The sequence below is a fragment of the Bacillus rossius genome, chromosome 1, assembly GCF_032445375.1.
Source record: "Bacillus rossius redtenbacheri isolate Brsri chromosome 1, Brsri_v3, whole genome shotgun sequence".
Classification (NCBI taxonomy): domain Eukaryota; kingdom Metazoa; phylum Arthropoda; class Insecta; order Phasmatodea; family Bacillidae; genus Bacillus; species Bacillus rossius.
The window spans coordinates 261,317,377-261,422,975 of NC_086330.1; the positions used below are offsets into that span (position 1 = coordinate 261,317,377).

The 105,599-nt window shown below is 38.6% G+C and overlaps 1 protein-coding gene across 1 annotated transcript; it reads left to right on the plus strand.

Annotated features, from left to right (window-relative positions):
* The first annotated feature begins 17,215 nt into the window (after nucleotides 1-17,215).
* Nucleotides 17,216-86,931, plus strand: LOC134527293 (CLIP domain-containing serine protease B4-like). The gene is made up of 8 exons (XM_063359848.1): nucleotides 17,216-17,325; nucleotides 53,237-53,395; nucleotides 62,386-62,508; nucleotides 70,116-70,414; nucleotides 74,350-74,458; nucleotides 79,214-79,395; nucleotides 81,719-81,817; nucleotides 83,724-86,931. The coding sequence occupies exons 1-8, from the start codon at nucleotides 17,216-17,218 to the stop codon at nucleotides 84,044-84,046; spliced, it is 1,404 nt and encodes a 467-aa protein (XP_063215918.1). The 3' UTR covers nucleotides 84,047-86,931.
* Nucleotides 86,932-105,599: the final 18,668 nt, after the last annotated feature.

The following is a 105,599-nucleotide window of genomic DNA, read 5'->3' on the forward strand; positions in this document are numbered from 1 at the left end:
TGTATCGTTTTGTTGACAATATGGCGCCGCGAGCGTGTGTTATACGTGATGGCTATGCAGTTAATCGGTAACTTTTTAATGCTTGCAGTAAAAGAATATACGATGTAATGTATTGGTTAATTGAAGTTTTCTGCGTGAAAGATTACCGATAAAAAGTATCAAGGGTTTTTGTAAGATTTAGAAGTATTTTCGGGACCTGTGTCTACAAAAACTGTGTTTTCAACGGTTTTATATTGTTTTTTATTAGCATTGGGTGTTTGTATGTGAAGTTTTAATAGTTCAAAAAGCTGTGTTAGACGTATTCAGCACACCTATAGCACGCACGCCTTAGCAAGACGGAAGGAAGACCTAATTGATAATTGATAATATTTATTGTCATTAGACACAGGGTGCAATAGACATTGTCATTGAAAATTCATAATAATAATAGGCCTATATAAATACACATTTTTAAGTTTAAAGAAAAACATCTTAACAATAATATAACTTTACACAAACTTAAGGTCATTAAAATATAATTGTTTCATTCGTCTAGTGAGTATAAAGGATTGGATAATTATGAGCCATTGTTCTAAGATTTGTTTATAGGTACTTATCAAAAGATACTGTCCTTGCACATAAAGGTAATCTATTAAAAAAAAACTTACACTTACATTTTCAAAACTCATATTTGATTTGCATAGTAGTTTATAACTGACATCAATTAAATATATATTTCTGGTAAGAAGGAAACAACGATCAGGATGAGGTGTTAAATGCAAGAAAAAGAGCTGCACATGAAATCAAATTTCTCGAAATGAAAAAGGAAAAAATTGCTTGAAGAGAAAAAAGGAGATTTATTAGAAATACAGAATGAATTGAAAAAACTCAAGAAAAGTGTATAAACTGATTTTAGTGTCAGCAAATAGTCTAATATTGAATATTTAGGTTAGATGATAGTGCATAACAAAATACTTTGGAAGCGCTGTGATTCGAACCATTGAAGCTCTGATCTCTAAGTTGGAAAACATACGCCTTTAACCACACGGCCATCGGACATTTACCAAACTGAGAATAAAATAAGGTATATATAAAAATAACATGCAATTTCGAACTTGCAATTTTTTTGATTTGAAGTAATAATAGCACCACCTGTTCGAGACAGAACCACCATCATGTATTAAGACGTAACTGTAACAATTATTGTTACGGTCACAATCTATAATATCCGTAATTGTTTTGTTAGAAAATCGGGAAAAAATTTAAAAATCATTAAAAAATTAATCAATCGAATTTAATAATAAATTTCTTAAAAAACACCGTTGTACTTTTCGATACGGTCGCCATCTTGAAAATACATAAGTTTAATGCTAGAGATTCGAGAAAAATTCCAAAATTCATCAAAAAAATTACTTATTAGAATACTGAATAATTAGTTCGATTCATGTCCTTGCTTCGAAACTATTAGAGCAAAAAAAAACAGATCCTTCCTCCACAAAAGCCACCTACAGACTGATCTACCGCCACCAATAGCAAGGTATATATATATCGTCAGCTGGTATGACGATATGTCCGCCATCTTGTCTTCATCCACTGGAGAACACCATCTTGTTTTCGTCTGCTAAAGTTTGCTGATACCATGTTAGTATAATATTCTGTTCACCTTAACTTTGTACTCAACTGTTGGCATTGAACTTTGACCTTGACCTTGCAATTTGACCTTGACCTTTAAATTTGACTTTTACCTTGACGACCATCATGGATCTGCCATTTTGTGTTCAGTACATGCTACCAGGAGCTACCACCTGCTGGAGGTCATTGCCACCATCTTGTTTTCGTCTGCGGGAGAACACCATCTTGTGCGTGTACTCGTCTTATAGAGTACATTTCCATCATACTTGTCTAAGTTTTACTTGCTAGAGTGCAGTAATCATTTATTATTACTGGAGTGCCTGCCGTCGTGATATTTGGGTGCCATCTTGGAATCGTGTAATTATTTAGCTAGAAAATCTGGAAAAAATTCCAAAATTCATCAAAAAATTCACTCATTAAAGTAATGATTGATTATATCAATTCCTGTTCTTGGTTCGATCCTTGGATGATGCAAAAAAATAATTTTATGGAAAAATAATTATTATAATAAATTATTATCAAAGTCCTAAAAGACACATAAAATCATCTATTACCATCATCCTTTAAACCATTACGACCGCCATTTTAGATATTTGTATTTATTGACTTATTAGTTCGGGAAAAAATCCAAAATTCACCGAAAAAATCACATTATTATACATATTGAATCGAAACTTTCTTCGATCTATGAACGAAGCTGAAAATAAATTTAATTTAAATACCAAAAAATGTCAGGTTCGAGAAATAAAACACCGCAAGTTCTTTTACAAACATAATATTTATTACATAATTTCTATCCTACTAAAGGATCACTTGCGAAAGCCAGCAATCTTATAAACATTTAGCCCTGCATAGACGTGAAACGACTAATTCTTAGATCCAACAGCTCCAACAGCTCCAACAGCTCCAACAGCTCCAGAGGCTCCAAATGCTCCAACAGCTCCAAATGCACCAAATGCTCCAAATGCTCCAAATGCTCAAACAGCTCCAAATGCTCCAACAGCTCCAAATGCTCCAAATTCTCCAAATGCTCCAAATTCTCCAACAGCTCCAAATGCTCCCAATGTTCCAACAGCTTCAAATGCTACAAATGCTCTAAATACTCCAACAGCTCCAAATGCTCCAAATGCTAAAATAGTTCAAAATGCTCCAAATGCTCCAAGTGCTCCAACTGATTTCAATTACTTTTTTTTATCGAACTTTACATTATTACATGCATAACTTTATTAGTAAGTATACATTTTGGATGTCAGTGGTGACTTTTTACACCTTTAAGTTATAAATTTATTTAGAAATGAGCTTTCGAAAAATGATAATCTACATTTTTAAAAAATCTTAATTTTTCTTAAAGTTTATACACATGCAATTAATGGAAACCATTATTTTATGTAGCCAGCTTCCCTCAGTTCTTTAAGTATGAAATATTTTTCTTTGATGCTCGAATAGTTTCCTGCACAAAGTGAACCATGTAGAAGTCTTAGCCTGTCAACCAATATGTTACGATCTTCCCATGAGGTATAATCAATCTCTCTGCTACGTTCATCTTCCTTGTATGTTTATAATAAATATCATTATCCCTGGTGTCTTCTGTTTCAACACCAACCACAAGGTCACTTTCGACATCGAACCAGTGATTATCACAAGCTTGATAGGATAATTTATTTTGTGCCGGAAATTAGGCATTTCGTCAGATTTTTTTAATTTTTCTATAATTTAATTTTTTTGTTGAAAATCTTATTTTTTTAATTATATGGTTGTTAAGGGGATGATTTACTCTTTGTTAGGCCGGTGTACGCCACGTGTTTAAACTTTGTGCCAGTGGACCGAAGACCCCTTTCCCAGGGGGCCTATCTGATATTTTGCTGTCAAATGTGGACGTGGGTAGCCCGGTTGAAATTTCTCTCGCCTGCAGTCACGTCCCGAGTTTGTAATTTTATTTCTCTTCATGACCAAAATTGCATAGAGCAGCTTCTGAGCTGCAAGCTGCTACTTCTTAGAGGCCTGCTGAGAATAGCAAGTCTCGTCACGAATGGGTCTCCAGTGTACCTGTGTTCCCACCTTAGTGGCTATTTCTGTCCCCCACATCCTCATACTCCTTCTCACCTTAGTTCTGAGAAATAAAGTCGGGAGCAGTGACCTGACGTGAACTTAGCCAAGACGATGGGCTAGTTCAAGGACTTTCTCCCTGGTCTCACAGAGACGTCCACGACATCTAGCGGCAGAAAAAGTAACCTCGGGCCTGGTCGCCAGCGTGTAGAGCACACCCTCGTGACACCTGGTGGCAAGTCAGATCACCGCCTCAGTTAGTTCCCCTTTACGCCGCTAGAAAGCAGCGCCGCGGCGCCATAAGGCACTATGTTTCTTCTCGCGGCCTGTAGAAGTCGATTGTTTGTTGCCTTCTGTACTTGCCGGTAGAGAGCGCACATGTCGTGTTTTTGTCACGACCGCCTCGGACTCCTTCGCATGTTTTCGGCCATGAGCCGAACCTTCCCCCTCTTTTTTCCTAGGGCCGACCACCCGATTTAATTAGTAGCTTTGACCGTCATCGCCGGGACTCAGTACTCTGACCTCGGCTGTTGACCACGTCTTCTCGGCGTCCTCTGCGCTAAGAGGCTTTTCGCGGGAATGGCGATTTTCGTTTGCAAAAAATATGTAGTCAGGTGCTTAAGGGATGTGATCCCATTTGTACAGTAGCCAGGCAGATGTAGTTGTTAGAAAAAGTAATGTGTAGTTAAATTTTTTTTTGTTATTCTTTAAAAATTTGTTTTCCTAACGCGCATCTACGATTTCTCGGTGCGCGTCATCCTGATGACGGCGCGAGACACCTGGGAGGCCTGTTTCCACACCCTGTTTGGTGAGTAATCCGTTTTTTTTTTCCTCCCCATATTCCCGTTTGTTGGCCTTTCGCGCCGACTGTGTATGACTGTCTGGAAGCAGGTCTAATTCGTTTTGAATTTGACTTGTGTTTCAGACAGGGTCCAAGTTTCTGGGGAGAGAAATTGCTCTCCGCATGATCTTCAGGACCTCTAGCTGATTTCCCCCTTTAGAAGAGTTTTCCTACGGTCCGACGTCATCCTGGGAAGACCCGGGTGATAAGAGCTATATATATTTTCCGCTTGCATAGAAGGAACTAAATTCATTAAATAGATACCAGCGAGCAGTGCTTTAAGAACGAAATCCTCAAGAACATGTAAAATCAAGAAAACTAATATGTATGTAATCGTTGGGAGAATTATATTTTGGTGCTATACTTGAAATTTTGTTAATGTAATCATTTCTTTGTTAAGGTGTAAATTGTATTGTTTAAAATAATGTAGGGGCTTCCCCTTAAATTTGTTAATTACTAAGATCTTTATTATCATGTCGAAATAATGCTAAAACAAAACCTTTTAATAATAAACCAGGAAAACCTAGAGACCAAATTATTTATATAGTGTATTTATTTATCATATACCCTCTTCTACATAACAATCCACGAACTCCCAAGGTACTATAGTGCAGGAAGTGTAAATTTTGTCTTGTTCACCACCTCGTGTCCCCTCTGGTAATTAACTTTAATTTTCTTAATATTTTGCCCAGCAGTTTCCAAGGTGTTTTTAATTAATTAAAAATAATATAGTTTTTTGGCACGAGGGGCGTTACAATTTTATTATGTCATTTCCATCGTTTTGATCTCAAGCCACCATCACTGTCTTCGCTCTTGACCGCTTTAGGTGCTTCAGCACAGTACCCAATTATGTCAGCATCACAAGCTTGATCAGGAAATTAATTTTATTATATCGTTTCCATCGTTTTGGTCTCAAGCCACCATCACAGTCTTCGCTCTTGCATGATTTAGGTGCTTCAGCATAGTACTCATTCATGTCAGCATCACAAGCTTGATCAGGATAATTTATTTTATTACGACGTTTCCATCGTTTTGGTCTCAGGCCGCCATCACAGTCTTCGATCTTGACCGCTTTAGGTGCTTGAGAACAGTACTCAATCATGTCAGCCTTAGATTTGTCAGCACAGTCATCGATCATGTCAGCCTCAGATGTGTCACCACAATCTTCAATCATGTCAGCTTCAGATGTTTCATCACAGTCTTCGGTCTTGTCAGCTTCAAGTGGTTCTCCATCTTTCATATTTTCATGGAGACGACTATATATTGATGTAAATATCGTTTCATTTCTAATGAGGTTGCTACTTTCATCGTTTTTTTTTTTTTTTTTTTTTTTTTTTTGAAATTTCTTGTCTTGATCTATATCAGTATTTTTAGCATTAGCTTCTTCATTCTTCATAATCATTTTTGTCGTCTGATATTCTGCCTTCGTTCCTCTTCCACGATGTTGGAGCACAGTCTTCGTTATCTTTATTCATCTTAGTTGTACAGTTCTTGCGATGTCTATCCAAGTAATATCTTCAACCAAAGGATTTATGACACTGACTGCAATTATATGGTTTTTGACAAGGACCCAAATTATACTCCTTCTCTCATGTCGTTTAGCATTCTTTCTCAAGGTAAACACCTTGCTGCAGTATCTACAGTGATGTCGTTTTGATACAGCTACAGACAACTAACCAGGGTACATGTTAGATTCTGCGACTAATGGCAAATGCAAACTAAGAGTTTTAAATTAAAACCATTACTTAAATATAATTTTTTAAATATTTCGTCAGCGAGAGTTAAATTATCTCATGCAAAAGTACCTACTGGTTGTAAGTAGTCATGCTTTTCAACAACAGATGATGCCACGTGTTGCTGCAGGTAAATAATATTTATTTCTTTTATGCGGGATGCGGATGTTCACTAACGATCGCAAAAGAAGGATGGCTTTGCTAGACTCCAAGGAGAAGGAAGTTTGTTCATCCAGTTAGTGTTTCTCAGATTTCTCAGGGCATATTATTATTTGACTGAATAATGCTTTTTTTAAATTCCACCTGATAAAAATATTGCAAGTGGTGATTTAGTAGCAGAAATTCACTAATTAAATTTAACCTTGAATAAAATGACATGTCTCATTAAGAGCAAAACTCCTTCATGGAGAGATCGGTTTTTCAGAAATAACCAGAAGCACTTGGAGAAACCACAGGAATGATCGCAAGCACACGAAAAAAACCCATCAAAATATTGACAAGAATAATTAGGAGCACATGGAGAAAACCATCATAATATTGACATGGATAATCGGGAGCACACGGAGAAAACCACCACACATTTTCTTTGATAAATTACAAAAATAAATTAAACAAAAATTACAAAATAAAAAAAAATGATTCTGCTACCTTATGAACGTCTCATTATTGAGCAAAAATAGAGTTCTAGTCCAAGCCAGAATCAGTTTTTGTATGTTTTGTAATTTTTGTTTAATTTAATTAACTTTTTTTTGTAATTTGTGAAAGAAAATATGTGGTGGTTTTCTCTGTGTGCTCCCGATTATCGATGTAAATATTTTGATGGTTTTCTCCGTGTGCTCCTAATTATTCTTGTAAATGTTGTGATGGTATTTTCCGTGTGCTTGCGATCATTATTGTGGTTTCTCCAAGTGTTTCTGGTTATTTCTGAGAAACCGATCTCTCCATGAAGGAGTTTTACTCTTAATGAGACATGTCATTTTAATCAAGGTTAAATTTAATTAGTGAATTTCTGCTACTAAATCACCACTTGCAATATTTTTATCAGGTGGAATTTAAAAAAAATTTATTCAGTCAAATAATAATATGCCCTGAGAAATCTGAGAAACACTAACTGGATGAACAAACTTCCTTCTCCTTGGAGTCTAGCAAAGCCATCCTTCTTTTGCGATCGTTAGTGAACATCCGCATCCCGCATAAAAGAAATAAATATTATTTACCTGCAGCAACACGTGGCATCATCTGTTGTTCAAAAACATAACTACTTACAACCAGTACTTTTGCATGATATATTTTTACTCTCGCTGACGAAATATTTAAAAAATTCTATTTAAGTAATGGTTTTAATTTAAAACTCTTATTTTGCATTTGCCATTAGTCGCAGAATCTAACATGTACCCTGGTTCGTTGCCTGTAGTTGTATCAAAACGACATCACTGTAGATACTGCAGCAAGGTGTTTACCTTGAGAAAGAATATAATTTGGGTCCTTGTCAAAAACCATATAATTGCAGTCAGTGTCATAAATCCTTTGGTTGAAGATATTACTTGGATAGACATCGCAAGAACTGTACAACTAAGATGAATAAAGATAACGAAGACTGTGCTCCAACATTGTGGAAGAGGAACGAAGGCAGAATATCAGACGACAAAAATGATTATGAAGAATGAAGAAGCTAATGCTAAAAATACTGATATAGATCAAGACAAGAAATTTAAAAAAAAAATAAATAAACGATGAAAGTAGCAACCTCATTAGAAATGAAAAGATATTTACATCAATATCTAGTCGTCTCCATGAAAATGTGAAAGATGGAGAACCACTTGAAGCTGACAAGACCGAAGACTGTGATGAAACATCTGAAGCTGACATGATTGAAGATTGTGGTGACACATCTGAGGCTGACATGATCAATGACTGTGCTGACAAATCTAAGGCTGACATGATTGAGTACTGTGCTCAAGCACCTAAAGCGGTCAAGATCGAAGACTGTTATGGCGGCCTGAGACCAAAACGATGGAAACGTCGTAATAAAATAAATTATCCTGATCAAGCTTGTGATGCTGACATGAATGAGTACTGTGTTGCAGCACCTAAATCATGCAAGAGCGAAGACTGTGATGGTGGCTTGAGACCAAAACGATGGAAACGATGTAATAAAATTAATTTCCTGATCAAGCTTGTGATTCTGACATAATTGAGTACTGTGCTGAAGCACCTAAAGCGGTCAAGAGCGAAGACAGTGATGGTGGCTTGAGATCAAAACGATGGAAATGACATAATAAAATTGTAACGCCCCTCGTGCCAAAAAACTATATTATTTTAAATTAATTAAAAACACCTTGTGTAATGTAATGTAATGTAATGTAATGTATTGTATTATAACATAACAATTACTATAGTACTTATAAGTATATAAGTAGAAGTGTGCTACAATCATATTAGTTTCCCAATGGTAGTAATATAGCTAAATACATATAACTTTGGTGAATTGGGCGCCGTTGCTATACCCTCCAAACGGGTCTATTATGTTGATTATGAGTATTGAACACATACATGAAAAAAAGAATATATGATTTAACGAATAATAATTAATTTTAATGATTCAGATGTATGCGGCTTGTGATTGGAACATAACACATATTAATTAAATACAAAACGACAACAACGATAACACATGCCCTTAACTATAAACAAATACATACACAAAACATAACACTTCAACTGCGAATAATCTGTAATTAAAAGGTGTTATTAAGGGGAAGTAAATATGGTATAGATTGATAATAATAAAATTCTGGGTTGATATGGATTATTGTGGCTTTCCTGGTTATTTTTATGTTGTTTAATTTTCAGGATATACGTAGGCACAGATTTATATTCACCCAAAAGTTCGTCAATTTAAACTTATCATCACTCAAAAGTTCATGTATGATAAACAGTTCAGTGTTCAAACTCTTCAACTTATTTAAAATTATCGTAGCTCAGTGTTAAAAAAAATCTAAGTGCAATAAATAAATATCTTAGAATTTATTTATTATATAATGTTTTCACCTCGGCTGTAGCTCAGGGTTTGCAGGAGTTCTGCTCTAAGACCACTGAGTAGAATGAACTGTAAAGGACACTGAAATAAAAATATTAATTTATAATACTGTTCCATCAGATGTTAAAAATGTACTTAATATGGGTAATTAACTTTGCAATAATCATCAGTCTCAACATTAACATCGCATAAAAGTCCGTACCAAGGACGCTACCAAGATCACGATGGCTACCTTTGGCTTATAGCATAAGCCTCAACTTAATTTGTTGGTAACTTATCTTTTTACCGCTTGATATTGCTGCAAACACTCACGTTCGTAGCTATCACCATACCAATTAATATTAAGTCACTGAATTTACTTGATCTTTTAAGATTATGCCAAAAATGCTAATTTAGATAAGGTCGGCGTCGGGATAGACCCTAACGAAGAGACGCCTATTCGTACTTTTTCCTTCTCATGACATAATTCACGGACGCATTTCCGCCCACGGCGGTATGCTATTACACAAGATAGCCTGCGGCTGTAAACACTGCAGCCAAGAACAGACAAAATAATGTGGGTGATTAACAATCACCTCAAAATACAATGTAAACACTATTAAATATAAAATACTTGTGGTGAGACAAAAATTACAATAAATAACAGAAGTGAAATTACAACAATGAGTTAAATATGGAATCAGGTTAGGTTTGATGGTAGTATAGTCAGTTCAATGTTTATGAATGCTAAGCTGTAGCATGACAGTTTCGTAGTTTGAAGGTTCGACATATTACATTAGAAGGTTAAACAACAACATAGTATCATAACTAATAAAGAAATACATATATGATAATAAAACAATTAATAAATAGTCTTATGTTGCTGTACGCGGTACCATGTACCCGTACAGAATGCTGTCCCAGATGAAGTTTTGTGAAAGATCCTTCTAATAAGTCTAGGGGTTTTCAAAAGTTCATCTTAACTCTTTCTTTCAGTCAATTCTGGTCACGCGATAAATTGGCGGTTGGCGAGCAAACGTCTTTTTTATATTTTATTTTTCCCTCAGCAGGTGCGAGCTAAAAAAAAAAAACACAGCGCACGGCGGTTGAACTAGGAGCAGGAGTGGAGGGAGGGAAAATTTCGCGCCAACGCGACACCCAATCAGCGACGACACTGTGTCGCGCGATCACTTCTCGCTGAACGGTTGTACAGTCAAGACCTGCGTCACGCAGCTCCGCGAAACTCCAACGTTTTTCTCCGTTGCTCCGTCGTTGATGGCAGTCTGGAAGGGCTTACGAGGCACGGACACATTTCAGACACTGGTAAGTGTACTTACGATTGTGAAGATAGCGAAAATATGCAATGTAAAGAACAATTGCAAGCCCTGCATTGTTGTGTACAGGTCCAGCACGGCGTCAGGCGCTACTGCACAGCACCCTGGAACGAGTCGGGGCGACCTTGACAGCGCCACGGGAGGGGACATGGTGGCGGGGACGGCGAACCGTCTCACGGCCACCTGCCGCGAAATCCCAGCTGTAGACTGCACAGCTACAAGGGCGGCGTAATCCACACCACTCTCAGCTGGTGGGAGGCGGCGTCTCGGCGAGACAGTGCCTGCTGACGGCGACGGCGGTGTTCCTGGTCCGACATCGGGACGTTCCACGACTAGCGTGGGACGTCGGAGTTGGGTCCTTACACAGTCGTTGCGTATGCGGTTAGTTCAAACACAATTTCAAGGCGCACTTACACGGGCGTCCTTAACTATAGCTCGGGCGTAACTCGCAAATTTCACTTCTTCAAAACAACAATGTCCTATCTGTGCTTTCCAGTCGTAGCCTCGGGTCACCTCGATCATAACCATTCAACCACAAATAACCATTTAAAATACTAGGAAAAGTACTTAATTCCAACAATTAAAAAAATATATATTATTAGGAGGGTTTAATGTGTTTTGTTTATAACTTAAACCTATTGATATTTAATTTACCATGAACCACAGGGTATTCTTGTACCATTGTTATTGTATCGATACTAACATACAGTAGATTCATGCTATAAATATTAGATAATATTTCTTTTGTTTACATATTTGCTCATAGACATAGCAATTATTTTCAGTTATTTTCTGGTAACATAATTAATTTGATTACAACTAATTAGGCTTATTTACATTTTGCTCTTGGGCTTAGAAATTATATACAAGAATATTCTAACACATCATATACTATTATCATTTACACCTTTCATGTCACTAGGACCACATGAATAGTTGCAATGCAATTAAATGACTTATTATTACAATAATAATAGTTCATTTCATAAAATTCATTTCATGTTATTTCATCTTATAACATAATTGCTTAAATTCAAATACTGCAGACTTGCAGACAATAATAGTGTATTAATATGTTTTTTTTTTTTTTTTTTTTTTTCCATCAGTACATACTGTGTGTTCCCATAACACATATCTTGCAGTGTTCAATAATTTTTTTTTTTCATTTCACTGTTGATGTGAAATTATAATTTCAGGATATTAGTCTGACTGATTTCATCACACTTTGTTGACACTTGTTACACACTTTGGCCACAGGCAACTACTGGGTAGCACAGAAAATTATTTACTCTTGCTCGCGACACCAGTGTTCCATGTTCTGTATCACAGCCAGAAGAATAGACCCCAACAAGTAGGTCGTTTGAAACTTCAAGAAATGATAACTTTCGTGTGACAACAACAAAATTAGTGTGTGAAGTATATACAACCATGTTGTATTCTTTTCAGTGGCAAATTAAGCTACTGCTTAATATTCAAATTTAAATTCAAGTGTTTTTATTCATTCAAAGCAAAGTGTTTTTAAATGGCTCTCTATAAATATATAATATACAATGCCAAACATAATACACATTATAACCAAAATTTGTGCAATTTTTACACATGATATTACACAGTCAAATTCATGGCAATTTTCATTTTATTTTATTTTTCTGAAGTGAGCTTAAAAATCAGTAAGTGCTACAATAATTTCATCATATGGATAACGCAAACAAGGTAACTAGTTCATAGAGGGTTTGCATGGCTTTGTAGTTGCAAGAGTGATATGTGGCTTATTTGATATGCTGTGTGCATGCTTGCTTATGTGGACAATCAGCTGGTCAGCGAATTCTAACACATTCTGTTACACTTGGTCATGATAGCTATTCTCACACATGTCAGTGGGTATTCATACAGGATACACAGTTGTTTTTAATTCCACAGCTGACACCTGGTCATGCTCGTGTGTACATGTTGTAATGTTGACACCAACTCTGTGGTGCTAGCGCCATGCAATGCTGTATACATAGCTCTCTGGCTATACACTGTTACACACAATAAAATCCTAGTGTGGGTGGACTATTTCACCATGCCTCATCACTGGACAAACTGGCCTTACACTCGTAGGCTGCCAGTGTAGTGTATCAATAGACACTACAAAACACAATAACAGCAAAAATAACATCTCATGGCTGGCACTACCATTGCTGGCATAACATGTGAAACATCACACATTTGCACTATAGGATGTCCTGTCCTCTATTTACATAGGACCATCCAATGTATTCTATACAACAACTGTACATTCAGGCTATCTTCCACAGTAGTATACATGATGAGTTCTAATGAGCTCTGACCAAACACATCTTTACAGATTACTGGGCTGGTTGTAGGCCCTTAAATGTGTTAAATTATACCTTCCCACAACTTGGTTGGTAACAGGGTCTTGCAGCTCGTAGCAATTTCCACGTATGATCTTGCTTACCACATATGGGCCTTCGAAGAGCAGAAACAGCTTCTTCGTCACTCGTTCCCATTTCTTGCTCACCGGAGCTGTTCTTAGAAGCACTCGGTCTCCAACTTGGAACTGCTTTACTCTAGATGAACTCTTGCGTTTTCTCCTGGCTAAAGCTTCTGCTTGTAGTCACTTACTGATGAGGTGCTCAACCTCTTGACCGGTTGGCCATTCCGTCACATCCGTATCTATGTCTTTTTCAGGTAAATAGAGTGGGTTAATCGCCACCGACCGATCCAGACTTAGGGCTTCATGAGGGGTAAAACCGGTGGAACTATGCACTGTATGGTTTAATATGCACTCAATCGCAGGTATGCGATCACGCCATGACTGTTGTGCACCATGGCACATAACACGTAGAGTATTCCCCAAAGACTTCATAACTCTCTCAACAGGGTTACTTTGAGGGTGCCTTATAGATGACATAGTAGGTATCACATTCATCTTCTTTAGGCCTGTCTGCCACAGTTCACTCTGGAACTGGGTACCATGGTCTGACAGTACCATCCTAGGTGTTTGCACTTCCTTACAAAATTTTTGCAGGTACCTCAAAACTGTTTTTGCAGTTGCGTGCTTAATTGGAAACAACCTGGTATACTTAGTATACACATCCATTATCACAAAAATATACTGGACACCTGCTTTAGATGGTGGCAGTGGACCAAACAAATCTACTGACACTAGCTGCATAGGTTGGCTGGGTAGAATTGCCTCTAGAGTTCCATGCAGGTTCTCAGGGGGTGCCTTTGATTTCTGACACAGGTCACAGGATTTAGTATAAGAGGTAATTGTACGTGGCATGTTCGGCCAGTACAACTGTCTGCTGACAGCTTCAAATACTTTCTTACCTCCCATGTGACCTAGGGTTTCATGTATTTCCTTCACTATAGGAAAAATCATGCAACTGGGCACTACTGGTTTCCAGTTTTCAGAAAATATATGTTTCTGTTTAGGATGAGCAAACAAAACACCTTCAGCTGACATGCTGAAATGTTGATGTATTCGATGATCAGCAGGCTTATCAGTTAATCCTTGCTTTATCTTGCAGCAGAAATCATCTGTGTTTTGCTTCTCCTTTAAATCTTGTAATATTAATTTCAAATTAGAATTATTTTGAAATGGGCTAGGCTGATTGATTGCCACAAGAAATTCCTTTGGTCTGCTTGCAACTGGATGGGTGTCTGAGTTTAATTCTGCCAGTCTACTTAAGCAATCAGCTGTGACATTAGCTGTGCCTTTAATGTGTTGAATATGTATGTCGTATTCTTGCAGTAATAGACACCATCTTGTCAAACGGCTGCCAAATAATTTTCCTGCTTTCAGACAAGTAAGAGCTTGATGGTCTGTCAGTAGGTTGACTTTCTCACCTATCAACAAGTCTCTGAATTTCTGCAGGGACCATACTATTGCCAAGGCTTCCCTCTCTGTAACTGTGTAGTTACGCTCAGCCTTGTTGAGTGTGCGGCTGGCCATAGCAACAGTTCTCTCTTGTCCTGCATTATCACACTGGGCTAGCTTGCACCCTAATGCAATGTCTGAAGCATCGGTATACAGGAAAAATTCCTTGTTTTGTACCGGATGATAAATCACGTGTTCAGCCAAAAATAATTGTTTCAAATTTTGAAAAGCTTTTGTATGCTTGCTTGTCCATTCCCAGATCTTGTTCTTTTTCAATAATTCAAACAGAGGTGATGCCAGTTGTGCTACTTGGTCTGAGTAGTTTCTGTAGAAACCAATTATCCCAAGAAATGCTCTGAGTTGTTTGACATTTCTGGGTGCAGAGAACTCCTGAATTGCCTGAAGCTTGTCAGGGGCTGTTTTGATGCCTTCTGGTGTTAGTATATGTCCCAGAAATGGCAGTTCATCCCTACAAAACACTGACTTTTTTAGTTTCACTGTCATCCCAGCAGATTGCAACTTCTGTAGTACCGTTCCTATGTGCTGGACATGCTCCTCAAATGTAGTTGACGTAATCAGTATGTCATCAACATACGCTCGTGCAAAACCACTGCACTCAGGGCCTAAGGTGGCTGCTAGGCACCTGGTGAATTCTGCTACTGCATTACACAGTCCAAAGGGCATGACCTGGAACATGTACTGCTGATTCCTAAATAGGAATGCAGTATACTGTTGAGACTGGGGTTCTAGGGGAATTTGCCAATATCCAGATGACAAATCTAGGGTGGTGAGATATTTTACACCCTGATACAACCTTAGTATCTCACTGGTTTGTACTGGGCTCTCTCTATCCTTGATGGTAATACGATTCAATTCTCTGGCGTCAAGGCAAAGCCTTACTGTACCATCTTTCTTGCCAACACATACTATTGGATTAGCATATGGGCTAGCCTCTCTCTTGATGACCTTCCATTCTATCATAAGCTTAAGATACTCCGTAGCCTCCAGTAGGTACTTTGCTGGTATTGGACAGGACTTACGGTGAAACGGTTCATCCTCTTTAATACAGATCTTGGCTTTGTACATGTTATTGAGACCTGGTTTATCAGAGAAAATCTCTTGATAACTGGCTAGCAAGTGATATAACACATTCATCTGCTCATGTGGTACTGTGTTTACACCACAGATGGCAGTAGAAATGTCTTCCAATGAGGCTGTTAGGCTAGAGTTGACATTGCAACTGTTAATCTGCCTAAGCATAGGCATGTTAGCTAACAGTCCTACCAAATTTTCTTTCACACTCCATTGATCTGACAATGGGATGGAGTGTTGACTGTCACTGGCAGTTATAGTCCATAATTGAAAATTAATAATTATTCCAAATTGTGTTAGGAAATCTGTCCCTAAAATCAGTTGTTTAGCGAGGCCTTTCACCACTAAAGCTGAAACTTGTTTTGGCTGTCCCAGACCTTCAATGTGCAGCAACAGTTGTCGATTGACAACTGGGCTGGCTCTTGAAGTTACTCCCAGTATTTTCAATGCTGGCACAGGCATGACAGGTACCCTTACACCTGTTTGCTCGAGCTGTCTCACAAGCTCCTCACTCACACAGGTGACCTCAGCACCACTATCAATTAGTGCTGGTACACCGATGCCGTTTACCTCTAGCGGTATCTCTGGGCAGACAGTTTTGATCTGAGGTAGATCATCCTCATGTATCTCTCTGAAGAGAAACTCCCTCTCATTCTCCTTCATTAATACAGTGCAAATAAATTTGTGATAGTTAATGTAACCATGTCGTGTGTCAATGGTTACTGGCGTGTGTGCATGTTCCCCCTCGTCTGGATAATGGGTCGTGGTTCGGGGCGATTTAATCTGGTCCCACTCTAGTTTAACGGGCTGTCCCGTTGGTTGTTGCTACTTGATGATGTAGCAGGGTGGTTTCCACTTGGTGCGGTCCAGCTGCTTGATGGACCATGGGCTGCATGGGCCACAGCAGTCCGGAACTCAGTAGCAATGGGGTTGATAGGTGTGTTGCGCTGGAAATATCCCATGCTCTGCTGGCTGGGTGAATGATGTGATGGCGGTGGATAGGGAAATGAATATTGATGACTGGCAGGTGGGCCGGTACTTCTTATGTTTCCGCAGCCTTCCTCCTGTTCAGTCGGGACTCTGGTGTGTGGCATTCGGTAATCATGCTGATAGTAAGCTGTTGATGGATAGCTGCGCTTCTGGTTTACAGGGCGGTAATCAGCTTCTCCATCTGATTCAGCAGCTCTATGCCTATAGCTTGACTTCCTGGGAGGCCGTTCCATTGCCTTCCTGTTCTGTTGCCGCTGATCCTCATCCTCACCTTCACTGTTGCTCCTGGGCCGCTGGTTCCACCACTTCTTCTTCGGATAGGGCTTGTTCTGGTATGATTTCCTACCCTTCTTGTATCCATACTTGAAACTGTTGTTGTTATTAGGCTCTGACTCAGAGTACCTGGTACTCTTCTCACAGTTTATGAGATGTACATTTGCTTGTCTGTCGTCTTTGTTTCTTCCTTGCCAGTAAGTGTTAACTGGTCCTTGCTTTTGGTAGGCCGGCTGAGATGGCTTCTCAGACTCCTCCTTGCTGGCTTGACCCTTCTGAAGGCGTTGTAATTTGTCTACTGCCAACACGTGATCACGAAACTCTGTGACATCTTTGTAGGCATGGCCAGACATTTGTATTTGGTAGGCGACAGGTAACTGTGTTAGCATGGTGGCGATGAACTCTTCGTCTGACATGACGATGTCCAAGTACCTGGTGCGTTCGTACATGGTGACTATGTGCGCCTCCAGCGAACCACCTCTCTTGCTGTCAAAACGGTCAGCATGTAGCTGAGCACGCAGATTGCCTTGTACTTTCAAGCTCCAGTACTGGCTCTTGAATTGGTCCTTGAATTGGTCGAAGGAAGTAGTCTGAGTGCTTTGAAGCTCCCACCAATAGAATGCCGTGCTCTTGAGGGCAAAATTCAGACACTTTAATTTCTCTGTGTCTGTCAAGGCAAACGTTCTGGCATAATCCTCAAACTTCTTCAAGAAGCGAATAGGATTTTCTTGTAACTTGCCAGAGAATGTGGGAATAGACTCCGACCAGTGTTTGGCGGGGTGGTGCATAAGTGTGACCTGGTCCAAGTGTGCAGGTGAGCATGAACGTGGTTGAGGAGAGTGGTTGACGGCAGGTGTAGTTGCTGTAGTAGGTGCAGGCATGGTAGGGGTGAGTGATGTGACAGAAGTCACATTGCTAGGCAGCCCACCTTTCTGCTGGGTGGCCTGTAGCTGCATGGCTGCATCCCCACTCTGTGAATTCTTTTCTGCCACAACTCTGAACTCTGCTTCCACACTATTCCATCTTGATTTTAGTAGGGCTGTTGTGTTCTCCACCTCCTCTAACATCTCACTCAATACCTGGGCATGTCCTTGCTGCTCCAGTCTGGCCCTATCTACTACCCTCACCAATGTGGTGGTATGAGTTTCCAAATTGTCAACTCTGGATGCCTGAGTCTGGACCTGCTCTGACAGTTGAGTCATTGATTGAGACTGGTCCTGCAATCTAGTCTCTATCCTCTCTTCCAATTCAGTCAGTCCCTCTTGCAACCTGGAGTTGAGTAGATCCATCTTGCTGTCAATGTGTTGACGCATCTCTGCATTCTGGCTGTTTATTTGGCTGGTTAGGTTAGCCTGCATGTCCTGCTGTTGACTTGCTAAGTTGCTCTGCATTTCTTGCTGATGACTGACTAAGTTGCTCTGCATTTCTTGCTGATGACTGACTAAGTTGTTCAGCTGGCTGGCTGTTTGCTGTCCTTCGATTTGTATTATCAATCTCAGCTGTTGCAGCAACTGTGACATATCTGTTATCCTAGGGGGCTGAGTAGTCATGGAGTTCACTGCAGGACCTGTGGTTGCTGCTGTCCCAGCGGTTGGCATGCTGGTTTCAGCTGTCCCGACTCCCTGGAATTCCTCCTCCTCAGATTGTTCCTCATCTGAGTCGCTTGGTGACTTGGCAGGAATGGGGGTAACAGCAGGTTCTACCTGTTCCCTTGGTACATTAATACTGCTACTGTAGGTGGCAGCATATCTGTGATCATCCTGCTCCTGAACAGGGGCAGGGTAATTGTCTAATGGAGAGGCTTCTGACTCCTCCAGCTCCCTAACTTCCTCCATGGCAGCAGACTGGCTAGCAGCTCGATTACGAAGTTCGTACCCTTTTCCCGAAGACATTTTTGTAATAATATTTCAGTGTTTACAGTGAAATTCCTCTTCGAGCCACCATGTTGTGGGCCACTTTTTTGTAATGTAATGTGTTCAATACTCATAATCAACATAATAGACCCGTTTAAAGGGTATAGCAACAGCGCCCAATTCACCAAAGTTATATGTATTTAGCTATATTACTACCATTGGGAAACTAATATGATTGTAGCACACTTCTACTTATATACTTATAAGTACTATAGTAATTGTTATAATACAATACATTACATTACATTACATTACATTACAAAATGTATTGTATTATAACAATTACTATAGTACTTATAAGTATATATGTAGAAGTGTGCTACAATAGTATTAGTTTCCCAATGGTAGTAATATAGCTAAATACATATAACTTTGGTGAATTGGGCGCCGTTGCTATACCATCCAAACGGGTCTATTATGTTGATTATGAGTATTGAACACATACATGAAAAAGAATATATGAATTAACGAATAATAATTAATTTTAATGATTCAGATGTATGCGGCTTGTGATTGGAACATAACACATATTAATTAAATACAAAACGACAACAACGATAACACATGCCCTTAACTATAAACAAATACATACACAAAACATAACACTTCAACTGCGAATAATCTGTAATTAAAAAGGTGTTATTAAGGGGAAGTAAATATGGTGTAGATTGATACACTTGGAAACTGCTGGGCAAAATATTAAGAAAATTAAAGTTAATTTCCAGAGGGGACACGAGGTGGTGAACAAGACAAAATTTACACTCCCTGCACACTAGTAACTTGGGAGTTCGTGGATCGTTATGTAGAAGAAGTTATATGATAAATAAATACACTATATAAATAATTTGGTCTCTATGTTTTCCTGGTTTATTATTAAGAGGTTTTGCTTTAGCATTATTTCGACATGATAATAAAGATCTTAGTAATTAACAAAGTTAAGGTGAAGCCCCTATATTATTTAAAACAATACATATTACACCTTAACAAAGAAATGATTACATTAACAAAATTTCAAGTATAGCACCAAAAATTTGATTCTCCCAATGATTACATATATATTAGTTTCCTTGATTTTACATGTTCTTGAGGATTACGTTCTTAAAGCACTGCTCGCTGGTATCTTTTTAATGAATTTAGTTCCTTCTATGCAAGCAAATATATATAGCTCTTATCACCCGGGTCTTCCCAGGATGACGTCGGACAGAGAGGAAAACTCTTCTAAAGGGGGAAATCAGCTGGAGGTCCCGAAGATTATGCGGGGAGCAGTTTCTCTCCCCAGAAAATTGGACCCTGTCTGAAACACAAGTCAAATTCAAAACGAATTAGACCTGCTTCCAGACAGTCATACACAGTCGGCGCGAAAGGCCAACAAACGGGAATATGGGGAGGAAAAAAAAAAACGGATTACTCACCAAACAGGGTGTGGAAACAGGCCTCCCAGGTGTCTCGCGCCGTCATCAGGATGACGCGCACCGAGAAATCGTAGATGCGCGTTAGGAAAACAAATTTTTAAAGAATAACAAAAAAAAATTTAACTACACATTACTTTTTCTAACAACTACATCTGCCTGGCTACTGTACAAATGGGATCACATCCCTTAAGCACCTGACTACATATTTTTTGCAACCGAAAATCGCCATTCCCGCGAAAAGCCTCTTAGCGCAGAGGACGCCGAGAAGACGTGGTCAACAGCCGAGGTCAGAGTACTGAGTCCCGGCGATGATGGTCAAAGCTACTAATTAAATCGGGTGGTCGGCCCTAGGAAAAAAGAGGGGGAAGGTTCGGCTCATGGCCGAAAACATGCGAAGGAGTCCGAGGCGGTCGTGACAAAAACACGACATGTGCGCTCTCTACCGGCAAGTACAGAAGGCAACAAACAATCGACTTCTACAGGCCGCGAGAAGAAACATAGTGCCTTATGGCGCCGCGGCGCTGCTTTCTAGCGGCGTAAAGGGGAACTAACTGAGGCGGTGATCTGACTTGCCACCAGGTGTCACGAGGGTGTGCTCTACACGCTGGCGACCAGGCCCGCGGTTACTTTTTCTGCCGCTAGATGTCGTGGACGTCTTTGTAAGACCAGGGAGAAAGTCCTTGAACTAGCCCATCGTCTTGGCTAATTTCACGTCAGGTCACTGCTCCCGACTTTATTTCTCAGAACTAAGGTGAGGTGGAGAGAGAGGAAGGGGGGACAGATATAGCCACTAAGGTGGGAACACAGGTCCACTGGAGACCCATTTGTGACGAGACTTGCTATTCTCAGCAGGCCTCTAAGAAGTAGCAGCTTGCAGCCCAGAAGCTGCTCTATGCAATTTTGGTCATGAAGAGAAATAAAATTACAAACTCGGGACGTGACTGCAGGCGAGAGAAATTACAACCGGGCTGCCCACGTCCACATTTGACAGCAAAATATCAGATAGTCCCCCTGGGAAAGGGGTCTTCGGTCCACTGGCACAAAGTTTAAACACGTGGCGTACACCGGCCTAACAAAGAGTAAATCACCCCCTTAACAACCAGATAAATTAAAAAAATAAGATTTCCAAAAAAAAATATATTTAAATTATAGAAAAATTTAAAAAAATGTGACGAAATACCTAATTTCCGGCACAAAATAAATTTTCCTAATCAAGCTTGTGACAATCACTGGTTTGATGACGAAAGTGACCTTGTGGTTGGTGTTGAAACAGAAGACACCAGGGATAATGATATTTATTATAAACATACAAGGAAGATGAACGTAGCAGAGAGATTGATTATACCTCATGGGAAGATCGTAACATATTGGTTGACAGGCTAAGACTTCTACATGGTTCGCTTTGTGCAGGAAACTATTCGAGCATCAAAGAAATATCCTTCATACTTAAATAACTGAGGGAAGCTGGCTACATAAAATAATGGTTTCCATTAATTGCATGTGTATAAACTTGAAGAAAAATTAAGATTTTTAAAAAATGTATTTTATCATTTCTCGAAAGCTCATTTCTAAATAAATGTATAACTTAAAGGTGTAAAAAAGTCACCACTGACATCCAAAATGTATACTAATAAAGTCATGCATGTAATCATGTCAAGATCGATAAAAAATGTAATTGAAATCAGTTGGAGCATTTGGAGCTGTAGGTGTAATTGGAGCTGTTGGAGCATTTGAAGAATTTGGAGCTGTTGGAGCATTTTGAGCCTTGGAGCATTATGAGATAATGGAGCTGTTGGAGCATTTTAAGGATTTGGAGTATTTAGAGCATTTGGAGTATTTGGAGCTGTTGGAGCATTTGGAGCTGTTGGAGCATTTGGAGCATTTGGTGCATTTGGAGCTGTTGGAGCATTTTGAGCATTTGGAGCTGTTGGAGCATTTGGAGCATTTGGTGCATTTGGAGCCTTTGTAGCATTTGAAGCTGTTGGAGCATTTGGAGCATTTGGAGCTGTTGGAGCATTTGGAGCTTTTGGAGCTTTTGGAGCATTTGTAGCTTTTCGAGCATTTGGAGAATTTGGAGCATTTGGAGCTGTTGGAGCATTTGGAGCATTTGGAGCTGTTGGAGCATTTGGAGCATTTGGTGCATTTGGAGCCTTTGTAGCATTTGGAGCTGTTGGAGCATTTGAAGCTGTTGGAGCATTTGGAGCATTTGGAGTTGTTGGAGCATTTGGAGCTGTTTGAGCATTTGGAGCTGTTTGAGCATTTGGAGCATTTGGTGCATTTGGAGCTGTTGGAGCATTTGGAGCATTTTGAGCCTCTGGAGCTGTTGGAGCTGTTGGAGCTGTTGGAGCTAAGAATAAGTCGTTTCACGTCTATGCAGGGCTAAATGTTTATAAGATTGCTGGCTTTCGCAAGTGATCCCTTAGTAGGATAGAAATTATGTAATAAATATTATGTTTGTAAAATAACTTGCGGTGTTTTATTTCTCGAACCTGACATTTTTCTGGTTTTTAAATTAAATTTATTTTCAGCTTCGTTCATAGATCGAAGAAAGTTTCGATTCAATATGTAAAATAATGTGTGATTTTTTCGGTGAATTTTGGAATTTTTCCCGAACTAATAAGTCAATAAATACAAATATCTAAAATGGCGGTCGTATTGGTTTAAAGGATGATGGTAATAGGTGATTTCATGTGTCTTTTAGGACTTTGATAATAATTTATTATAATAATTTTTTTTCCATAAAATTATTTTTTTGCTTCATCCAAGGATAGAACCAAGAACAGGAATTGATACAATCAATCATTACTTTATTGAGTGAATTTTTTGATGAATTTTGGAATTTTTTCCAGATTTTCTAGCTAAATAATTACACGATTCCAAGATGGCACCGAAATTTCTAGATGGCAGGCACTCCAGTAATAATAAATGATTACTGCACTCTAGCGGGTAAAACTTAAACAAGTATGATGGTAATGTACTCTATAAGACGAGTACACGCACAAGATGGTGTCCTCCAGCAGACGAAAACAAGATGGTGGCAATGACCTCCAGCAGGTGGTAGCTCCTGGTAGCATGTACTGAACGCAAATGACGGATCCCTGATGGTCGTCAAGGTAAAAGTCAAATTTAAAGGTCAAGGTCAAATTGCAAGGTCAAGGTCAAAGTTCAAGGTCAAGGTCAAAGTTCAAGGTTAAGTTAAAAATTTAAGTTCAAATTTCAAGGTCAAGGTCAAAGTTCAATGCCAACAATTGAGGACAAAGTTATGGTGAACAGAATATTATACTAACATGGTATCAGCAAACTCTAGCAGACGAAAACAAGATGTGGTCTCCAGCGGATGAAGACAAGATGGCGGACATGTCGTCATATCAGCTGACGATATATATATATACTTTGCTATTGGTGGTGGTAGATCAAGTGTAGGTGGCTTCTGTGGAGGGAGGATCTGTTTTTTTTTGCTCTAATAGTTTCGAAGCAAGGACAGGAATCAAACTAATTAATCAGTATTCTAATAAGTAATTTTTTTGATGAATTTTGGAATTTTTCTCGAATCTCTAGCATTAAACTTATGTATTTTCAAGATGGCGACCGTATCGAAAAGTACAACGGTGTTTTTTAAGAAATTTATTATTAAATTCGATTGATTAATTTTTAATGATTTTTAAATTTTTTCCCGTCTTCCTAACAAAACAAATACGGATATTATAGATTGTGACCGTAACGATAATTGTTACAGTTACGTCTTAATACATGATGGTGGTTCTGTCTCGAACAGGTGATGCTATTATTACTTCAAATCAAAAAAATTGCAAGTTCGAAATTGCATGTTATTTTTATATATACCTTATTTTATTCTCAGTTTGGTAAATGTCCGATGGCCGTGCGGTTAAAGGCGTATGTTTTCCAACTTAGAGATCAGAGCTTCAATGGTTCGAATCACAGCGCTTCCAAAGTATTTTGTTAAAAAATTTAAATTTAATATTTCGATAAGGACCATAATAGCTATGGTAGGTAATTGAACATCGACCTTATGTGATGAATCAGAGCGACGCTGGCGCTCTCTATGAACAAACAGCAGAAATAAAGTCAATGGTATCCAAGATGGTGGCCGCCAGAAGAACAAAAAAAAAAATAAAATAAAGAGCTAAGCTGGCGCTTTCTAGAAACAAACAGCGGAAACAAAGTCAAAGGTATGCAAGATGGCGGCACCCAGAAGAACAAAAAATAATCAAGCATTGCTGGCGCTATCTAGGAACAAAGAACAGAAACAAAGTTGACGGCATCCAAGATGGCGGCCTCCAGCGGAACAGAAAAATTTAATATGGCGGTCATGACGAAAATTTCATCATAATGAGTGGGGCACTCTATTTAAATATGGCGGATCCAAGATGGCAAAAAAAAAAAAAAAAACAGACTTAGGTCGTTGAAACCGTAGTCGTCCATTCCTAGATGTCTAAAAATTGTAACGAACGTAAATGCTGAATTATTTTTACATAGAATGTAAAGTATTTCCTCAGTATATAACATTATTTTTTTAAACTTTTTCTTTTACTGTAAGTTCTCACATGCTCTGTGGTTTTTAAATAAAATAGTTTGACTCAAAGTTTTTTGTCCTAAAGTCATTTGTCCTAACTTGGTTTTTCATAATGTCATTTGTCCTAACTTGGTTTTTCATAATGTCATTTGTCCTAAAATCATTTGTCCTAAAAGTCGTTTGTCCTAAAGTCGTTTGTCCTAAAGTCGTTTGTCCTAAAGTCGTTTGTCCTAATGTCGTTTGTCCTAAAGTCGTTTGTCCTTATTTCGTTTGTCCTAATGTCGTTTGTCCTAAAGTCGTTTGTCCTAAAGTCGTTTCTCCTAAAGTCGTTTGTCCTAAACCTCAGAGTAAGGATTTATCGATATTGGAACCGTCGTTTGTCCTAAAAGTCGTTTGTCCTAAAGTCGTTTGTCCTAAAGTCGTTTGTCCTAAAACTCAGAGTAAAAATATTTTGAAGCTATTCCGTCGTTTGTCCTAAAATTAATTTGTCCTAAAGTCGTTTGTCCTAAAGTCGTTTGTCCTAATTTTTAGGACAAACGAAATTAGGATAAACGCTTTAGGACAAACGATTTTAGGACAAACGACGTGTACCCGTTGTGATTAGGTGAAGATTTGGTTTGACCTTATTACATTTTAACGCAGTTAATTGTGTGTGCGTGTGTGTGGTGATTTATAAGTAATCATGTCAAATAGAGTAGTTTTGTCTGGGAATATTTCACCATTTATTGTGATCCATTAAAAGCAACGTGTAATCAGAGGTACTTGAAAAGCTCTAATTGGCTCAGAAGTTCGGCAAGATCGGCAGCAGATGATCGGCATCGGCATGATCGGCAAAATAGGTGATTGGCCCAGCTCTACATGTGTCACACTTGTACCGTACTGTAGTCAAATTTTTAGTGCATGGCGGTTCATGATGCCTGCAAGTGATACAATTTTAAAAGGTTGTATTGCAGTAGATGTAGTACCCGAGTGTACGTGATAATAGCACATCAGCATTGGTAGTTGATGAGGTCGGAGCCTTTGTCATTTCTGTAGTCATCAAAGTCCCCTCAGCTAGCATAACTGCAATCTTAAAGTCTCCTGGCATTGTCACTGATAATGGTACACCTTCCACCGGGATCAGCGGTCGTCGACATCAATGCTGTTGATGCCACATCTACCAGCCACGTTGTGGATGCTAGGTCAGACTGGACTGTCTAAATTGTTTATTACCTTTGATACACTGATAGTCTTATTTGGACATTATTCTGACATCTAATTCTTTCATGTCTGAAAGCATAAGATACATTGGTAAAATATCTGAAGACAGTACCTATGATGCTGTGTTGAACTTTATTATGAACTTCCGTTGCTCATTGTTGTCACCGAGACTGCTGTTTTCAATACTGTTTTCGAAACACTGCACAATCCTCAACCATTGGAACTGCACCTGTCAAAGTCTCCTCTGCTGTTGAAATCACACCCATTGAAGTTTCCTAAGTAGATGTATATAGTATGTATGAGGGCACCGGTGGGTGGTGGGGGATCCGGGGATCCGATCCAGACACCTTAAGGCTTCGCTTCATCACCCATGTTGGATTACGTCACTTCCGCCGGCCATACACGCACGAAAAAGTGTCCCGTTACGTTCATCAGCCATGTACGCACGAAAAAATGTCCCGTTACGACGGACAGACCAGCTCGCCAGGACGTCTCGCTATGAAAAGTATTAGGCGGTAATAAACAGCCAGGAGGTAACGAATATAAGCCTACTTCTACACGTGTTATGAACGCCGGATACATACGGCCAGGCAACCGTGTGTTTTGGCGCGCTCTACTTCCACGACGCGCAACGGCACCGGCAAGTTTTTATTACTACCTCCTCTCAAGTTCTGATCTCCTAATACTTCACAGCAGAGAAGCGCTGTTGGTCGGAGCCCGTAGGTACTTCCTTCGCACGCCTAACCTAACCTAACCTAACCTAAACTAACCTCACATAACCTAATCCATATGCTAATCTATGCTAACCTAACCTAACCTAAAATAAACTAAACTAAACTAAACTAACTACACCTAACCTAATCCATATGCTAATCTATGCTAACCTAACCTAACCTAACCTAACCTAACATAACCTAACCTAAACTAACCTAACCTAACCTAATCCATATGCTAATATATGCTAACCTAACCTAACCTAACCTAACCTAAACTAAACTAAACTAAACTAAACTAAACTAAACCTAACCTAACCTAACCTAACCTAATCCATATGCTAATCTATGCTAACCTAACCTAACCTAACCTAACCTAATCCATATGCTAATCTATGCAAACCTAACCTAACCTAACCTAAACTAAACTAAACTAAACTAACCTAACCTAATCCATATGCTAATCTATGCTAACCTAACCTAACCTAACCTAAACTAAACTAAACTAAACTAAACTAAACTAAACCTAACCTAACCTAACCTAACCTAACCTAACCTAACCTAACCTAACCTAACCTAAACTAAACTAAACTAAACTAAACTAACCTAACCTAATCCATATGCTAATCTATGCTAACCTAACCTAACCTAACCTAATCCATATGCTAAGCTATGCTAACCTAACCTAATCCATGCCAATCTATGCTAATCCATATGATAATCTATGCTAACCTAACCTAACCTAACCTAATCCATATGCTAATCTATGCTAACCTAACCTAACCTAACCTAATCAATATGCTAATCTATGCTAACCTAACCTAATCCATGCCAATCTATGCTAATCCATATGCTAATCTATGCTAACCTAACCTAACCTAACCTAATCCATATGCTAATCTATGCTAACCTAACCTAATCCATGCCAATCTATGCTAATCCATGTCAATCTATGCCAATCCGTATGCCAATCTATGCTAATTCGTATACCAATCTATGCTAACCTGTATGCCAATCTATGCTAATCCGTATGCCAATCTATGCTAATCCATATGTTAATCCATGCTATCCATTTGCCATTTTGTATTTCTAGTAATTTCCACCAACTTCGAATCGTGACGTCACCGTTGCAATTTTCGTTACGGTCGCCATCTTGAAAATCCGCAATTTTTTATGTTAGAAAATCGGGAAAATTTTTAAAAATCATTTAAAAAATTAAATAATCGAATTAAATAAAAATCTTAAAAACCACTGTTGCAGTTATTGTTACGGTCGACATCTTGGATTATATAAATGTTGCATATTTCGTTACACCCGCCATCTTGGTTGAGTACCATATCATTCTTACACTTTTCGTTAAGACCGCCATATTGGGTCCTATTAATGTTACAATTATCGTTATGGTCGCCATCTTTAAATTTAGACGCCATCTTGAAAATCTTTATTTATTATCCGATTTTAATGAAAAAAAAGTTCAAAATTCATCAAAAAATTAACTTAATAGAATTCTGTTTATATCGATTCCCGTCCTTGATTCGAAACCGGCGAGGGCAAAAAATATAAAATCAACAGATCCTTCCTCCACAGAAGCCACCTTCAGACTGACCTACCTCCACCAATAACAAGGTATTTACCATCAGCTGGTATGACATCACCACACCTTTGACCTTGACCTTTGACCTTAACCTTGAAATTTGACCTTGACCTTGAAATTTGACCTTGACCTTGAAATTTAACCTTAACCTTGAAATTTGACCTCGACATTGATCTTTGACTTTGACCTTGATGTCCATCACGGATCCGTCATTTTATGTTCAGTACATGCTAGTGGTCATTGCCACCATCATGTTTTCGTCTGCTGGAGGTCACCATATTGTGTGTACTTGTCTTACCATCATGCAAATTCTATTCTAACATGCTACAGTGCAGTAATAATTTATTATTGCTGAGGTGCCCACCATCTTGAAATTTGACCGCCATGTTGAAATCATGTAATTATTTAGTTAGAAATGCGGGAAAAATTCCAATAGTCTCCGAAAAAATCAATTATTAATTTACAAATTGAATCGATGGATCCATGTCCACGGTTCGATTCTTGACCAGTGACAGTTGTAACAAATTTTAAATAAATTTTAAATTCTTTTTTCCGTTACCTTTCGCGGAGTTTATTAATCATAAGTCAATATACCTAACCAAAGAATTAATACAGTGACGATAAGCCTATCATGAAAGTCTAATTTTTGAATAATCTGAATAACCTATAAGCCGTTCATGTACAAAACCGCACATAAAGAACAATTGTCTTCAGTCCATGAGACCGAGTCATGTCATTATCAGACGTATAGGCTAGTCATTTCAGGACCACATGACCTTCGTCGTTAGCTAATTATATTCAATTAATCCATCGTGACATTTTTATACATTCTAAAGGAGCAAGTAACCTTGAAAAATATTTTAGTAACACCAAGAGGTGATAAACTAGTAAATATTCAATCACTACATTTTGTACTACGCGCAATCAACAAAAAGGAAGCACCATCAACGAAAAGACAGCACCACCAACGAAAAGGCAGCTCCGCCAACGAAAAGGCAGCACATTTGGAAGCAACGACAACGAAAAGGCAGCAAAGACAGCAGCGACAACGAAAAGACAGAACATTTGGAAGCACCGACAACGAAAAGGCACCACATTTTGGAAGCACCGACCACGAAAAGTCAGCACCGCCAACGAAAAGGCAGCTCATTTGGAAGCACCGCTTTCGAAAAGACAGCACATTTGGAAGCACCGTCAACGAAAAGGCACGGACCGCAAGACCGGGCCATGAACAATGTCAGTCATATAGTCCATGAACACAGTACACACAGAAAAACGAAATGTACACCCAGTACACACAGGAAAACGTAATTTACACACAGGAAAACGGAATATACACACAGTACACACAGGAAAACGGAATGAACACACAGTACACACAGGAAAACGGAATGTACACACAGTAAACACAAGAAAACGGAATGTACACACAGTAAACACAAGAAAACGGAATGTACACACAGTACACACAGAAAACGGAACGTACACACAGTACACACAGGAAACGGTACGTACACACAGTACACACAAGAAACGGAACGTACACACAGTACACACAGGAAACGGAACGTATACACACAGTACACACAGGAAACGGAACGTACACACAGTACACACAGGAAACGGAACGTACACACAGTACACACAGGAAACGGAACGTATACACACAGTACACACAGGAAACGGAACGTACACACAGTACACACAGGAAACGGAACGTACACACAGTACACACAGGAAACTAAACGTACACACAGTACACACAGGAAACGGAACGTATACACACAGTACACACAGGAAACGGAACGTACACACAGTACACACAGGAAACGGAACGTACACACAGTACACACAGGAAACTAAACGTACACACAGTACACACAGGAAACGAAACGTATACACAGTACACACAGGAAACTAAACGTACACACAGTACACACAGGAAACGAAACGTATACACAGTACACACAGGAAACGGAACGTACACACAGTACACACAGGAAACAGAACGTACACACAGTACACACAGGAAACGAAACGTACACACAGTACACACTGGAAACGTATACACACAGTACACACAGGAAACGGAATGATCACACATACAGTAGCGGAAACACACAGGCTTAGTTGGAAATCAGAATACAAGAAATAAAAACATTAAATTTTTACTTTCAATATTTAATTACTTCTCAACATTACACAAATACAAGTAAAAGAAGCCATTATTGTATGTAGCCTGCTTTCCTCAGTTCTTTGAGTATGAAGGATATTTCTTTGATGCACGAATAGTTTCCTTCACAAAGCGAGCCATGTAGAAGTCTTAGCCGGTCAACCATTATGTTTGGATCTTTCCATGATGTGTAATCAATCTCTTCTACCACCATCTTACTTGCTTGTTTATTATAAATACTGTCAATATCACAATCATCCCAGTGATCATAATAAGCATTATCAGATTTATTTATTATAACACGACGTTTCCAACGTTTCGGTCTCAGGACATCGCCACATTCTTCGATCTTGTCAGCTCTAGGTGCTTCATCACAGTCTATACCTTTGTCAACAGCCTCAGAGTCACTGTAACAATCACTGTAGAAGACATCCTCTTCACCCAGATTACCGTATGAATTCGCTATCGATGATGTCGAAGTGTCTTCATCGTCTTCATGCTTCCTTTTTAGGAGTCCATCATTTTTACAAAGAATGGAGGATCTACTGAATATAGGCTTGAATGTATTCTCACTTTTCACGGTGTTGATACTGCCATTAGTTTCAGTATTCCCGAAGCCATTAGCATCCTTCAATTTATGTTCTTTCTCACGATCGGGTGAGCTAATACCATCACGCTCAGGACAAGGAAAATTATTGTCGTAATGCAGATCACTCTTCTTTAGTCTAGTGGATCCATCAGTGTCCTCTATGCCGTAAGTAGTCTTGACTTTACATGTTCTACCATGTCTTTTTAAGCTGTCAATTCGTGTTAACAACCTGCTACAACGATTACAGCTTAACATGTTGCGTAGTGGGTTTCTAGCACAATCATTCTTCCCATGACGTCTAGCATTCCTTCTCATGGCAAAATCCTTGCCACAGTAACTACAGCGGCTTCCTTCCGATTCAGCTGCAGATAACAAACCACGATCCATGGTAGCTTCTGTGACTAATGCCAGATGCAAACTAAGAGTTTTAAATTAGATCCAATACTTAAATAGAAATTTTTTCATATTTCATCAGCGAGAGTTAATTTATCTCATACAAAAGTACTTGCTGCAACTAGTTCTGCTTTTCAACAACTGATGACGTCACGTATTGCTTGCAGGTAAATAATATTTAGTTCTTTAATGCAGGATGCGGGATGCTCACTAACGATCGCAAAAGAAAGATGGCTTCGCTAGACTCCAAGGAAAAGGAAGTTCGTCTTGCATGTTGGTGCTCCACAGATGTCTCATGGAGTAATATTAATTTGACTGAGTAATGATATTTTTTAATTCCACCTGATAAAAATATTGCAAGTTTTGATTTAGTAGCAGAAATTATCGAATTAAATGTAACTCCAAATAAAATGACATGTCTCATTAAGAGTAAAACTCCTTCATGGAGAGATCGGTTTCTCAGAATAGTCAGATACACTTGAAGAAACCACAGGAATGATTGCAAGAACACGGGAAAAACCATCAAAATATTGATAAGAATAATCAGGAGCACACGGAGAAAAACCATCATAATATTGACAAGAATTATCGGGAGCACACGGAGAAAAACCATCATAATATTGACAAGAATTATCGGGAGCACACGGAGAAAACCGACATAATATTGACAAAAATTATCGGGAGCACACGGAGAAAACCACCACACATTTTCTTGGATATCATTAAATTTAAAAAAAAAATTAAAAATAAAAATAAATTAATAAAAAATTTAAAACAAAAAAAATCTACAAAAAAATACACAAAATTCTGGCTTGTACTAAAACTCTATCATTGATGAGCAAAGATAGAGTTTTAGTACAAGCCAGAATTTTGTGTATTTTTTTGTAGATTTTTTTTGTTTTAAATTTTTTATTAATTTATTTTTATTTTTAATTTTTTTTTTAAATTTAATGATATCCAAGAAAATGTGTGGTGGTTTTCTCCGTGTGCTCCCGATAATTTTTGTCAATATTATGTCGGTTTTCTCCGTGTGCTCCCGATAATTCTTGTCAATATTATGATGGTTTTTCTCCGTGTGCTCCCGATAATTCTTGTCAATATTATGATGGTTTTTCTCCGTGTGCTCCTGATTATTCTTATCAATATTTTGATGGTTTTTCCCGTGTTCTTGCAATCATTCCTGTGGTTTCTTCAAGTGTATCTGACTATTCTGAGAAACCGATCTCTCCATGAAGGAGTTTTACTCTTAATGAGACATGTCATTTTATTTGGAGTTACATTTAATTCGATAATTTCTGCTACTAAATCAAAACTTGCAATATTTTTATCAGGTGGAATTAAAAAATATCATTACTCAGTAAAATTAATATTACTCCATGAGACATCTGTGGAGCACCAACATGCAAGACGAACTTCCTTTTCCTTGGAGTCTAGCGAAGCCATCTTTCTTTTGCGATCGTTAGTGAGCATCCCGCATCCTGCATTAAAGAACTAAATATTATTTACCTGCAAGCAATACGTGACGTCATCAGTTGTTGAAAAGCAGAACTAGTTGCAGCAAGTACTTTTGTATGAGATAAATTAACTCTCGCTGATGAAATATGAAAAAATTTCTATTTAAGTATTGGATCTAATTTAAAACTCTTAGTTTGCATCTGGCATTAGTCACAGAAGCTACCATGGATCGTGGTTTGTTATCTGCAGCTGAATCGGAAGGAAGCCGCTGTAGTTACTGTGGCAAGGATTTTGCCATGAGAAGGAATGCTAGACGTCATGGGAAGAATGATTGTGCTAGAAACCCACTACGCAACATGTTAAGCTGTAATCGTTGTAGCAGGTTGTTAACACGAATTGACAGCTTAAAAAGACATGGTAGAACATGTAAAGTCAAGACTACTTACGGCATAGAGGACACTGATGGATCCACTAGACTAAAGAAGAGTGATCTGCATTACGACAATAATTTTCCTTGTCCTGAGCGTGATGGTATTAGCTCACCCGATCGTGAGAAAGAACATAAATTGAAGGATGCTAATGGCTTCGGGAATACTGAAACTAATGGCAGTATCAACACCGTGAAAAGTGAGAATACATTCAAGCCTATATTCAGTAGATCCTCCATTCTTTGTAAAAATGATGGACTCCTAAAAAGGAAGCATGAAGACGATGAAGACACTTCGACATCATCGATAGCGAATTCATACGGTAATCTGGGTGAAGAGGATGTCTTCTACAGTGATTGTTACAGTGACTCTGAGGCTGTTGACAAAGGTATAGACTGTGATGAAGCACCTAGAGCTGACAAGATCGAAGAATGTGGCGATGTCCTGAGACCGAAACGTTGGAAACGTCGTGTTATAATAAATAAATCTGATAATGCTTATTATGATCACTGGGATGATTGTGATATTGACAGTATTTATAATAAACAAGCAAGTAAGATGGTGGTAGAAGAGATTGATTACACATCATGGAAAGATCCAAACATAATGGTTGACCGGCTAAGACTTCTACATGGCTCGCTTTGTGAAGGAAACTATTCGTGCATCAAAGAAATATCCTTCATACTCAAAGAACTGAGGAAAGCAGGCTACATACAATAATGGCTTCTTTTACTTGTATTTGTGTAATGTTGAGAAGTAATTAAATATTGAAAGTAAAAATTTAATGTTTTTATTTCTTGTATTCTGATTTCCAACTAAGCCTGTGTGTTTCCGCTACTGTATGTGTGATCATTCCGTTTCCTGTGTGTACTGTGTGTATACGTTTCCAGTGTGTACTGTGTGTACGTTTCGTTTCCTGTGTGTACTGTGTGTACGTTCTGTTTCCTGTGTGTACTGTGTGTACGTTCCGTTTCCTGTGTGTACTGTGTATACGTTTCGTTTCCTGTGTGTACTGTGTGTACGTTTAGTTTCCTGTGTGTACTGTGTATACGTTTCGTTTCCTGTGTGTACTGTGTGTACGTTTAGTTTCCTGTGTGTACTGTGTGTACGTTCCGTTTCCTGTGTGTACTGTGTGTACGTTCCGTTTCCTGTGTGTACTGTGTGTATACGTTCCGTTTCCTGTGTGTACTGTGTGTACGTTTAGTTTCCTGTGTGTACTGTGTGTACGTTCCGTTTCCTGTGTGTACTGTGTGTACGTTCCGTTTCCTGTGTGTACTGTGTGTATACGTTCCGTTTCCTGTGTGTACTGTGTGTACGTTCCGTTTCCTGTGTGTACTGTGTGTACGTTCCGTTTCCTGTGTGTACTGTGTGTATACGTTCCGTTTCCTGTGTGTACTGTGTGTACGTTCCGTTTCTTGTGTGTACTGTGTGTACGTACCGTTTCCTGTGTGTACTGTGTGTACGTTCCGTTTTCTGTGTGTACTGTGTGTACATTCCGTTTTCTTGTGTTTACTGTGTGTACATTCCGTTTTCTTGTGTTTACTGTGTGTACATTCCGTTTTCCTGTGTGTACTGTGTGTTCATTCCGTTTTCCTGTGTGTACTGTGTGTATATTCCGTTTTCCTGTGTGTAAATTACGTTTTCCTGTGTGTACTGGGTGTACATTTCGTTTTTCTGTGTGTACTGTGTTCATGGACTATATGACTGACATTGTTCATGGCCCGGTCTTGCGGTCCGTGCCTTTTCGTTGACGGTGCTTCCAAATGTGCTGTCTTTTCGAAAGCGGTGCTTCCAAATGAGCTGCCTTTTCGTTGGCGGTGCTGACTTTTCGTGGTCGGTGCTTCCAAAATGTGGTGCCTTTTCGTTGTCGGTGCTTCCAAATGTTCTGTCTTTTCGTTGTCGCTGCTGTCTTTGCTGCCTTTTCGTTGTCGTTGCTTCCAAATGTGCTGCCTTTTCGTTGGCGGAGCTGCCTTTTCGTTGGTGGTGCTGTCTTTTCGTTGATGGTGCTTCCTTTTTGTTGATTGCGCGTAGTACAAAATGTAGTGATTGAATATTTACTAGTTTATCACCTCTTGGTGTTACTAAAATATTTTTCAAGGTTACTTGCTCCTTTAGAATGTATAAAAATGTCACGATGGATTAATTGAATATAATTAGCTAACGACGAAGGTCATGTGGTCCTGAAATGACTAGCCTATACGTCTGATAATGACATGACTCGGTCTCATGGACTGAAGACAATTGTTCTTTATGTGCGGTTTTGTACATGAACGGCTTATAGGTTATTCAGATTATTCAAAAATTAGACTTTCATGATAGGCTTATCGTCACTGTATTAATTCTTTGGTTAGGTATATTGACTTATGATTAATAAACTCCGCGAAAGGTAACGGAAAAAAGAATTTAAAATTTATTTAAAATTTGTTACAACTGTCACTGGTCAAGAATCGAACCGTGGACATGGATCCATCGATTCAATTTGTAAATTAATAATTGATTTTTTCGGAGACTATTGGAATTTTTCCCGCATTTCTAACTAAATAATTACATGATTTCAACATGGCGGTCAAATTTCAAGATGGTGGGCACCTCAGCAATAATAAATTATTACTGCACTGTAGCATGTTAGAATAGAATTTGCATGATGGTAAGACAAGTACACACAATATGGTGACCTCCAGCAGACGAAAACATGATGGTGGCAATGACCACTAGCATGTACTGAACATAAAATGACGGATCCGTGATGGACATCAAGGTCAAAGTCAAAGATCAATGTCGAGGTCAAATTTCAAGGTTAAGGTTAAATTTCAAGGTCAAGGTCAAATTTCAAGGTCAAGGTCAAATTTCAAGGTTAAGGTCAAAGGTCAAGGTCAAAGGTGTGGTGATGTCATACCAGCTGATGGTAAATACCTTGTTATTGGTGGAGGTAGGTCAGTCTGAAGGTGGCTTCTGTGGAGGAAGGATCTGTTGATTTTATATTTTTTGCCCTCGCCGGTTTCGAATCAAGGACGGGAATCGATATAAACAGAATTCTATTAAGTTAATTTTTTGATGAATTTTGAACTTTTTTTTCATTAAAATCGGATAATAAATAAAGATTTTCAAGATGGCGTCTAAATTTAAAGATGGCGACCATAACGATAATTGTAACATTAATAGGACCCAATATGGCGGTCTTAACGAAAAGTGTAAGAATGATATGGTACTCAACCAAGATGGCGGGTGTAACGAAATATGCAACATTTATATAATCCAAGATGTCGACCGTAACAATAACTGCAACAGTGGTTTTTAAGATTTTTATTTAATTCGATTATTTAATTTTTTAAATGATTTTTAAAAATTTTCCCGATTTTCTAACATAAAAAATTGCGGATTTTCAAGATGGCGACCGTAACGAAAATTGCAACGGTGACGTCACGATTCGAAGTTGGTGGAAATTACTAGAAATACAAAATGGCAAATGGATAGCATGGATTAACATATGGATTAGATTGGCATACAGGTTAGCATAGATTGGTATACGAATTAGCATAGATTGGCATACGGATTGGCATAGATTGACATGGATTAGCATAGATTGGCATGGATTAGGTTAGGTTAGCATAGATTAGCATATGGATTAGGTTAGGTTAGGTTAGCATAGATTAGCATATGGATTAGCATAGATTGGCATGGATTAGGTTAGGTTAGCATAGATTAGCATATTGATTAGGTTAGGTTAGGTTAGGTTAGCATAGATTAGCATATGGATTAGGTTAGGTTAGGTTAGGTTAGCATAGATTATCATATGGATTAGCATAGATTGGCATGGATTAGGTTAGGTTAGCATAGCTTAGCATATGGATTAGGTTAGGTTAGGTTAGGTTAGCATAGATTAGCATATGGATTAGGTTAGGTTAGTTTAGTTTAGTTTAGTTTAGTTTAGGTTAGGTTAGGTTAGGTTAGGTTAGGTTAGGTTAGGTTAGGTTAGGTTAGGTTAGGTTTAGTTTAGTTTAGTTTAGTTTAGTTTAGTTTAGTTTAGGTTAGGTTAGGTTAGGTTAGCATAGATTAGCATATGGATTAGGTTAGGTTAGTTTAGTTTAGTTTAGTTTAGGTTAGGTTAGGTTAGGTTTGCATAGATTAGCATATGGATTAGGTTAGGTTAGGTTAGGTTAGGTTAGCATAGATTAGCATATGGATTAGGTTAGGTTAGGTTAGGTTAGGTTTAGTTTAGTTTAGTTTAGTTTAGGTTAGGTTAGGTTAGGTTAGGTTAGCATATATTAGCATATGGATTAGGTTAGGTTAGGTTAGTTTAGGTTAGGTTATGTTAGGTTAGGTTAGGTTAGGCTAGGTTAGCATAGATTAGCATATGGATTAGGTTAGGTGTAGTTAGTTTAGTTTAGTTTATTTTAGGTTAGGTTAGGTTAGCATAGATTAGCATATGGATTAGGTTAGGTGAGGTTAGTTTAGGTTAGGTTAGGTTAGGTTAGGCGTGCGAAGGAAGTACCTACGGGCTCCGACCAACAGCGCTTCTCTGCTGTGAAGTATTAGGAGATCAGAACTTGAGAGGAGGTAGTAATAAAAACTTGCCGGTGCCGTTGCGCGTCGTGGAAGTAGAGCGCGCCAAAACACACGGTTGCCTGGCCGTATGTATCCGGCGTTCATAACACGTGTAGAAGTAGGCTTATATTCGTTACCTCCTGGCTGTTTATTACCGCCTAATACTTTTCATAGCGAGACGTCCTGGCGAGCTGGTCTGTCCGTCGTAACGGGACATTTTTTCGTGCGTACATGGCTGATGAACGTAACGGGACATTTTTTCGTGCGTACATGGCTGATGAACGTAACGGGACACTTTTTCGTGCGTGTATGGCCGGCGGAAGTGACGTAATCCAACATGGGTGATGAAGCGAAGCCTTAAGGTGTCTGGATCGGATCCCCGGATCCCCCACCACCCACCGGTGCCCTCATACATACTATATACATCTACTTTCCTATAGTCTGGAACAGTAGGTGCTGCCACCATCTGGATCTTCGCTACCATCAGATTCTTCGATAGCGATAGTAGGTCTTCCATTAAGGTTTGGTTAAACGATGGTAAAAATGCCATCGAGTTCACAAGAATAAGCAGTTACGGGACTTTTATGTCAGACAAATCAAACTAGATGATCTGCACACCACCATAACCAGTAACAAACTAAGGAACCTGCCTCCAGGACCACAATTATATACTCGCTGCGACTGGTATAATACATGAGCCAAAACAACAACCATTTTCATTAATACTAGAGTTAAAACAACCCACATTTTCATTTGTTTATTAAATATATATTTATTGTGTATGAATTTTAGATTGATCTATCAGAGTCTAGCAGTGAGTCCCACAGTGATAAAAACAGCACACTTTATGTATGCTTGAAATATGTTTTTTATGCTAACTACAGGAGCTAAGTTATTGAACCATTAAATATTCAGTTCTGGTTAATGTTTTGAATGCGAGCAATCCATGAAAATTCATTCCACATTAAACAAAGAAGACACACACTCATTATCTAGGGCACACATTCAACAAAAAGGACACACATGAGAGACACATTCAGCAAAAAAAAAAAAAAAAAAAAAAAAAAAAAAAAAAAAAAAAAAAAAAAAAAAAATGGATACATATTCAACCAAAAAAAAAAATAATTGGATACACATTAAACAAAAAACACAATATGACATATTCGTCATGTAGGACGCACAGTTGGGCACACTTTTGTCATCTAGGACACTACGAAAGTTGCTTTGAAATACTAAAGTGAGCCAGTATTTGTTCGGTTTGCATGAACGACAACTTGAATGGCCGCTGCCCACATCAACGTGAGACAATGCTTATTTGCTCCCTTATTACAGGGAAGTGGAGGTTAGCAACTTTTCAGGTGAGATACTGGACTCTCGTTCGAGAGGACCAGGGTTCGAATACCTCTGATCATCGGTGGCAGTCCTAGACTTTGCGCGGCTCTGGGCCATTTACACTTGCGAGGCCCTAACGTTTGAAAGAGAGAGGGTGTTATGCAAAAGCCACTAGATAAAAGGGGTTTCTCATACCACCAACACCATCAGAAAATTTTAAAATAATATACTCTTTAAAACAACATTTCTAAGCCAACCTGAAACTTAAAATCTGACTGTTTTTGCTTGTTTACTTTGATCAATTTATATTCTTAATTTATTATACTCGGGTTAGCTTTATTAATGCTAACGATGAAATTCCAGTGATATTGCGTCATTTTACCTTAATTGAAATCGAAAGGTCTTGACCAACACTTTAAATAACATGCTAATGTGGGTATGTGGTAAAAGGAAGACAGAAAACCTAGGAAGATACCACTGGAAAGGGCTGGAACTGCCCTGCAGGTCTACAGTAGTGTCAGCGGCGCCTGTCTCCCTCCAGCTGCTTACAAGCACTGTTCACTCTGGCAGAAGGATATGTACCTATATCATTGGTGGCACCATCAAAACTGAGATAAGCTATGTGAGGCAGACCAGCGATCTATGAAGTTGCGTATTTGTGTCTGCGGATTTTGTACTTTTGATTAGTTAACTGTTTTGTTGTCACTACGGAATATTTGGTGGACAAAATTATTAAAAATAAGTTTTCATGATTTCGTACTATAAAAATTATGCGATAGCAACGGTGTCATTAAGATCTTTGATTTACTATGATTTCCCGGAGTCCTCAGGTAAATGTTGTATGGCCACTAACTGTTGCTCGTGGCCGATTTTCTCCCCAAAATACTTGTTGCGGGCTTGTTTCTCACCGTTTCTCAAGGATGGCTTTTCAGAGGAGCTGTAGTAAAAACGATAGGATTTGGTTGCAAAACATTAAGGAGATATTAAAAAAAACTTATGGCCCTAAATGGAGACAATTATTAATTTCATACAACTTTTGATGAAAGAAAAGTTTAACACACAATTTGATTATTTAAATAAACATAAATATATCCAAAAAATATGTCAGCGAGTCTGCCAGTACTCGCCAGAGAGGTGTAATATCTAACCTCGATAATAAGCAAATTCATGTGTTCTCATGTTGCAAATACACTTATAATACGAAACTGGGACACAAAATTTAACGAAGAATTTTTAAAAATAATGCAGAGCGTGATAAATATACGCAAATGGTTTTCTCAGCTATATTTCTAAACGTGGATCACGTAGTTTCCGCACTGTGCCGCTAGAACTTGCTGCCGGAACAGCTACGTCGACTATTGAATTATTTGTCTAGCGCACCGAAATTTTAAACTACATCGTAATGAAACGGCTCCGATAAATGCTAAAAATACTTGAACCAGACTTTGGACCTGAATTTATAATATGAATTTTATCAAAATACGGCCCAACTTGTTAATATTTATTAATCAGTTAATAATATATAGTTTCCCTTTTGTCTTTGTGAACTTTGGTGCGTGGCATCCGCAACAGATGACAGCACCGTGGTTGTTACAAATATCCGTTCATTGACTTCGTCACATTCACGAAATTACTCTCACTAAATGCTTTACACCGAGAGCTAAGATATTACACACCAATAAAGAAATTAATAAAATTCGGGCTCGGGAGTGGCCATCACACTTACGCTCCCCCCCCCCCCCCCCAACCCACTTCCTTCCCATACCCTTTGGAGCTGCGCTTGTCGTTTCTAACGATCTCGTATGGACGGGTCTCTAAGCCGAAAGAAAAATAATGACTAACACGTCATAACCACAGTGTTCTTTGTCCTTGCTGGCATTGTCCGAGTTGAGCCAACTGTCGATCACAATGGACACCAGGAGACGCGGAACGAATGAACGATGCAGTGGAAGCTAGTGTGGAATGCGCAGTGTGCCACCACCTTCGGCCAGCACGCGCGCTGAATTTACTGGAGCGGGGAGGAGGACAGCTGCGACCGGCGCGCGTACGGGTGATTCTGCACCCAAGCCCGTTCTACGGATCTCCCTGAACAGAGTTTCCGCAATGGCACACGGTCGGACACGAACCCTTACGGACTAGCTCGGTAATGCTGAGCTCTTCCGGTTACGTTCCTCCGTGCGACCAATAGAAGCCGAGTATTTGGCTGCGGTGGTAGACATGTTTGTCTATGTTCTAAATACCTTAAACATTGTTTCAAACTAACTATTAAATTATTTAGCTACGGGAAGATCACTAGAAGACCTGAATTTAGTGCTACAATATCTCCACAACTATTGTCATCTATCATTCCCGAAACTTGCCAAGCCAAATAGAACACCTTAGAGGAATACATTAAGGGGCCCGCCTCGTCAGAGATGTATGTGTGTTAGTGAGGCGGGGTGATAAGTGTGACGCTCGCTGGTGCTTCTAGCGCGGTATCGCCTCTAAGCGCAAGGCTCTGAACTGGCGCGCAGTCTTCTCGACGTCACAGGATAACTGTGAAATTTGAGCGGCAACAGTAACATTATATGGCCGAGAAATGAAGAAAAATTTGTAATGCAAGTCTCTTAAGTGCTTTCAAGAATCTGTACTGGTTGTTTTACGCCAAAAAATTACTCTGAAAACATGCGTTTTAGCCGTTTTAACACTTCTAAAAATACAGTTTAAAAACTTAATCCGAAATCAAAAGTACTTTTCGGCCCTTTGCGAACTCTTAAATGCTTTTCGTAAGCAGACCCCACTCGTATATCTTGATTAGTTTTGAAATCGCGTTGTTTTCCCTGAAGCTCTGCAAACCGTGTGTGTGTCCAGGTAGGCGGACCCCTTAAGGTAATGATATACAGTAACATCTATTCCAGAATGATAACGACATAATAAAGTAATATAAATTACGTTAAGTTTTTACTGGTGCGGTATTATGAACAAATTACCCATATATTATTATTTGATATAATGTATTATAAAAACTAAGTTAATACATAAATACTACAGCTAAAATATAATTAAGTACACAATTACATTGATACGTATGTGTTATTAAATCAGATAATATGAAATTTGTTCAATAGTTACCACAACTGAATTAAGAAATAAATGCAAAGGGTTCAAAGTTATTAATTAAATTAATAATAACGGAATGGTTGGTTATTCACTTTGGGGTTTGTATCGTTAAATGGTTTTTGTGCTGCTGCTGTTCCATGGGATGGAGTCATCATAGATGAAGTAGGCGAAGGAGTTGATGAATACAGGTACTGACTTAAGAGGGAAAGGTGGTGGAAAGTGCTGGGGAAAACTATTAATATGATGGGGATTTAAATTAATACAAGTTTTATCAATCAAACAAACACGTTTCCCGTAAAATATTAGTTCTTCCATCAACTTTTGGGTTACGTCTTGTTTATTGGTATTTAGTTCCTTCAACTGCAAACCTAAAGACTCGCCGATGACCTCCCACTTATCTTTGGAAGCTAGCAAAGCATGAGCCGTGTTCACTAGGCTCTCTTAATTTTTTGAAAATAAAGTTTGAAGCCTTTTATGTTGCTGCTAAGGAGTTATATGAGTTGAAGTCGGTGTGAAAGCTTCCCTTTCACCTGGCTCAACAGTTCCCTGAAACATATAATTATTATCAGTCAGGAAAATAGACCATTAGATTAAGCTGAGGATGGGCTGTGGTTTGCCATTTTTAAAGGGCTTGGTAAAAATATTAAGCTACAAATTCATTTTAAATTCATAAATAATATTAGGATAATGATTTGTGATTACGAGAGAAATATTGACACTTTGTTATTTTTCAAACTTTTACGTATTTAATTTCAGATTCCTTCGTATGAAATTGGGTGGAAAGAAATAAAATGAGAATTCGCAAACAGGTGTAACTTCAGTCATGCAATTGGCGCTGCAGAGGAAGCATGTTGCGATCGTAAAGCCAACAATAAGCGGAAGCTGTACTACAATTTCAAGAAATTTTTCATTAAAATACTTTACTCTAAGTGCAAGCAGTCACTAATGGGCGTGTTTCGAACGCAGCAGTAATCCAAAACACTGTCCCGACGGTCGGGCTGTAGTGTCGGAGCGTGTGTAGGGCCCTATAGGCATCATGGACTTTGAATACGCAATGCGTATAGCCTAAGTACAGGCGCTTGGTAGGGGAAGGGATGGTAAGATGACGAATTTAAGGTTCATACTTTATAGCCTTTGGGATGCACAAAGATTTTATATCTCTATAGAATATGCAAGTATAATTATCCCGCTTGTAAATTTTAATGGTTCAAACAGCATAGTGTAAGAATTTTAAAAAGCAAAAATAATTTTATAAAATTATGCATATTCGTCATCTTACCCGCATTCGTCATCTTACCCGCACAGGTGGGTAAGATGACGAACCAGTGAGGGCAAGATGACGAATGTGATTTTAATGCAGAAAACAATATTTATTTCACAAAATACATTTATATATTAACTAAAAACAGTTCAAATACTCACAAAAATATATATTGAAGTAGGCATGACTTGTAAACTGAAAATAAAATGGTTGGACTTATAACTTTTAGTGTTACATATTCATTCGTGAAATTTTTCTAATCAAAATACATATACAATTTAAATATTTGATAACTATAATTATCATAATGAATAAGAAAACAAAAATGTATAGGCACTTACAAAAATTATTTACAAAAATCACATTCCCATGCTCGAACTTAAGCAAACGCTCTATCCCAACCAGTACACTGTGCATGAGCCCAGTCTTTACATATAGAACATTGATACCACAGTTCTTTCTTCCCACTCTCCCCACTCAGAATACAGTCTCTCTCCTCATAAAGTTCTTTTTCATCTTCTGTTTCCATGTAGACAACACTTTCATTGTCTTTGGTCTCCGAGTCATTCTTTTGGCTGGCTAGTTTCTTTGCTTTTGCTGATAATTTGTTCCTTGGAGCTCTCTTGTTTTGTTTTTTCGTTTCAAGACGATCATTTTTCTTCCTTGCAGTTTCTTCTTTACTGGCTTTTATTTCTTCTAATACTCGCTTTACTGGTGAACTGGATATTACCAATGAAGGGAGCTTCCTGCGTTTACGCTTAGTCTTAAGGTCAACAACAGGGAGAATAGGCAATGAATAGCTACAGCTTGGTTGGGAGATGGCTTCTGATATGTCTGGAGTATGCAATGTGTCTTCTGTAGCAGGTGTTGTTAGAACTGGTTGGTTAGATGTGGATGATGATTTTGCTTCAGTAGATTGGGAGGAAAGTTTTTGTTGCTTAGTCACTGGTGAATCCTCTACTACTACAGCAGCCACTCCTGGTAAATCCTCTGCTACTATAGCAGCCACGCCTGGCGAATCCTCTGGTGCTACACCAGCCACCACTGGCGTGTCCTGTAGTTCTACAGTAGTGCTGATCGATGTGGCTGGTTTATCAGCCATGAATAGAGACTTGTCTGTAGTGTTTGAAGCTATAAAATCTTCATCTGTATAGATGTTATCGTTAAAAGGCTCGATCCCTGTTGCTCTGAACCCATTCACAGCCACCTCTACAGAGGCAACTTTGCTGTATGTTGAGCAAAACAACGATGCAACGTCTTTGATGGTTATAATAGTTCCAGGCCGAGAAACCATAAAATTTTAACATGCCTTCGAATAAGCTGTTTAGAGGGGACCAAAAACTGATATATCTAGAGGCTGCAATATGTATGTAGTAAAGTTGATTGCCTCTAGGGAAATGTGTGAAGTGTGGTTGTCCATTAATAATAGTAATGGGCTGGTACTGCTAGGATTTGTGTGCTTCACAAAGAGTTCTAGATATTTTACAAAAATATCAGAGGTCATCCAGCCACTCTCATGAGCAATTCCAACTGATCCAGGAGGTGTTCCATCCAAGAAAAAAGGTTGCATTCTCACTCGAGGGAAAATAAATAGCGGGGGAACAAAATTTCCAGTGGCATTCATACAACAAACAGCGGTAACATTTTGCCCTCTCTCACCTGACGAGAGTTTCACGACTCGGCGAATACCCAATGGTGACAGAACTTTCGGTGTTTTCGTGGGTTCTGATCCCGACATTGTAAATTTGGGAATCCTGGAAACCTTTTTCCAGTCGCAACTCCTTCAAAACAGAAAAAAAATAAGTCCACATTTACCTTATTGAATGCAGCCAGTCTGGTGGTAGATGTGGCTTCTGGCTTCCTCAAGGTTATATTGCACTGTGCTATAAACCTACATATAAAGTCTTTCTCCGCTGCTTTTTTTTGTTTGCTGAACCGGTGGTCAATTTCAAGTCCTTCAGCAAAATTAAAGGCAATTCGAGAAAACTCATCTTTTGTCAGTCCGAATGCTCTTTTGTTTATATCAACTACATATGTTTTCAACTGTGCTAGCTGTTCAGGCGAAAACGTATTTTTGAATCTTCCTGCATTCTCAGGAAACCCATGCAAAAATTAATGTAATGAAAACCATTAGTTTTAAAAATAAACACAAACCTACAGATTCTACCAAAAGTTTAAGACCGCCATCGCTTTTCACATAGTACGTCTTTCGACTGATACTTTTGATGCAATTAGCATCTGATATTTTCTTATTTTTTATTGTGTAAAAGTACACATTTTGGTGAAAAAACAGTTGAAATATTCCGATTATTTATTTAGTTACAATTTCTTTAAGAAAATAGAATAAGCAAAATACAGAACATTTTTTACCTAATATAATATTTTACAACCAATTGTAATGGCTGTACGCAGTTATTGATTTTACACAACATGCATAACACTCTAAGGAAACTATAGCATAATTGGTGGCAATGAGCCAATCGCGAAAGTTACTTTTTTGGCCGATTAATCACTTATGTCTAAATAAAAAAATAACAAATATGTTCCTATCAAAAGTTTAAGACCACCTGATCAGGTAAGAAAATATATACTTTTACAATGTTTTTCTACATTGATGCCACTGTAATTATAAAATAAGGGAATATATAACACTATTATTATTGAAGTTTTTATTAATCTATGACACCTCATGCAGCTTTAAATTATTCTTGTAGGCATACTGCGGACGAGTTTCTGGCAATATTCTACGGAAATCTCTGACCAAATAGTTGCAGTCATGATTCTGAGTTCGTGTAAGTTGTTTGGTCGTGACTGTGCTAGTTTAGCTCCAATAGGTATAACTCCAGGGTTTTCCGGGCTTCGTGCTGGCCATTTCAACAGTTTGATGTCATTCTCCTCGAACCACTGCATTGTTAGGCGGGACCGGTGACAAGGAGAATTGTCTTGCTGAAACACGAAATAACCTCCATGAAGTTTGTGTGCAGAAGGCAGCATGGCATCCTTCATCGTTTCAATGTATTCTTTGGAATCCATAGAACCGTCAGTAAACCGAATGAAGCCTGTCCCTTGCATGGATTGCAGTCCCACACCATGATCGAACCACCGCCCTGTTGCACGGCGGAAGAGAGGCACTCGGGAAGAAACTTCTCAGTACGTGTACGACCTACACGAATGCGGCGGCGTGAATAGAGTTCGAAGCGGTACTACTCATCGCTGAACAACACTTTTCCCCATCTCTCCATTCCCCAATTTTTCTTCTGGCGGCACCAAATCCGTCTGTTTTTCCTGGACACAGCTGTTTGAAGCGGTTTTCCTATTGCCATAGAATGCAGTCCCTGCTCTCGCAATCGACGAGATAGCTACTGTCATTGCTGACACCTTCTTACCACATATCTCTTGTAGTCGTTTTCTCAGTACTGGCACAGATGCATTCCGACTTTGTTTGGCGAGTCTTGCAAGTTCACGGTTGTCTCTAGGTGACGTTGCCTTCGGTCTACCACTACGAGGTCGATCGTGCACCTCACCACTATGTGAAAAGCGATGGCGGTCTTAAACTTTTGGTAGAAACTGTATATGTTAGTACTACTATTGACAGTATAATCACTCACCGTTTCTTTGTACTCTTTAATATATCTTCTCAATGTTGGCTCTGGTATACCGAACTGATTTACTGCTGAATTCACACTTTTTCCATTTTTTTACCAATTCAATGGCTATTTTCATGCTATCTTTCGACCAGCATTGTCTGTCTGTCTTTCATTTGTAGTCACGTACCATTTCACTGCAGTGTACACCTGTAATAGAATAGAAAAAAACACAATAATTTATGAACAAAAAAATTTATGTAGAGTGGGGCAAGAAGACGAATTCGTCATCTTGCCCCTTTCCTCAATTCTTCATCTTGCCCCACATAGCCATGTTTGATTTTTATAAAAAAAATCACACAAAAATATTTTTCAACAATAAACACAGGTTGCATGCATATATGTTTTCTAAATATAAAAAAAAATATAGGTGTTAATAATTACTAACCTTGCTAATCTCAATCATTTTCTTGCGACAAAATCTTACATCGGCTGCTCACAAAACAAACTTTTCGTTCCTTAGATCCAAAGGTTTTAGTCAATGGAGTGCTACTACACATTTCACAAAGCGACCAGTATGGCTCTCTTTCGCACCTACCACTGTGCTGCTATCTGTTGTCTGGAAGGAGAAACTTGAGATTCGTCACCTTACCCGCTTCGTCATCTTACCCTCCCTTCCCCTAAACAGCTCTGAAAAAGATTTAAGCATTCTGCGTATTCGAGTAGAAAAATGATGGCTACCGTGTTTTGGGAGGAAGAGGGCATCATTTTGGTTGATTTCATAAAACATGGGTCAACAATTACAGGAAAAAAAAAAATACAAAATTATGATTGTCAACTGGTTTAATTTCCAGACGGTAAACTTCTATGCAGAGGGGTTAAATAATGCTGGTGCATCATTGCGAAAAGTATTTGGAGCTGAATGGTGTTTATATGAAAATGTGAAATATGAAGTAAACTAAACCTGCCAATAAAAAACTTTTTCTCACGAGTATTCAATTTTTGATTACCTACCAAACGAGCCTTAATTCAATAATATCCCTCGTACTAACTATATTTTTATTGGTTAATGCCAAGCCAATGGATTTGTCATACGAAAAACAAATAAATGAGACTTTAACAGTCTCGTAGTGTGAGCATGGGTTACAGTTCTGGCTAGGCGAAGTTTTGTGATTTGCATCTACGGTATCTACAAACACGCGACAATCTCGCTGGTCCTATCAGCATACAAAATAGAAAACAATTTCTTTTTATAAACACATCCATAAATATGAACTAAGAAACAGTTTAATAGTAAAACATTATCAATTTAATGTTTTATGTTATTTATGTTGTGAAACGTTATCTTAACATAAGTACTATGCGTATCGTATGGCGCAGTTAATATCTAGCACAGCAATAGGCCTACGTAACGACTTTGTTTGTGTGCACGAAGCTCGTAATCAGTACAACTGCAAAAATGCCAATCTATATAAATAAACATGTAAATGTTCGTTCGTTCAAAATCTTAAACTTATAAAAGTTCTGCACCGATTGCTTTGATATTTTAACACTCGTTGAATTCGAATTCATGCGTGTTTTTATATACATATTTCACACCTGTAACAAATAAAAAACACAGATAAAAATATAGGTAGGTAAAAAAAAATGATTGTATGTGTGTTCATCTTCTGCTTTGTAAATATATAATTAGGAAGATACAGACATAGAGAGAGGTATATAGAGATAGAGAGAAATATGTATATATATATAGAGCGAGGGATATATATTATATGTAGATAGGGGATTGATTGAGATATAGATATAAACAGATACATAGAGAATCGAGAGAGATAGGGTGATATTGTTATATATATATATATATATATATATATATATATATATATATATATATATATATATATATATGTGTGTGTGTGTGTATATAGAGAAAGAGCGCTATATATATGTATACACACACACGTGTATATATATATAAATAAATGTATTGAGATTTATAGAGAGTAATATATAGAGAGATAGAATGATGCTTTTTATGTGTGTACCTACTTCAAACAAATTACAAAACAATTGAAGGAGGAATTATAATGCATGCCGGGCACTAGCTCGTAAAAAATAAAATATTTAGGCAACACACAGTGACCAAAGTAAACATAATCGACATACATGGGCACCAAATACACATGAGAAATTAATGATATACTGTAAATTACTAACTAAGAAATAGCAACCACATATTTTAGTTAATTACAGGAATATATGTTTAGTAAGTGTACTTAAATTATCTTATCACTGATAACTGCAATCAGTGGCGGACACAGAAATTTTTTTTTGTGGGGAGAGGGGTTTTTGAGAAAAAATTGAAATTTTAAAAATAATATTAAAAAAAAACCTAACTTTACTATTGGCATTAACATAATAGCAGATGGTCCTACAGTTGTAGCCGTAGGTGCCGTGACTTCTCAAACAGTAACATGTGTACTGTCTTCACTGATTTTCTGCAAATTTGTTAATAGATTTACCCCTGACTGCAATAAAAAAAACTAATAAATTAATGTAATAATGCTTTGGTTAAATGACGTTGGCTGATATGGGAACGATTGACTGAGCTCTGAAATGTTACATAAAAAACAGCTAGTAGCATTAATATATTTTTTGGACTTGATTTTAGATTATGTTTTCATGCGCACGTTATCGCATATCGCTTGAAAAATCATTCTGGTACTTGCCAGTGCTGGTAGTATCTTGCGAGTAAAGAGCAATAATTAATTAGCCAGTTTTGCCAGTAATCCTGGTAAAAATCGTTAATTGCCATCGCTTGCTGAAAACATACAAATATTAGCCAGTAGCCAGGCACGTCTATTCAGTGGCCAGTAACTCATGTCCAGCAGGTGGCCAGCCACATCCAGTTGGTAGCCAAATGCATCCAGTAGGTGGTCAAACACATCCAGTCAGTAGCTAAGAGGTATTTTTCTTCGATACTCACCGAACATTTTAAACGGTTCATGTACAAAATTATACGCACAGGTCAAGCGTCTTCGAACCACGAGGCCAGGTCATGAACAATGTAAGGTGTATAGGCCAAGCGTCTCCGAACCAAGAGGTGCTATTCGCTGCCTGGCTACGCTATTAGCATCAAATGTTAAAACCATTCATTTAGAGCTTTATTGGTCCATTTGCGTATAATTTTAAATAAATTTAATTCAGTGAGCGTAGTTAATACTGGGACCACCAATTTCTTCCAACCAAACACGTTCGACAATTCTGTGACGCCATCGCTGTAAAAATGATGGACTTGACTGACTTCCCGATTAGAATTTTTTTGTATTACCATAGCGTCATGGGCGTGGTGTTATGTTCGAATCTTGGTGTAACTGTTGCACTTGTAATAAAACCATTGTTACGATCTATAATGTGTGGAGAACTGGGTTCGCAAGGGGTAGCCCAACTAAGTTTTATTACAGTTTTATTTATTACTCATATTTACATTAATAATAAATAAGTGTACTTAAAAATCTCTGAACACAAATCACTGGCACTTAAAAATGTTTATTCTCAAATCACCCAATGTCTGTCAAGTTACGCTGTTCACACTCCTCGCTGGAGCTAGGCTCAACAGTGGTTCACCCCTTACCTCGCGCATGTCCTCACACACAGTCTAGCGCCACTCAGTTGCGGCACTCTCACGATCCAGACGAACCCGTTTGGGGGGGGGGGGGGTGATTCTTCATCCTCTTTGCCGATGTCGCACTTCTCTTTGCTCGGAATCAGCTCGGAACTCCCGTGGAGGCCAACGTCACTGCTTTAATACTTGAGGCGCCCTTCTCGAACCGACGAGAGCGGCAATGACGAGTCGCGTCATCCCGAGCCGACCCGACGTCCGAACAATCCAGAAGGGCGGTGTTCATTCTCACTCCTCCGCGCGGCGGCCCGCGGTTACCAAGGCCGTTCAGCTATAGATAACAGCGCCCAGGCAGGATGATGCGCGGGGTGCGGAGGGGGGAGTGAGTGTAGCAATGACCCTTGTGATTCGGCCAGGCACTCGTGGCATGCCTTACGTCAGTGTACGGCACGTGACCTGGTGCGTGACGTCAGTGGCCGTGCAGGCCCGCCAGTCAGCTTCGAACCTGGCATCGCGGTCGGGTCTCTGGCGTTCGTAACATTGTTATTCTAGTTTTTGAGGTATTATTTTTAAATTTATTTTGGGAAATGTAGTAAATATGGTCACATATGTTCTGAATAAAAATTCAATTAGATCAAACAAAATTGTCTCAAACAAGTCAGTTTGAACCAAATGGTAAACATTGGTGGTTGTCTTATATGGGCTGCGCGTGTAATGGCAAAAAATGTTTGTGCTAGTGATGGTCGAATCCGAATTTTCTCGAATCCAATTATATAATTTGAATCCCTATTATTATCTCGAATACACCTCTTGTATCCGCATTTAGGTCTCAAGGATCAACAATAACAAAAAAAGATCTAAAACAAATTAGTTATAGTGTTGAAACATTCAACCTTTTAAATTTTTGTTTCACAAAATAAGATTCCAGAATCAATTCATATTGTATTTTTTATATAGGCCTAATTACACGATAAAAGTACCCAGTCTTGGGGAATGCTGGTAGCTATGAAGAAAAATAATGACCTAGCAAACTTCAGAGGTAATATATGTTGAAAATTTACTTCATTTCCTATGATATTTTTCCTCTAATCTTTTTCCTCGCATATCGAATCCTTCGAATACTAAGGATTGATGGTATTTGAGGATTCGATGATATGATTGGCCCATCCATAGTTTGTACCTAGTTGTTTTGTTTCAGCTTGTTGCGCGATTAAAATGGCATGTTCACAATCATGAGATGATTTATGTCGCATCGCGTCCTGCACGTCGCGTCTGTCGCACAGTTGTGATTGCAGCATAACACTCGAAGAATTTGTTTCAAGTGAAACTTCTTTACCACCCGGTGGGGCGAATCGAGGCGATGTCTGGAACACTTTGAGGGCATTTCAAGTGCAACGTTCAGGAGTGAGGCGCTCGATGTCATGTTTCGCATACTTGCGCACTTGTAGACTTGCACACATTCTTGTAAATCCCGTTCAGTCTGTTTGTGCCTGATGACGTCAGTTCCCGAACCACCGCAGCTATTTTGTCTTAGGAATCCTGCTGTATCATCGTGTTTTCCCGCTGTGTTGTCCAGGATTATTGTCTTTGTGTATTCACTGTTCTTGTTGCTACAGTCTAGTCGTTGTCAGCCCACTGTCTATGCTGAGAGAGTTTCCTGGCCAACTCCTTCCACGAAATTCTCTGTTAACTTTTGCCATAGACTAATTTTGGTTTGTTTTCTGTGTGTTTGTGTATTCATCTCTTTGTCAGTTCTTCAGATTTCTCTATGATACAGTGCAAACAAGCAATGACGAATGTAAAAAAATAATGTGAACGAGTCTTCCAGTACTCGCCAGGGATCTGTAACATCTAGCTTCGGTAATAAGCAAATTAATGTGTTCTTATATTGCAAATATACTTATAATATGAAACTCGGAGAGTAGATTTATCGTAGAATGCTTTAAAATAATGCCGAGCGTGATAAATATAAGCATTTTTTTCTAAACTACATTTATGGACACGAATCACACGTAGTTTCCGCACCCGTCGTTAGAATTCGTTAACGGAGCAGCTACATAGTCTATCGAATCATTTCATCTACAGGACGAGATTTTAAACTATGAAATGAAACTGCTCCGATAAAAGCGAAAAAGATTTAAAAAAATATTAAACCCCGAATTTGAACCTGATTTTGGACATATAATTATATTAAAATACTGCCCAATTTGTTAAAATTAATTAAACAGTTAATACTACAAAGTTTCCCTTTACCTTTGTGAACTTTGGTTCACGCCATACGCCACAAATGGCCGCACCTTGTTCGTTACATATTTCCGTTCCATTCACGAAATGACTCCCACCAAATGCCGTACACCGAGAGTTAAGACGTTACAGATGTTATACCTCTACCTGTCCCCCGAGATGACATCCCGCGTGAGTTGCCGTCAGCGAAGTTCCACTTGCAACGCACGCGGCGTGTCTTCGACCCCGGGCCGCTGTGTCGGCCTCGTCGGCAGTCGGCGCGCGGCTCCGCGCGGCCGGACACGCGAGCCTACGTGTGCGCACGATCCCTGATTCAGGACGTCACGTGCCCGGTGCCACGGCGGGAATACCGTGACTCACGCGGGGTTCTGCGACCCCGCCCCGCTCCCCGCACCCCGCGCCACGTGTGTCGGGGGAGACCGCTCGCCCCGCGCCGCGCACACCAGCTTCCGCCGGCAGCCAGAGAGGACCTGCAGGTCAGTGTCGCCATCTTAGCTCTCGGTGCACGGCATTTGGTGTAACAACCACAGTGCTGCCATCTGCTGCGGAGTTCACAAGGACAAAGGCAGTATTTTAATAATATTCATTGTCGAAAAAAATTTTCGAAGCCGTTTCATTATATAGTTTAAAATTTCGGTCGGCTAATGAAATGACTCACAAGTCGACGTAGCTTCTCCAGCAGCGGATTTTAGTGGCGGGTGCGGAAATTCGCGTCTAAAAATGAATTGAAAACACAATTTGCGTGTATTTATCACAACCGGCATTATTTTAAAGAATTCTACGTTAAAAAAAACCCTTCGTATTACAAGTGTATTTGCAACATGAGAACACAGGAATTCGCTCGTTACCGAGGTTAGATGTTACACATCTCTGGCGAGTACTGAAAGACTCGCTCGCAATTTTTTTTGGCACTATAAACCTTATTTGAGTTAGAATTCGAGGCCTCGGGTGACTGTTTAACATTAACTCTAGAAGCAATCTTCCTGACGGTTACAAGGGCAGAGTATTTCTAACCTTATAGAATTAGCTTAGAAACCTTGGTAACGGTTATTGAAAATACGCTGACAAAAGATTTACCGTGCGGAGGGAAATACGCACATCGTCGATTTTCATAAATAAAGTGCCTTTGGGAGAAATTAATGACCGCGGGGCAAATAATTTTTTCTGGTCCCTTCCCTTTTACTTAATTAACAACTCTTCAAGCCCCTGACCATTTAAATATCAAAATACTGCAAACCTTTAATTATAATACTGTATAAATAGGACAACACTAGGGTAGGGTGGGGCTATTTGAATCATTTCAACTTTTGACTCAAATTGCAAGACTTCTATTTAATTATTTTTAGTTAGGCACTGAAATTACAGTGCTTCTATGTGTTCTTAACAAGAATATACAATATAAGATTTGAAAAATGCCATATAACTTTAAACACACCACAAAACAGATTGCCACGTAAATAATCCACTTTTCTGAAAAGGAGGGGTAAATCGGATCAGGAAGTGGGGCTAATTGGATCAGAATTTTCCCCCTAAAAAATTATATTGTATCAAAATATAAATGGTTACAGAAATTTAAATATTTACACAACTGTCAAAATGGATTTAAACACTCATGATCATACAATTATGAATTTTTTATGTGTACTTTAATCACATTTTCCACACTTAAATTGTTTTTGTCCACTAGCTCCTACGCAGTGTTCATGATACCAAATGTTGCACTCTTGACATTGTACCCACTCTCCCTTCTTCTGAGATTTGGTGTCATAATACCGGACTCCACAGAAACCACATGGTGTGTTTTCTTCGTCTTCTGAAAATGGGACATCACTTGAGTCACTGGAATCATTACAGACTTTCCTCACATATTTTTTTAACTTTTTCTTGTCATGTCGCTGGTGCTTCTGATGTTCGTGATTTTCTTTTATTTATTTTTTCTTCCAACAGCAGTTTTCTCTTTGCTCCTTCCTTCCTTTCCATCATATTTTCGGGTGATGTTAGATGAAGTGAAGTATTCTTTTTGTTGTTAATTTTTCTCTTCTTTGGCGCCATTTTAACTGGAGATGGCAAAACTTCTGAAAATTTGATTTCAGAGCAAGTCAGTTGGTGAGATTGTACGTTTGTACTGGAAGAAATGAGTGTTTCATTTGAAGGTCCTGGATTGGAGGATGAAGGAGTTTCATTTTGTTCAGGGCCAAAAGTTTCTGAAGATAGGAACTTGTGGTCGGGTATTCTGTTAGGATTGTAAGGATACAGTCCAGTGCACTCAAATCCTTTAACTGCATAGCCTACAGTGGCAACCTTCCACCAGGCATTATTATAAATACCACCAAAAAAAAATTTGGTAATCGATGCTGTGGGATTGGTGTGAATGAAGAAAGTAGTTTCTTGGTGATAAAATGTCTTCAAAGTCTTTAAGAAAGTTCTGTCGAGTGGTTGTAGTATATGAGTGGTGTGAGGTGGTAGGCAAAGAAGCTCAATTTGATGTTCTGTGCAAAAATTTAGACACCCGATCGAATGGTGGGAGATGTGGCCATATAGAATAAGCAAACATTTTCCTTTGACACGATTGTTTTCATAATGTTTAAGCCAGGCGATGAACAGATCTTCATTTATGTACCCTGATTCAGACATAGTAACCTAGGTACATGGTGGAAAGCCTTGTTTGTATTCTTCACGCATCCTTTGTCCTTTAAAGATTACAAACGGAGGAATGAAAGCCCCGCTGGCACTACAGCATGCAACCACAGTAACATTCTCGCCTCTTTCCAAACTTGTTAGTGAAGTTACTTCTCTTTTGCCCTTTTCACTGATTATTTTAGCTGGTTTGTTGTTCATAGGGAAACCACTTTCATCAATATTATAAATTTATTGAGGCTGGGCCTGAAACCCATTACTGGTTTGAACTTCTTTCAACACTTCATAAAAATTGACAACTGCCTGCTTATTCATTCCCATTGCTCGTGCTTTTGATAGACCTTCAGGTTTTCTTAGGGCAATGCTATCTTTGTGGCAACTCATGAATCCCATAAACCAGTCTTTACCGGCCATTTTCACTTCGTCACTTTAAGGAACAGTAATATTATTAATTTTTGAAAATTGGAAAACTGCTTTGCGCACATAGATTGGGGTGAGGCCAAAACCACGATTACTCAAAGATTTCAATCTCTCTACAAGATCCCTTTCTTGTGCATCTGAAAGAATTGTTGGATGTCCAATAGCCTTGGGTCTGATGTGGGTAATTTCTTCACCCCTGGCAGCTTTGTCCTTACCATGTGAAACTCGTCGCTGAAGTGTGGTGAATGGAACATTGAAATGATCAGATGCTGCACGTAAACTCAGATGTCCTTGTAGTGTGCTTGCTACGGCCTGATTCATATCTTCTTCTTTCCACTTCAAATACACATCCTTCGATTTATATTTTCTCACCATCTGAAAAAAATTGGAAAACAAACAATTTTTTCCAGCTTTTGGTAATATTATGTTACAGGTCAGCATACAGTCTTAGAAAAGCAAGTCTGGACACTATTGGCACTTAGGGTTATTACCAGAAACTAAATCATTTAATAAGGAGGCAAATTTGACAGCGTTTGTAGGTAGGGTCAATGCGAGTATCCATACCAGTTCTAGTAAAGTCATGCTTGCAAGTTAAAACTGGAAGAACACATTTGCATTTTTTAAAAGAGTTTTTAATTAATCATTTTATTCTTTGATAAAAGCTCTGAATATTGTTTTTAAATTGCTATTAACGAGTCCAAAAGTATCGCACATTAAATTATAGCGTGGTAAAAGCAAACACAACTAATTTAATGACTTGCACGTATAAACTAAACCCATTTAAAAATTAAAAACCTTTTTACCCCACATTCATTTTTTACAAATAGCTCTGAATTTTGTTGGAATTATTTTAACCTAAATGTGTGTATTGGGATATTACAAACATCCAAAAATTTATTCACGTAATCCTAGGTCAAAACAGCATCATTAAAACACACAAAACACTGATAGACACACTTCACTCAGCGCAGTTCGCGATGTAGGTAATGTTTTCGAAGAAATGTATAAAATTTGTAGAGCCACAGTGGCTATCTGTAAACTGCTTAAACTCATTCTTCCACGAAAGATAACAAACTGCAGCGCAAACTCGATAAATATGTCGTGCCACGTCCGAACAACGCTGATCCAAATAGCCCCTCTAAAAATGATTCAAATAGCCCCATGTGATTACTCTTCGAAAAGGGCTAGTAGTTCCTCCAAAAATCAACAGATCGCGCAAGTTGTATCATAAGCATGTGTGGAAAGAATGGCGCTGTAACCACTGAAAAGAGAAACTTTGAAGAAATACTTATTTTATCGCCAGACCTTATATTCTGCATAGAGAAAATTACATCAGTATAAAACAAGGGAAAGTACCACTTACCTGTACAGATTCAAATGCAGTTTAGAAGGCTTCTAAATAGCGCAATCAAAATAATTCCTCAGAACATATCTCAACATATTCCTTCTAAAACGCAAGCTCGAATGTGACGTTGCTGGTGCATCAGGATCTAGGCCCAGCAGGCCATAAGCTTATTTTGATCCGAATAGCCCCTTGATTCAAATAACCCCACCCTACCCTAAGTGATTTTTAACAGCATTTTAAGAAAAGTTATTAAATGTTTGAATAAAACACTATTTTTATTTATTTTTCAAAAATATAACAATTTTCTCTTTCAAACTTAATAATTTACATAATACTGAATAACTTAAAATATAACATACTTAATATAGAACCAAACAAAAATAAATAATAATTTAAAATTAGTTTTTCGCGCTTTCATAGGCCTATTAGCAAATGTTTCAATAGTATAATCATAATTTACAATTCAAAATTCATTCAAAATAAAATTTTCCGACATTTGTTAGCCTTTTCTTCTTTTTTATACCTTTCGTGCACCTGATTTATGTCGGTATTCCATAATTTCCTGAAAAATTTAGCGTATTGAATTTTCATGCCTTGTATTTTAAAATTAACAGATAAAAAAAAGTAGCATGTATTGATGAGCTTAACAAATCTGCTCTCATTTTTCTAACTCCGAACAAATTAAACTCGTACGTCACGTATCAAATATTTTTTAAATTACCCTATTTATTATAGGCATATTCAGAGATACACACCACTGTTTATTGCGGGAGATTTCGAATCTTTGTACTTAACATGTCATTTAATTATTATACCAAGCAAGCAAACTGCAGACAACTGGATCGGAAATACACACGCACACACGCACATAAGCACACACGCATATATATATACATATATATATATGTATATATATATATATATATACACACACACACACGCCAACTGTATGTGTTCGTTGTGCGCACTGTAATACGCTAAAACTGAACGAACACGGTAGACAAATCAAGGAGCGTAAATGAATCTTGTGCTACTGGCTGCAACAGAAGCTGTCCCGCTCACTATCTTAAAGTAACATCTTCCTTGTACGTCGTCCACTTGTTATGGCAACAGATTTTCCATTGCCTTATCAGGTTTTTAACATTCCGCCGCGAAGCGATAACCAAGCCTTCTCCTCATGGAAGATGAAACAATGTATCTTATAGATTATTGTTTGTCGCGCCTTGTAGTCTGTTATCATAACTTTCTTCCAGGCGGGTTTGCGTGCACAAAGTTACCAAGGTCTCAACTGCATACATGATGTGAGCATATCGCTCACCTTAATGATTCCATACTTGTAATTTTCGTCCTGCCATCAGAGTAAATCATAGCATTAATAGTCGACGGCTCTGCATAAATGGCGGTCGATTCCGTTTAGTAAATAGTGGTGCAATCTGTTGGCTGTTCTGGAATGCGACTTTAATGTAAAAAGACGTTATTTTCTTGCAGTTTCAAATGTGCTACCGCAAGTGGAAGAAAAATTCAACTGTTCCTTCATAATTAACTACAGGGAATTCAACGAAGGTGAGTGAAAACCAATAACACGAGTTGTTTTTTAAGTTGCTTGTAGTGTTACTATACAATTATACTAACATAATTTACACCCTAAATGTATTTAACTGCTATTATTTTTTAACAAGTTGTTCAGATATTTTCTAAATCACGTTTTCATGGGTAATGCCACACAGTGTGTGTGTGGCAATACCGCTCATGAAGTAACTGCTCATGAAGTAACTGCTCTGTGTTACGCATCACATTTTTCAATGGTTTCATTACGAAGAACTTGAGGGAGGGAATTAGACTTCGCTTACAGTTTTCTCTCAAATATGGAGTCTAAAAATTTTGATAATGTTTATTATTCGGGTTTGTCATCACCATATTATCGTCTTGTATTAAACGTACAGGATTTATTTTTTTTAAGACTAGTGTTTAAATATCCTTCTTCTTCCTAGTAAAACTTTGCACTTTTCGAGAACAAGCCGTATTGTTGTTACACAATCGATTATCGCAAGCACAAAGTAGCAGCAGAGTGAAGTGTCAGGGAGGAATTAATGTAAATATTACGGTGTGTTTCTCTCCGGGAAAGTTTAATAACCGCAAGGCTCTCGTAAGGCGGATATCCTCAGTTGATGACGTCTTCGAATGACACGCAACTTTCCCAATTCCGATTGCGTGTAGCTGCAGAAGACAATATTTCAACACATATTTATAACGCCTAGAAAGAAAATTTTCGTCCACTATGGCAAATTTGTGTTTTTTTATTTATTAAATAAACCTAGCGATGATAATGCCATATCACAACAATCAATACGATACGAGACTATCATCTCTAAAAAAAGTGTTTATTTAAATTGCACTGCTAATGCATATTCACTAAACATATTTATTGCCTTATATGACGTATACTAGGAAATGAGTGCTGGTAAATTAACGAAGAAATAATGTGTAGTTTTTTTTTTAACTTGTATGTGTATGTGTACAGCGTACATGTATTTCTAGAAGTAAATAAATCGCAGGATTGTCAGAATTGTCAGGATTGAGTGCAGGAAACTACACGTTTTCGGGAGCGGGATTTCAACCCGGGGCCCCCAGTTTGCAAGTTAAGGTATTAACCCTTTTTATTTTTATTTTTTGAAGATGAGTTGGAACACTGGCATGTCTGGCAGTCAATAGCGTGCCAAACATCTCCCATTTTTAAATTTTTTTAATGTAACCCCGTGTCATGTAATTGTGGTTGTTGCTGTAGTTGATGGTGTTTGGATAGGCGTCAAGGAGATGATTAGGAAAACACAAATTACATCCATGTCCTACTCGGTAGGTCGATTACGGATCTTATTTTGCCCCGTCATAGCGATAAGGCATCATAGGGGTTTTACGGAACAACGAAGTATTTCAGGTGAACTGGTTTAAGAAAACCTATCTACAAACGCGAAAGTGTACGGCTACACGGCAGTGGGTGTAAAATATGTTCAACTCCAAAACCGATTGTCCACTGTCATCGAATGAATATTTGTGGATAATATCTATTTTGTAACAAGAAAAATGTGAATTTATTTTCAAATTGGTTGTACGGCAATGTAAGCAGAGATGAAAAATGAAACTGCAGCAAAATATGACTAAACAGTTAACAAGACCTCGTCAGCACAATAGGCGGCCGTCATAAGTTAAAATTCGCGTCGTAAGACAAATACGGGATTTTTCTGTGAGAGTTTTGCATAAAATTTGAACTTATCTTCTGCAAAATGTTTTATAAATACAATTATAAGATGTCCCAATTTCGGCACACAATTACGAGATGTCTGTACTCTTGGATTAATGTGTTTTTCACGAGGTGTTTTAACAGGTTATTATACAAATGTTAAATTCATTAAATTATGAAAACATTTAAACTGGCATTATATCATTTATAACAGGAATAATAATATGTGTTTATAAATTGAAGTATACATTGACACTGAATAAAAGGGTATTGATATGTTTACATCTCGTGACCTATACTCGTATGTACTTCGCTAGTAATATAATCTCTATAGATCCACAAAGTAAACTAGTACATCATAAACTAAATGATAAAATATTGTGTATACTTAAATATCATTCAAATTTCAAAACATGAATATTTTGTGGTGATTTGATCACCAGACTGGTGTGTTGCCATGGTAGCTAGATCACAAAGCTTAAGATTTAACAAAATCGAAGCGTCAGTAATGCCAAATGCTGCAAATTATTTACTTATAAAAGGATGTAGCGTCATAGTTAAGACGCTCTACGAAGGCGCGACACTTATGACTGGGAGAAACGTAATTGCTTTTTTCGCTCCCCGTCGTAAGTACCTGGCGACTTTCATAACAATAAGGCGTCAGTTATGAAGCCTTGGGCTAAAAGATCCATAATTGACCTGAGGGATTCGAACCCGGAGCCCCTGCGCCCAGTGCGTTGCCGACTGCGCGACAGAGGCCGCTCCACTGCGATACAGCGTGCTATCCTCATTGTTAAGTCATATCTTTCAAGCTAGTGTTTTGTTTATATTGGTTAAATTCATTGTAATCGTTTTTTTCTGTTTTTTTTTGTTTGTTCGTCCATGCTCTTTTGACTACGCTCACCATTTGTTGGGTCGTTATTTGTCTTCCTTCGTTTCTATTTTATTGTAAAGGGTTTATCGCCCTTATATATGCGAATGTACCTTATTATTATGTTCGTTTATACCATTTGTTCGATGACTATGTGCATATTAGATCTCTTTTGTTGACGCAGGGCCGGAGCCAGAATCATGCGAAGGAAGCGGTCCAGTAGAACCGTTATATAAGTTTTTTAAAAAGGAAAATTGATTTTCATTCTAAAATTTCAGAACGCCAATGTGTACACAGTGCATTTTAACTAATGATTTTGCTTAAAATAAAACTGAACATTCTATCATTTGGTTATATTTAATTGTTTTAATATATTTTTCTTAAGTCGATTTGTTTGATGATTTCGTTAAAACTAGTAATAAATTAATATTTATTAAATGTTATTAAATACATGAAACACACATGTCAAGCTTGTTTAAAGAAATGCAGTAACACGTGCAAACTGGCATTAAATATAGATGACTTCGAAATATATTTCTTGCCGTATGTCAGTCTGCAATGAGAAGGAAATTAATTACTGTAGCCTACTAAGGATTACAATGATTCTTTCCAAAATAATCTCTCCGCGACATTATGTAACTCATTTGTTGTAGCTTTCTTATTCTTTCTTTGCTTGTGTTTTTTATTTTCTCCTGATAAGTCCTGGAAGAGTTCTGTCCCGTGGGTTTTAACTGGCTTGTGTCATCATGTCGTCATTTATTTTTGTTGACTATGGAAGTCAATTTAAAAACAAAAGTAAAATTTCCATTCGTGTATTGACATGCGAATGTCTTAGAAAACATCTATTGCAAAAGAATTGTAGATAAGAAATATTTGTAGTAAAGTTGACGCGCTGGGAATTGCAAGCATGTGTTTGTTGGGGCGGACAGACATAAAGAGTGAGCCCGGCGGCCAGACACGCAGAGTGTAAGGCGCCAGACGGGCCTTCACCTCGCCGGCCGCAAGAACCCGGCCTCCATGGACCACCGCCTCGTGCTGGCCCTGCTGGTCGCCGCTGCCAGCGCGGGCAGTCCGCTAGGTGAGGCCGCGCAGCGCTTTGCATGCGTTACACCTTTTAGGCATAACAAAGTTAAAATAATCGTTAATTTTATACATATTTTAAATATTAAAAGAGAATCCGCGTGTGTCATTTACAATTTTTGGGTTAAAAAAAATAAGATTTTATTGCAAATTTGGATAAATAAAAAGAACATTTTGCAGAAAAGAATAAATCGAATAAGGTTGGGTATTAAGCATAATTTAAATCATAAGCCATCAAATAATATTTCAGCCATGAGTCATTTAGGTGGTTTTATTGTTTGACCAGACTAACTCGAACTCGATTTTTGAAAATAAGCATAAAATATATTTTAGGCATGCTGGAATTAACATGTAGTATTTACAAGCGTACTGGCAAAAATCAGACCAAAATAGTGGTTTTAAATAGTGGCAATACGTTAAAAAAATTAAATTTGAGAGGGAGTGAAAGGCGTTATGGGTATGCCTCAGAGAGAGCGAGAGAGAGAGAGAGAGAGAGAGAGAGAGAGAGAGTGTGTGTGTGAGTGAGTGCGCTTATTGTCAGGAGACGGCACGTTGTCTCGCCCAAAACAGTGCATAAATGGCGCTTAACCACGTCTAAAGATGGTTAGTAAGTCTGGAATAGAATCTCCGCCGTTAAGGGGCCCGCCTACCTGGTCACACAGACGGTGCGCAGAGCTTCAGGAAAAACAACGCGATTTCATAACTACTCAAGTAATCCGAGTGGGGTATGTTTACGAAAAGCATTTAAGAGTTCGCTGAGGCCCGAAAAGTACTTTTAATTTTGGATCATGTTTTTAAACTGTATTTCTAGAAGCGTTAAAATGGCTGAAACGCATGTTTTCAGAGTAATTTTTAGGTGTAAAACAAGTGGTACAGATTTTTGAAAGCACTTAAGGGGCTTGCATTACACCTTTATCTTCATTTCCCCGTAATATAAAAATACGGTCACCGCACAAATTTCACAGTTATCAATTGACGATGAGCAGACTGCGCGCCAGTTCAGAGCCTTGAGCTTAGAGGCGATACCGCGCTAGAAATACCATCGAGCGTCGCGCTTATCATCCCGCCTCACTAACACACATACACCCCTGACGAGGCGGGCCCCTTAAACACTGTCACTTACAATAAAATGCAGTAATTTAAAACGTTCTACAATGCAAACACTACACTTTAGTCAATGTTTTGGACATCTAACCAACATAAAGCAGACCATGAGCTGAACAAAAAAAATCTTCATCCGGTTGAGTGGCGGATCCAGCGGGGGGCACCAGGGACAAGTGCAACCCCCCTCCCTCCCCCCGAAACTTCAGTCTTTAGATTATCAAGTGCCACTATGTAGAATACACAACTACAAGTTGAACTATATTCAGGTTCCATGTCCTTCGCAATAATCTCATTGTACCATTATAAACAGTTTTTCTTACAAGATGGGTTTGTGTTAATAAAACTGAAACGCAGTTACAGACCGACAGTGAAATACAGCAAACACATAGTATTATAAAAGCAGGTTATATGTGAATTACGTGAACTTTAATTATACATTGCTGTGAGCTGAGACCTCCAGCAGAGGAGAAACCCTGAGGATTACCACTGACCCGGGTACCATGTAGCCCCTGGGTGGCCGGCCCAGAGTACAACTATTCATTACGACGTTATAGAGTTATTACTAACAGTAGGAAGACAGCTTTACAACACTTATTTAAAAATAGGTATGCAATCATTAACATATCCATACGAACATTTTTGGGAAACTTAAGGGTCGGACTCACATGTTAGTGCAGAATGTTTACTACGTAGGTAAATTATATAATGTTTAGAATATTTTTGTTATTCCGATCTTAAAACAAATAACTTGAGAAAATAATATTTTAATTAATTCAATAAAAGTTTCAATTAGGATTTTAATTACGAACCTCTTTAATCTTTGTGTATATAATATTATTATTTTTTCTAATTTTAAATACATACAATGTTAATAATAATGCCATAGTTGAGTTTTTCGGTGTTTGTCTCTAATGCATTATAGCACACAGCAAGCAGCGTCTTCATTATTTTGTATGATTGTTTGTGGTAGTGGAGGATTAGCTATGGCTGTCATTGTCATATTATAAGTATGTCGTGCCTGAACGTAATGCCACACTAAGTAAAACTTTACAATTACATTTTTGGTAAACGTTTGTTCAGATTCTGTGCTCTATGTGGGTTATTTGCATGCATTATGGGCAAACAATTTGTGGGTTACAGTAACAATAAGTTAACATTCCCGATTATTTGTTAAAATTTGGTTACTTTGTATCTGATTACATCTTTAATCGACTACAAATCTGGTGAGGGGGGGGGGGGGAGCATCCCTTTCTGCTCGGCTTACAGGCAGATTTCGAAGTTCATATTCCTGAACTTAGAAATTTAACTTCAACTTCATACTTAAATGCATAAATAATAAAGATTTTAGAAATAATTTACAGTTTGTACATTTATAAGAATTTTTTGTAGAAACACTAATTAAACGACTTCATTTATTATTAATTAATTTTATTTGGTATTTGCAAGGATCCTGAATGTAAATAAAAATTTAAAATTTGTTGCTTCTCTAATTTGTTTTTGCAAGGCATTATTTCATTTCCGGGCACATGGGCACTGTTGTCATCTCTTTACAATTACCAACTTACACAGTCCTTCACGTGTGGAAATTTTCTACCTTCATTATTCACTTTCAAGTGTAGGCAGCTGATCTCCTTTGTAATCTTTCTTACCACAAGCAAAGCCAGTGGAACTAAAAACAGTTCTAATCATTAAGAGCAAAATTTTTAAATACCTTTCTTTGTATCGCTAATAATATTATTAGACTACTGTTTCAATCACTACAAAAAATTACTCAATACAGATCACAAATGATTACACGCGGAAAAAATATTTATTGCAAGTAACTACTGTCAACATTGGGCATTTCATAAACTTATCGAACATATACTATGGTTTAAAAAATTACAATTATCTAAAATAAACAAAACATTTTTGTCCTAACCTAAAATATTCTGAATCCGACATTGTCTCTTTCAGTTTATATTCATCGCCCTATTTATACATGTTATTTTGTAGGACAGTTGTGTCTTTTTTCTTCTTTATTGCTTTCACTTCTGTTTCCCAAGTAGTGGTTCTTACAAAATGACAATCAGAATAAAAACACAAAGTTAAACGTGCTGGGTTAGGGCGAGCCTGGTGAGGTTGGCGGGACTGGATACGCTTAACATGTCACCAGCGAGGCCAATAGAGACACATAAGCCAAAAGGGCGTAGCCAGGGAGGGACAGAATGGTGCCATGTGTCCCCCTCCCATCACTAGAACCACAATGTCTCTCAATAGTAATGCACCTCATTAACCACACATAAATGAGTTAAGTATGGCTAAATATTTGCCAATTTAATATGCCAGACGAGAAAGTAGCCGTGTAGTTAAGGGTCCCGCCCACACGGGCACACACACTGTGCGCAGAGCTTTAAGAAAAACAACGCGATTTCAAAACTACTCAACATATCCGAGTGGGGTCTGTTTACGACAGGCATTTAAGAATTCGTTTAGGGCCGATAAGTAGTTTGGTTTCCGGATTAACTGTATTTTTAAAAGAGTTGAAATGACAAAAAGGTGGGTTTTCAAAGTAATTTAGGGGCATAAAACAACTGATACAGATACTTGAAAGCTCTTAAGGGATTACACCTTTACTTTCATTTCTATGCCATATAATTTTACGGTCACGGCTCAAATTTCACAGTTGTCCTATGCTCGCTTAGAGGCGACACCGCGCTATAAATACCAGCGAGCGTCGCGCTTATCATCCCCTCTCACTAACACACGTACACCCCTGACTAGACGGGCCTCTTAACACGTATTAGGACTTAAAAACCATTAGCAGTGGAACAAAGTGTGAAGATATAAATTTAATAAGTGTAAATTTTTATGTAAGAATTTCAGGTTACGAAGAAGCAATGAATGGCCATCAGATATAAAATGAAAATAAATTTTCTAGTATCAAATTTGTCAAATATTTTTGCGGGAGAGCCCCCAGCATCTCCGTTGCAATCCCCAGAAACAGGTTTAAACGAAATATATTCTTTTAACCAACTTTGGACACCCTCTCGCTCTTCCACAAAACCTGGCTACGCATGTTCATAAACCCAGCAACACAGTTCGAGGCGACTGGAACCATGGCCTGGAATAAGGAACAATCCCAAGCATGGTTCCAGACGGGTCCTATGGAACTCTGCAGTTTTATTCCTATCATATTTAGAACTACAGCAATAACAAACCAAAAATATTTTAACCTAATCAGCTTTCCCAAACATTTACAATGTTGCTAGCACCGCGTTTATAGTAATTTAACCAAATTTCTGTTTTTCACTGTTAGAAATGTTATGGCTTAAAGATAGGACAACTCAAAATAACTAGGGGCCTAGAAATTTCGCGGAATCATTTGGTGACAGGCTAAAATTCACAGTCTTATGTATACTGTACCCTCATACGTTTTCCTATTTGCTAATTTATTTACGCAGAACCTCCATTTCGTCGATGTCATTCGGTCTCTCTGCTACTAGCTCGTAGTTGACTGCCTCACAGTCGTAGAGGGGAGTGGCGAGGCAGTCGTGAACCTACCAAGTGTGCCTGCAGAGTGCAGAGAGCCGTGCATGTCCGCAGTGTCGCGGCGCGGGTGGACCACGGAGTGGCCCAACGTGGACTCGCCTGAACCTACCAAGTGTGACTGCAGAGTGCAGAGAGCCGTGCATGTCCGCAGTGTCGCGGCGCGGGTGGACCACGGAGTGGCCCGACGTGGACTCGCCTGAACCTACCAAGTGTGCCTGCAGAGTGCAGAGAGCCGTGCATGTCCGCAGTGTCGCGGCGCGGGTGGACCACGGAGTGGCCCAACGTGGACTCGCCTGAACCTACCAAGTGTGACTGCAGAGTGCAGAGAGCCGTGCATGTCCGCAGTGTCGCGGCGCGGGTGGACCACGGAGTGGCCCGACGTGGACTCGCCTGAACCTACCAAGTGTGCCTGCAGAGTGCAGAGAGCCGTGCATGTCCGCAGTGTCGCGGCGCGGGTGGACCACGGAGTGGCCCGACGTGGACTCGCCTGAACCTACCAAGTGTGACTGCAGAGTGCAGAGAGCCGTGCATGTCCGCAGTGTCGCGGCGCGGGTGGACCACGGAGTGGCCCGACGTGGACTCGCCTGAACCTACCAAGTGTGCCTGCAGAGTGCAGAGAGCCGTGCATGTCCGCAGTGTCGCGGCGCGGGTGGACCACGGAGTGGCCCGACGTGGACTCGCCTGAACCTACCAAGTGTGCCTGCAGAGTGCAGAGAGCCGTGCATGTCCGCAGTGTCGCGGCGCGGGTGGACCACGGAGTGGCCCAACGTGGACTCGCCTGAACCTACCAAGTGTGACTGCAGAGTGCAGAGAGCCGTGCATGTCCGCAGTGTCGCGGCGCGGGTGGACCACGGAGTGGCCCGACGTGGACTCGCCTGAACCTACCAAGTGTGCCTGCAGAGTGCAGAGAGCCGTGCATGTCCGCAGTGTCGCGGCGCGGGTGGACCACGGAGTGGCCCGACGTGGACTCGCCTGAACCTACCAAGTGTGCCTGCAGAGTGCAGAGAGCCGTGCATGTCCGCAGTGTCGCGGCGCGGGTGGACCACGGAGTGGCCCGACGTGGACTCGCCTGAACCTACCAAGTGTGCCTGCAGAGTGCAGAGAGCCGTGCATGTCCGCAGTGTCGCGGCGCGGGTGGACCACGGAGTGGCCCAACGTGGACTCGCCTGAACCTACCAAGTGTGCCTGCAGAGTGCAGAGAGCCGTGCATGTCCGCAGTGTCGCGGCGCGGGTGGACCACGGAGTGGCCCGACGTGGACTCGCCTGAACCTACCAAGTGTGCCTGCAGAGTGCAGAGAGCCGTGCATGTCCGCAGTGTCGCGGCGCGGGTGGACCACGGAGTGGCCCGACGTGGACTCGCCTGAACCTACCAAGTGTGACTGCAGAGTGCAGAGAGCCGTGCATGTCCGCAGTGTCGCGGCGCGGGTGGACCACGGAGTGGCCCAACGTGGACTCGCCTGAACCTACCAAGTGTGACTGCAGAGTGCAGAGAGCCGTGCATGTCCGCAGTGTCGCGGCGCGGGTGGACCACGGAGTGGCCCGACGTGGACTCGCCTGAACCTACCAAGTGTGCCTGCAGAGTGCCGAGAGCCGTGCATGTCCGCAGTGTCGCGGCGCGGGTGGACCACGGAGTGGCCCGACGTGGACTCGCCTGAACCTACCAAGTGTGCCTGCAGAGTGCAGAGAGCCGTGCATGTCCGCAGTGTCGCGGCGCGGGTGGACCACGGAGTGGCCCAACGTGGACTCGCCTGAACCTACCAAGTGTGACTGCAGAGTGCAGAGAGCCGTGCATGTCCGCAGTGTCGCGGCGCGGGTGGACCACGGAGTGGCCCGACGTGGACTCGCCTGAACCTACCAAGTGTGCCTGCAGAGTGCAGAGAGCCGTGCATGTCCGCAGTGTCGCGGCGCGGGTGGACCACGGAGTGGCCCGACGTGGACTCGCCTGAACCTACCAAGTGTGACTGCAGAGTGCAGAGAGCCGTGCATGTCCGCAGTGTCGCGGCGCGGGTGGACCACGGAGTGGCCCGACGTGGACTCGCCGCTGACCTCGCGGCCGGACCGGCTGCCCTCGGCGCCCGCGTGGTGCCGCTGCGTGGACGTGCGCGCCTGCGCCGCCGCCAGACCTCTGCTCGGCCGCGGCGCCCACGAGGGTCGCCGCCTCCTGCTGGCCGACCTCACCTGCGGCTTCGACGGCTTCATGCCCTTCGTGTGCTGCGACCGCGTGGAGAAGTCCATCCGCGACCACCGCGGCGGGTCATCGAGCAGCGCCGTCTCTCGTCGGCCAGATACCGACCCCAGGTATCGCCACTCCAGCGGCACAGCCCGAACTGCGCCAGGAGAGATCAAGCCAAGCCCGAGCACCACGGACCCTCCCTTGCCCGGTCTACCTCACAGGCACGGCGACGAACATGCACATGACACACCTCGACGCACGCACATTGGCACGCAAACCTACGATGTTCATAATCGAGCACAAGACTCCCCCGGGGTTTCGATCTTCACTCGTGATTCGTGGCGCGACAGAAGGAACGGGAATGGCGAGGCCCAGTTTCCCAAAGATTCCGGCGAGCAGCAGTTTTCTTACTCGTACGTCTTGGATGAGAGCAAATACCCAGATTTAGATACAGGAATGATTCATCGTCCCTTAAGTACTCTGATTCCTACAGCACCAACATATCCAACCAAACCCTACAAACCATCCCAAACGAGCCTATTTATTATGCCAGAAACACCATCTAAAGTTAACAAGTGGGGCACAAAGAAAATGTTAAGTAGAGTTACTCCCCCAGTAAAACCTTTAAACAGTCACACAGACAGGGGATATAATCGACACGATACAGTCCATAAATCTCTTGAGGAAAATGAAACATCAGATTCTCGGAGATCAGTAATTTCAAATAATCACCCAGTCACACCCAAGTACCCGTCCAGAGGAAGTACGATTCCCTCTATTGTGTTCCCGACCGCAAGTCCTCGGCCGGCGACTCTGAACGTGAACACGGTCCCGCCAGAGTACGTGAGAGGGGGAGACGTGGTGCTGCCGACCACCAGCACTCCTCGACCGAGGCCCAGCTCCGACTACGGCTCCTCGGAGGAGCGGAGCAGGGAGAGCGACGGAGGGAACAGGCCGCCGGCGAGGTCCTTCCTGGAGAAGAGGCGCCAGCTCGTGGACGTGGACGAGTGCGGCATGTCCTTGAGCGAGAGGATCGTCGGAGGGAGGACGGCGAGTCTCGGAGCCTTCCCGTGGATCGCAAGACTCGGCTACAAGCGTGAGTGCCTCCCCTGTCTTCGTGCCGCCGAGGGCAAGGGGGGAGGGGAGGGGCAACGTGCCACAGGGGTTCGGTTGAGTTATGAGATTGTTTTCTGATAGGACGAAAATTACAACTCTATTAATTGGAAATCTTACAAGTTATGTGATACACGCAGATCACATTTACAGTTATGGCCATGGTAATGTTTATACTATGTGTGCGTTTTTTTTGTAAATGGAACAGAAATATTAATTTAAAATCACAGATTTTTGCACATTTGTTCATAAACATGAAAGCAACTATATCACTACAAAATAGTGTTTGCAATAACACTTTGTTCGGATTATTACCTGGGCAATTATGCTATGAGTAGTCCCAGTACCTAAATTAGTTAAAGTTATTTGAGTTAATGGTAAACTGTTCCCTAAATAACTTTCCACTATTAACTTCTCATATTAATAAGCTCAATAAAACAAAAATAAAGTCCAATTATTAATATTTAATTATCTTTTTGATGGTTTAAAATAATTATGCTTGAATGAAACATCATTTAAAATATAAAATTATGCGCCAAGTTTCATAAGAAAAACACAGTAGTAGCCTATCTCGAAAAATGTATTTCATACATGCAAAAAAAGCCATGTGTAGTAGGTACAATATTACATAATATATCTTACTTGTTCGTATTAAAAACTATTTCTTTGCAACTGGTTTTCAAATGAATCTTTTGTAGAAGTACATAAGTTATTTTCTATGTAGTGTTTACATTCTTTAATTTCTTTTTAATTGCAGGGTTTGAAAAGTTGTACATTAAGTAACGGGAAGAGGGTCCGATAGAATTATTTATCCCCAGGACCCTTGGTTTATCTCAGCGGCTTTCTACATGGATTATTACTCTCTAGGTTAGACTGCACAGTCCTCACCACACTCGGGCAAATGCATATTTTCCATTGTATCCTGTCTTTTTAAGACCTCTCAAATGGATTGCATTGGATTCGTTACTTCTTTGACTGAGGGATTTTAATTGGCTCAGTCCTCCAGATAATCTGTGGCCAATTGCAGAAAGAGGACAAAGGCTTTTATTTAAACCTATCGCAAAAAATGAATCAGCGTATTTTATGGTAGCTATATGTTTAAATATACTAAACCAATTTAATAGAAACAATTGTTATTCGTGAAAATGTTTGGTGCCAAGATAATTCTTAAATATATTATATATTTATATATATTATATATATACTCTAGTTTTTTTCTCTCGTTTTGTTAAGTGATTCATGATGGTCGTTCAGTTAGATATCAACTGCATTCTATTGCAAAATGTTTTCTGACGGATCGTAGCAAAAAAAAAAAAAAAAAAAGAAGAGTGTTTTGAGATCTATCGTACAGTCAAATACTCTTGCGGAATTCCACTATATATACATGAATAGTAATGCTGATACATCTGTACTACTTGGCTGAAGCTGATTACAATGTATTTTGGATGCGTGCAGAATTGGTTTATTTGACAATGTCTTCATTGATGTCATAAGTTTTATGTTCAATAAACCTATCTGTCCTACCTCACCTATGCGAGTCTAATTACTTGTTGATTGTCGGTTGCCAAGTGATTTTAAACTTTTCACGCTTATGCGGTGGGGTCTGTCTGGGCAGTAATCGTACCCTTCCAATGACATTATTAGGTTTATGGACATCTAATGAGTTTCAAGTGGTTAGAGGCCCACTTTAATCTTGGTTTTGTCATTGTTGCAAACATTTCTGTTCCTATGCGCGTGATTTAAATTCCTAAATTTCTATCTCCCAGGATCTTAGTATATAATTCTGAAAATAGAAAGCGTGACGTGCAGTTCCGTTGGTCAATCTGGTTCTCGAACTTATTCTACTTTTTCATCAGTTCTTTGCGCTAGTCATGGTTGGATGTATATTCGAAATCTGAGTCGATGGGTTCCAAAGCGTCCCTCACTAGAAGTAAGTCAGTTCGGACAGGTAAAGTTGACGCAACAGTGAAATGTTGGATTCACCTTTGGGAGGACCCTGTCCCTCATGATTTCGATTTTCTGTGTTTTCCTGACCTTACTCCAGGCTAATGCTGGGACAGTTCCTCACTAGGTCATAGGTCATTGCCGATTCCTTCTCCAAATTCCCTGACCGTTCTTTGAGACGAATAAAAAAACAAATCATTCAATTCTGTGTGTGTTGTTCCAAAAATCAAGCATTCCAGCCTCAAGCAGTGTGCGTCTAGTTTTCCATGCAACACAGTTCTTTGTGTTATAATTTTGTTAATTGGTGGATAGTCAAGGAGGAGACATGCAGCACAGTTAGTATTATCCTATTGTTAATTGATGGATATTCAATGAGATATGAGGCACACTTAGTATTATCCTATGGTTAATTGGTGTATATCCAGGCAGAAATTAAACAGGAGACTGAAGTTGAGTGAACCCAAACAAATCGGTAACGAAAGTGGAAATACAACTTTAAGAAGTAACTTTTAAATCACATTTCCAAAAGAATTTGGTGATGGGTTCCTAAATCTATAAGTTGTGTATTCTTTGTGGATAAATTAATCATAAACATTTCAATATCGTAGGTAGAAAGAGCTATTATAAATCTATGTATTCAATAGTTTATGTATTTCACATGGTATTTCACAGACTGGTTTTTAGGAAGCTAAACCTTGCATATTTCAACACGCTGGGAGCCAAGTGAAAATTGACTTGATACTCGTAAGAAATTTTATGCTGTGAAGGGCGCAACACTTTGGCTAAAACTCCATGAGCGTGACATACTATGCACAAGGACTTTACATAAAAGAAATAAAGAAAAATATACTGACTGATCTGTAATACGTTCTTTGAAAGATTCTTACAATGGGGAAGGTTGATTTAAAATAGATTTTTTTTGGGATATACGCCATTGCTGGTTCAGACTGTAGATCATAGAGAAACCTCATGAACGGACAGAATATATTAATATTCAAACACACATTATACAAGCCAAATCAGCTGATGTCAAAAGTTAAATGCATAGACAGCACACAGAATTCCGGGAAAGAATTAGTTTGAATAATATCTACTCACAGACAAAAAAAAAAAGAGCTGACAATGACGAGACAGTAGCAACAAGAACAGTAAATAAAGATGAAAAACGACATTGGACAAAACAGCGATAAACAGGCGAACCCAGCGATGTTTGTGCCCGATAATGGGTACAGATTTCATATCCCGAAACGTCGCAACTGTTTTTTCTAAGAAAGCCTACTGTGTTCATCTGTACTGTAGTTGTTGTTTTGTCCAGAATATATGTTTAGTAACAGTTTTGGGTTCTGGGTTCGTCAGTTTGTCGCCGTGTTGTTTAGGGTTATTGTCTTTCTATATTTACTGTTTTTGTTCCAACTACCTCGTCTTTGTCAGCTGACTTTATTCGTATGTGCTGTGATATTTTTCTGACTAACTCCTTCCTGGAATTCTCTGTGCTGTCTATGCAGTTAATTTTTGACATCTGCTGATTGGGTTCCCCCCCCTCCCCTGTGCGTTTGTTAATTATTCATCTTTTTTTGCCAATGTAAACCAGCAAAGGCGCATGTCCAAAATATGTTTTAAATCACTGATGTAGTATAATATTGTGTTGGTTTCCTAAGGGATGAGAGTCACACCCAATCAATTCCGAAGTTCTCCGAAGTTTGCCGATCGCTCGTGAAAAATACGCCATACTGCAAGGATTTATATATTTTACGGCCACAGAGTATTTTAAACAAAGCTAACGTAACCTAACCCTGAATAAATACAGAACTATTATTACTTATTACACTGACCTAACCTAACCTTACCTTTTAGTTTGTGACTTTTATTTATTCATTGTGAACTGTAGGCTATGGCTAAGGGATACATACACTGCAGGGAGGTCAAAGTTGGGATGACATCGGTGACGTGGTTGTGAAGTGTGACTGATTGCAGGCACGGGATCGCAGCAGGTGATGTACCGCTGCGGCGGGTCTCTCATCACCAGGAACCACGTGGTCACAGCGGCGCACTGCGTCACCTCGCTGCCCAGCGGCCTGCAGCTGTGAGTACCAACCACTGCCGCCTGGAGCGGGCTCTCGGGAGTTCTGTCCGCATGCCCAAGTAGCGTGGTCACTAGCCTGATGTAACTGAGTACACGTGATAGAAGCGGAACTTCTTTGGCAATTCAGACCTCGACTCGTAAGCATATCGTAAAGAGTTAAACGGCACAGAGAGAGATAGAAGACAGTTTTCTAAATAAACACGAATCAGAAAAATTATTACATGAAATGGACATGTAATGCAGCCACTGAACATGCATGAACTCAAGCCTAGAAATCATAATTCGTGAAATAACAACAATCAGAGTGACGTCGGTCTGCCGAAAAATGAACCCCGACAGCCCATCAGAAATTTATGTCGGTATTAATTAATGACTTAGTAACGTACACATATTTTTTTTGAAATCATTCAAACATAGATTATTTTATTATTCTTTTTATATTGGTCAGTATGATAATCAGAAAGTAAAATAAACCCAATTTAACTGCCACTTTAGATGGTGCAATATTTTACTAACTTAACCTTCGGTTAATTATGAATTGTGATTTTCGGTCACAGGGCTAAGGTCAAACCACTGGATAGCATTTAATATAAACTAGTGACCTGGATTTAGCAAATTAATTAGATTCACACTAGGTACTTTGTATGCGGCTTATTTCTATAACTTCTTCGTAAGATAAGGCAATAATTTACTCATATTATTTTAGATTTAGGATTCCTATATGGTAGTATTTCATTAAAGACCATACAGCGATTCATTCTTTCTTTTTTATAATATAATTTAAACTTAGTCTTTGAAAATAATTTTTAAGGTAAAAAAAAGGTTAATATATTTAAGACATAAATTGAAAGAGAATCGCTTTAGTAATTGAAACGATTATTACATTATTAAACCAAAAAACTCCTTCCTAACTTGACGCGCTTGAAAATGTAAAAGATATAGTCAGAAAATTTGATATTCAATATTTTAAAATACTACTGCACATGTGATATCAATTGAGGTCCGACACCGTCTCGCCATAGTAGAAAGCAAGTGATATCTTCTCATCCACCGCATTTAATCTTCTTATGCTACATTCTTTAAACTACCCACAGATTATTGGTTAGTAGGTATGCTAGCAGCCACAGTGGCTGGCCAGGTTACACTAGACCTTAAAAACATTGGCTGAAAGACTGAAATTCACTGCAGTGCATACACGAGAAAGATATAAGGATAAACTTTATAACTTGTTAAAATTCAATGATGTATTATATATGACAAAAAAAAATTTGCATTTACGAACATTTGGAGTCAATTCATGCCAAAATATATGGTCAACATTTAAAAACAAATGAAAATGGGAGGAAAATATAATGAATTATTCTTGAAATTGTATTATAAAGTAAATTTGGAGAGTAGGTATTTTATATGCCATATCTGTACAATAAATTAATATCAGCACTTATAACTGAAAACACAAAGGCTGACATATATAGGCCTATATACCTATGCTTTAAGTATGCTAAATTTGTTTATTTAATCTCTATGTTGTACTTAAAACTCGTTCCACTGGCCACAAGTGAAACAATTTTGGTTGCATGGTAACTGCATGAAAGTACTGAGTTTGTTTTTGAAATAATCAATCAGTTATGTAAACTATTGTATAATTTTGAACCTTCCAAGGGTCTTTGGAAGTGAAAGTAGAGGTAAAATTTTACGCCAGATGGTTGTGTACCGATGTTTCAGACGGCGATACCTACACGACTATAATGGGCTCCAAACCACACGGTACCGTCTCTGTGCTCGTTCATATAAGACATGCCAGTGCCTTGGATCTAGCCCACGAACCTTGCCAACTAAATGTGACGCGCTAAATTATCAAGCCAATTTAATTTATAAGTGCGCTTATAGGAAATGGAGGGCGTAGTCAAGTCCTACTCCCTAGATCCAGAATATTTAGCCAAAATGTTAAAAAACTTCATTTTCATACAAATACATATATTTCAGACCTTTACGTTTTCTATTTATTTTAATTATTTTAACATTAAGTCAAGTTATTTAATTGTTTACTTTTTGAATAATCATGCACTTCACGAGCCAGCTTAAACTAACAACACCATGGTTCGCTTTATGTCCACTGACTATACATAATGCGTATTACTACAAAATTACAATCAGTGGTAGTATATGGAATTACCTTTAGTAAGTAGAATTTTTTTTCTTAAGAATTTAAGATTATGGAAGGGCTCTTAAGGGTTCTCAGATAGACTTAACTTATTTTCATGCACCTGATTTTTAAAAACATTCCGGGAAGGAATACACTTCTCCTCCGCCCCCCCCCCCTCATGATACTTCCTTTCCCACATATATTGATATATGCGTTTTGTAAGACTATAATAGTGACGATTATTTAATTGCCAACAGCGATATGTTAATTTTAATTCTAAATTAATATCAACAATTACAAACAAAACAAATATATCAAAAATGAAGTTGATTTAAAAACTGTAACGAATGATGTATACGAGATAAATAAAACTATCTGACCCAACAGACGTTGTCCTGTCCAGATTTAAATAAAATTGTGGAAAGATATTGGTAATATGTGAAATTTTGTGAATTTGTGAAAATATTTTGGAAATGTGTAAACGAAGTAAAAATAATAAATAAATATATTTGTGAGTGATTGTTGTATTTAACGATTGTGACCATGGATAATCAGTTTGAGAATGAGTACATTCAGAAGTATGCCAATTTGTAAATTTTACATGAGAGATTAATTCTATCGGCAGTACACCGCTGAAATGCTGGAAATGTGTTATAAATGCATTTTATTACATTTAATAGTTCAGAGAACGAAATTTATATAATTGAATATTGGACCATGTATAACATTTTCTGCTTCACAAATGGCCAGTTTAATGAGATTTTTCCATTGAACGAAAAATCATATAACTTGAAAATATTTGTTTAAAATACGCAGTTTAAACCAGGAGGATGGTTCCCCCTTTTTTTTTTTTTTTTTTTTTTTTACAAAACATGCAATTATAGCTACCCAATAAGTTTGGGTTGCTTGGAAACTAGTGATCTGTATTTGAGGTTCACAAGTAATATTTTTTAGCTAATTTAAATGGCATTTACTTCCACCATATTAATATTTAGATACTGAAATTTATTTTTCAATTAATTTTATGTAGATTTTTGTTAGAAATAGCTTTCAATAAAATGAGAAAATTTTTAAGCTCATAAATTTTGTTTTTGTTTTTATTGGAGAAAATATTTTTGTGTACAATTAATATAATACATAAAATTTATTTCTCACAGTAATGTTCATCGTATATGCACGTACTATGCAGGAATGCTATATGTGTTATATAAAAGGGTTATAAATAGCAGTATTGTAAGTCACTAATAGAAAGCAATCGTGGTCAATATGGTTATTCATCTCCCCCTAGCAGTCAAAATGAGAACTATGTACGGACTGAATGAAAAACCGTATGAAAACCTTTGTTCCAAACATACAACCAAATGTTTACCATTCAAGATCCACACAACTTAGAAACATCATAACTTAGAAAATCATAACTTAAAACTATCACCACTTATACACACATAATTTTTGTTGACCCATTGATGATCTCAGGCAATTCTCTATTCTGCTAAGCACACGGAAAGATCTTTTTACTTGAGCGATATAAACATGAAGTGCGCAGAATATGCGCAGTGCAACTCATACATTCGGAAATAAATTAACAATTTTAGATCTGTTAATTTGTTGAGCAGTTTTAGAGGCTGCAGAGTAGATTTAGAAATGTTTGTCTTGTAAATCTTGAGAACAATTAGGAAATTCGAACGATTTATTTGCCTACTAACTTTGATTTTTCATCTGCAATAGATGACATGACCCGAATATTAAAAATATTTGTCTGACATTTGTTAGACGTTTCTTATTTTAGAAGCTTCCCCCCCCCCACTTTTGAGGACTTGTTTTAGGTCGTTATTCCATAATTTTCAGGAAAAATTTAGCACATTACATTTTACTGATTTGCATTTCAAATAAATAGATGAAATAAACATATGGCTCATATCAATGTACTTAAATAATCTGCTGAACTCCGAACAAAAATAGACTGCATGTATATTTTATAAGTCACGTTAAACATATTTTTTAAGGTACCCTATTTATTATCTGCATTTCATCGATACACGTCACTGTTTCTTGCGCGATGTTTCGGATCTTTGTACTTGCAAACTCGAGACAACGGAATCGGGGAAAAAAATACACACATATACATAACTCGATTATGATTCGCCAATTTTATGTGTGCGTTGTGCGCACTGTAACACGCTAAAACTGAACTTACACGGTAGACAAATCAAGGAGCGTAAATAAATCTTGTGCTACTGGCTGCAACAGAAGCTGTCCCGGTCACTATCTTGAAGTAACATCTCCCTCGCACATCGTCCACTGTCACGGAGACAGATTTTCCATTACCTTATCAAGTTTTTAACATTCCGCCGCGAAGCGATAACCGAGCCTTCTCCTCATCGAAGATGAAACAATGTATCTTATAGATTATTGTTTGTCGCGCCTCGTAGTCTTTTATCATAACTTTCTTCCAGGCGGGTTTGCTTGTACAAAGTTACCAAGGTCACAACTGTATACATGACGTGAGCATATCGCTTACCTTAATGTTTCCAGACTTGTAATGCTCGCTCTGCTGCCAGGGTGGAAACTGGAAAGCCTGGAAGTGTGCACTGGGAGGTATGCCGCAGGGTGTCGGTGCGGCTGGGCGAGCTGGACGAGAGGACGGACCCCGACTGCGACGCGGCGGAGTGCGCGGACCCGGTGCAGGACTTCTCGCCGCTGTCCGTCGTCGCGCACCCCGGCTACAACCGCCCCAAGTACAGGCACGACATCGCCGTGGTGCGCCTGGACCACCCCGCTCGCATCACCGGTGAGGTCCGGCCCGCAGTGGCACGGACACGCAGTCGGATCTCACTGCCGCGTCTGCTGCTTCAACATTGGCACGGACACGTAGCAGATCACCACCAATCAGATTGATTTTCAAGGGCAATGCAATTGTATTATGCATCAACATCATAGGAAGGGCAGAATTTACGTTGCGTGTATAATAAAAAATAAACGACAAAGTTATAATATAACAATATATATTCTTCTACTTGAAAATTTTTTAAAATGCATTTGGAACATGAACAAACATGGTTAGCACCCCAGCCTAGTTCTCGGCTTCTATTGGTCGCACGGAGCAACGTAAGCGTAAGAGCTCAGCACTGCCGAGCTAATCTGAGCGGGTCAGTCCCCGTCTGCGTGCCATTGTAGAAACCCTGTTCCGTTAGATCCGTCTCCTTTCCGTGCCATTGTAGAATGGGCCAAGCCTGGTCCACTCAGTCCTCGGTCGCCTCAGTCCCAGACAGTTGAGCATCCGTGTTTGTGCTCCACCAGGAGCTCTGTGGAGTCAGGGAGGGGAGTGCTATCGCTCGATAGCGACTCTGTTCCTCAAGGCTAGTTCCTCGCTAGTTCTTGTTCCGGGACTGCATAGTTGTCGTTGTCGAGTACCATCATGGAGCTATTAGTCTATGCAGTGGGCGTCTGTTCTGTATTTGAAGTAAGCTGGTTAGTAATTGGGTACAAAAACATATTGTACTTGTTTAAAGGTTAATAAGCTATAAAATTGTTTCATATCTAGAAAAGAACTCACCAGGAAGAATATACAATTGCAATAATCTAGTAAATATTGCCTAACAAGCACGTTACCAACACATCTACAAGAAATTAGCTTCAAACTTCATTGTTTTGCTGTGCAGATAGGAAACGGGAGTGAGGGGTCGATCTCATATTGACTTCAAGTATTAACAAGGCTAAGATAGCACTCACCAACACCCTTACTTCTTGGCTCCATGAGTACTACATTTCGTTTGAGAGGAATGATAGAAACTCACTCTTTATTTGCAGTACAGAGTAAATGGCAGTACTGTTGCCATAGTTATACTGCTCGGCAAAACATAGATTAGTTGCTTTCCACTAATTAATCTTACGGCTTATTCATTCGTAATTTAATTTTTATGCCATCGTAAATTATATTAAATTAATTTTTAAATTTTTAATATTTCGATATTTTACGACAAAAAATATTATCTCTTGACAATATCATTACAGTTTTAGTCATTCTCAAAACACTAATTCAGTACTAAATGCTAATTATTTCACACGAGAAACTATTTGTAGTAGTCTGTCACTATTAATATAAGGCATTCCCTTCAATCAAGTTCTCTGCTAGAATATAACCAAATTATAATTTTTTAATGTAAAAAAAAGTTGTTGAAAAGGGCATACTAACCAAGATGGAAGCTTTCAGCTCTGTCTCCTTAGAATTAAAATTTATATAGTGATTTTGACAAATACAATAGGAAGATACATTATTTCCCAAATTCTCTTTCAAAAGGCTTATTTACATCGTAATCCAGATTGTTTTTCAATAATATTTCATAAACTTACGGAAACAAAATTTTCTCTGAAGCATTTCAAAGTTTTGTCTTACACGTTCGTGCTCTATGGCCTGTACATCGTGAAGTGAGTAATACACCTAGATAACTTAAATCTTCTGCTTCAAAGAAAAATGCAAATGGAATTTTTCCCCATAATTTCGAGACAATGCAAGGAATTATGTCACTATTTTTATAAACATTTATGAATTTTAAGTTGTAATATGTTGTGACACTAGCTTATTAGAATTTTTATGCACATTAAAAATATTTCGCCAATTTTGTAGCCACCTCACCTCACGATAAGGCAACAGCGCTCACCGAAACTAGGACAGCACACTAGTGGCAGAAATCATGTATTGAAAAGAGAGAGTGAATGTCTATTACACTACACACAGAAAAATAAGGATGAGACGCATTATCGTTCCAACCACGATCAATTATTAAATTTGTAATCTGCATTTTAAATTTTAAATAAGTTGACCAAATTTTCGACGAACAAGGCAGAAATCGTATCTGTCCAAACTTTGACACATGGTTATGGTGTGATTTTTAAAAATAAACTTTTCTCTGAATTTTGGCCTCCAAAAAATAAATTATCTGCACGCCTTTAAGATTATTGCAATCATAAAGCCCCATAGTCACATATATATTCCTAAAATTATTATGTAAGTCCTCCGCTGGTAATCCCAACCAATAAATACTTTGATAAATATATCCTCAAATATACCTGATTTTTAAGGGAATGTATTTTCGGACGTTTGAATGTTTCAGCATACGTCAGCACAATATGCTTGCCATTCGAAGACTTGATCAAGATTGACTACACGGGCGAAAGTTTGATAGCAGCTGGATGGGGATCAACAAGCATGGGTGAGTACTTTAAATTACTTTAAAGCTAAAAGTCTAACTGAATAAAAATGATAACATTTCTAAAACACGGTGGATTTGGGCTGGCCTGCCGGTGTTGTAAAATGTCAGAAGAAATCAAGAAATAGTTCTCAAAGGAGAACGTACGATGGGCTGGCTAATTTCCTGGTGTGCGGACTGCATTGAGAAGTGGCTGACTCTCGCGGTAAGCCGTTGCTGGGACGCAGTGGCGTCGCAATTTGGCAGTTTGTTCCCTCCTCGATTCGGCTCCGAGAGTTATTCGGGCCGGCTCGTCTCTCAAGAGACTGAGGCCTCTGAGACCACAATTTTATTTCGATTATTCGATTAGCTTTTGGGAATTATTTTGCGAGTGCGCCGTCCGACGTCCGAATTCGTTCCTATCAAGGAGAATATGTCCTGTTAGTTGTTTTATATGTTTCAGAGAAGATGCCGTAAACAAGTCCCCACGCTTGGGGAGAGGAGATGCCCTACCTGACATTATAAAAAAATCTATCATTTCCACCAACAAAAAGAAAAAAATAAAAGCAGATAGCACCACGCCTACCAAATGAAACTCTTCATACAGTCCTGGCCGTGAATGGGCGAGGTTTCAGTAATGGCAGGACAACGGGCGAGCGAGGACGTACATTGAGCCAGCTCAACAAAAAGTATCCTTCGGAGAAAATGAATGACCAGAAATGATATTTATTTCATTCACCTGTTTATTGGATTTAAATTTGCATTAGATACGAGAAGCAGAGCTCAGCAATCTCTCGTTAACTAGCTGGAGCAAAAAAAAATTAAACGTTAATTAATAAACCGTCAGCCGTTTCATGAAACAACGTTCAGATGCGAGACCTTTGTGCAAGCCAAAAAGGAGGCTCACTGCCGAGACGTACAATTCATTACTGTTTATCTCACTTATACTGTAAAAAAAATGTGCCGACAAAATATTTGTAGCCAAACCTCGAGCACGCCATGGTTCCATTTTGACATCATACATATTCGGCATTCTTCACTCTCAATAGAAAACTTACTAGACATACGTTGCTTGGCAGTCCACCATACCCACAATATTTCTCATATGTTGTGTTAGTGTTCGTTGCATAGGTATATAATTTTTTTTCCGGTACACTTTCGTACTGAGCCAGCAGAACTAAGAGATAAATTTTGTTCCTGCTGGGAATCAAATCAGGAACCTCTAAATCACAATACAGAATTTCTAACTGCTGAGCCAATGGGTCCTTTAGTCTGTCTCACTCTTATATTGCAGTATGAATGACACTCACTGTTTCCAGATTGATACTACCCAGCTTCTTAACATCAAAATTATTATTTCGTATATTATAAATAATTATAATACATTTTAGTATAATTTATATTTTACCAACTTTTTATATTTTTGAAGACCATAAAATAGTGACTTTTGATAGTTATTACATTTGTAAAGGTACTTCATGAAAGAAAAAAAAATCTATTAGTCTTTTACAGGAGAAACTATTTGTAGCTGTCGGTCACTGTTAATAACAAGGCCTTCCATGAATTTATTTCCATTGTTGACCAGAGCTCAAATGTTTTTAATTTTGAAAGATATTTAAAACAATGATGACATAAAAGGTGTAAACCAAGATCATGTCTTTCTGATGAATTTTCTTAGGAGATAGAATTGAGTATTTCCAAAAATCTCTTTCCAAATTTTACTCTTAAAAATAATATTTAACTTTAATACATTAAAAATCATTATTTAAAATTATTTTAATGTTGTGTCTAAAACTTTTGTGCTCTTCGCAACAGAGCACGGTGCTAATAGCAGATACCGTGCATTGCACACAGCAGTCTAAGAGGCTGCGACACGCTGTAGCTGGTGTAGATGGTGTAGATGGTGTAGCAAGGTGTGACTGCGCGACAGGGATGTCCAGCAGCAAGACGCTGCAGTGGGTGAAGCTGAAGGTGCAGCCCAGCGCGGGCTGCGACGCCGTGTTCACGCGCCGGGCCAACATCTCGGTGGGCGCCAGCCAGATGTGCGCGGCCGGCGACGGCGGCAGGGACTCGTGCGAGGGCGACAGCGGCGGTCCTCTGGCCAGCCGGGAGCAGCCCTCGCTGCACAGCGCAGCTCGCAGCGTGCTGGTGGGCGTGGTGTCGTTCGGCGCGCGCGCCTGCGCCGCAGAGGCTGTGCCCGGCGTGTACACGCGCGTGACGCACTACCTGCACTGGCTGCTCGACCAGATCTGAGCCGCGACCTTCGGCTGGATGAGCATGCGTTACTGCGTGGCTGTTGCACGTTAGTATGGAGAGGTAGTTGGTCTGTGAACAGGGGGGCGGGGTTATCATCACGTTGCCACACATACCAACAGGTGGTTGCTCTACAGGCAGTCGTGTAGTCATATGGTGGTGTTATTATCGTCTGCTTGTGATGTCATATCCCTCTGCTCTCCCAGGACCTAATGGTGGGAAGCATCTGCTGGTGACATCACAGTTGGTTCATAAGGTTGAAGGTAGATGTCGCTGATGGAAGTACTAGTGTTATTTTTAATAATATAAATATTGATTGCTGTGGAACCAAGGGACGGAAGCATCTTTGAGATGGCAGATTTTGAAATATTGTTATGAATATTGCAGATACACACAAATCAATATAATTCACTTCATATTCTATCCCTCATACTTACTCTTTAATGAGTATCCAACAACTCGGGGTCTACCTTGTAAATATTTGCCCTTGCTTAAAAACTAGATACTCAATTGTAGGCTAATTATGATCGCCACAATCGATTATTTATTAACATGCATCTCAATCTCATTGCTCATGCCAGACCTCTTCCAGTTCACACATGAAGCTAGGTGTAAGAAGTAACCTTAACAATTACATTTACATCATTGTGTGGGCGTGCATGAGTCGTGTCGGAATCAGGTAGTGCGGTTGATGATGTCGAGTCTGGAATTGCTTGAATGTTCACCTGCTTGTCTGGGATCTCGATCACCCTTAGAGACTTGCATCAAGTCAAGGCAGGCTTGAAGGTTCACTATATGCCAACGTACTGCAGTCGATGTAGCCAGCGACATCTCTAAATATAGTGTTGGTCACACATTTAGATGTGTTTTCCATACTTCCTCAGTGGCTTAGAAGGGTGTGTCAGCCAGGTACACATATTTTTGGCCACCACATGTTAAAGGGTGGGACTGGCCGATGTGGCAGCTACTTGTCCCAATACTACACCTCAGGATCCATCGTTTGCTATCACTTAATGCTCAGATCCAAGATATTTTGTCATGGAATTTAACTATTGTGATGTACTCCTCCTCAATGTCATCTTATGATTTAGGCGGTGGTGGTGGTTAGGTAGTCTAGATTGCATGTTTCAGTCATGTCTGCTACTGGGAGCTGTTCTTCATCCTTGTGCTTAGGATCATGTTCAGCTCTGCTCTGGCATCTTCACAAACCTCAGATAAGCCTAGTTCACATTGGCATATCTATTTTATGCTGTCAGTACCAGGTAAGGCATGAGATCCCGTAGTCGGTGGTACCCATTTAAATACTGGTTAATCCTGTGCAGAAATTTCTGACCAAATTGAACGGAGGTGATTCCTGTCTAAATACATGGTTACCCTTCAACAGTTATGTTGGTGTATGTCGAGATTGTGAAGTCTGGTCTGCTAGGAATATTTTTTGTTGGTGTTGTGCTACATCTCACACCTTTCCCAAACCCACTGCATCTTCTTCTGGAAACCACATGTTTTGCTAGTCTAGAATTCTAAATTTCTGTCCAAAAACATCATTTATGAACTGGCTTTCCTTGTTAAATTCTGCGTTCTGATGCAGAAGATGGATACCAAAATTTGGAGGTAAGGTGCAACCTAAACAATGTCTTCAGCTTCTAATCCCTTTGATTTTTTCTGCTGTGCTTGCTTATTAGGGAATATCTGGGTGTTTTTACCTGCTTAACCTTACAAGTCATACACAGTCTCTTCTAGGTAAATCTTGTAAAATAGGAGTTCATGTCCTCTATCAGTAAGTGCAGATATCTTCAATGTGGGAAATATTCTATCTCAAGGTCACACTCAAAAATTGAGGCCGTGGTGTTGCTTAGTCGCCACGCCTTTATCCACCTAGTGAACAAGTCCATAATTAGTGGCTTTCCTTAGGCAGTATGGTGGTCCAATATATAGTCTTATTAGGATGCTGTGTTGTTAACTGCTACTCCTGGTCCGTCTAGCTCGATTTCCTGTAAATATATATCTGATTCATCCAATACCCAGTCTTCTATGTCAGGCCTTACTGTATGTCTATCGTATAGAGATGTCGTGGCCCTCCTTGCCTGTGATGCTCCCGGAATTCCAGAAAGTTTGAATACATTCGGATACATGGAATAATTTACTTACTGGTTTCCATAACCAGGTTGGGAATTTTTCTGTGGTTGAATGATTTGGCAGGACCCAAGTCGATCACTCTCAATGGGCTCAACACATAATTTTATACACTCTTTACCGTTGACTACTGCTAACCTGTCTATAAGCGGCTCCCTTAGCCTTATATCATGCAGCTGGTCATTGTGGGTTGCGGAGGAAAGGAGTAATTACAACTCATGTCATCATTCATTGTAGTCCTGTCAAGGTGATCACAACCATGCATCAGCCAGTTGAAAGACCTTCCAAGCAATGTGCTTAGTTGCGAACATGAACCTCAGCAAGAATGCCTTTTGGGCTAGCTTTATCTTGGATTCTTGCATGTTTCGCAGCGACACCAGACATTGACTGCCCAAACTCTTGACGAACTGTTGGTCCTCCAAAATGGAACAGAACCTTTTCTCTGGCCATACCACTGCAATCATTCCTGTTTATTGCACTGACATCAACTTTCTGCAGAGTCATACTTTGTAGTAGCATTTCAGACAGTTATTTTTATATTTTGATATGCATGAGATAAACTAATGTTTTTAATTATTGTCAATTATACTATTTCAATTTTTATACTACATTTTGGATGTGTTTTTGTCATATAATATTTATTAACTATAAAACTTTATAATGTACCATTTTAGTGTGAATTTACGAATTGTATTATATGTATCAAATAAAAGATATGTTTACAGGAAGTGGATATAAATTGTATCAAACATTAAGTTTTTTATTTATTTTTTATTTTAGTTCAACCTACAGTAACAAATTAGACACACTGATTGTTTATTTATTGAATTAATTATTGTTTACTACAATTTTATTTTGCTATCATAAACTTATCTATACGAGAGTGTGGCATACTTAATGTTTTAAAATCGGTTTTTAATATAAATTATTCTTTTAAGGAAATAATAATTATTAAAAAAAATTACTATTCATGATTGCAGCGAAGTTAACAGTTCACACGCTGAGGCAGCAGGTTTTGCTCACTTGCAAAACATTCACTCCTATCTCCCCTCCCAGCTTCACTACCTTCGTCATCTAAGTCCACTTTCAAAATACCTTTTTTCACCTACGTGTTTATTGAATATATTCCCTTCGACTGAAACTGCTAAAGCCTACTCGTTCCCAGTTCACATGCCGTGAAAATGTTGCCGAATGATGTCAGCGCGCAGCCATTTCTGTGTTTGTATTACCCTATCAACCACACCATCCAATCACAAGTTGGCCAAGTCTATAGTCTGTTTCAGAGATTAGGGAAATATAGATATGGAGCATAAGGTCTGACTATAGGCGAGGGTGTTGAAGCCAAAAGGGGAAGGTGTTTCAGTGGACTATACTTACCAATATGATGGCCGTTTGCTTACAAACGTATTAGAGGTTAAATTAATAGAAAAATGCCAACTCATATCATTACATTTGTATTATGAAGATTCGTTTAGGACTTGTAATATATATAAACATATTAACCAGTAATATTTTAAAACAAATTTTCTTCCGAACATCTTAACTACAGTCGTTAATAAAAGCAGGCTAGAACAGCTAGTACAAATATTGCCGTCACCCGCGGTCTTGGCTTCGAGACCTGGGCGGTGCCTAGTGGGATGTGGTGGTGTGTGGGTATATTCCGGTGGGCGCCAGGCTAGCACAGTCGCTAACCAATGTTTTTGGGCGTGGATACTTTCTGCCCCGGCGTGGACCACTAGGCCTTCGGCTGTGATTGAATTTAGGAGCGGGGTTTTCAAAGAGCTAATTATCCAGTACTCTCCTTACACAATATAGTACACTGATCCCTAGCTGGAGGGGCAAGCAACACTACGGAAGAACACAATTGAATACGCTACTGGGTTTTATTCGGGGCTGACCCCTTTTGCGCTGTGAGCACTGAGTTACACGTTACAGTTCACACAATTTGAGAGGCACTATACTTTACATGATACACTTGAAAGTTCCGCCCTTACGCCATGTCCACCCATAGCAACGGGGGAAGGGGGGGGGGGGTGATTGGGGGTGGCCAATCCCGTAAGCTTAGTTCTTAACAGCGGCCGGGTCACTTGTGTGAGCCGCAGTCCGTGTTAAATTACTGGCGAATGCCCATGAAGTTAGCATCGGCACTTGTGTGCGCGATGTTATTACTTGTAGTAAAAAATGAACGCGAACGCACACGGGAAGCTGAAAAAGGAAGGTTTGGTTGGTGACTATATTTACCAGCGTTACTTGGTGGTTGCAAAGCGATGATGGCTTCCCGTGGCACTAAGGACGTCCGGCCCGGTTCGCGAGTAGTTCGACACTGGCGTGCTAGCCTTGGCGCGGGGGAGAGGTAGGCTGGTCCCGCGCGCCAAAGTTCGCCGTTTACTGTTATATTTATTTAAAGATAACTTAAAGAGATCATAACCACTACAATGTTCACACAATAATTACTAAGGCTTAATTCTAATGGCGGAAGGCCTATAATAATCGTAATTACATTAATTGTATTTAAATGTACTTAAAAGGAAGGAGAGTCAAGTTGGAGACTGTTTGTTAGTTAACCAACTACTCCAGCAGTTACAGACAAGTTAGAACGGGGGGGGGGGGGGTAAATGATGATGGAAGAGTCATTTAATTAGTTTAGGCGGAAGGCCGCAAAGGGAGCACTTGCTACGTGTGATTTCAAGTTCCCCACGGAAGTAAGTGGCACACTCCTACGACGCACTTTTCTTGTGAAGAGTTTGTAAAAATTAGGGTAATTACTGGGCTCCCTTAGTTACTCGTCTTTACGCGAGGGGCACTCGAGCCCTCAGTAATTACCGCAGTTTACCTTTGTGGTACGGAGTGGCGGGAAGCTCACTTGACTCCGACCGGGTGGCTAGGGGCGCGCTTCGTTAGCGGGACCAAGTACGGGCGGTCGCAAGTCGGGCTTGAAGACGGCCTCCGGCCGGACGACGTCAATATAAACAAATGTCCGCCATATTGGTATGTGAAAATCAGAAAAATGAGGAAAAAAATGACTTGATGGCTGACGGCTAATACTCCATCTGTATCATTTCCTAATCTTTGTTAGATTGCAGTACAACACTGTTGGCGAACACTGTTGTCAGATTGATACCACCCGGCTTTTTAAAACTTAAATTCGTATTTTATATCCCATCGTTAACCATAATGTGTTTTAGTATATTTTACTAACTATACTATCTCTTGATTTTCCGAAGGCCATAAAACAGTGTCTGCTGACAACATTATTACAGCTGTAGTCATTTTGACAGAAAAAAATAATTAATTCTAAAAGCCAATTATTACTTTACCGAGGAAACTATTTGTAACATTCAGCCATTATTAATAACAAAGCATTCGATGAAAGTATGTGTAATGCTGAAAAGAGCCATACTTCTTAAAATTAAATGATATAAACAAAATGTCAATAAACTGTTGAAACCAAGATGACGTCTTTCAATCACATTTTCTTGGAAATAAAATAAAGGACATTTTGGATGATGCTCCCTGAAGTAGACTACGCCAGGTAAATTTATTTCCGCAATAATAATTCCAAATTTTACCTTAAATAATATAATTTTTTTTCCGATACATTAAACAAATTTACATTACATTACAAAGTTTTGTGTGAAACCTTTGCGCTCTATGGCGTGCATCTGGCAACAGAGCACAACGAAACAAGGACAGCTCTGATGGCAGAAATCATGCATTGGAAAGAGAACGTAAATGCCCGTTTAAATACACACTGTGATCTAAGGATGAGATGCGCTATAATTAATGGCGCTCGCCCATGTGTTCAGAACGAACAGTGCTTCACAAATGTAAAAAAGTCCCATGGAAGGTGGTTAACACTTGATCAACCCGAGCCGAGCAGCAGTCGCTGTGGCAGTGATGAGCCCTCTGCCTGGGCGCTCGTGCATCACAGAGCAGGGCTCACGCCACTGTCCCACGCCAGCGAGCGTCACGCCACGCGCCACTTCAGCCAACGCAGTCCAGCACGACCGATGTGTGCACACAATGACTAATTCGTCCAACCTTCCAACCGCCTTTTGCTGGCAACAGGATAACATGCATCTCTAACCTCTCTCCAGACTGCACCCCACGCACCAGCTATCTCGAGAAATTATTAAAATATTTGGTTTTGCTTCTTATTTATGTCAATCAGGATTTATTGCATCAGTCTAAATAAAATTTTTAATAAAGACACAGGGTTTAACGAATTTTGCGTTCTCTCACACACCAGAATCACCCACACGGTTATATGCCTCCGAGTGCGACTGGCCGGGTCTAGGCTGGATATGTCAGAGAGATGACATATCCTGTTTTACAGCCTGACAGTCGCGTGCGGCCTTGGAGCTTAACACTACACTAAAAAAACCAGTTTAATTAGGCCACTTTTGCGAAAACTTCGACAAGCCTCTAAAAACAGACATCACGACACTCGCATGCATCAGTTAGCCAACTAACTGAGGGGAAAGTACATCTACACTAAATAAATTAGAGCCAAGCAACACAGCGACAGATTTTTTTACCACCTTACAGGACTGTGAGTCACTTGAATCCTAAATTCGCACACTTCGCGCCCCACCGTCGTTTCCAATGATTCGAACAAGTGACGGGTCGTTGCAATTCCACATAGCGAGTTATGGGAACATGATTGGTTCCTGGTATCGCTGGTATCACTGGTATGGCCGAGCATATGAAGAAACGGTGGCAACAGTGTGCACACAAGGCCGTAGCTAGGATTTTATGAAGAACGGGATCCTCTCAATAACTTAATTTTACAAGAAAATTTAGTTATCACACTTTAATAATATCTCAGGGAATAGCAAACTTTTATAACGCCAACCGTTACAAGTAGAAATGTAAATAATGATGTTGCTTTAGAAACTGAACATTTCATATTTTGGTTTTTATTTAATTGTTTTTAACATTTTATTAAGTCAGTTATGCAATTATTTCTTTAAAACAAGTCATTTATACATTTACTAATGTTCTCAAATACATAAAACACACATATAAATTTATGAAAGGCATGTGCAAACCGGCACTAAATGTAGCCTACTTGTAAACACAATTCCTGCCGCTTCTGTGCATGAGAAATGTTGGTCTTTAATAGGGAGGATATAAATTATTTGCAGCCCACTAAGGATTAAAATAATCCCTATAAAATAATATATATCTAGCTTATCTTCTATGATTTTCTTATTATGTCCTCGCTTTTTTAAATCCTGAAAGGGAGGTGTCAGGACCACCTGACCTCCATCCCAGCTACGTGCCTGGGGCACATCACACACACACACTATTAGAATACTAGAAGGTTGTAAAGGCGTCCGTTTAAAAATAATGAAAATAACAAACACTTTGATTAAAAATTTAAGGTGAGTTCTACTTATGTATCTGTATTTAAAATGTTACTCTATTGTTACATTTACATTTTCCATTTTATACAAATCACTATGGAGTAAGCTAATATTTGTGCTTCATGATACGCTTGTCTCCAAGGTGTGTGCATATATATATATATATCTTTGGCATTACAGGTCAGTGAGTCAGTGATGAGCGTAACTATATAGGCTATGGCGTGTTGAAGGGGGACGGATAAGAATGAAGCCATATTGGCTTCAGCATACAGTTTTATGCCATAGCAGTTTTCATCGTCTAATATTGGAAGTTTTTTTAGTATGAAATGTAATAAAATTATATGTTGACACAGGAAAACGTAATGGAATGAAATTACTTTTAATAACTTATATTCGCCAAAAATAGGCTTATTACTTATAACAATAGCTTCTTGTTTTATCTCTGGGATGAACCAGGCCACCCTCCTAGGATGTCACTGGTGAAGAGTGAATTACCCATATTCAAAATGTCAGTGGGATGTTACACAGTGCTTAAAATAAACAGGTAACATTTTTGTATTGATGGTTTTTCTCAGAATTTTGTTTTCGTTTCTATTGTGTTGTGGCAGCAAAGTGTAATTATCATTTATTCACTGTTACGAAAATTATTTTCTAAATTAAGTGTATCGCTTTCCAATACTTTTTCCAAACAGAATGCTTTTATAGATATGTTACAGTTTATAAACACATTTTAATGAAATAATACGAATAAAAAACATTTGCATATTAGAATGAGAGCTAAGCGTATACTCAAGTTGGTATATTAGAAAATTTTGATATAAAATATTTTAAAATGAATTGTGGATATTAATCATGGTGAAAGAAATGGGAATGACGTGGATTGAGCGAAACGACTCATTGGCATGGTCAGAGACGATGAAAGATCATAATATGCTTATAGAGCCTTGATGGAATTAATGGATGGGGGAAACGGGAGTACCCGAAAAAACCAACCTGCCACAGAATCATCTCCCACGTTTCCAATATGCTAAAATTTCAGATTCTAAACTGCCAGAAATGAAACACTGATCGCTTTATTAATAGACGAATGGTCTGAGCACTAAACCACCTTAAGCGAGGACCCGCCACAAAATAACAAAGAATAAAAATGATGGGGGATAATTAGTTGTGTCGGGGAGGGGCAATAGCTGTATTATAATAATATAGGTTGACGGTTTTTTTTATGATGTGTGCTGGCAGACAATATGAGTTGCAACATTTCAAAGCCTAGGGCTTAATTGCCGTAAATGAAAGAAGTACTAGAATTAACACTAAAAAATCAAAGTTATTCTGATTTAATTAGATGCTTGATATTAATCTTAGTTCGGTTTCTATCAGCTTATATTGTCACGTGGTTTGCCTCACAATGGGTGTTAATATTTTGGGTAAACACGTGGAACAAACAATGTACTTGCAATTCTGATACAAAGCTCTGCTCCATTGGAGGCAGGATAGTTGTTTTTATTACATTTGGAATGTTGTAGTTTGCCTGTTTCCTTGTTTGCGCGACAGGCAAAATAGGCACTTTGAAGAATACACGCTGGTTCAGCTCTTCAATTGTTTGCTTAACATCTCCAGTATTAAGGTATGTTGTTATGAGTGAGTGACAGTTCAAACATATTTGGAAGTGTTGATAAAACTTTGCATGGAGTTTTATTAAGTTATTTTAGTTGCCTGTATGAAATTTTATACCCCTTTCTTTCATGTAATACAGATATTGGAATATTAATTAGAAAAATGTAAAGCGTTTTAATAAGAACCCAGGAGATTCAAACCATGCATGTATTTAAAATTTTATTTTACACAGATAAATTTTCATTGCCATAAGTGCAATAATTCTAATATAAAATAATTAAATAATAACTCCGTATTTAATGTCCCTGTGAATTTTCATAGTGTATTTCATCTCACAAACTAGATAATCTTTCAAAAAAGATGAGAATTTGACCAAGACACACAGAAAACAAAACCGAATAATTGTATTTCCAACTTTTGAGTCTGCGATATTCGGGAATAATGAACACATTGAAGTAAAATTTTAAATTATAACGAGTGCAGGGTTCTGGGATATTGTTATTTAATCAGAACACACACGTGTAACATGACGGCTCATACAACTGTGTTTCACTTTCGTAAACATTAGGTGACATACCAAATTATTGGTGTGCCAAGTGAAAATTTATTCTAGTGAGACTACCCTAGAATATATTTGGTAAACTAAAATAGTAATAGGAAAAGTAATCACAAGTTTTAAAATACCTAAGAAAACTCGCATTACGATGTAATAATACATATTCGCTTTCTAATTTCCCAAAAGGCTTAGCACAGTGGTACCGCGCGCGCTTGTTACCCTCAGATGACATGGTTCACTGATTTTAATCTACTTTTTAAAAACAACATTCTAATATAATAATACCAGTTGAAGTACTCAACGTTGCCCGGGCTGAACAAAAGGTGAAGGGGATTTTTAAAATCAGATGTATACAGTAATTGTTTCCTTAATTTGAACGTCAAGGGTGCAAAATTCACCAAGTGTTGTCCAAATTCTGACTGAAGGGGTGGGAAAGGGTAACGTGGACGGTAGAGGGAGGAGTGGGAGAAAAGTAGTGTTTCAAAATCTCATAAATTTATTAACTGTTTGTAGATAGTAGTGTTCTTAATTTAAATTCAAGTGTGCAAAATTTCATTTAGGAGGGCAAAAATACTGTTTTTAGTGCTAAGAAAGTGAAATGGGGTGGTTTTTTTTCGTAATCTCATGTTTTCAGTGACTTCTTTTTCTTAAATGGATGTTGGCGATAAATTCCCGTTAGTTTGTACGTGAACTATTCAAAATTTCACTATGGACAGCCAAAAATCTGTTTTAAGGGGTAGTAAAATGGAATGGGTGAGGTTATTTCTAAACTTCATGTAGCCAGGAAGGGTAGGTTTAATAGTAGTTTTAATTTTATTTTTAATATCAAACGTGAAAAATTTCATTAAAGTGTGAACATTTTTTTTAAGGGGTGGGAAAGGGAGATAGGGTAATTTTGGAGCTATCATGTATTCAATAAACATTTCTTACCGAAATTCTTATATAGATAGCAAATTCCTCCTCTTTTCAAAGTCAAGTATGCATGATGTTATCAAGTATTTCCACCACCATACTTTAAGTGGTAGAAAAGGTAGACAGGGGTGGTTTTTGGAATCTTATATAGATAATTTTATAGGGGTAAATTTTAATTAAATTTTGACAGTTAATTTTCTTTTAACTTGAACGATGAGTTTGTAAAATATCATTAGGTAGTACCATAATACTGCTTTAGTAATAGTAAGGGGAAACTATTGTGTTCTCATGTTGTTCATGTTGCAAATAAACTTACAATACGAAACTCGGACCAGAGATTTAACGTAAAATTTTTAAAAATAATGCCATTGTGATAAATCAACTGATAAATAAAATATTCGCTTTTCAAATACCAAAATTTCTATTTTAAAATCACACACATACTTTCTGAGCCTGCCGATTGAATTCGCTGCCTGAATCGCAAACGTTCCTTGCCACTATTAAACGCAGATAGCAATCAGCAACACAAAACAATAGGAAATTTTGAATCGTTAGAAACAGCTCCGATAAATCCTCGGCTTTGGACCTCAAATTAGACAAGGAATTTTATTCAAATATTACTTGTCTTGTTGAAATGTACTAAACAGTTAATAGTACAAAATTTCGACACACGTTTGATGTTTTACTTCTAAGGCATTGTGCCCAACACGGGCTGAGCACAACTTTAATCATAAAAATAACCTAAACAAAGAACATGAATCCTAATAGAAATGTATTGCATCTTAATGTGCTTGAAGATGTAACAAGACGACATCGACGGATACTACAGACAAAATACCACGTGTCTCTTTCAATCAAACAGCTAAATATTTATTCAAAGCTAAGTCTTTCAGGTACAATATTTTGAAAGCCCACGGCAAATACATCATGTCGCATTGGAAACCAGTCCTACAATAATTTATGTAGAAGTAATCAAATATAATAACGCTGCTATGTTAGCAAACAGAATTAAAATAAAATTGTTATTAAATAGGTTCACAAGTAGATAATGTCAGATTGTTCCGTGTGCAGCAATAAACACGAAATTACAAAAATGCTTTTATCTTTTAATAACACGCCCGTCTCTTAACACAATTTGTTTTCTGTGTGTCTACTCAACTGTTTATACAATCCCAAAGTATAATATATCTTAACATTAAATAAAGCATACCACAATTCTGACGTGTACATTATCATTGCAGAACCAAATGTTTACATTTAACATTTTGAGTCTTCTATTCCCTATGATTACTCAATACCAATTATCACGGATTTCGTTTACCAATTTAAAATAAAAAAAGATTATTATACTACATGTTATAGTTTCAGAGAATCACGCAAATAATTACATATTCAGAAACATCTATTTGAGGGTAATAAAACCTTATTCATATTTGTTTCATGAAACAGTGCTGTTAGGTGTCGCTAGTCTCCATACGAAATCCCGCGTCCTAAGTCTGACCAGTGTACATCGCACGCTTTTGCAACATTCTGACTTTGAATACAATCTACCTCAATTAACAAACTTTTCCTTGCATGGCCATAGCTAATTCTCTTTACCAATAACAATACTGGGAAATAATGACACATAACTTCATCGCAAACGAACTATGAATACATTTACAGCTCTCAGATTATTGCAAAATACAACGAAAAGTGCTGGATGTACAAGCCTATCGACCCAATAGAAGTGAACACATTCGCACGACATAAAAGTCAAAGCCAAAAAAGAACAATGATACGTCATATAAACTGTGGCGAATTTATCCAACTACCATTAAACGTTTTGTTCCCAGAGAACATTAATATCAAACTTTAACAATTCCAAAATTAACATGACAAGACGTGTTCAGTACGCAAAAATATCAATCTCTACAATTAAGTGAACGGCCATAAGATTAATGAACCATGATACCATGTTATAAGTATTATGTAAACATTTCTCAAGCCTTGAACAAGAACATGCTTCAAATGCTATTAAACCAACGTCGACACATCTGTAAAATTACGAAAATACTAACGGAAATTACAACATATGTCAAAGGGCAGGCCAAAACAAGTTTTAGAAAAATCAACTCAAAATTAACTTCATAAGAAATGTAACTTACGTTGGTGCTGCCCATACACAACCCGAAGGTTCAACACTATTCTCTATATATTAAATAGGATGTTGCTATGTATGTATGTATGTATGTATGTATGTATGTATGTATGTATGTATGTATGTATGGATGTATGTATGTATGTATGTATGTATGTATGCATGTATGCATGTATGTATGTATGTATGTATGCATGTATGCATGTATGTATGTATGTATGTATGCATGTATGCATGCATGTATGAATGTATTTAAGAATGACGTTGATAAACCCCGACACCGTTTGACCGATCGCCATGAAAGTTGGCACATCGAAGTGTTTTTTCTTGGAGAAGGTTTTTATGCTATCCATTTTTTGTAACTCCGCCACTAGATGGTGCTGCAGCGTATCAACTTCTAAACCGTTCAACCGATCACCATGGGTAAACAGGAAATCATAGTTCATAGACATACAAACATCAATAGTTTGTCATTTCTCTATGTCCACCACACTGTCATATAGTGCTATCTATTTTTCTTTAACTCGCGGACAATATTGTTACGAACGCAGACAGGACCGCGACACGCACCAGGTTCAGAGCTGGCTGACGGCCCTGCCAGGCCACTGACGTCACACGCCGTGTCACGTGCGGTCCACTGACGTAACGCATGCCACGCGTGCCTGGCCGGATTACAAAGGTGAGAAGAGTTGTGGGAAAGCGTGCAGCTGCAGGAAGACAGGGTCGCAGTGCTCTGTAGTCTGCGGCCACTGAGCGGGGCTCATGCGACAATGTGCTAGACATCGCACTTGAGCTGTATTCCCACTCCCGAGTCAGCGACGATCTGCCAGATATCGAGATGCTGGAGGATGTCCTATGGCTAGTTCTCACAGAAGACATCGACCACCCTGCTGCAGCGTTTCCAGTGGAGAAACCGACGAATGTTCATACGGGCCCTTCAGAGAGAGAAAAATGTACTTTGAAATCCAGAAATTATAAATATACATATATAATTATTTCAATTACTTTATTTAATTATTTACATTAATTGAATTTTTTCAATTGATTTTATAATCAATGCTATAAATGTTCATTGTTTTCTTGTATTTTCAAAATATTATCTTTATCTAATAAATTATTATGTTTAGAAGTTATAAGAAGATTTTATATATATATTTTTCGATACTGTAATATTTATAATATTATGTAAAAAAAATGAACCATATTTTTGTGTAACGATTTTGGGTAGATAGGTTTTTGTAAATATGGTCCTGATAGATTTAAAGTAAAGTGTATTGTAATTATGAATATATTATTTTGAAATTGTAATTAATCTAATAATTCATAATTATAATATTTTTGTTAGTTCTCTAAATAATGTGTCCAAGGAGAAAACAATATTACCTGATATATATTATTTTCAGAATAAATTGACTTGGTTGGAAGGGAAGGGTTCATGATTGTGAAACGTTCAGACAAGCTTTTGTTAATGAAACACAAAGATGAGGGCAAGTAATGAGAGATATGACAAATGTAGGGATGTATCATTTGTAGGTCTCCTCAAACATCTTCAGTGTCCATTGGAATATGGGGAAAAAAAAGGGGGGTATTTCCAAAATAAAATAAGCCTACAAGAGTCGAAAATGTCACAAAAAAACAAAAAAAAAAATATTGCTAAAAAATACGTAGTTCGAAAATTGATAAATATTGAAAAACTGTATTTTGGAAAAAAATTTAGTTTACAGAAACGCTACTGGGTTCAAATTGTAGCTAATTTAGTATACTCTTAAAAGTTTTCAAGTAGTTATCGCGGAAAACTACCCTTCAAGGCTAAAATCACCTATAACAGAAAGGTAAACATATTTAATTAATTTTGGACTTTTTTGGATTATTGACAATTTTTCGTTCTGTTTTCAAGGTCGAAAATATGGATTATTTGTTTGGCAAACATCAGAAACAACTCAGCAAAAAATCATAACTACCTGATCTGACTCAAGGACCCTCCTCCCTTTTTCATGCGTCAAGGTTACTGGACTATTCCAGGGCTCGCTAGACTTATACTTTACCAAGTCTGTTTCAGACTGTGTTTCAGTGCTCCGGCCGGACGCGCTACCGGTCAAATGCAACGTTAGCTGCCAGATTCCTGTTTCTCCCGCTTCCTTGCACGAACCGGCGTGTTATTTACCACGACTAACGTTCCTCCGAACTGACACCCTCTCGAGGCTACAGCAAACCTCAGCACGCCTAATCGGCGGTTTTCCGCAACTTTGGAGAGGTGCGCAGCTCCTGTTTCTGTGCTGCAGAGCACAACTAGTGTAGCGTGTCTGACTGCGCTTGAACAGCGCCAGCATGTTCCCCCGCACCCCGCATCATCACTGTTGCTCGCGAACTCTGAGACCACCCTCTCTCGAACTTTCTCCCCTATCAACGGGGCCTACCACACACATGCTTGCCAGGGCCGGTGCAAGGTAAATTGGCGCCCTAGGCGAAAAACCTTAAAGCCCCCCCCCCCCCCCCCGGGCCGGACACCCCAAAAAAAATTTTCCTTGCCTCAAAATACATCACGTAAGGCTAAGATTTTGTCAACAATCAAATGTAAGTAGGCTTGTGTTTTTTTTTTTACTTATTACAAACCATAAACAGGTCACCGTGGACTTTAAATAATTACTTATATCAATATAAACATTCCAAAGTGTTAGAAAAATACATTTTCATCTAGTTTCAATAATCGTTAAACATATTATATCAGCTGTTATGTGTCGTGCTGCGCCGCCCCCAGCTACTAGGCGCCCTAGGCGGTTGCCTAGTTCGCCTATAAGGACGCGCCGGCCCTGATGCTTGCACCCAGTGCCCCGCCCGCATGCGCGATCCCTGTCACCTTTAATAACAAGTACTTATTATCTCCTGTGCTTCCCGCCAGAGAGCGAACCCTACTAACTCCTTGCTCTAGGCTCCATATACTAACACCGCCACTCGGCACGCTATCGAATGGCTCTCACGGATATATTGGCTGGCGCAGCCAAAGTTTTTTTTCTCGTGCCTCTATCACGCAGTACCACTGGTCACTCAGGAATCTTTTACTCCTCCTAACGTCCATGTAGCCCTGTCCTCTTTATTTTATCTTGCCCCCCACCTTTTGAGGCCTCCAAAAGGGACTTCAACAAAGCGACTCATTGGCCCCACGCGCGAAGTCACCGGGCAACCTGTGTCTTGGTAGTGTGTTAGACCGCCGCATACACTTGAGTGCGCTACTGCGTCTCTTGCGAGCCGGACAACAGACTGCATCGTGGGATGTAGTCACTCAGCTAAGGGATGTTTCCCTCTTCTTAACTAGGTTATAAAGTGTGTACTAGTTTGTGATAGTGTGCTCTGGTTTACTGAGGTCGCGTCTCCATAACCGCGGTCCTTTCTCAAATTGGCTTGAAGTTACCACCGGACTACCCCATGTTATGGTGTGTAGGACCCACTACACACCCAAATTGCTCTGGTTCTAAGCACTTTGCTGCTTCAAACTTCTCCTATTTTTGCCTAACTATTTTTTATCACTGTGCCAACTTTTGTTTCACATCGGGGTCCCAGAGACAGGCCATACAAATATTAAAAAAAAAAAATTAAGAATAATTGAAGTGAAAACTCATAAAATCGACGAACATGTCTCGGACCTTTTACCAAATTCAACCCACAAAAAGAAAAACTCTTATTGAGAGACGATAACCTAACCATAATATATAGTTTTCAATTATAACTAAAATTATTATTATAACATTATTATTGTTAAACTAATAAAAAAGAAACAAAATTAACGTTACTAGTAAAGGTACTATTTAAGGTTTGTGCGACCAGATGCGTCCCATAATGTTTAATTTTAGTTTCTGTTAACCTGTGCGTGTCAAGCATGTAATTTTCATTCAGCAAATCATCCTGTAGTAACCCCATGTGCAACTGAAATGATAACCAAAATATGCCTTTCTTCTGTGGTAAATTTGACCCCATCCAAGAACCACTCTCCTAATCCTGGGTTCGGACCGGCCAATATTTAGTACTCATTTTCCTATAAAGATTTTTTCGAACAAAGTTGAAATTTTATATAAAAATGGCTTAAAATAAATTATGACGAAGTATATACTAAGAATTTTTTGGTTTTAATTTCAACCCCTGTTTTTTTTTTTTACCGCGATAGTCCGTTTCATCAAAAATGTTTTCAGCCAAAAGTTTAAGATAATTTTACAATAAATTTTAACGGATTTTATTGTATATATAAGTAGTGTAGAATAGTATTTCCGGCACCTGGCTTCACGATTTTGAGCCGGAGTCGACCGCCATCTTGGATTGTACCGTCATGGTGACCATCTTAGATTCAAAATTCTTTAAAATTGACTCAAAATGGCTCAAAATTCCTAATAATATCCCATTTTGGAGGGAAAGATTCCCGATTTGAGGGAAAACTTCCCATATTAGTCCTTAAAAATGCCAACGATTCGAAATTTCTAAAACCGATTTAAATTTCTCAGCGACAAAGCGCTCTAAGCCACACATTGACAATATAGAATGCCATGGTGCCATCATGTATTAAGACGTAACTGTTGCAATTTTAGTTGCGACCGCCATCTTGAAAATCCGTAATTATTATGCTAGAAAATAAGGTAAAATTTAAAAATTTATAAAATATTACTAAAAGAGAATATAAAACACTCCATCTGTGATTATGATGCCAAGACCGCCATATTGAAAAAAAACGTAATTGTTATCAAACTTAATGAGAAAAATTAAAATCATTTTAAAATTAATTAAATTTTAATATAAGTTTAATAAACCACGCACGCATCCTTACTTCGAACCCGGTGAGGTGAAAATAAAAAAATGATGTTAGATCCTTCCACCACGGAAGCCATCGACAGACTGACCTCCAACCACTAATTTCAAAGTACATATATCGCCAGCTAGTTTGACTTCACGTCCGCCATCTTGATTTCGCCTGCTAGAGACCTCCATCTTGTTTTCGTCTGCTAGAGTGCACAGTAATGATGTTATTTTAATTTTTACCTGCTAGAGTGCAGTAATAATTTATTATTACTGTGGCACCCACCATCTTTACATTTGGGTGCCATATTGGAAATTGGTAAATATTTAGCTAGATATTCGGGAAAAATTCCAAAATTCATTAAAAAAAATATACAATTAAAATACTCTTTGATTCGATCAGTTCCTGTCCTCGCTTCGATACTTGACCAATGAAATAATTTTAATTTTATGTAAAAAAATAATGATTAAAAAAATATGGTGGAAAGTTCTAGAAACAGCTGAAGTTCCTCGTATACTAGCCTCTAGTATGCTGATGAGGACATATTGACCGCCATATTCAAATTTTATCAGAATTATCTTAGTAATTCGGGAAGAATTCCAAAACTCTTAAAAATTATCACTCATTATTTACTGATTAAATCGATGGATTCCTGTCCTTGGTTCGAACTTTGCTCAACGCAAAAAAAAGGGTAGGCTATTTCAATTAAAAATACTTTAAAAGTGACAGGTTTGATAAATAAAACACCCATGTTCTTTTACAAAATAATTTTATTGCATAAATTCTACCGTACTACAAGTACAAAAATAAAACACACAAAAAATACTAAAGTCTTTAGCATTTCTGGATTTCTGTATCTGCTACCCACGAATTAAAGCGATTCATTTACATTTCTTTAAATGTCTTTCAGTTTATTTTCCTGAATTTCAAGCTTAATAACTACATATTTTCAAGATAGTGGCCACGATGGCTGACAAGATGGTGGACTCCAGATAATAAATACTACTGCACTCTAGTTAATAAAAATTAAACTACTATGGCAAAAATGCACTCTATCAAATGCTGTGTGTATTATATGATGCTATCGCTCCTTGAATCGATTAATAAATACAAGATGACGGCTAAAATAGCATCGACAGCTTACTAGCGGCTGGTGGATGATCAATTTAAGAAACTTTTAGGATTTTTCACGATTTTTTTAAAGAGGTTTTTTTTAAATATACTTTTTTATCAATTAATGATTGAACCAAGGAGAAGAAACGATCAAATCAATTGGTTAATGGTAGATGAAGAATTTATACCTATTTTAGAATTTTATCACCACATATATTTAAATAAATAATTATTTTTTTTACATGAAATACAATTTTTGCATCGACAAGAATCGAACCAAAGACAGAAATTAATCTAATTAATAATTATTTTAATAAAAGGTTTTTTTAATGATTTTTGGAATTTTTTCCCGAAAATCTTGCTAAATAATAACAGATTAAAAAAAAAATTGTGGAATCCAAAATGGCAAATGTGGAGTCATCTTAAGTGGCCGTCGAATAACCGACCTTAATCAAAGAACGGCGGACATCCCCAAACATTGCCGAATCAAGACGATTATTAAGTCAATACAAAAATCCACCACAAAAACGTAGTCCCACAAGAATAACAATAGGATATTATTATTTTTACTCTATTATGGAAAATTTTAATATTTTTCATTTTGATTTTGTAAAGAAGTTTTAAATCAACAACTGAAAAATCAACTGAAAAATATATTTATTACTGAAAAATATTTAGCAGTTACTATTTATTTCCCGGGCTCAGAATTTACTTATTAGGGTATTTTGTGTTAATAACTGCATATCCATGCTGAAGTTGTGCCGTTTCATGTTTTGGCACTCGTAAAATAGTAAAATTATTTTAGTTTTCTGTACCTAATAATTATTTTATTTTAAGTCTTATAATCTTTACTTGTGTTTAATTACATTTTAAACTTAATTTAGTTTTTTTAATTTTAATTTTATAAATGATATTTACTTTAAAATTTGTATTATATACCATTAAGCACACAATTCTATTTTTTGTTTGGCTTCAGTCAAAACCTTCCATTTGTTCGCCGGATGTTCTGTGCTAGCCTAAGAGTTTTTAGTAACGCCCGCCTGTCCGCCGTGTCCCGGCGTGCTGTCCACGTGATTGTCAGCAGTTGCTTGCAGTTTCTCCTCGCTTCTTCACGTGATTTTATATAAAAAATCTGTACTCTAGACCATTTTTTTTCCTAGAGCATTTTTTTTTAGTACCGTCCACGCAACCTGGTGGCAGTTCGGTAAGCTTCCGATGCTCCATTGTTTTAGAATTACTTACCCGCTTCGTCCGTTGTTCTCGGCATTCGCCAAGATGGCTCCAGTCAGTGATGGTGGTTGATTAATGTACCTTTTCGCACCATAGTTTTTTTTTGGTAGACATCTCACGTAGAAGTGGTGTTTTTATTTGGTTTTAAAAGATGATGTAAAGTCAGTGTAAATTTCTTCAGCCTCCGATTTCGGTAAGTCACGAGAAAGCATGAGAGAGAGTGAGAGTATTTTTTGTTGTTGCCTTTTTTGATTTAATTTTTGTTTCTCTGCAACCTTATGTTGCAGGAGGTTAACGTTTTGGATCCTCTTCAAGTTCTTTACGTTTTGGGTCATTCTTTAACCTACCTTCAAACATTTTGAATTGAATCTACGTCCTGTCGGCCCGGGAAGCATGGTTCTGCGCCGGCTGCTGTACAAGTTTTCGTCTTGAACATGTCACGGATATTTATCATCTTCAGCTAAGTCCGTTCTTTTTTAATGTATTATTATTATTGTTTGTCGTCTAAACGTTTCGTCACCTAACGCTTACAAAAGAAAAAGACTTTCGTCGCCTAATGTTGGGCAAAAGATTTTAATTACCTAATGTTTCCAAAAAAGGACTTTAATTACTTAAATGAAGTATTTTTGTATAATGTTTTGTTTTGTTCCTGAAGAAGTTTTTAATCTACATTTAAAGTTATAGACTCAATTAGTAAAATCTTAATTATGGATATAACATGGTATTTAAATTTATTATAAAAACTATATAACTAATATAAATAACATTATTAGCCTGTAATTTGGGTGCACCCTAGGTTTACTATTGATAACAAACATTCCATTTTAATGATAATTTTATGACTTTCTTTACCTCTTCAGATGAGTCATCATTGTTTTTTTTTGTTTAGCTTTAAATGTATTTTCTAACTAAATATATCACCACTAATAGATGAAGATACGTATGTTGTTGTCATTTACTAAACTAAGTTCCTCTGGACTTACGTAATTATAATTGATGAGGTGTATTCTGTTGTGAAGCTGGTTTACCCTGACACGTTTCCAGTCAAACATTTTACTTACATAAACAAATAATTTTATAATATCAATATTTATTTCATTATAATTTGGTAGCAGTAACAAGTCAAATCGAAATCAAATAATAATAATAATAAACAACCAGTTGTCACAAGATGGTAGCAGAGCATGGTTACTTTCTACGAGTCTATAGATAATATTATTATTTTGTAAGAAATAAGTTTTATGATGTGAGTTAATTGTTTTTTTTAATGTTGATATGTTCTATTAGCCTACAAGCAAAAATTCATTATAATATAGATTGACTTTATTTTTATTGATAATTGAAGGTTAAATGAGTTTTTTAAAATTATTGTTTTCCATATATATATTCGTGTAAAGGTGACGAAACGACTCGTTAATTATGTCTTTATTAATTCAGTAGTATGTGGTACGAGTGCTTTGTCTTGCATGTTGAAGTGCTTTGGTGCAGGTGTTTATCTTGAGGCGTCGCCAAGGTCGCGTCACGTCTTCGCACACGTCTTTTTTTTATTCTTATCAGTCTATGTTGTGTTTCAGTCGCTAGTGTAATGAGTTAATCGAGTAAGTTTATTATTTAAATTATGAGTTTTAGAACGATCGTTGTATCTTGCGTTTAACACAGCAATATAACAGATTTTTCCTAGTGCTTCTCTCGTGACTTATTGTATC

Coding starts and splice junctions, on each gene's coding strand:
- LOC134527293 (XM_063359848.1), top strand. CDS start 17,216: ATGGTGGCGATGAACTCTTCGTCTGACATGACGATGTCCAAGTACCTG. Junction 53,396..62,385: donor CAGCCAGAGAGGACCTGCAG/GTCAGTGTCGCC, acceptor CCCGGCGGCCAG/ACACGCAGAGTGTAAGGCGC. Junction 70,415..74,349: donor CGCAAGACTCGGCTACAAGC/GTGAGTGCCTCC, acceptor GACTGATTGCAG/GCACGGGATCGCAGCAGGTG.